General features: G+C 37.1%; 1 protein-coding gene across 2 annotated transcripts; it reads right to left on the bottom strand.

Moving 5' to 3' along the window:
• Positions 1-29854: 29854 nt before the first annotated feature.
• LOC139697489 (uncharacterized) lies at positions 29855-120435 on the bottom strand. Of its 2 annotated transcripts, XM_071596213.1 has the most exons (3): positions 119151-120435; positions 69315-69436; positions 29855-34517 (listed from the first exon to the last, which is right to left on the bottom strand). In XM_071596213.1, exon 3 carries the CDS (start codon positions 34232-34234, stop codon positions 32054-32056), a length of 2181 nt encoding a protein of 726 aa, XP_071452314.1. In that variant the 5' UTR covers positions 34235-34517; positions 69315-69436; positions 119151-120435; the 3' UTR covers positions 29855-32053. The 2 variants fall into 2 exon arrangements, with proteins under 2 accessions (XP_071452314.1, XP_071452315.1); XM_071596214.1 differs by lacking the exons at positions 69315-69436; positions 119151-120435 and adding an exon at positions 41734-41848.
• Between the last annotated feature and the right edge of the window lie 23744 nt (positions 120436-144179).

Genomic DNA, 144179 nt, shown 5'->3' with positions numbered 1-144179 from the left:
TTAAATGTTTGCTTCCCTACTCCAATTCACTCACTCCTTCGTCATCCCTTAAGTACCAATTTTAATTCCATGTAGAAGGGGTAATACAATTATTTTGAGCTAGAAAGTTTTATTATTTTCTATAGGTCTGTAAATAAGAGGCTGTGACTTCCGTTCTTCGTTTTATATAATTGTCCTCAGATATGACCGAAAGGTTGGGACTGAAGAAACCAGCACTGACTTGGTATATGAGAGCATTGCATCAAAACTGAATTACTCGAAGATTGCTCAAAGTTTCGCTTTTAGTTTAAAAGATTGCCGTCAATCTTAGGAAATATCTCTTTCTATATTCGCATAATTTTTCTGCGTTTTTAAAAATAGGCGGTTAAGTATTTAATCAATTAATTATTTTGTGACAGGTGTTCAATTGATTTTTATACCAATATACAGATTAATTTTTCTGTTCTGCGCATGAATAGTTGGTCATGATTCCTTATTTTCTAAAGTTTCTAGCCGCACAATTATTCACAATTAAGCCCAGGAGCAGCTTTCATTTTGACATTCAGGGCTTCATTCTAGATGAGAAAGCATCTAGAGTGTGAACATTTATAAACCGTACTTCCAAGCTGCATAACATTACTATGGTATCAGAAACAAGTGTGAGAATTTCATGCCAGAGATGAGGTCAGTTAACAGATATACTGCTAGTTTTGAAACCATTATATTATGATGTTTATCTGGTAAACACCTCTAGAATCCTGAACTTGGATGCTGCGTGTAGAAGGTCGAAATACGTATCATATTTAAATGCATATAAATATGTAATATTTTGAGCAATGTGTAATCCTACATTTACCTAAAATTTAACTCTCCTTATTATTGCATTATTAGCAAGTGCAATATTTATCCAACGTCCAAATCACAAACCCATGGTAATTTTTTTATCTTGAGCATTGAAAACTACCTTATAAATTTCACAATCCCTTTTTTCCTACTGTTAAGACAAAGAGACTTTAGTAGTCTCCACAAGCTGTGGATGCATTGTCTCTGAGTTGAACTCCTCACAATTTTCGTCCCATGATAAATCTTTTTCAGGATTTATTCCACATTACCAAAAAAAACTTCCTCCCATTCTCTCTCTTTTCCTTTCACCCTCTTATTTTTCCCATTCCTTTCCCATTTTCTTCCCCACAACCGCCCGTTAATTTTTTCCCCTCAGATTACTTTAAAGCGCTCGTTTGACATCCCATCTCACCTTGCAACCCCTCTTCCTTCTCTCCCCGCCCACTATCCAATTCCGTTCACCTACACCCATTGTCTTAATCCGACGCATTATCGCGCTCCCCTCAAGAATGGAACAACGGGAAGGAACGTGAAAACTTTCATGCCGTAAAGGTGAATAGATCCTTCTTCCTGCCTGCCCCTCGTTCCCCGTCTTTCCTTCATGCCTACCACGGCCCCCCTCATCGAGTCATTCACAATGAGATTTGAATCGAATGAAATCACCAGTAGGTTGTTCCTCCCTTTCATCTCAATTTCCTTTTAATGGGTAGATGCTCTCGGCGAATTTAGAACCTCATGATTTGGACTTGAGAGAGTGCACGCCGTTAGAGTGTGCTTGGGAAATTACTAACTATAAGTCTTTTGGATTACTCATTCATTAAAATTTTATCACTTAGCATTTAGTTCATTACTTTCATTCATTACATTTTGCTAAACTTTGAAATCATTTGAACAACGGGTACATAATTCTCGGAAAAGCATCAAATTGTTCGCTAAGAATTGCCTTGCGTTTGATTATGATACAGAAAATGAACTCAATATCTTGTATGCTTTGCTTATTAATCAATATATTAACGTTGTGTTCAGCAATTAGACAACTTATAGATGTTAATTTTCCATACTGGATTCTTTAGTACATTTTTTAGATATTTTTATAGCGTTTTCTACATTTCATATTTATTTATCTTAAAAATATTAATCAAAATCGAGCATTGTATAGCAAACACCAACAGCTCTAAGGAATATTGGATCCGGCTCGTAGCCAAACTATTCTAGAACAAGAGCATCCTGCTTTCTTTCCTTATTCAATAGGGGGTTAAAATCACGTTTCCTGCGCAGACCTAGGGGTATTGTTAATAAATATTATTGACTTGAATTATTAATAGAAATAATTGTGCACTCATTTAGTTAAGTATCATTGAACTCAAATAAAAATGTGAACTGACTTATAAGGAATATTACATTATTTTCAAGCTATGTTGTCAATTTCGACTGAATTTATTAAACAACTCGATAATGAGTGAATTTTAAGAACAGAGAGCAAACGATTCATTCTTTATTTTACTCCATTGGCCAGATTTTGTTGAATTTGAATATATTGCCTTGTTACCTTCCTCTTATGCAGATGATATTGTGATATAATGTTAGTATGAAGAAATGTCACCTCCATGATAAAGATTCTCGACGAAGCTATCCTAACAAGGGAGCAAACCTGAAGTAGTTTCACCGTCTTGGTACTGAACCAATTTATTCCCCTTATCGATCAACAATAATTGAATCTATTCGATTTTATGGCGGCTATATTTGAAGAGGACTCCAGAATACCATGTATTTTTAGAAGTTTTCCATTTAACCTCTGGCCATTCGTCTAAATTGGCGCAGATGAGTTGGGCATCACAGCTGTAAATAATGATGTGGGATAAAGGAGGCGGGTTAAGCGTTTGGGAGATTGTTCAGTGTAGGAAGACATGGAGTAGGCGGGGAAATGTGAGCTAAATAGGAAAGAAATGCGGGAGAAAAAGAGTGAAAAAATGGGTGATGGTGTGAAGGATGAGGAAAATGAGGAATGGAATTCATCGAGATTAAATAGAGAAGTGCTGGGAATAGGACGGAAAAGGTGAAATATTTGGGAAAGATGGTGTGGTGGAGATTTTTGGACCTAGTTTGGTAATATTGACTAAGGCAATTAGTAAATTTTCAACATCTTTCATGGTCATTTCACTGGAAAAATACTCTATAATTGTGGATGTAATGATAAAAATAACTTTTACCAAAGTGTCTCCTGAATCCTAATTGTGAAGGTTGCTTGTTTTCTAGTTTTTCTCCGCGTTGATTTATTTTTTTAATGGCGCTAGTTGCTTGGACCATCCTATTGGCATCTTCAGGCGATAAGTGATGATGCGAGATGTTTGTCCGTCGGCAAATTGGTATCGGCATGTCGTTCTCGTCACCTTGATTAGTCTAATCTCGAGATTGCGTTTCAGGCTTGAAAATCGTCTTCCGTGTGCTAGAGAGAAGGATTCATCTTCTCTGTTGTAGTTTTCGAAACGTTTTGTAATCTCTTTTAATCTATCTAATTAGCGTTGAGTAATATCGGATCACGAGGGTGATCACGTTTGCTATTTCGAAGTCCATCTAATGACCCGGCGAGGTTTAAACGTTCTCTTCGAGACCAACGAAGATGATCCTTTTTCAAAACCAGTTGGTGCTCTTATATTCTGCTACGGATTGATCTACCGGTGTGGATGACATTAGACTTGTCACAAGATCATAACAGTTTGTACACTGTCAACTAGAATGTGTGGGAAATTCTGTTCATAAGTGGTCACCCGAAACGAGGAAATCTTCTTTAAATTGTATTATGAAAGATTTCCAGAGATTCTCTCCATGGTTCCTGTAGTTTAGGGTAAATCTGTGTATGCTGTGTTTTCTGGTATTGTTCTTTGTCTCTCTTTTTCTCGCAGTGTTTTCCCCAAATGGCCCTCTTATTATGGACCAGTTCTCTCCGATTATCATTCTAATGCGGTAGTCTTCTTCCTTTTATATGCAATCTCAATCCGAAATTTTGATCACAAAATGGATTAAATATTCAGCAGTCCAGCTTTCTGTATGATTGACTATCTTTGTCCGTATGACCAAAATATAAACAAAATGCAGACAGCCATATTTAGCCTTGATATTAAATTGATATCAGAGTTTGGAAATTCAGTAATAGAAGAGAACTCAGCTCCGATTTTCCATGCAACCAAATGAAAAATCAGTCATGCGACTTCAAGTGAAGTGAGATTTATCATCATATTTATCCAGTTTAAACAGTGCACTGTAATGTCTATTACTTAAAACTAATTTATTTATTTTTGATATAGAATGAATATTTTTCTAGATCTATTTCAGTAACATGTGATCAAGCACGATCTAATTTCTTAATATGACAAAGTAATTATATTGCTCAAAATTAAGAATATTCGATATATAATATCGATTTTATTTATATATATATATATATATATATATATATATATATATATATATATATATATATATATATATATACACACACACACCCCTGCAAGCCATCGCCAGCGTGTGTGGCGGGGGGTGAATACACACCAGAATAATTTTACCCGAACATGACCCTACCGCGATCGAACAATGTTATTATGATCCCCTATCGTTCGTGGAAAAATATGACATTTAAATCTATCTGTTCTACACTTAATCTTTCTAATTTTACCAGCATGATTTCTCCTACCGTAGTACGATGGGGGTAATAATACATTTTCAACATCACTGCCAAAGAGACATCATTCCAATTTATGGAAGAGCTTCAATCTGTGATTCAACCTTCGGTCCGTGAGTGATTCCAAGCCTAGCTGCTCTAATATTTTCGATACGCTACTAAATGTATCATAACAACGTTTTATAAGTCGAGCTCCTCTACGCAGCTCGCGATCCTATTATGCAATTAATGCAACTTCGTGAGGATCCCATATACTTGCAGCATATTCTAAATGAGGCCTAACCAACGACAGATAATGTTTCTCTTTGACCTTTCATCACATTAACCAAGTAATATTCTAATAAATCCAAATTTTTTGTGAGCTTCTCCACATATTCCCCGTATATATTTCACCCAGGAGAGATCGTGAGTGGCGCAAATGACCTCAGTTGTCGATCGCCTCCCCTAAAAACTACTACTAGAGATCGTGAGTGAGGGCAATGCCTCAGTATTTAATTGAGTTCATTTCATTTCGGTGTTCCCAATGCAGTAGGTGTTCGGGTGGGAATTGCTCTTTTTCCAAAAAATTATGACTACGCACTCTACGTACGCTTTAGTTTGAAAGAGAAAAAATGAAACAAAATATCAAAAGCTAGTCCTTGGTATTTTGTATTTATTTGTTCCCTGAAAGCAACCGCTAGGGAATCTTCCTTCTTTTGATGCATGAAATATATTTCTATGACGAACAATCAGTTTTCTCGTTCTCAATAGTTGTGAGCAATAGCAACGTTAAGTTACCTTACATTGAAAAAGCCAACAAAGTAGCGTGTATGCCGAATCGGCAATTGATACCACTTACTCCCTCTTTCAGATACTTTGTTCTTTATTTCAAATTTTTTCACTGATTACCCTCACCACATTCCTTTTTTCTACTACGTCTCTTGTTGTGCCGAGAGGCTAATTTTGTTAAAACGTAAATTAACAAACCTTCTATTGGATATTGGTCAAATTTAAAGTTATTTTTATGTAATTCTCAAATAAGAATTCAAAAAAGCCAGCAATGACCTTTAACGTTTTTTTAAAATACCTAAGTTTAGCAAAGGGTAATTGAATAAAAACCGAGAATTTTAAGAAGTAAAAGTTAAAGAATCATAAATACCGGATAATGAGACGCAGAATGGGGAGGGTAGAATAAGGAAAAAAAACGATATATATATATGCATTGTGCTACAGAATGAGAAAGCAGAAAAGGGTAGAAGGGTGATTAGAAGTGTTAAATTGAAGAATATGGGGAAAAGGAGATGTGGTATTTAAACGGCGTGATTGGAGGGGGAACTATAAAGGTGTTTTCAGAGTTTTCATGGTAAGTCGGAAAGATATTCTCTGGCATACGGAGGTACGGCATCAGGTGGCCGATCAGGCTTTCGCTTAACACTTCGGACTATATATGACTCTTGGAAAACTGGTAATCGGTTAGTGATCTGGCGAGAGACTACGATGATGTAGAATCATCAAAGGGGCTTACTCCTAACATGTTATGAATACAGATCTTACCAGCAAAATTATTTGGTTTACCGATAGCCTGCTTGAGCTAAAATACCATGAAGTCATGAATGTAATGAGAAACTTTATCAGAATAAAGTAAGCAGGCGTCATCGGTAAGTAAATTCTACATATTAACCGGATGTTGGCCTTCAACAGTAATTAAACTGGAATTCGACACGGGATTGTTTATGAATGGAAATAGGTAATAATATACTTCATAAATGATGTGCACAAAATCTTTCTCGGTACATTTAAATGATATGAAATCGATAACTCTGAACTTATTTTTTACCAGAAGGCATATTTCATAAAGCAGCAGATCAGTAAAAACGAATTTATGTCCGTTTTTTCGAAGAGAGACAACTGACACAGCTCTGTCTAATTTATACCTAGAGCTCAAAGGAATCGTTAGCTGTAATCAGCAACAGCATATGTATAATCTATTAGACCAATCATGTATCAGGTTTGAAATTGGTTGACTTATTCAACCACCTACCCAAAATGCATTTTAAACGATATGATGCTTTGAATGAGGTTTGTCAAATTAAATAGAAATGGTTGCTAAAATTATTATATTTTATTTTATTTAGAGTATATATATCAAGTATATCTGGGATTAATTTAGACTACCAGAAGCAGAAAAAAAGCTTGTAGTATCGTACTGTAATACAGAAGTGAATGGACTATTTTTTGACGTTTTATGGTAAGCACAACGTGCTCTTTGTCTTCAATACTTAGTATGTTTATAAATCATTATTTTGCGGGATCGATTAACCAGCTTCCGAAGAAAATGATCCCTGCGTCAAGTTTACAAGCGCAAGCGGTATATACAAGAAGAAGGAAATGGGCATAGACGGAGTCAATAGCGATATATAAACGAAGTTTCGCGACCAAAGGTTTGGAGGATTTTAAGAATGATTCATGGGACTGCTAAAGCGTTGAGCATCGAAATTTTTGTCTCTCTAGGCATAATGCCTAACGGAATCGTGGTGTTCCGTTTGGAGTGTTTACAATTGAGGGGAGAAAGGAGGGACGAAGAAAGGTGAGGACTATCGGCAGGAGGCTCCCTTTATGTTCTCCCGTGATTGACGCAGCCAGCGTGCTCATGCTTCCATGTGCCCTTGTGTGCGTGAGAGTGGAACGACAGTCGGTTGTCTCCAGCCGATCAAGAGAGTGTGGCGTCGTAAAATTCTTCCTCCTTCCGAGAAGCCTACCAAGCCCTTGAGGGGAGAGTAAGGGCGGAGAGAGATAGTAAGGGTTCGCTTACTTTTTGGGTTTTATGGAAAAAATAAGTAGCTCGGAAACACATATAATACTCTTGAAATGTTTGCGGCAGTTAGGAAAGAAAATATATGAGAGAGAGTTAATAATACAATGAAGGAATTAAAACGACGCTGAATATAAAAAGGTTTTTCCACTGATATTGGAAGTATTATCCGTTTTCTAACGGTAGTTATGAGCTGTGATGCTTTTACAATGGACATTCGCTTTGTATTATTATGGGAAGTATTAAATGGTGGTAGAATTTGCGGAGATATTACTGTGCGAAGTTTTGATATTATTTTCGTTGGCAATTATTCAATGCGTTTGGTATTCCATCAAAGATGGGTGACATGATTTTTGGTTCACAGGATAAGATTTTTGATAACCAGTTCATTTTCATCGAGTGGATGAAATTGAAGCGGATTGGTTCGAGATTAATAATGCCCTCGTCGATCTTCCTCGTAATCTATTATATTTTGCTCTCTGCATGTCAGATTCTACATTTTACAAGTCAGATACTGTATCTATGTTCTATATTTCTAGCGGATAAAATTTGTTATTTCTCCTCCGATATATTTAAGGGTAGATTTTAATTGAGTGCAAGAAATGAAGTTTTGTATAAGAACTTCGCTATTCGATCCCGGTTATTATAAATTGTAATTATATGAATCTATTTTCTACACCTATAAATTGCTCTTTTACCCATTTTAACTCTGTTTGAATGATCGAATGAACCGTGTACTAGTTGTTGTGTGAGCGCTACGCCTCTTTAAAATTTCCTCAGGAAAAATGGCAGTTAAATGTAATTTTACCCTGACAGAAATTTTATTGGGATTAATTTTTTGAACGTGCCTTTTAGAAAATGAAGGATTCCAATGCTAATAACAAGTTAAAAAAGGCAAATACAAATGTTATGTAGTTTTTCAACTTTAGTTTAACGCCTCTTCATTGGAATTTTATCATTTTTAGCCCGGACAGTTATTAAGTCCAATGTTCAGCGATTGTAATTAAGTAGTAATCATTCGAAAAAGCATTGAGCTTTAGATAGTGTGGGTAGAACGTACTAGGATAAGGTAAAATCACTTGTGTTTATGATGGTGAATTTAGGAAGATAAATCCATTTCAAATGTGTTTGAAATATGCCCTGCGTAGAGGTTCTAGTCGAGTTGTGACAGTAAATGGATGAAGCTAAAGGAAAATAATTTTGGAGGTGCATTCAAATCGACGGTTGATACAATTCAACGATTAGGTAGGGTTAAAGGAGATGAGGGCGTACATAGTAAGGTAATGAAAAAATAAAATAAAGCGGAAGAGGAAGGAAGTTTAGAAAATAATTGCATTGCTCTTTAAATTCCGATGGCATCTTCGTCAGGCGCAAGGTTATCACTATTTGGAATTCAAAACGCGCGGAGCTGCGTAGGGGTGGAAAGTAGGTTCAATGAGAAGCTGGGAAATTGGAGACGTGGGTGAAAGTTGCGCGTATGTGAAATTGGGGAAAGGATGGTTAGGAAAATCTCTATCCGTATTTCAAAATAAATTTGAATACGCTAAAGCGGGATGATTTATAGTAGCTAAACCTGAATTTATTCTATTGGCGGATTTGCGAATGAAATTGCATCCATCGTGGTTGGAAAGATGGCTAAAGGATTTACAATCGATCGTAAATTATGGGAAATATTCTATTCTTATTTTTTATTAACCTCAAGATTTTTGGCAACACTGAATTTATCATGTCCGCATATCTTAGAATGCTATTTTTTTATCAATCGATTAACATCTTATCGCTTGGTATCAGGCGGAGTAACATTTTAATAGATTACAGGGTCGCACCCAAAAGTGGTAGGGCTGATTTTTTTACGAGACTTTTATTGACGATATACTTACATCGACTTAATAATCTTCAAAGTATGCTCCTTGAGCTGCCACACACTTAGTATAACGTTGCTCCTATTCCCCTAAAGCCCGCTGGAAATTTTCTTTGGGGATGCCGTTGATGACGGCATCCCCAAAGAACTTGGGCTCTTGAACGGCCTTTATCAAGTCAAAACGTCGTCCCTTGAGCTATCTTTTCATCAGGGGGAAGAAGAAGAAGTCCGGTGGTACCAGATCGGGAGTATAGGGCGGGTGCGGCAACGTGGCAACGCCGTATTTGCCGAGGAGCTGTCTGACGACGAGCGCGCCATGGGAGAATTTTCGGCACCATCTTGGCGCACACCTTGCGCATGGCCAAATCCTGTGAAATAATGCGTTGGACGTTGGATGCAGATCGACCCAACTGGTCTGCAATTTCTTCACTGGTTAAGCGTCGGTCTGTGTTCAGCAATGTCCTCACTCTGTCCACATTCGTGTCGGTTCTTGCCGTCGACGGCCGTCCGGAGCGATGGTCGTCTTCAACGAGCTCCCTACCCTCTTTAAACAACTTTTGCCAATCAAATACTGTCGAACGGCTTAAGGCAGTGTCCCCATAAGCCTGCTTGATCATATCGAGGGTCTCAGTGCCGTCTTCCCGAGTTTCGCACAAAACCTCACGGAATAACGTTGCTCTAAATTCAGATTCATTTTGTTTTTCGACGCGGACAAAAAACTTGCTTTACTAAAAACGGTGTCCTCACTCAACGACAGCCCGCAGGCGACTGAGATTGGTGTCGGTCTGTTGCTTAGAGCCCCCTCCACCTTACCCTGCCAGGCAGACCCCCCTCCACCGCTCCGTTCGCGCCAGAGAAAATCAGTCCTACCACTTTTGGGTGCGACCCAGTATTTCACGCCATCTCCCGCAGTTTCTTGAAATTAGATAATTTCTCTATACAACTATATTTTATGAAAATTATGCGTCTCATAAGTTGACGTAAGTTAAGGTTGCTCAACTTAGTCAAATTTTTAATGTCGAAGTAGACTTTTCAATTTAAATTAGCTTTCAAATTAGTTGGAACTATATTTCGTTTGAAAATATTGGCAAATCAATGATAAGTGAAGAATTTAACGGATGCTCTATTCTTTATTATGATTTTGATTAGAAATGTAGGCGAATGGTATCTGTTCTCTTAGTGTACATTTCATTAAAGTTACATTGTTTATTATACAATAGTGAATTTAAATGTTTTCCAGTGATCCTCATGCTGGTAGAGAGAAGTATTTTTCGAGAGAAAACACAGCTGAGGAGTTTTTATGAAGTAGTGAAATGGTGCTAGTATGTTCTTTTTATGGAATGGTATAGAATAAAGAAGTATGCACATGCATGCCCTCATATGAGCTATAAGTCTCGGAAATATATTTATCATCTTCTATAGCTAATTTATTGTAATTGCACTATTTAATAAAGCCGGAAGATGTATGCTAGTGGAAGATATATTTTTTAAAGAATAATTTACCATTAAATATCACATTATATGAGTTTCATTGAGCGTTTTTACCTTATTCCGGGAAGTATTTCAGTGAGTAAAAAATTTCCGAATTACGACGGTTTATTTATCTGAGACAGAATTAAAGAATTATAGAGCGCAGATTAATTTCTGGTTAGGCAAATGTAAAGTTAAAAATAGTTTTGATTTTGTTACTAAAATTCTTGAACATTGGAATTTCTCTCTGATCCAAACTTTAATCACATTTTATTAGAGAAATGCCATAGTTGGTTGTGTTTGCGATAATAACTCGAATAGGTTTCGATACCTTTGAATATTGGCATGTCTAACTCACCTAATCCATATTGCTAAATTTTTATTGATTTATGAATGCTCGTTTCGTAAACTACCTTCATGTGCCATTATAAAATAATTATATTTAATGATGCATTAACTGCTCAACTAGTACATTTAACAGTTTGCAGAATATCTATATTTAAATAAACATAAAAGTAATACAAAGTACAGAAATAAACTCTTATGCATTTTCCCATTCAGCGGTTAGTGGTAGAAGTGATTAGGAGAAAGATGGAGAGAACCCTAGTGACAACATTTTACAGCAAAATTAAATTTTCCCTCAAACTGAAGATCAAATGTCGAAAAGCAATTATTATGATTATATAATATATGATGGTGTTGATTGGGCCTGTATCACAATTAATGAATTCATTCACATATATTCTGGTGCGAATAAAGCATAATCTATATAAGGCCCTTGTGTTTTCGTGGACGTTTACAAGGCATATTAAAACAATCAGCGGATGTAGCTAGGATAAGTATGGAGGCTAATACCTGTAGATCTACGAAGCTTCATAAAATAAGCTTTTCTTTTGGAACGGTTACAATTTATAATACTAAATTTCCGTGAGGTTATTTGCCATCCGTACTACAAAAAACTCTTTTACTTGTGAAAATAAAGGCTCAAGAGTTATCAGTCGATTTTATTAATTCATTTTTATATCTGACCAGTTGGAAGACGTGGTGCGTAAAACAAGTTATTTTTACGTTGAAATAAAATGATATAACTTGACGGAAGGATCGGAGAGTTGAAGTACTACGGATCATTTACGATCGAACTGATAACTTCTTGGGGAGGCTATTACTTAAAATTTGACTTTTCGTTGGTATCAGAAACTATGTTAACTGGATCGTGAGAATGGAAAATTATGTGGAAAAGGAACGTTGAATATTTTTAATAACCTGAAAAAATCATGTCCCTAGCGCTTAGGCTTTTAATTTTTAGAATTTTTCTCTTTCTTGTGACAGATAAAGAAAAGAAGAAATGATTTGGATTTCAAAGGAAAACAATTTATAGAAGCTTGCTATTTGATATCATTTTACATTAGTCATTTGTAGAAATAATTTCTAGTTGATGGAATTTCATGACCTTTAATCATTTTGAATGCACAAATCAAAACTAAAAGGCTAGATTTCTAAATTATGTTCTATATATGAATAGCATAGTGAATTATTAGATAAGTAAATATTTCAGCTAATATAATAAACACCATTATAGAGAACAAAATCGCGTTATTATTATGAGCCACGTTTTCCTGTGATCAAAGACGGGAAAAATTTCTGCTTGCCCAGTACAGCATATAAATTGCATGCATCCCAAGAGTAGAGGGAAATATGTCTACCCCGTCAACGTAAAAATCTGCGGGAAGTAAACTTGAACAAAGTTCAAGCGACCTCGTAATGTTAATTATTCGCATAATTGAGTTTGAGGGCACGCTCAGAACGACGAGGACGAATAAGTTAATGCTCTTTAAGCGCTCCCTCCTCTTATTAAATAAAAAACGGAACGACGAATGAAACCTACGCCTCCGGTCGATCACCTTGCACCCATTCAACGGCCAGTGAATCGACAAATCGAAAACATCGATCTCCATTTTTGGAACGACGGTAGACCTGGAATGAGACGCCAAGGACGCCGATGGGTTGTTGCTTCGGCCTCGCCTTGTTCCCGATTTCATCCAACGAATGGTTACTGTAGTACCGATCAGACGAGAATGGAGCAGGGAGGGCGGGCGTGCGGTTGGTGGGTTTAATTGCCCCGGGCGGAGATTGGTTTGCGAACAGATGAGATGCCTCAATCGCGATGCCTCTTATTCCGGTGGTTTTGGGCACGGAAGACACCGATATAGAATTACCTGGCCTTACCTAGGTTGAAAAATGTAATGTTAATAGCGTTTATCTTTGTTATTTTCATTTTTTATTAAATGACTTAAGCTATGACTTTTATTTTTCTCACAAAATCAGTCACTTTGCATTTAAGATAACACATCAATCAACTCTAAAATTCTTATGACCTCTAAAGTATTGGTAACATATGAGAAACTCTGATAAACTTAGTAGAATTAGTACCGTACTGACCCCTACAGCGGGTGAATTCAAATATCAAGGGCTAGGGAGCCATGCCCTTTCACTCTACCCATGCAGTTCCTCAGGAAGTGGTTACATTCGGGAAGTTTTAAAGCGTCGAATGAGATGCAGTTCTTTCTAGATTTTACGTCTTAGGTTTCAATATAAATAAGTAATTAATTTCAATAGGCACTCGCAGGACATAGTTCTTATCCCCTCACTAATTGTAAATATTTTTGCTTCAGCATGCCATAGCAAAATGTGTGTCATATATGCTGATGAAGATAACACAAGGAGACGAATAGTTGTTTGCCATTCACTTGTCTCCATAAGGGAAGAAAGTTTTTAAAGGCCAAGCGATGGCCCTCTCAAAAACTCCATTGACCTAAATTGATGCCATAAATAGCAGGTTGACCCTTTACCGCCAAACTGAAATCACCTTTCTCAAGTCTTTGCGTAAAGCCGATAATGAATGACTTGACAAATATGGCAGACTAATGACATTTACAAGTTCTCATAGTTTGCGTACGAATAAAAATAAAATTCACTTCAAGTATCAAGGAGTCAAGGAGCAAGTCATGAAAAATCTATTGATTCCTACTTCATAACTAAACAAATGACCTTATCGAAAATTTATTGAAAGTGGCTTAGGAAAACAGTGCTATTTTTTTGATGAATTTTCAAGGCATTTGTTGTGGAATTAGTTATTGAAAAAAGATATGTTTATTCATTTTATACTCGATTACACAATTAATAAATTCAAGAAAGGAAAAACCTTAATAGTTCGGCGGCATAAAATTTATTAATATGCAACTAAACTTCGGGAAATAGTTCTCTATTAAGCTATCTAGTATTTCATAATGATTATCAGTTTTAGAATTGACTTTATTTACACATCAAACGCTTCTAATAATTACTGAATCTAATCATTGAAAGATAATTTTGTCTATATCGAATTTTTTCTTAAATATTAACTACTAGTGGCTACGGACTCGGTGTGGATGTAATTAATAACTAATTCACAGGCATCTATATGCATCCTTAAATCACGGGTACGTTTTGCCTCTTTGTAGCATAAATACATGGTTTGTATAAAATTTACCGGGAATATTTTCGGAATAATAGATGTGGCTGCAATGCCTCAAAATTCTTTCAAATGCATCCTTTGTCCGTCGACATACTTTTGCCAGTGGCTTTTCCACAACCCGAAGGCTTCCTGCTCGGCGAATTCTGGAAGGTCCTCAAGAGCAGGCATTCAAGATTTTTTGGCGGTACTTAGGGTCCCTTGCTGGTGTCCTTTGGGGTAATTTTTCACTTTTGGGAATAGAAAATAGTCTGCTGGTGCCTAGTCGGGGATTTTTACCAAGTCGGAATCTTCTTCAACGCTTTGCAGAAGTTTTCACAAGTGGGCACTTGACTCTGATTCTGGTCGTCCGTTAAGACCTTTGGGACAATTTTACCGCAGATCTTTCGAAATAACCAAATTTTCAGTGATAATGGTGCGCACTGTCATCTTGTCAATGGCAATATGATCTACGACCATGTGCACACTTAACCGACAGTCTGAATTAAGCACTTCGCGGACACGTCAGGAAACCATTGTTACCGATACTTTGTTGACAAACCTTGTTAGATTGCGTTTCACACGATTATGATATAGAAATTCATGTCAAGAAAGGTTACTTCTTATTATTCTACTAGTAGTTCCTCAAAGCATAAGCTATTCACATTAAGTTTTCTCAGAATTATTTTAAGCTTCCTCGACTTAACCAGAGTTATATATATATATATATATATATATATATATATATATATATATATATATATATATATATATATATATATATATACACACACACACACACACACACACTCATATATAAGTGTATAAAACCGACGTCAATTGAAATTGATCTGACACTGAAATTGAAACTCTCTATTACCATCGCCTTTAATGGCATCTTGAGTACAGAGCGTCAAAATTACCTATTTAGAAAGAATAAACCGAATGGAAATATAGTTAATTAAAAATGCCATATTCACTATTTTTTAAGTGCAATGATAAATGGATTTTCATGCTAGGAATCATCGTAGGCTCATCATAGTTGGGCATTAATACTTGTGCGAATCAGATAAGGAGTACATAAAGCTCTGAAACCCTGTGCTTGGAGTTTGGCTGGTACTCCCGAACCTGAGAGTTGCCGAAACGAGTTGTCTCCTCGGGAATTCCTACAGCAAGGAAAACGATCCAGAGATTCATTTGACTATCGAAGTGGTCGAACAGATCCAAGACGGTGAGGAATGCGAGCGGGGCGGCGGGTGGTCTCCCGTATGGCTAATTGCAGGTGCGAGGGATGAGGCGCCAGCAGAAGGGGCGGAGGCGAGCGGGCGGCGGCGAATGCTTTGGGGGGAGGGGGTCGATGGGGAAAGTGGGGACGGTGTCGCCCTGGGGCGATGTGGTCGGCTCGCCAGGAGGTGGAGTGCAGAAGAAATGGGGGGGGGTGAAGGAAGTGAGGATGGGATGCTTCGGGCGGCCTCACTAGCACGGGTGCATACAAGTATGTAAAGGATGATTATTTCGGAGAGAGAACCTACCACTGGACGGTCAGATTTGACTGGACTCTTACTTGTTAGTTGCTGGTATTTTGATGGGGTTTTTCATCTTTCAGTATGAAACAAGAAGCGTGACGTTTTAGCAGGTTCTTTTCGTTTGATAATGTCGTCCGTCGAAAGGTGAAATCCATTGACCTTTATAGCGTGGGCAAAAGAAAACAAAATTTCGCAGGGGAATTCGAAGTAATTTTCTTTTTACTTATTAGCAATTGGAAATAAGATGACGCAAGGATGAAAGTTCGATTATTTATACATGTATTTACAAATTGTTTTTGTTGATATATTTTTACAGTAGAGACCATTAATACTCTATTGAAGAAAAATTAGAAGTATTTAGTTGAAAGGTCTAAGGAAATCAACTGGCGTTTGAAATGTACCCATCGCACAACGGTCACCACCGTAGAAATCCCGCAATTGGTGTAGAAAACGTCCCGAGTTGATCAAATTTCACCTTTGAACAAAACATTTCTTGCGAATAATGTACTTAAAAATTAAATATATCTACTTTGCCTATGAAATGACCTCAAAAGTTCGGTATCCAGTTTGGAATACGTTGTTTTAGTCGGTACATTTAAAGGAAGATTGAAATTTACTTTTAGAATTAGAGGTAGCGCTGTAGAGGAAATATTTAATTCGGCTCTAGTATTTTCTGTAGTCATGATGAACAAAATAAAACGACCTCAAAATCCAGACCGGGAATATTTTCGTCGCATATATTCCGTGGAGAAAACTTTAAGTTAATTTAAATTAAAGGTCGTGGACTTTGGACTGCGACGAGTTACTGGTCATGGAATAATTCCCACCGAACTATTTCCAAAGCCAGGATGCATATTTAAGGTTAGGCTCGGGCTTGGTGCATACAATGTAGAACATGGTCACACGCGCTCCAAAACCCCCGAGGTTACGTACGATAACTTAAGTCATATCATGGCGACTGTCAAGGAATTATCTTTAAGGCAGGGGTATTTTCAAGAGAACGAAAAAACCTCATGGTTAAATATGCATACATACGAGTATGCTATTAGAATGAATCTTTATGTTGCTGTATATCTGCAACAAGAAGAAAAACAGAGTCAAAATTGGACTACTTCAGCATATGTGAAGTTAAAAGTATATGAGTCGTTGGCTGTTACTTCAATGAACACAGTTTACAAAACCAGTGTACACAAATTGATAGAATAAAACTTAATGTCGATATTTCGGTCACTTTGGTGAAAATTAATGGAGATGATGTGTAGCTGGAGCAATAGGCCACGGAGAAGACACTGTGTTGCAGCACAGACCGTGATCGAGTGAATTCTATAAAGTGTGGAGTAGAGTGGGGAGGAGCTCATGAGTGGCATCGTGAGGAGGGGAAACTGATCAATTAGAGGTTATAAATGCAATATTTGAAGTTTATTTGATTCCCTAAATAAATTATGTCTATTTAAAAAAATAATTTCTTCCCTCTCTTTGGTGCCCATTATGTCATGAATGCCAAACTTCAGCTCACAAACCATTATAGCAGTTTTTAAGGGGGTAGATATGTTTGAGCCCCTTCTATCCAATTTTAGGAGTTTTAAGAATAAGTGTAATGCAGCCACTGGGTGATACACTCCATTGATCAGTGATTGTGATACTATTGTACTTATTAAAATATTGTTTGTTTGTGATATGGACGGCATGAGAAGTTGTATTGCAAGAGTGAATGATGTGTAAACGGTGCGTGACTTTGAACGGTATATGAAATTGAAGAGTTCGGGATTATGGATGGAATGCGGCGATTGACGGAGCGTTGTGTAGGTATAGTGTGAACGAAACCCTTATGTGATGGTAAAGGTGCAGTTAGTAATATTAAATTGTTTTGTCTCATATCTGTTCTTCTTGTGCATGTGTGTATGTGCATTTTAAGAGTAACCGTTGATCAGACTTGACCGTTGCCACCAGGATAATTGCCTAATTGCAGCGAGATTTATATAATAATCACAATTTATCCATTGAAATAGCATATACCCTTTCTTTTTTCTAGTGACTTTCTTGTCAAGTGTTGGGGTATGTTATTTCATCATTTAAAACTAAAATGAACTAAGGAGTTACCGTTAATAGTATTTTAAGGAGGTTAAAAGTTTAATAATACAGGGAGATTATCATTTTCTTATCAAAATAAATATAACTAGAATTGAAACTTTTTTTTCTTCTGTCTACGACTAAAGAATAATAATTTTAATATTATCCCACCTACGCCGGGATTGGTTTATCAGACATGAATGTGGAGTTCCCTAATTAATTTTTGGTTCTGACAATATCGTATCAGGTTAAGAGGGTAGACTATTTGGGCCAACAATTTGAACGAATATCTCTTTTTAGTACTTAGTCTTGCAAGGGATTCGTTACCCTTAAACCCTAGGAATAAAGTGATTCCGCGAAGAGACTGTTCAGATTGTCGGTGTCTTACAAAACGTATACTTTGAAATGCTATAACTAACCATTTCTAGATTATAATTTTTATTTGTCGAAATATTGCCTTTTCAAAACAAATGCCATAACCTATACCTAATTATTAGCTCAATTACTCTAATTATCTTTTTCGGTTTTTTAATTCCTATTTATCACTGCCTCTGCCAATCCTATTTAATGAAGGTTTGATGATTAAAATTTTAATCGAACTATTTTCATTGGATTTTCTTCCTTCGATAAATATACCTTAGTTAAACCCAACCTTTTACTATTATTTGTTGCTTTAGTACTTAATTGTTCATGATATAAATTATATACCATTCAACTTAAATTAACTAGGTTTCAACATCAATTTAACTAAATTGTAATTTTTTATCACTTGATCAGACTATATTGTCTCGCCAGCTCTTTTGTCATGGAACTGTTTCATGTTAACTATAAATACTTTATTTTCTCCCTAATATTGGTTTATCACGTTTTAGTTGATACTTATATCACAGCTAGAAATAAATCAAACGTTATGATATCGGAACCTTATCCCTTGTCAATTTATCAAAAAGTTCGTTAGGACGGGTGAATTGGCTTGTTTTTATGGAAATTTAGACATAAAAAAGAGAGGGGTTGGATGACTTCGTATCATTCGTGTACACCTTATCCCAATTACTTCAAAAGTTACATACTATTAGGTATAACATATGCTCATTGTATTGAAAGATTGTCAAAAAAGTTAAGAAGGTACTAGAAGAAAGAATTAATTATTCATTTCTTTATGGATCATAGTGATGATGATGTGTAGTGTTTCAGGCTACGCTGAACTAGAGACAGGCCTTACATCAGATCACAGTGAGTTTACGTGAACATTTATTTGTATACGTTATGCTACGAAGAGAGGGAGCAGCCGTGGAGATTGTCCACTTACCTTAATTTCCATATTTTTGGAGGAAGTGGTACCATGCATTTTTTCCTTAATCATTAAAGCCTGGGGTGAAGAATGGGAAAGTATTATTTGCCTCGAGCCCGATAACGTAACACTGCTTCACTGGGTGTGGTCAGCATACCGAAGGGGATTTCCGCTTGGTTTTTATACGTTATTCGAGTGGCCGTTTGTGCGCGTATGCAGAGCTCTTGCAACCGGCCAACCACAATTCCTTCATTGAAAGTGAGCTCATCCGGACCTTTCACACTGGGAGGCACGTGGTCCCAATTGAACTTTTCTATTCCACCAGAGTGAAAGCCAGAAATGGCAGTCGCAGTGTGTCGTCCTTCCCTTACATAATCTTGACATTGCCCACTTCCGGTTGGATTCATTCTCCATAGAAATCCGCCAATGCACTGGCTTCCTATTTTATGTGATTATCATCAATGGCACATGTACGCAGATTCAACGAAAAGCCTGCAAGGTGTGCGGCTATCTTCATATTCACACAAATTGCAAGGGAAAACGCTCCATAAAATCTTCTTGGAGACTTATCTCACCATATGAGGTTTTACTGCCAATGTTTTTCGAGGGCTAACTGCTGTCTTCCTACCTATCTGTGGTCCGTACTTCTGAAATAGCATGTATCAAAGAATTTTATCTTATTATAAGGCTAAAAAAGTTGTTTATTCTTACATGAAGCAGGATTACATTGGCCTGAAAACTATATGTAGGAAATTCTTAATTCATTTACTACAGGGAACTATATGGTCAATTGATATACACTTTGGATTTTAAAACAATTCAAAATCGAACCTTGTTTCTGCTGAGTATTTAACCTAATGCAATGCATTTAGCAATGATAAATCATTAATAGTAATAGGTGTTGTACTTGCGATGCAATTTTTAATACAGTATATTGATTGACTAAAATCATTATGCGTGTAACACTCTTTAGATTTTAGAATAAAAGCCTTGTATTTGGATAAACTGTTCAAGACTAAGGGAAATGATAAAATATTTATTAAAGATAATCATAATTTCATCAAGCAACTGCTGAATTCTCAAGTTCTCGGGTACTTTAAATCTTGCGGGGTTTCTTCGAGCTTTTCCTCATGAGCAATTTGGAAGTTAATACAAGAAAAGAAGAGACAAATGCCTCTATGGTTGCGAAAATATTTTTTAGAATCGGGCATAAAAGTTCCAAATGAATATTACATCGACAAGAAGGAAATAAACATTCACGCCTATTTTTTTTGACCTGCACCTTTACCTCTAAGGAAATAACGATAACCGATATTTATTGGATCTTAATAACTTTCAATATGTTTAAATTTTACCTTAAATTTTATGATTCTCCACTAAATTTTCGTGAGAGTTAATTCGCATATTTGTTGGAAGGATCGATAGCCTAGTACAACTTCTTTCGTTTTAGATATAAGGCTACGCATATGTCGGGATCTTAAAAACGCTTTTGTAGCACCCCCCCCCCTAATATATGCAAGGAGTTAAGTCGGGAAAAAAATTGATACAAATCCGGTCTACCCCCCTTCTCGTGTCTATCCTCCAAATATTTCAATATGCGGTTCGTACTCGTTCGTCCGCCATCAGAAGACCCTAGGTGATTAATATACCATTATCTTATTTTGTCTAAAAACGTAGACTTCTTAGCTTAACTTTGAGGTTGTATCAGCCGGCCGGCATAATACCTCTAATTTCAGGAAATATTGGTCTTCAGTTTATTACCTATTATAATGATATCATTATCTTACTGGATGACTTGATTGGCGTGCTTCATTTTCCGTGAACAAATATGGCGCTCTCAAATATCCCCAGAGAAGTAGGCTAGTTTTTTGTGATACTATCAAATTAGAAAATGATGGAGAAATTTTTTTATAAAGATGCCTTCTTTGATAAAAGCTTTCCTAGAAGAATACATTCCTTCGTGAATGCTATTTTAGAGCAAAAGATTTAGTGCCTATAAAAATGTATTGAACCTCGGTGTTGAAATTATGGAATTATAATTATTTCAATGAAGTCAGAGTTCAGATTACGTTAGTATTATTAGTAGTTATCTCAGGTTAACGCAGGTGACATTAAAGAGAACGCCACGGGACTTCTTTTGCTTTCTCATGTTCTAGTTATGATGGCGGGATATATACAAAATTGTGGATGCTTACAACGTTATTCGGATTTACTTTTTGCTTGCACTCATATTTTTTTTACCGGAAAATAAAATGGAATTTTTTCTTGATATGACTTGCCACCCCAGGCACAAAGTGAATGCATTCCGTAGGGTGGTCGCGGTAAGGTTTAGTACGTGGAACAGAATCCTCTGTGATAGAGCGGACCGAATCCTCATGTCGAAACTCCTTCCGCAACGGATGAATCGTTTCATTGACTCGTATTGACATTGTTACGGCTATCATGGAGATGGGAGCCGGCCGACAAGAGACTTCCGGTATTGGATGCATGCCGTTGCGAAAGAGGATGAAAAAGGAATGAGAAAGAAAATTTCGAGACGCTTTAACGATGCACGATTGCATAGATACTGAAAAAAACCTTTACTCTAGCCTGTTAATTTTTTTGGTGTTCCTCGCATTCCTAGATCATGGAGAACAAAGTGTTTCCAGGAAATAATAAAGGCCAGGCAAAATAGATGCCAAAAATGCGACTCTACAGCGTTGAAATCAATCGAGTATTCATAATTTCGTTGAATTTCTGAATTAGCATAAAGGCTTAAGCAATGATAATAATAATTATTTTTTCTACTATTATATCATGCAAAAAAGATTATGGAGACTCGAGTTCCACAAGGGGTCGTCTATAAGTGCTAACCTTTGCTATATTTGGAGGGAAGTCCGGTGGGAACGCATATAATTTGGGAAGTCGAGCATAATTTCCGACGGGATTGGGGAAGGGAGCCACTCTTTCGTGGTTTGGAAACTCGTGGAAACTGAGCTCGTGTACTTGATCCAAAGGGCAGGTGAAGGTGAAACTAATTTCAGCTTGGATTGGCCTGAATTGAATGGCGTTCGCAGTCGCCTCCTTTCTCCCATCTCTCCCACCGTCTTCCTTCACCGCGGGAGAAATTTGCAACTTGGGAGGGCCGCGTCGGAAAGGATGACGGTTCAGTCTTTTTGATCATGCGAAGGAGAAAGCAAAAGAAACGGGAAAATAGATCGTTGTGCGTCCATATCGCCGTGGAAAACTCGTCGGTATGGGGAAGTTTTCCAAGCTGAAAGAACAGAATTTTAAAACAAGGATGATTGACTGACAATTTACCTAAACACTAATTTTTTAATTAAGGAAATTCTGGCAGGTGTTTCATTGGAATGTGCATATATTGCATTAATAATTTTAAAACAGATAGAAAAATTGCATTAATAGTTTTAAAACTACTTCGCTACGCCTTCGGAAATGCACTCTATTTGGTTAACCATATTGAAACGTGTGGAAAAATAGATGGTTGAGTTATTACTGGCTAGGAAGAGTGTTACTGATGAGCTAACTATGAAATGGATCGCGCTAACTCAAACGCTGAAGATTCTATCATGTCCAAGGCAAAACGTTTGTGACATCAATTGTTTCGCTTACTACTTATTTTCTTAAGCAGTGTTACCATCGGGGTAGCTAAAAGGATGCAATTTGTATAACTGGCGTTTACATAGTTTTCTAAACCCAATTACGTTCAATTTTCAGAGGAGATGATGCTGAGATTCTTCTCTCTATTCATGAATGTGTCTCCACCTATCATTCAAAGAATCTCGTTTTCTCTTGAGTAAGTGAGCTCTCCATTCTCTATTCTCCTCATTCGCAAGCACACAAACGCCACTCTTCCTCCCCCCGCTACTCATTTTCATTTCGCACCTCGTCAGCGGTTCAACAGTGGACAAACAATTAATTAGTGCGACCAGAGTAAGCCGTGTTTTGGGCTGAAGCTCGGTCCCCGTCCCACACGCCCATTCACACGCCGTGGTGAACGTCATACGCGGGAGGGTCACGCTTTTCGCGAGGAGAGTTTGGTGCGATGGCCGATAAGCGACCATTTCGCTCCATTGGACTTTCGAATTTAGGACTAGTTTCATGACTGTTTTGATTTCCTAAGGGGGAAAGCTGTGGGGAAAAAGACGACAAGCCAAGTGTGTTAATAGCGGATCGAAATTTTGATCACTGACCGGATTTAACCGCTTTTTCGCGGAAATTACACGTTTTCGTAAATGACTGAACGCTAATAATCGTACAAGAGTGACCACAGCATAAGTTGTGAATTTTTTTCTTTGCAAGGAGGCCAGGTCAATAAATTGATCTGAAGGTGTTCTTACAGTTTGATCTTGGAACTGTTTTTCGAATTTAATCTCAGTCTTACATACTTCTACAAATTAAACAAAAAATTGCGCGGAAAGAAGAAATCAAATATTTAATACCAACGAATTGCAGTGAGGTCATTCTAGTTTCTAACAGTTGCGTTCCAAATGTCAATACAACATCCCTATGCGTAAAATTTAATAATACATAAATAATAGGCGAACATTTATAAAAGCGCATCAGGATCAAATCATTTTACTGTAATTTATCTTAGAATCAGCATTTGTTTTTCTAGATAATTACTGAGAAATTCATTTCTACTGACTGTCGACAATCAAATGAATGTACAAGTATTTACAGATGTGTTTAATTGATTATTTTTATCTGCGCATACACACAAATATCACATTTTTGTGATTAACTGAATTGAGTTTTAAAATCTATTGCCTTCAAATGCCGGGGATTTTCTGGTATTCCCATTGCATGTGGACCAGGAAGTAGTGTGTGTGTGTATCGTATTATAGGTAATCTTTACCTCTGAATTGAACAATTTAGTAAATGGTTATTTATATGTCCTGTGAAAGAATTTTATGCCGTTTGATCATGTGGCAGTGAGATAGAAGGAGAGGGAGACAATGACTATTTCTCATTGGGAAAATTTAATGTCACGTTGTTACCAACGACACTATCAATAACTTCTTTCACCTTCATGACATCATTGATATGATTCCCTTGTGCCAGTGAATACCTCGTGCACCATAACATGTGCTTTTGTCAAGATTATTAATCGTGCGCTTGAAAAGGATGGAAAGCATACTGACGTGGAAATTCATCGTAAATGGATTTATTTTCATATGCGTACATCTCTGGTGTTTTTTTAATCGAAGTTTTTTTTCCATGCAACTTAAATGCATTAATGTTATGCGTACTAACTTTCTCTCGCCCATGAATCGTTAGGGTCAAACGGCCCCTTTAAAACCCCTAAGGCTAGTATGGAAGATAAATGATTCCGAATCCCATCAGCAATCGATTATTTCCTATCACCCATTATATTTTACAAATACATTTCTTTCGATACTACATCTTCTCTGTGATACGCATGAGTCTAATGTATTGTTACTCAGCATGGAGTAGTTACCCTCGGGCAAAGAAACGGTGATATAGAAAGGGAAAAGGTGTACGCTCTATTTTGAAAATGAACAAGCCATCTTCAGCTATCGTAAAGACTACTTTCAACTCCTGAAACTAAATAAGCTGCGTTTTTCTATAATTATCCTCCAAATGTTTATATCTCTGGTAAAATTAGATTTTGACATTGATTTTGTAAATATGTATATAAACACTTCTTCAATACTTTTGTAAGCATACTAATTCCATACACTTCTTAACTGACATATCTGTAGCCACGCATGTTTTAATTTTTTTGTGACTTTTAGTATAGTTTAATGTCAAGCACTTCATAGAACTTTAAATGTGAAAGTTAAGTATTCATAGAAAGCATATCATTTATATGTTGAACCAGTTACTTCATGGGTTGAATTTTCGAGACTTCCTGTAACGCAGTTTCTCATAATGAAGATATTGGGTACGATACGAAGAACAAAGCAAGTAATTATTCTAGTACCAGGAATTCATACCAGACCCAGTAAATTAGATATAACACTATATCTATTCCTACGACTGAAGCTGAATATTTCATCAAAGCGCAATGCGTAGATAATAGTAGACTTGACAGACGAATACTTCTGCGTTTCGTTGACTTTAAAAAAAAACGAATGGACGTGGCATTTAGTAATGGATATCCAATGATATTGACATTTTATTGCGTTGTGTTGTGTAATTTGGCAGAAGATGTTAAGTGTGCTGCAATTTGTGTATTCAATGCGCAATTAACACACATTTGAATGTACTCTACCAAAGACTAGTTTTACACAGTACCGTTTACAGCTTGAATATTTTTTGAAAAACTGTGTTTTGAAAAATTATGTACAAACTGAGAATGACTGAGATCCTTATGTGCAAAAGCCTGCATGTGTAGGTACATATGAATAGAACATATGATTTATAATTTCTGAGAGGATGTAAAGTTCCATTAATACAGATATCAACACAATCTTTTAATGGACATATCTTTATTTAGTGAATAACGAGATTTTTTTACATAAAATAGTAGAAGTAAATCTCTAAAACACCGAAGCACCTTTCTTCCACCACACATCTTAAAATACTATCGAGATAACCTTGTAGAGCATGCTTTAGTCGCTGTATTTTGGCGTTCACTCTTTAAAATCTGAACCAAAAATATCTTCCGATAAACTCAAGATACGGTTCAATTGATTTTCCGTTCAAGTGTGCTTTTCTTGACAATGGTTCACTCATTCTTTGGCAGAGGTTGAATGACTATTAGATCGAGATCTCCCCCACGCAAAAGCGATTTCCGACACCTGATCGTTAACTCGGAAGAGCTTTCTCTCTTTCTTTTTGTTTACTCACCGGTGGGGAGGTAGGGGCATTAGTGGCCGGGGGAAATGGTTCGGGGGAGAAATGGACGGCGGAGAGAGTGGAAGAAAGCGTGGGTGAGAGTGAGTATATTTGTGCTGTATTAATGGGCGTATTTTTAGGGAGGTAATCGAAAACAAGTGTGCGGTGACCACGGGCTTTCTCTCCTTACCAATCCACATTGCTTGAGCTCCATATTTAATCAAGAAAGTACTTTGAAGGGCGCGATTGAGAAAACATGAAAGATATTAAAACTCCTTGAAGGGCAACATTATCTGAAGGCTCGGGATTCAGTAATCATTATAGATACAGAGAGAAATATACTTGATGTGTGTATCTAGTAATTACCTTGAAATTACCTTGAGGACGGAATTTCACCATCAATACAAATTATGTGCCTGCTTCACTCACTTACTCTTCACGTACTCTCATCCTTTAGAAGCACCATGTTGATATCTGAAAACCTAAAGGAATATCTTGAGGCTCGTTGAAATTTTAGACTTAAAATTTGCTTTACATTTCTGGCGTAAAATTTATTTTGAAAAACTTCAGTATCGGCTCTTCATTAAAATCTTATGATATTTATTTATCCCTCTGCTAATGAAATAAACTAGTGATGATTCAACGTGAATTCCGGTCCAAAGTATTTGATTTACGAATCATTGGCTTTTCAGGAAATCCTTTTGCATTTGTTACATTTTATTTAATAAGATACTATTCCGTTTGGAAATAATCTTAATTGGAGGAATTCTTTATTTAATATAAAGATAATGAAGCCGCTCTTATGGGCAAATAAGGAACCTAGTGATCCTATAGAATTGAGTATAAAAATGTTCATCAATTTAAGAGGTAAATACCTCGTCTATAATAAAATGGGAACCCGTAATTATAATTGGATATTATGAAAACAGTTGATTCTCCGTAGCATTAAAAATGAGTGAGTTTATATTTTCACTCCTAAAAAACATGGATTAGCAAACAAATGTTTCCTCATTGCGTGAAATTATTTTGGGTGCTCAAGTTTTATGTCATGTTTCACAATTTGCTTGATGCCTTGTTTGATACACAACCTTCTTATATTCTTCAGGGAAGTTCTTGGTAAAAATGAACGCCATCATTGTGGATGCTTTCTCGGCAAATGGGTCAGTTTGTTAGATTTAGCGTCCAAAACATTACAAACATGAATCGAGTGAATGTAAGAACCTAGCTATGCTCACATTTCACACTCTGAGAAAATAAATACCAAAGGCCTGCCTGCCTTTGCTTATAATTATAATTTCCATTCCGTAAAGTCTACAAATGGAATAATTCCAACTTCTCGAGTTTTTAATAATCACTGGACAATAGACAATGCCACTTGCTAAGCCATCATAAAGATAGTAAAGGTTTAGAGTATACTAATTGAATGGCCTGGGTTCATATTCAGATCATTCTGGAAACACTCAGTTATACCCAATCCGAGTGATATTTTGGATTGCAAATCTTGTCAGTTGCAGGTAAAGAAACCCCCGGCTCAGATTTGGGTATCACGGAGTAGTGCTTGGTATGAAGTGAGTTCTACCCTTACCTATCCGCTAAAATTTGGGCTGACTTCTTAATTGAAACCACCGCAATCCCCTAATGAAAGAAAAGTTTTTTCCTGACTCCCATGAAGACTTGTTTTCAAGTACATTGTTTTATTCATGAATTTCTATTTTTTATCGATATGATTTTATAATATATTCAGCATAGACTAAGGAATACTCCGTTCATCCTTTTTATATTAACGCTACACTTGAATAAAGCTAATTTCCGTAAGGTAACGGAAGAGTTTAAACTAAAAAAAGACGTTTACGATTTCCTGGATAATCTTAAATCCTCGACCAGCTAACCACGGAATGAATGCGTTTCCGCAAGAGCATCTGTCAAGGGAATATCTGCGTTTTCTCCTTGTGAACTCTTTTGGTCGCACTTGAACGCTTGCTCCACCCCCATCTCGTAGTTTCCATCGTGCCGCGAGGTAATAATTGTCTTGCTTCCTTCACCTCCCCCCTTCTCCTCCTGTCACAGCCCTCTCCACGCGCCCTTTTCCCCGCGGACACCTGCGAGTGCCGCGGAAGCAGGCAGGGGCACATCTATCCAATCCCTTTGTCCAGCCGGGCGTGACCTTGCACAGGCCGCCGCGACATCTGCGTCGGCTTTGATCCCTGCATCCAACTAGTGCAGCTAGCCCGTGACCATTACATTCCGTTAAGGCATTGCTTTGTCTGATCTTAATGATCTTCTAGTCTGGCGCCACCATCACTCTCGGCAGAGAATGCTTCAAGTGTTTCTCTGATACTATTAATTGTTTCGTTTCAGTTCCGAAAAGGTTTGACGCTCTTAATTTCGCTATCTTCGAATCATTAATTTTAATAGTAAACAGAGTTCGTCCAAAAGTGGCGTTTTCTCCGCGTTTATATACACTTTAGACCATGAGCAATTTGATGGAATGGTATTTCTGCTAAAATTGCATTTGTTGGTATTCGAGGATACCCTTTTTCTTTCTTAGACCACATTGATGAAATGCTGATGTCACATGCATCCTGAAGGGAGCGTGCTAATTAAGGATTTGAAGTTCAAAATATACTGTATTGCGAAAGGTTTTGCGTTTCAACCAAATAAAATGGGTGCCTCTTCAATCATGCAGAGAGCCATCAGGGCTTTTATTGTCATATTCTTAGAATTATTATGGCAACGTTATATTCACTAGTCACGATAGAGTCACTGATACTTCACAAAGTAACTAATTCCATCAGAATAAAATAAGAAAGATCCCATACTGACAGATTATAGTACTCATTCACACATATCGCCCAACATGTTAAAATATACATGATATAGTGATGTGCTACATTGGCTTGATTTCCATACAGCAACTTGTCATTATTAAAATTATGACGCATATTCACTCGGACAAATCCACTATTATACCTGTCATTCTAAGCGTTGAAGAAAAATCAAAATCTTGAAAAAACTGGGCATGACGTTCACACAACTCTCAAAAGAGAAATGAAATAAACAGCATTAGAGAAATGAAATGAGCGCACCTCACATTCCTTCTGTTGCCTTGAATTCCACATTTTTATAGGTAGCCTGAGGTTAATTCTGATAAAGTTATTGATTTCTTGACACAAGTTATTGGAATGGATACCGATTAAAGATAAGATAAAGTGTCTATTGAAAAAAAAGGAAATAATTATATGTTTATGTTCATAATTAGGTATTATCAGTTTACCAAATACCGAAACAAGATCCTTATTTACTAAGGGAAAGGAAACTAAGAGTTTATGACTGTTGGTTTTTAGCATTTGCGGTGTATTTGGCGTTGTCCCTGTCCTGCATTTCCGACTATCTCTAGGTATTCAATTACTTACTTATCTGAAATATTTAGATTGCCAGTACACAAATGTAGGAGGTGAGGAGAGTCATTATATCCACTGCAACATAACCGTCTACCTCACCAGCCTCACGAGATCTCTCTCACGAGACCTCATTCACAAAATTGACGGCCAATGGTTGCTCATTAAGCTAATTATGATGAGTTTAGCACTTTAATTTTTAGCTTCATACCTGAAAAAGAAATTCAGGAAAATGGATGTTTCTATTGTAGGGCTTACGAAAGTTGAGGTAATTGAGCGATTAGATACAAACTAGAATTTTTTCAACCAGGAAGCCCATTAGTTGATCTCGTTATTTTATGCATTATTATATCATGCGTTTACTGAATTTATCTTCAAAATGTCTTGTTCATAATATAATTGATAAATTATTCATACATGAAGAAACAGCGTATATATTAAATATTACAGTTTTTTCTTTGTACCCTTACATTTTAATCCCCCATTACTTAAGTCGACTATTAATTTTAAACTGAGATATATCCATTATTCTTATTAGAATTCGTCAGTTTCGTCCTAAATTTCGATGAATTTAAAGGAGTGGTTTTGAATAAAAATTAGTAGTACATATTTATATTGTTTATTACCAATTGAGTCACACAACTGGGAATAAAATATTTACAAATAATTTCACATGTAATACATGAACGCAAAATTAATGGTTATTAAGTATTCACCGGAGTCGCCAAAATGAGAGCGCCTAAGTATTAGAGGTGCTAATATTATCAGGACATAAATGGAAAATCCTAATGAACAGTGTAAATCTCTTTGGACTGATGCATCAATGTATTAATTAATGACGCATGTATATCCAAGTCAGCATTCCTGAATGGAAATAGGCTAGAGTAATACGTTCCAAGATATGTTATGAAATGTGTTATACATAATTATAATTATAACATCAATGATTTTGATTGCGCCTGGATGAGAAATTATTCTGTGATTCCACTCAACCTACTGATGTGGATTTTGTATTCTCTTGTCAAATTCAAAAGTTTCCTTCCTATCCCTTTAATATTAACGCTGAAATTCCTTTTTCCCAGTAATGATCGTAGTTTCGTGTCTAACAGGCAGCCTGAGGGTTGACCCTAGGCGCCGTAGCTCTATAATGCCATTCAGTATTTTCTTGAATATTTCTTATACATTGAGATGCGACCTACGAGCAACTGCTATCCATGTTTTCTTCCGCCGGCTACTAACCCTCTGGGGAAACAAGTAGGGGAACTCAGTATGATCTTTTAATGCACACACCATGTCTGTGGATCCTCATATTTTAGGAAATTTTGGAACCAGATAGGATTCTTTTCATAAATTAATTAAGATGCATTGCATCACTTCTCCAATTAAAAATTTCTCTTTTCATTTTATAACTTCGCAGTCATTTAGCACTCAGTGGGATCGTCAGGAATCGCAGGTGCAATCATCAGTTCACAATGAAGCTGGTAATTTTATGCAGAATCATTCCAGGCACATAAAACTGCTTTCTTGAACAAATTATTGTACGTGGTAAAAATATGAGAGAAATAATAAGTACTGTTTCGTAAAAGATAGGTTTTGCAATTGTGTTTCTACTTATATTTCATAAATGCTTCCATATCTTAAAAGTAATTAAATGTTGTAGGCGATTCAAATATTTATATCGCTCTGATAATTATACAAATTTTCCTCATTTTATACATAATTTTGACGCTTTCATGTTGCCTCGTATTTTATATTCTCTAACACCATTTACAGGCGAGCGATTGCTGTGCTCCTGACAAAATTTAATTTCAAATTCGTTGAAGAAGATTATTCTCTATTATGAAAATTTAAGTGTCATGGGAATGATGTACCTTCTGTCTATATTAGTAACTTTGAGGATAAAATATGGCGAAAAAAATGGATAAATTGGTGCAGATTCATACTTTCTAATTTGGATAAACGCAGCGGAGAAGATACACGTTACGTGAGTAGAGATTACCCTATTAAATACTTTAAAATTTATTATTTGCCCATCCATTGAATTGTATTCTGTAAATACGACGTGATTAGATTTTTCACCCCTTATTACTCTAACTTTATCTTCATTCTAATTCAAAAGTTCTTAAGAATTTAGTGTGTTGTTATTAAATAATTTTATGGTGCTCTCAACAAAATCATCAACTTTCTTGCATCATAAAGTCCATCTTTGAACACCTCTTTCTTCAAGGCAATCATCACAAAAATTGCTATGGCACCAGTTCAGAATGCTCAATGACAATTCATATATTTATGGCAATATGAGGCAAAACTCTGTTCTTGTAAAAAGAGACAATGACTGATAACTCCACATTTATTATTATCATATAATACTTGATTTGTGATCTGATTATTATATAATATTTGATTGATGATTAAGCAGTCTTATTAAAAGGCGGAGATGCATCAACAAATGGGGAGAAATCAATAATTTTTAAACGCCACACTTTGACACTATTCAGTGAGCTGCCGAAATTTGCCAGTTTTCAATAGCAAACAGATAACTTGTGCTCTCAACTATGAGCAATTTGAGCAAATAATATCTGGGAATGATTTTATGGTTGTTGGAAATCAACCACGTGACATCGTAATCACAAAAATTCACTCTTCCTATAAGAGTTCCCAACTGCCATCAACCATATCACCGACAAGAGTAAGGTAGCACTCAGTTTTGATAATCACACAGTAATTGGACGACCAGTATTGTTCAATTCATTTTTGATTACATTTGAAACACACCGCTCTTCATTTTAGTCAAAGAAAACAATTAAGTTCAATAAACCAATATTAAAATGCCTTACATATGGGGAATGTTTCAGTCAACCACTTGAACAGTGGCAAAGGCACTAAAGGTGACTTTCTTCGGCTCCGAGCACTCTCCAAACCTCTTGTTCTTCTTAATAACTGACTTAAGGCATGATGATGTGTTAGTGGAAGAGGTGTTGTTGAAGGTCGTCAACCTTTGTTTCTCGCCGTCACTGACGAAAGAAAGCGTACCACTGCTTCCCCAACTACCACCGTATTCGTCTCCCCATCTCCGCGATAATCCACCGAGCCTCAGAGAAGTAGATGCCACGTCAATGTAACGATGAGCCATCGGTCGTGTTCTCGGGGGACTCTTGCTTCGACTCCTCCTTCTCCTGACTGCCTCATCCCACTGTTGCTGCTGAGCAAATGTTGTAGATGAAGAAAGGGGACCTGTGCGATCCCTACTTGCACTTCTTAGTCTGTTCTTATTCCCGGACCAAGTTGCTGCGGAAAATACGGATGAAGCTGTAGAACTTTTACTGGGTCCAGATCCAACAGAAGAGCTTCCAATGGATGTAGAACCTGTATTATTATTGTAGTCTCCAATGTTGACAAGAACCCAAGAGTACTGAGAAGGTGGTGGAGGATTCGGAGGTGACTGAGTAAGGGGGATGTTCACAGCAGGCCTATCGACAGATACCCTTATGTACTGTCCTCTGACTACTCTTCCTGCTGTTTCTGCTGTTCCATTCTTGTATCCATGACTATTTAGGGTTCCGCATTTGTCGTTTCCGTGTTGGGATAAATATTGCTGACACCGGTTGCCCTCGTCTTGCAAACTTCCTTCCTTGTTTCCCTTCCTAAGATAACGGCGTCTTTCCGGTCTCTGAGGTGGTGTGTCGTCGGAAAAGTTGTCTTTTGACGTGGTAAGGGTATCACTACGCCACACTTTTCTCAACTCGGCATCTTTACTGGCAGGGCCAGCCATACTGGTGTCAATCGGTGCAGCGACTAAAATGGCTGGTTGACGTTGCCTGGAGGTTACTTCCTTCTTAGCAACAGCGCCATTTTGATCAACTTCAGATCGAATGATAACTCCCTCTATTTCGCGTAATAGACGCGACTTGTTAGGAACTGTCGTGGACTGAGAATGAAGTATGTCACCAGCATCTGGGGTACTGATGCTTATGATGCTAGATGGCTCAGATTCCGAAGGTGGTGTTGAGGAATTCCCTTTCCTAGTTAACCCTGCAACCTCTATGTGAGTAACTCCATCACCGTCTACACGTTGAACGAGATTATACCTTCCAGCACTCTCTATAGATGAGTTTCCTACATTAAGCCGTCTTCCCAGTGTTGAAGTCACCTGCGATTGTGTAGAGCTAGCGGTATCCTTCCTCCTTAGGTTTTTAAACTGTTCTAATTTGACCCTAAGACTTAGCTCGTTGTAAGAATCTACTAACTTTCTCGCACTTTCCTCATTCTTGCATTCGAACACTACCGCCTCTAATCCACCTGAAGAACCAGTAGGAACCTTGCGTCCATTGGTCTGGGTTGTCACTTGCGGCTGGCCACGCTTCACCACCCACACGGCCACTCTGGGGAACGCAGGGTCAGCGTGGCAGAAGGCAACGTCTGACACTGCATAGAGCTCTCTGAGGTCATCCTCGAACCCTAATCCTTTCTTCAACCTCTCCTCCGCCTCGTCTTCAACCGTTGACGCGTCGGCAGCATCACCTTTCCTCCTCCTCCGCCTCTGTCGGAACGGAAACGTTCCTCCGACTGTCGGTGATTCGGGGTCTTCCGTATCCGAGGACGCGCTGCTGTTTGCGCTGCTTGAAGCTTCATCTGCGGCCGGGCTGGCCGGGCCACTGGGTGTCAAACGCTCTTCGCCTCCTGAGCGGGTCGAATCCGTGTCTGATTCAAACCCCTCATCACGCTGCTTACTGGAGTGAACATGGAGCCCTCGTGACCCGATTCGTAAGAGGTACGAAGAGTGGGAAGTGGACTGGTTGGGTCCCCTCTGCTGAGTATTGGAACTGTTAGACGTGGGCACAGGCCTTAGCATGAGCAGCGTCCTCACGAGACCAGCGAGCCCGGAGGCGTCGACCACACCGGACACTGGGCTCCTTCCCAACAAAATGGCCTCGATACAGGCCGATCGCGGTTCGGCAGCCCCTGGCGTTTGCCCTCCAGCATTGCGACTGATTGTGCCCGTGTTGGAGTCCTTGCTAGAAGCCTCCTTCATTTTGAAGGTAGACTTTCGATTAATTCAGAATCTTTAGCAAGTATCACTATTCCAAAATTTGACCAAACTATTTTCAGAATTGTACTCCAGCTTATTTTTTACTGTCTGTCATATTAGTGCCGTCTGCAGATACCGCATTCATTTGTGATAATTCAACTCTTAATGTGTGAGTGTGAAGGCTGCCGTGCTGTTCTGTAAATCCTTTCTTCATCTTAAGAACAGATAGAATCCTTTTCCTCTCCACCCTCCCAGAAGCAGTAGTCCACTCTTTTATCAAGTAGTCCTGAAAAACACAAAAAGGAATAAACATTAACCAAAATTATATTTAGAAAATTAAGGAAATATAATCTCTAGTTCATTGAAAAATACTTTTTGATCACCATTGGTAAATATTATGTCATTAAATTAGCATTAATTAGGTATATTTGTAATACTTTCGATACAGTCGAATAAGATTTTTACTCGTACTATGCTATTAACACACGGAAAAATATGAAACATTTCTCCCCAATAACAATGTAAGTAAATAAAAAAGTTAGTTGTAGTTTCGACTGTTAAGTGGGCATAAGAAGGAAGAAACGACTAGTTAAGGCAATCAAATAAAGGAAATTCTTAATTACGGCTTCCAAAAAAAACCGCAAGGCAATCGCAATTAGAGCTCAAAGACGGATGCCTAGAGTTGTTGGAAGAAAGTTTTAAAGTACTTCAATAACTATATGGGGAAGAGAAGGTCGCGGGGAGAAAAACATAGTATTAAGCTGAAATTTGTTTAGATTTAGCTAAGTTGATGTCAATAATACGGGTTATCGTGCTAAGCTTAAGAGGGAAGAGCCGCAGATACGTGTTGGAAATAATAATAAAAATCTTGAAACTGGGAATCATCAACTGCTCTCTTTAAAAAAAATGAACATTTGATTTTTATTCAGGAGGATAGAAATTAAGAGGAAATTCAATTTACGTAGGTCTTGCCGACGCAATAGCGTCGCAGTAAAACTGCAGCATGGCGGGGCGTGTGGCACGTTCCTGGAACCCTCAACGAGGTAACTCTTCCATAACGTCCCGCTGAAGCGATCTCGGACACCGTGCACTTGAAGGTTTTCTTTTCAAGACCGGAAGTGTGCCTGATCCGCGGCGTCCTCCAAACTTTAGACGTCGGCGTTGACAGATGCAACGGAGAAGCCCGCTTAATGCTTAGCAGACCGATTACACCAGCCTTTCTCTGTGGGCCACAGCACGTGCCCAGTCACCACCCCCTCTTTCTCTCTTACGCCACTTCACGCGAGAAATCGTGTCGAACATTTGAGGGCAATACTTCCATTTCCGTTTTCCCATCCCTTCCACTACTTGCATGCTGCGTTGCGTCAGTAACAGGAGTGTATGCATTAGTGCTTATCAAGTTTGCCGTTCTTTGCCGATTCCTTAAGGACGAGTTGAATGGAAGCCTTCATATTTTTTCAACAATTTTTCAAGAAAAAATACATACAGTTCATATGATTTAATAGTCTATTTGTTTTTCATTATTTTTCTATTTTTATTATTGAATTTTCCTCAGTGTAGGGCAAGAGAGAAAGATCAAGAGTCGTGCCTTTTGCGGTATGGACGGGAAAAAAACTGCCGCTGGTATATTCATCAATATTTCTTTAAAATCGAATTACGTTAACGTTTTGTCTACATCACTACGAGAGAATACAATATACATAGAAAAAATAACTTTCTAATGGACATCTTCTAGCTTCCTAGACAAAATATAATTACCAAAATTTGCTTCTAGAAAAGTTGCATTTTATTTATTAAAATAGCTCTGAAAAGTCTCTTTCAATTTGTATATATGTTACGCAAGTGCTCTGGGCCAGCTCAGTTAATTTTTGGTGTTCAATTTAAATACTAGCGGCGGTCGAAGCGAAGAATTCAAATTAAAAATAATTTATTCAGATTTCTATTAAGGAAGGAGAGGATAAAAAAATCCCTTCATCTTTCAATATTTGGTATAATATCCGTAGTGATTAACTTATTTGCTATCTGTGAACGTATTTAAGTACTCTCAGGGGCCAAAGAAAGGTATTAATTGTTGCCTGCCTAAACGCGCCTACACGAATATTGTGTTTCACGAATTGACAGACATTATTCATTGCTTTTACGGTGTCTCAATAGTGTCCTGTCCAGAGAACAATAACTGTCTAGCACTTAGCTCGTTGGAAAGGAACTAGAGTAACTTACGGAATAATTTTCTAAGGGTACGAGGTACCCTGCACCAAGTTTCTTTTAACCTTGTCCCTTTCCATTGGTTCTATTTAACCCATCATTCCAACTTAGGCACGCGACCTCAACCCAGAAGAAGTTGTTGTCTGAGGGAAGGATCCTAATATCTCCTTCAGTGGTTAATATTTACTAAATACTCTGCATTATAATTATCTTAATCGTACGGGTACTCAAATGAAAGACAGCAAAGACGACAATGCCTTCATAGCGTTGCCCCTTCTCATTTTACTTTGTGTATCCCCTCCTCACGCATACCTGCCACAATGCCATTCCGGCTCCGACTTTCCCTGGGACGAACTGTTACATGCTGACAGTCACATGAAATACGAATCACAGAAATCACCCATGCGCGGATGGATGGGAGCAAGGTGACCTCAAAGAGGACACCCCTCCCTTCTCCCCTTCTTCTTCTCCTCCAGCTATTTAATTCTTGTCGCCCTCGCGTATCAGTTGTCATGGCCGCGCCCAATGTACACGCCGTTGCTCTTTCTGCTCCACCCTCCCCCACTTCGACAACTCTCCCCCGTAAGGGATTCACCCCCTCCCAACTTCACCTCCAGCTAGATTTTCCAGTCCTCCACTTATTCACCCGGGTTGAGAAAGCACCGTCCTCTCTTTTCTCGTCCTTTTTCTTTCATGGTCACCAACATTCGGGAGGGGCGCTGTGACGACGTTATATAGCCGCCGGAGGGCAAGCTGGTCTTTCTCTCGGCTGTTTTTTTCACATCTTCATGTGTTGGATTTTCACTTTGAGTGTACTGTTCCTCAGCCTAAGTAACGCTTTCACCGAAAATATGTATTTTTATTTAATAAGGACACCAACAACAGGTCAATATTCATACGAACATAAATCCAGATTATCCGTCAGCTGTGTAAAATTTTAAAAATATTTCTTCTTATATATTCGCAACTCAACTTTAGACTTGTTAGTTAGATTGTATACCTTGTGGATAATCATAAGGTATGTATCAATAGATGTGTCAACATCTTCCTTAAATATGTCCTGTAAATACAACCAATGGAGGTTTAGTGTCCTGCATGATTTGGGAGACAAAGGAAGTATGGTATGGATATTCAGATTCATTTAGATTCGTAAAGTCTTAGTTCTAATAGTTTTTCTCAGAATTCACCGAATTTCAATTAGGTTTATCATTAGCTTCCTAATCATTTCATGTAGTGTTAGAGGACTGCAATAATTCTTGATCGCTAAGACTTCCATTCCCTAAGCATTGTCATGCGATGTTATTAGGTGAGATTTTTCACTCTTTTCCTGGGAATGCATAGCCAATTTGTCTCGGTTTTATTCTATTTTCTGCATGCGACTTTATCATTTAGTTATTAAATTAAAATCCCATTATTTTAATGAAGAACATAAGTAAATCTGTGAAAAATGAAATTAGAGCGGTAAGATCCTTTTGAAAACTGTTCATGATCCACATGCTGGGTTCATAATTCGAGAACTCAGCTGCCAATGAATGGATAACAATTATTATGCTTAAAAAATGAATTTTACACTTATTGACCTTTAAAATTTATTCTTAACACTATATATGTTACCCAAAATAGTAATTAGTGTCATTATAAAGTGCTGGCATATATATTTAATTTTTAATGAAATTTTAACGTCAATCTTTGATGCTTTAGTAGTCTGCGATGAACATGAATTTCAAGATTAAGAAAAAACGTCATGTTAATACAATCAACGGTATTGGAACTAAGGTGACTTACGTGTTTTGCAAAGTTAATGATGGCGCGTTTTACAAAGCGAACACCTGAAGTTTTTGAAAGCCATCCTGCTTCCCTCACATAAGGGAACAAAGGACAACCATCACTATTTGACCCCAGTAACAAAAACTTCAATGACATATGGTAAAAATAAGCACACCGTAAAAATCGGGTATAAAAATTTGGTCACAATTTAATCATTAATATGGCCTCCTCTTCTAGACAGATATTCTTTCCTCTCCTTTATTTATCTTTTTCGAAGTTTACCGCGTCATCGAGAGTTTTTCTGAAGTTATATGACATACTGTCGACCCCGGAATTATTCTACTTCATCAGGGTCCACAATAGCCTTTATCAATGTCTTCTGAGGAGGATCTTGACCTGGAGAACGTCTGAAGTTGAACCAATGCTCTTATCATTTTTATCATTTTCTTTTGGTGCTTCTCGACGCGGCGAAATTTTCTCAAAAACTGTGCCAGTCAATCTTCTTTCACTTAAACTCTTTTACGGGTAAAGATGTTCTAGAAGATATTAAGGGCATTCCGCAAGCATATTGGGACGAAGTAGAAATGATAAACTGAAATAATAATGTTCTGAAACACATAGGCACACCTTACTACGAGTACCTACTACACGGCGAGCGTGTCATTAGGTTTTCTGTTGATATTTTAAAATGAAACGTAAAAAATAATTCATATAGTGAGATTATCCATAGAAATAAAAAAATCCACACGAGTTAATAAACCCTCATCCTAGGCACTGATTACTGATATTATCTAAGTTCACCTGTTTACACTGATTTTAAACTCGAAGTGCAGTATATATGTACTTAGTATAGTACAACAAGAACATTTGTTTCCCGTGCATAGGCAGCAAAACCATCAATCAGTACCGATACATATTAATACCGAATGCCGCCATTAATATTTTAAGTTCATTATAAGTAAATGTATGCCAACATCAAAACCTGCATTACCTGAAAAAAAAACATATTCGCATCCAGGAATCGAGCATATACTTGGAACTTATTAATGGTTTTTTTAAGTCAAAAGTTTGTAAAATTGGAATGTGTACGATGACTTCCGAGAACATCTCCTGCGAGATAGAGATGTGTGTCCGCAGCAATCTAGGATGATCTGTAAATGACCTCCCGCAAAAGTTGACCGCATCCAAGAAAATATTTACGACGAGCGTTATATTTAGCACTTAAGGCATAATTGATGCTCGTAGTAGTGGGTCCCATTCTAGCTAATTTGAATGTTAAATGTACCCTGCTCAAACATGCGAACACTTAGTCCCTTAAAAAAAATGTAGCCCCAAAGGTGGCGTGTGGAAATTGAAAACATTTCTAGAGCGTAAAGGAAACAAAGGGTAATGACTCTAAGCGTCTTAGGTCAATGTAATGAAGGGGGCTGCCGAGAAAGTGGAATGAGATGGGTGTCGGAGGTTGATATGAGCGAACGACTGCGACTTTTAAGCGGAAGAAAATGTAAGAAAGATGGCAAGGATTAATGTACTTACTCATCGGTTTTGGAAGAGCATTAAACGTATAAGTAATTTAGAATATTCGAGAATTTAGTTTGATAGAATTTGTGGAGAAATGTGCATATTTTTAGTTGGCGCCCATAATATTCGTTTCGAAGATAGTTTTTCTCAATTTCAAGTAAATTACCTCGTATATTAGTAATAAAAATTAAATTTGTCTAAGATCATGTAAGATGATTCCACCCTGATGACTGGCTTATGAAGTTTAAGTCGGTGTGGATATTATAAACCCAAATCATATTTCAGGTAGTGAGTGCATATGTTGATTTGTAAAATGGTCAAATTAATTTGACGAGAAAGTTAACCACTTGATTTTTTTTCAATGGTTTAAAATTCAAAATTAAACTTAACTCTAATAGCTAAACAGCGATCATCTATCCATATTTTAATTAAAATTAAGTATAGTATACCGGTCAAGACAGTACTTGCTCGTTTCACTATCTAAGATCCCTATAGTTCTATGCTTCACCTAACGCGGAACTAAATAAGTACTCTAAATGCTGCATTACGATAAACCATCATTAAACTAAACATAGCTCCAGTCCCCTTTCTTTTCGTCCAACATGGCTAATATATCTACTTCTTTTACTCAAAATCCTCGTTTTATCACCATCTTTAATATTCCAATGATAACACAATGGCACTGCTTTCATTTTTCTTCCCGTATTCGAATTTCTCCCGAGAGTCATCTCTCTTCGTCTATCACGCGGGAGAGCACTATTACCAACAAAATCTGTACAACCCAAACAAGTAGTCGGGGAACTGACTCATTTTTCAAAATCTCACTTCATAGCATTCCCATACTTTTATTCCTTTCGAAATCGCCCTTTCACATGAAGAAAACAGGAGGTGAAGGGAGAAAATGCGGTATGGGTTTGGTCGGCGGGAGAGGGCGAAAAGGAGAGGGACTGACGGAGAAGGAAAAAATCCAGAAGAAAGGGGAAGGAAAAGGGATAAAAAAAAGCATGGGTGTGAAACGGAGAAGGAGGTGGAGGAGGGTAGGTTGGGTCGGTAAAAATGGGTAGGCCGAAGCCGTCCTCACTCGTGAGAAGGACCTCGAGAGTGAAATCAGTAACCACCATGCGGGCAGGTGGGTGCTCTAAAAGCCGCAGAAGTCACGGGTCCTGATATCTGGTTTCTTAGCGGGGTCCCGACAATCGGAAAAAATAAATTTCTCTTGGAATTCACGCGGCGAGTTGAAGGCTTGGGCCATAAAGAAAAGCAACACTTTATCTGAGAATGTACATAGCCGCCAGAATATATTTTTTTTGTACCTTACCGCGCGCATGACAATTGAATTGAATGAAAAATTAATTCTGATGTGGAATCCGTGGTGTAGAATGCAAAAATCATCCGGGTTTGAACATCGAGTTGAGATCCTCATGTGGTGGCATTGTGAATTTGCCTATTTCAGTTTTTGATTTCTTGCATAGTGTATCGAGCATGACGCTAATCATTACACGCCACAGATGAAATGTTTTTAAAAATTATTCATTTAGCCTTATCTGCAACGTTTTAGCTTTGCATGAAATTTTTTATTCCAAGCATTTTTGGATAATGTGTTTTTTTCGAAATCTAATAAAACTTTATTTCGCTTGCTGCTTTCTAAATACTACTGCCAATTCTACTAAAACTCATCTATTCGATAGAAATTATGTAACTCATAGCTTTTAAATAGTTTTCTGAATCAGCTGTTGAACATAATAGATTATGCTTATTTTTGCCACACCTTGAATTCCATTTTAAGTAAAATAAAACTTATATGGTTATACATACACTCTCCAAACTACCTAGATTGATAAAACAATGGAAGTATTTGGCTGAATAGACGGCAGCCCACAACATTTTCTAAAAAGATTCATTAAGATTACGTTATAATTTTACAATTATCCGAAAGATTTATCAATTTGGCGTTTATTTTTTCGCAGTACTTAATAAAATTTGCTTACAACGGTTAACAGTTCACTTACTTTCTCTGTCGCTTAAATGTTTCTCCTGTTTTCCATGAATTTTTCCTTTTTCACGGTGTTCCTCTCAGGTCTTCTGATAATACAAACACTATAAGAGTTTCTAGTTTTTAAACAGAACCACTCATCTAGATGGAAGAACACAAACACCAGTTGTTGAATAGATATTTTTTCTCAGCCAATCACATGCGTACTCAGTTAAAAAGGTATTTCTTCCACTTTCTTGGACGCAGATCCAGAGTTTTACGGATGGGCACAGTCACTCACTCACTTGAATAACCAAGCTTACCTATGTATATATTTTTATTTCATGAACCACTTCCCATATGTCTTTCTCCTACTATTCTTAGCATATACGAGAAATGCTTAACAAATTTTCTTGCTCTCCTGATTCTCTGTCGCTGAGACTGTAGGTGGACGACGAAAAGGCCGAGCTGCAGACGTTCCGCCCCTATTCACCGGTGACAGCATAGTCTTTCAACATTCAGGAATATATAACAAGCGTTGTATTTGTAGAAAAACTCTTTGCCAACACTTCCTTCTGGATCTGCAGGTGTTCCCAGCGTAATTTTGACGCAATAGAAAACGATTGAGCAGTCCAATTAATCTCCGTACCGCACGAATTTTTGTCAGGGGATGATATGGCGCGAACCGCAGAAATTCAAGATCAAGCAGACGAGTGCGTAGTTCCCGACGTGGCTCCAGTCCGTCTCCTTCCAAGGCGGCTTCTCTTCCCAGGGGAAACACACCCGTTTCGCATTCACGTTCGATGAGTTCAGGAGGGGGAGTGCCGGGCGATGATTTCAACCTCGGATATATATATTTCGAGTGGTGCGACAATTAGCGTCAATATCCAACGCTTGTGAGAGGCGATGATGGGATCACGTGATTTATGCCTCGCCAATGGAAGTCGGAGACCGCAGTTCTGCCCCCCTGCCCGTCCTCGTCAGGGCACGGTTGCTATATCCCGACGTCGCGGGTGTAAACAGTGAGAGGTAATGGGGAGAGCAAGCGGTGGGTGCCGCGGAGAGGGGAGTCGCAGGCGGGTGTCAGGGGATCAGCGGTTGGAGAATCCACGGCGAGGATGGAAAGACGCCCGATGTCGGAATGCGTGAGAGTGGTATTAGCATAGTTGTTCGGGGGAGGGGAGGTGGAATGGTGATCGCTTGCGAGGGCCAATCGCACCGTTCGATAGGTGAAAAATTGTCGTTGCGACTGTCGCCATGGCGACTAGCATATTGAAGTGTCAGAAGAGAATTGGGAATTTCAAATACTTAATATTTTCCTCATTCACTGTTCATTGTACGATGTCATGGATTAATGTATCAATACATGAGTTTTAGTCTTTAAATATTAAGTATGGTGATGATAGTTACATATTTTTTCCCTCCATATTTTTCTGTGATATATTGATAGAAACTTTCGATTCTTTGAGGCCTATTAATATCACCTATTTTTATATGAAATACATTACCAGGAAGTAATATGTTTTTTCTATTTCCGTTATTTAAATGCCGCTATACCCACTGAACTATCTTATTATGAATGTGGAATAACTTTCAATAATCAATACCTAAAGCATTAATTAGCCTGCTCTTTTATATAATTTATTTGGTTTATAGCCGGTCATTCATGGAGAGAACCTAATTGATATGAAATTAGAGCAGGTTATAAAGCAATGGTGGGTCGTTATTGAAATTTATATTAGTTTTCATATTGCTGGTAATTTATTTAAATAAAATATATAAATAAATATTAATTATTTAAGTCACCATGCTTTGCCATCATAGACAGGAATACGTAGAATCGACGAGCATCCATAGGACTATTTGTGTGGGTCGCCCTTGAAGACAAAGTCGTAAAAAGAGAAAAACTTATTTGTTTCTCGAATCTGCCTAAATATTCATAATTTAATATGTATGGTAAATTTCCGTATCACTTATGCCAACACCAATATAGTTATATTCAAATAAATTCATCACAAAAACGTTTTAAGCCGTAAAATCAATTTTAGTGTCGTTTTTAGTTTCGCTGGATCGAAAAAAATTTCCTGATATCAGTTTGTTTACAAACTCAGTCCTGGTACTGATCTTAAGATAACAATTTGTAACCACAAATTGTTTGATTTTATTAGTTGAAGATCAATAGCATACTGATCTGAAGCGAAAATAGCGTTTTAATATTGCCGCCCTATATATTTTTAATTTTATTTATTGCATGAGTAAATATTTTGCCTCTATTATAAACACTTGAGAATGATCGAATGTGCGCCGCGATTTATACAACTCCGTAGGCAATACCGTTTCACGTTTAAATGCTTTATTTCAACTGATCAAGGTTTAGACATATTTAACGATCCATTGCGAATGAGTTTTGAAAATCACGTAAACCTTGAAAAGCAGTTCACCGTATGTATATTTGCGAGATATCTCAACCATGATAGTTACCTATTTGAAGAGAAAATTTACTATCTACTTATATTTCGGGAAAACCCTCGCATAGCTGCGCATCGAAAGTAATAAATAGCTACTATGATGCAGTCGGGTGAATTAGCGGATGATATGACCTTCTCGTTTCGCATGGTATCTGCGCAGAAAGCGTAAGATCTCGAAAGACCTATCGCTCATTTCAAATGATAAACTATTTGGATTATTAAAATGCTATTATTCTTCGATATTTTGATGCATATTTTTGTTAGGAACAAATAATAGCGTGTTGGAGGAAACACTAAATGGATTAATAAATTAAAAATAATTAATGTTATATATTACATTAATACAAGTTCACAGCTCTAGTATCAGCAACTCTGGAAACTTTATTGGTACATTAAGCATTAGACACAAAAGTCATTTAGTCGGGGATTTTTGTTAATGATGGGGGACTCAAAACACATTTTTTCGTCATTAGATCCGTATCTGAAAGTCAAAAACATCACGGTGGGAAAGATATTTATTTTATGCCATTTGAGACAGTAATAGCCGTTTCGGTTCAAATAAATTTAACAGTTGAATTATGATGGTATTTTTTCTTGATGAATTCCCGGCGGACTAAATACAAAGTATTAATACTAAATGTTACTAGTCAACGTCAAAATTTTCCTGAAATTTTTTATGTGATTTCTTCTGGAATATTAATATTCAATTATTTACCGGCCGTAGTATTAGCTTTTTGTTCCGGTTGCTGATTTCCCCTCACATTTCGTTTGGTATTCGTATTAAAAATTCCATGTGAAATGAATATTCAGTTAATAGAAGTATTTGAATTTTTTTAAGACGCTATTTTTCTCTCATATTGATTTATTCAAGTACAACCCTTCACGTACTCAGGCAGCACTTTAACTAGGTGGATATCGGACTAATCGCGTGTTTCAATTACGTAGCCCCAGCTAATGAGACCCAATTGGTGTATCGTCGCCACATTTGAGGCAAGATAATCGAGAAGCCACGGATCGTAAATGAGTAAGCATCAGTGAGAAATCCTCTTCTGAATATAGTTAGGAAGAAGCGAAGAAATTCAATATGTGGCAATGTAAGAATGAGTAGAATATGTCCATTTCTATTCCATTAAATTAAGAAATCTCAAGCTCATCAATCGACTAAATGACCGGTTTTATTTTATTCTTGAAAAACCAGTACTCCGATATTTTTCTGCAAAAAATAGTATTGAAGTCATGCTAAAAAATCTCTTGCTTCCTAAGTGATCCTAAGTAAGCGATCCTAAAATCTGTGATAATCACGTAGCATTGGTATTTGCCTTTGAAGGGCGTTTCACAATATAATCTCCTGAGAGTTTCAAGGAAAATGAGTACACGAATAAGCAGTCTTCAGGGAGAACAAGTCGTAATTACGTTAACAGAAGAAATCAGTTCATGTTGCTTGAGGTTAAAGATGAATTGGTCAATGTTGCCTAAGCATAAACTTAATTAGGATTTTCTGGAGACATTGGTCGTATCACACTTCGGCTCGGTGCCACTACGCATCCTTCCTCCAAAGAAAATTCAAGAAAAACACTCGCTATCTTTATTTCGTTCCTTTTGAGGGTTGTGAACCATCATAATTTGACACAAACTATGCAGAAAGTTAATGGAATAAACATATTTAGAAGTAATTTGTTTGAGTATTGATTAAAAACTAAAGATTTGTTAATATTGTTACATTTGAGGGAGTTCACAGATTTAATAAATTAGTAATTTGGGAAATTTTGTGTCATATCAATCAGCTAATATAGTTTTAGCGTTTTGCAATTCTAGAGCTAGCAATAGGTAAAACGTCAGCATATTTCATAACTAGCTTGAGATGTTTTATCTCTTCTTAGATTTGGTATCCATGTAAGTGACTATTAAACTTGTCGCTCAATTTGAACCTCAAATTATTCTTGAGGTAATTTTTGTATTGATGTTTAATTGGCTGCTATCGGCTATTTTCTTTCAGCGCACTAACACAAGCAAACATGTCCGCTTTCAGTGTGTGAGCAGAAACCGTGCCTTCGCGCTATTAATTTGGCTGTCACGCAAGGGATCAGCTGATTCTATGGCCTCATATTTGGAATTTTCATCTCCCACTGACCACGGATAAGCGGAGATTCCACACAAAGAGAGCGAATGACTCAGGCTATCCTTGGGCACACATACAACTTATTAAAGGTAAGAATAAGGATATTTGGGCTGAATTTCGGAGGAGAACGCTCAACGTAATTGTTATACATTTTCAAACTAGTGGTAAAGATATGCATTTACTCAGAGGTGAGTCCTGAATAAGAATAAATATGTGATCATGATAAGATAATGGACTAGTACACATGAAATATACATTTTGTCGTAAAATATGTGAGTAATCAATAAATTAGAGCATTCCTGGTGTACACCCATGATTCATCCGATTGAAGATAGGTTTATGCGGAGGAACTGGACCTGGCCAACGTGGGAAGTTGCACAGCATAGTTAAGCTCTAAGTGAAATGCCTAAGTTAGAATTTGAATGTACTCCATCTTTACATCACAGTATTTTGGGAAACTCTAGCATTTATTTTTGGAAGCATCTAAGCTTCGAGTAACGAATAGTTTCATGCCCTTGCTGAGTTCTACTCCAGGATATGTTAGTTCAGCAGCTCCACGGGTAGAGTGCGATTTCATGAGCTAGATAAGTGGTTAGCGGTAGCAAATAAATTGATTTAAGTTTAAATTCCTAATAATAATTCTAAAAACGCCCATATTCTACGAAATATAGCGTCTTCTTATTTTATTATTAAGGTTAAGATGTGGGTCAGCTTTGCGACTTGGAGACATTGTTAATAAAATTGTTTATTATCATTAACCGTTTGTCCACTTTTTACCGTCTGCAAGAAAAAAATCCTTCATTTCTAATGACATGGTTATTTTACATGAATTCCTATGACTTAGTTCACGGCATTGCATCTCAGTTATATCAGAAGTAAATATAAATCAAAGACTCCGTGGTCTATGTTATAAACATATTGAAAATATTGTAGGCGGAGCGGAACACTAAAATCTAATTGATGGGTATACCGTTACCTTTTGTGTCTCTGAAGGAATGAACTTCCTGCTTTAATTTTCTTTATAGCGTTTGTCTACCTATTTACAGGTACGTGGGATTTTTCCAAGGAATATAAGCAGTTCGAATAAAATCTTTCTCGGAAAAAAGTGAAAGGTTCACGATTCTTGTTCTGCAAATGAAGTTTTAGAATAGATAGAAAAGGAGAAAATATGTAGACAGGAATGTTATGGCCATTCGAGTCGACAGTAGTGCTTTTTCTTTGATGCATTAAAATAATAAAACCAACTTTCTCTCAACCGGGTAGACGATTAATTATTCCTTGCATTTCAAATTCCGGAAGTAAAATTGCTTTAATGGTTCATGAGGACAGCTTAGACTTAATTCAGATTTCCTTGGTGACATTAGCAATGTGGCTGATTTGATTTGGTGAAAGGGATCATAAAGTTAACGTTATTGGAAAATTATCTGCAAAGTTGTTTTATCATATATAATTTTCCCTTACTTTGCATGTTCTAAGACATTATTACGACGTGAAACCAACTTAACCTACCGACACGATAGCCAGCGCGAATCAAAGCAGCAGACAAGCGACGTTCAGTCAGACATACGAACTCGTACTTATTTCATCACTTTCTTATATCACGAGGCGCCCCGACAATGTTGGGTCTGGGGACCAATCAGATGACACCTGAGCCGTGGAGACGGGTAAATAAATAAATATATTTGAAACTTTTTGGCGGAACGGCAATCAGCCCTGATGACGATGACCGAGTCGGGAATCGAAACGTCGGCAGCTATGGAGCCATTGACCCGGTGGAAGACCCGAGAAGAATTCACCCAACTAATACGCCGGGAAAGCACCAAATCTTTCAATGCTTATTTCAGTTGAGACTGATTCGTAGCGTATCTTTCTGATGAAGGTGGAGCGGGACACCAAAATGTAGGTGATGGGTGTAATATTATCTTTTGTGCCTCTCATTTATCAACATTTATGTCTCTCATTCGTCATCGATATTAATGCACATCACCGCTGCATTCAATAATTGTTTCTGCTTGTGTCCTTTTATATTTTTATTGATAGTAGAAGCAGTATATCTTCATCGGCAAAATTGTTGGCTTGACCAAGTATGATGAGAAGTACGAGCTCGTACATGCATACACACAAAATATAATATATTAAGGCTATGTTGATGAACTAGAAAATGATTATAAAGTATAATTAATTGGGAAGTAATTCTAGAACTACGCAGCAAAGGAGTATCTAAATCATATGGGACATTCTCTATCAGATATGTAATGATTATATCTTAGCTTTCTTGGCGAAATTCACGGTCGAGTAGTAAGTTTATCGAATTATTACTCTTTAGATGGAAGAGAAAAGTAAAAATAAACCGCTTTCTCGATAAAAATTAATTAAATATGCGTGGTGCAAATAAATCTTTCGCATAAATGAGTTTATGACTGTCATTTCTTGAAAATTACTTCCGACTAGAGAGACATTCTTCTACCTCTACGGTGCCCTCAAGTGACATTGTGAGCCTGCATGCTTTCTTCGTGGAGTTAGGGTGAGGATCTTGTGTTTAATTACCGTCAAAGAGCGGGATTTAGCTCTAAAAGCTTTCTCTTTCTTTCTCTCAAGAGATGACCGCGTTCCCTTCTTATCTCCGTCGCTGCCCTTTGTTTTCTGCGAGAAAGCGCTTCCGAAGCCATCAGAGGTGCTTCTTTCCCTCGCTGTGGAATCGCGATTCGCGGAATTTCAACTTCCGTTTGGCGAGAGAGATATGAACGAACCGGCGGTGGCAAAGACGGCGAGGCGAATAAAAGAATTCCAGAAGTAATATCTCAAAGCGTTGATGCAACGGCGGAAGTCTAATTTCACGCTGCCCGCCCAGATGTTAATCTCAGCGCATTTTTTCAGAAGCCCGAAGTTTCATTTAATCCAATAGAAAATTCTTTGTTGGAGAGTAAATTTACTTATCTCTCATCAGTTTTAGGTGAATATAACTTTAAAATTTTTCTATCAAGCCAATTTAAAATTTGACTGTGGTGCTTCCAAGTTTAGTGTCTTTTTCCTCCGTAATGTAGGGTGCTCTCGACCTCGCGCTCCTTATGCAGCTCACACTTTCCTTTTCAACTCTTCGTATTCTAATAAATTTTCAAAATAAATACCGAAACGATGATGTGAATGTTATGTTTCCTGAAAAGTTCTTATATTAATTGTCAGTTAAGGCTGATAGAAGTTAATTTATAAAAGCTAATTAAATTTCAGTTAATTTTTTGAGTACTGTCAATATTTTATAAATTAATTTCTATGCGTACATACTACCTTGATCAAAAAGTTCCCGGAATAACCACCGTGTGGCGCTCCCATCGTTCCGATTTGAGTTCTGTTTTTTTTGTTAAATTGGTACATCTGTTGTTGATATTCCCTTTATATCTTAGTGTCATAACTTGACATTTGCAAAAGTTACGTAGCCAAGAGTACATCTATCTCTGTGTGTGTTGGCGATTTTTTACAATTGCAGAAATGGATTTAAATTTGCAACAACGAACTTGTATTAAATTTTGCGTAAAAAACGGATTTAGTGGCGCACGGACGTTGGAAATGTTGGAAAAGTGTTTCGGCAACGATTCTCTAAAAAAAACGGTCGTTTACCAGTGGCACGAGCGGTTCAGAAGTGGTCGTGAGTCAATCGAAGATGATGAACGCAGTGGCAGACCATCGACATCGAAAGTCGGTGAAAAAATTGATAAAGTAAAAGAAATGTTGGTCAATAACCGCAAATTAACCATCAGAGAAATAGCGGAGGACTTGAACATTGCCTATGGATCCGCCCAAGACATTGTGGTTAATGATTTGGGTTTCCGTCGTGTAGCAGCAAAGTAAAGACCTCAATTTCATGCAAAAAAGAGACCGTGTTGACGTCGCAAAAGACATGATTTGCGAGGCTGAATCCGATCCCACATTCATCAAAAGGATCATTACTGGAGACGAGACGTGGGTTTATGAGTACGACACGCAATCCAGACATCAGGCAAGTGAATGGCGTTCACCAAATGAGCCGAGACCAAAAAAACCACGTCGTTTTCAGTCAAAAAAGAAGGCAATGCTGACGGTTTTCATGGATTACAACGGTGTAGTGCATCATGAATTTTTGCCAGAAGGCCAGACAGTAAACAAAGAGTATTATTTGGGCGTTATGAGACGTTTGCGTGAAGCAATTCGCCGAAAGAGACCAGAAATGTGGGCAGAAAACTCGTGGATTTTGCACCATGATAACGCACCGTCGCACAGTGCTATCATTATTCGTAATTTTTTGACGAAAAATGCAACAAATACCATCCAACAGCCACCGAATTCACCTGATTTGGCTCCCTGTGACTTCTTTCTGTTCAATCGAGTTAAAAAACCATTACGGGGAACGCGTTTTAGCAGCCGAGAGGAAGTAATGGAAAAATCGCAGGAAGCACTGATGGACATACCGAAAACCGAATATAAAAAATGTTTCGAGGATTGGATCAAGCGCTGGCATAAGTGTGTTGCAGTCGATGGGGATTACTTTGAAGGGGACAATATAGATTTAGATGAATAAACTTGTATTTTTAATTTTCTGAATAAATTCCGGGAAATTTTTGATCAAGGTAGTATATACATTATTTTAGGGGCGAGGGCTACGGATTTAGAGAGAAAAGGTACGGAGTGTTGTTGGCGTGACAAGTGAAAACTGTTAAAGTGAGTAGTACATGTATAAGTACTTTTATATTGCATGCGTGACCGGTTTTAAGCTGGCTGAAGCGCTGAATTAACTTTTCAGAGCGTTGATGTCAATTTAAAAAATATCAATATGGATTCAAAAGAGTGGGAAGGGAAAGAAACCAAGAAGAAGAAGTTGGGGGTGCAATGAATTGAGCTGCCTTTGAGACCTAAGATAGTAGTTGTCTTCAACTTAGTGGACAAATAAAAGTTTGTCTTTAGCGATAGGTGTACTGAATTTGCCCCAAAAAATGTGGGTGTATTTCTATGCCAAGGTAACATCAATTTAATTGTCTTTTCTCAGAAAATGTAAATTATTGATGAAGTGAAGCTGTTTTATGAAGACATTTCCTATTAGTTGGATAAATAAATTGGTGGAGGGGGGCTGGGCTGGCACGTGGTTTTTGATGCTAGCAGGGATATTGATATCACGTATACGTACGAGATATTGATATCACGTATTTGATGGATTATAAGTCCTTATAACCGTGAGTGGAGGTTCAAATAGAATTTATTTTTCGTCAAGATGATGGATCGTAATAGCATTACGGCTAAATGCATCTGTTTGAATGAATTTGACCATTACTGTTTCCCTTGAATGAATCACGGATAAAATAGGAAAGGGATTTGATTTGAACGAAATTCAGTTTATTACTAAGGATGAGGGTAAAAAGAAACTTAACATTTCTACAGTAAAGAATTTGAAGTGTTAAGTTTATTTCCCCCTCATAATGAAGGAATTCCACAAGGTTAAACCTGAAAATGTTATGTTTATTAGTAAGGAATTTAATTAAGCAGGAGTATTAGTTCTGGAAAAAGTCGGGGGTCGGGGATTTCTTGGCATATAGGTAACTAAGAAGTAGGCGGATCTTGAGGCTTGAAGGAAAAAGAGGAGCGAGATGGTTTGGTGAAAGTTTTTCTATTAGGCTCCTATTCAGTTAGAAATGAAAGAATAACTTTTTGTAATGGTGGATTAAATTCGAGAGAAAAGAGTAAAGCACGGAGACACGACGATAGGTTTCGGATCTGCCGTTTTTATCCTAACAAGTCAAAAGGTGACTCTTTTTCTTCCGTGGTGATTACGATGCTGAGGTTCTATAATTTTACACCCAGGCTGTAACAAACAAACTAATCTGACTGCCGAAGGTGCTTGACCTCGCTAACGAGGCTGAAAAATTCTGGAAGGGTATTTGACCAATAAAGATCGCCAGAATATTGAGCGCATCAATGAGTGTCCTTTTGATAAACGCTCCTATCTTCGAACATAGCCTTCTTTGCACTTTCTCTCGCAGACATTTTTCAAATAAGCTCTCTTACCGCGATTCTAATCCCAACCCAAATGAAGAAGATGAATGGTGCATAATAATTGAAATCGTGAGGCTAATAATAATACTAAATATTTTATAAATCTGTTTATATGCGGAGTAACTTGATTAAATGACGAAAACTCATAACTGCTTTTATTTGGCATAGCTCTCATACTTGCAAAACCTTCACCAAAACAGGAATTTAAACATCGAACGCTCAGCCTTCGCAGCATATCTTTTCATGCATATTCATTTCTCTAAATTTTAAATGCAAATGGAAAACAAAAATGTTAGCAAAAAAATAGTTTCTAAAGATTTTTGCTACATCTTTTCTCAAATAGGAATCCTCTTTGCTAGAGTCATAAACCAATTCAATGCCATATACAATAATGCAATGTCCTCTTCTCATTATGATAATTCTGAATATGAATGGCAATATCAAGTACATTGAAAATTCTATCCTTAGCTGTCATGATTTTCAAACTTTGGCATGTCTTTGCACATTTAATCGCTCAAAAGTAAGATAAATTGATCAAGACCATAAACCGAATTTCAATTCAATGAATTCATGAGACGCTTATTGCATAAAATTATTTTCACCATGGAGTAATAAAACCCATCGCCCTTCATCGCAGTTGCTGTCTTTCAACGCTCTGCTCAATTCTCATTTCTTCTCGTGACATCTCTTCTTTGTTTTCCTAAGTTCCCATTGTCTCCGGAAGAGAGCACAATCGTCTCACGGGCCCATGTCTTTCTTTCACCCTCTCTCACGCAGTAGGTCACACTCACGCGAGCATAATAGGCTGCCTTTCCTCAGAACCTCTATGCTTCTTCCCATTTCTCGTTACCTTCCCATCTCACGGACGAAAAATTCAGTTCTTCAGTTCAGTTCACATAACCGAAATTTTCTGTATTTTTGGATCGCAATGCTCAGAGGCCAGGCACGTGAAACTTATTTCTCGAAGCATGAGGTATATTTTTGTTGATGGGGTAGTTTATTAATGGTAAAATATTGTGTTTGAAAATTTTTCTTCCCGATTCAGCCTTATTATGAGTATTATATGCTGGAGACGGACCGACAGCCCATCGCATTTATAGTAACATAGGTTGTGGACTAGAGCATGGGAAATTTTTATTCTCCAGAGAATATATTTATTCTCAACTGATAGTTAGTATGATATATACTCACACATGTATATGGCACAATAGAACACAAAATAAAACAGGTAACACAAAAAACATTCGGCCTTCTCCGAGGCCTTCTTCAAGTAAGACTCTCGAGTCTTACTTGAAGCCGAAAGCTCAAAAGGCCGCTTGCGCAGAAGGCCGAAAGCTCAAACAATCTAAAATAAGTGTGTCCTCTATGTGTTATGAGTTACCTGTTTTATTATGTGTTTCATCGTGGCGTTCTATTGCTCTCTCGAGTGCTTCTATATCATATATATATATATATATATATATATATATATATATATATATATACATATACATATACACATATATATATACAAATATATACATGTATATATATATACACATATATATATATACAAATATATACATGTATATATATGTTCTATAGTTACCAATAAACACAGTAAACAACCCGAAGGTCAGTTTGGTAGGTGGTGATAAAGTTCACTCAGTACTAAGCCCGACGGCGTGTAATATCTACAATTACAGAATTCATATAATAATTCATCATTCACTTAAAAATTCTTAATTTCTGTGTCTTCCTCTTTTTTCCATCCCCAGGGTATTGTCTCGCATAAATTGCATTGCAGAAGACCACTTTATTTACGTAGGTAGAATCAATATTGTTGGTTTACTATTCTGCCGTGTTTTTAAATATATACTTTCTATGAAAAGCTGAAATATCTTCTCGTAAGATATTGTGGGTGCGAATACATGCCAGATATGCGTGACTTAAAAGATTTTTTCAAGTAAAATTTAACCGTAGATGTATTTGGGAGAGGAAAAATAAAAAAAATTCAGTTGTTTAGTGCGGCATATTTCATAAACCCAATCTCTAAAAGATATTATGCTAAAACCTTTATCTAATAAAGTCCTTATACGTGTGTATTAGAAATTGCCTATCTATCCATTAGTATGATATAATTTCAGCGACAGAAATAACAGATTACTGTTCCATTGCCACCGATTCTCCTCCATCGCTATCATTCTTACATGGCGTGCCCCAGTTCTCAAAGAACATCATCATCTAACCAACCTACATCTTTTCTGTCCAAGAATCACCCTTCAGAGCCGATCTTATTTTGGCCTGACTTACGTCATCGTATAATTATTATTTAGCAATATTTGTGATTCCCTATTAAATTTATAATTTTTAGTTCTCTGAGAACTTTTTACATTGGTTACAGAATATTACACAGACGTTGCTGAACTATGAAGTTTTCGGACTTATGAACCCCATTTAGAATAGACAAGATGATGAATTACAAAATTACAGAGTCAATAGATACATCGTTTTGAAAATTCATGAATTCAGGCACTAAAATTTGCATTACCATTTTTTGGTTAACTATTCTAGATTCTTTTATCGGAATCAATTGATATCAGGATTTAGTGTTTACCTTCTTCGAAAACAAAGATGATTCACTTATTTTTTTCTCAACCAGGATTATCTATGGTCACTATGCCAACTCGTCTGTAGAAATGGATTGGATAGGCATTTAATAGAGCAAGAGGGCACCCGAAATAAATAAATTTAATGCCACAATACACATAAATCACAGTATATGTAATTGTGTGAGCATGGCGGTTGTCCCATATTGGTGTGGATCATTCTCCATGTGCGAGTTCTAAGGAGAAATCAAGGAATAAGTTTACTGGTGAAACGACTATATATATTTCGTATATATACTTTATAGACCGATGTCGGTCAAGAAACAACAGTTACAACGGTGGCCATGGAACAATTTGCAAGTACATTCTTTGTTATCGCTAAAGAATGACTAATAGAAGAAATATAGTCACTTGATCCAATTACAACGGGTCCAAAGGCAGACCCTATGGGAGTAGCTGGAAGAGAATCCGAACGCATTAGGCAAACACATCACATCAGGTGATGGTAACGGAGGCGAGGGTGTGTGCCCCTTTACTTAAATTATGTAGGGTGGATTTGAAATTATTAAAATTTATATATGCCCCAGGAAAACTTGTATCTTAGGATGGACGCTGTAATGAGGGGATCAATTATGAAAACGATTCATTAATATCACAATTTGATGAAGAAAAACAGCGCTTCATCTGCTTCGTTAATTAAGTGTACATTCGAATGCTTGTGTTCCTTTGGTTTTTCCTTAGGTTAAAATTTGTAATTGAATAAGTGCCTTACAATATCTTTATTTTCTTGGAAAATATTCATATGATATTTCAACAAAATTTCAGTTTTTTCATTGCAGGGAAATGTTTTATTTCCTCTTTTCTCAAAGTAATATCTCTAAATTAGCATGCACAGAGAAACCAATTAACCTCGTTAATGTTCATGGTCTAAGTGGTTATTAAACAGGATTTTTCTACATAATATTAGCTTCCAGAAATTCTTATTCTTATGCATTCCGTTTCCTTATTTTCACGTGAAATATCTAAGTGGAATAGCCACCCTTTTTACGTTCCCCCGTTTCGGACCTACTTAACTCCCTTTATCAATTTTACCTTGAACCTTCCTCATTTTTGACTCCATCCTTGAACTCTACCTTTAACTCAGCCATAATTCAGGGCCAAAACAAGTCAGAACCTCGGCACAACGTTATACGTGAGCGTTCGATTATATGGAAAGGATGGTACACATTGTTCACGTACACTGCCTCGTAAAATGTTGGAATGCAAATGAGAAAATGGGACACACAACTTAATTTAGAGAAAAACCTCTTTCTCGTGGAATTAGGACTTGTTTAGCGTCATTAAATTGTCGAATCCAACTTAACTAATATCAATTTCATGCTTGAGTGAAATATTCATATACACATGTGTATAATTTCAGAGTAAAGTTGGTTGTTATAATTTTCATGGGTTTATATATTTTTAACCGTAGACAATGTTATTTTTTCCCATTAAAGATTTTCTAATGCTATACAGACTCTTTATTCACTGGAAACCGCTAGTATTCATTTTGTTTTAATTTTCTGGTGATGTTAGTTTGCTTACTCTTAAGTTACCTCTTGAAGGAAAACGAGCCTTTCCTTTGGCCTAGCGTGGCTCACACAAAGCTGTGTCAATATTTTCTTATTTAATTTCTTTGGTATGTTAAAGAAGCAGCCGCCATGGACTTCTGCCCAAACTTGGAACGAAAAAAACAAGGGATACATCCTCCCTTTCCCATAGTTCTTCTGCTTTGTCTCATTGTCATTTTCTTTCCTCACGATCCGGTCTCCATGGGAACGTGGTCAGATGTGGGAGGAAGGGATAATGACGCAGTTTCTCCTACCTCTTTCTCTCTTAGAGGTCAATAGCATCAGCAAGGTTCGTAGGTAAATACTTAATAAATACAACCGTATTAGTAGTAGAATGACGAGTAGAGCAGGAACAAGGCTGCCCTTTTTACAATTTTATGAGATTAGGTAATAGAAAGTAATGATAAAGATGCAGAGTGGTGTTTGTATTCGAAACCTTTTGGCTAAAATGGAAGGTGACACAAATTTATTTTCTCAAAAGACCACTATTTCGTCGACATGAAGCAAAATAAGTTGTAATAATAGTTTTGTATGACGGTATTCGTGAACCTACTCTCATTTATCACCGGGTTGTGAATTAATTAAGGTTCTCATTCAATGAGAACTTATTTTCGTCCATGTTTCTGAGAAAGACTAATATGCACATTTCGAGGAAGAGTATATTAAATATCTTTGGCGTGAAAACGATATTATTTTTGATTATTGATTTCTGTTATGAAAAATGTTAGCAATTGAAATACATAAATTGGAGAGAAAGAAAATGAGATTAAGACGGGACATAAGGTATCGCTTGTAAGAGTCACGGAACGTAATCATGCCCATGAATTCATTTATAGTCGTATAAGAGAGAAGTTTACAATTCATTCGTCTAATTTGGAAATAATTGAGGTGACATAATAAAATAGAAGCTCATATTACCTAACAAATCAGGGAGCCTTTTCGCATCAAGGCACATACTATTAGCCATTAATAGCATAGAGAAATATTATTTGATCAATTAAATAAATATTAATTCGATTGATAAATATGGCGTAAAATTACTTGGCGCATCGGCGTTGAAAATTAAATATAGTGCAGGGTTACCCCAATTTGTGATTTTAAGCAACAAACTTTTTATGGGAAATGACAAAATGAAATACGGAGGATTCTATCGAAAAACATTTCCAAGATTCACTGCAAACACTGCATGCGTCATTTTTCATTCTTTAATTTCGTGACATTGAATGTCACCCATTAACTCTTATCATCCTAAACTTTCAATACAATATACTAATTACTTTAGTAAAGGGATGTATGAAAACAATTCAATGTTTTTGAGCTATTTCAAGGCACCTGAAAGGCCACTCATGATAGGTGAAATAGAATTTCTTTCAACTAAATCGTCATTGGATAACCAAACCAATTGGTAAAATTCCTCGCTGAAAAATCTAAATCTACCATGCGAATAAATACCATTGAATCAAACCGGAATCGCTTAACCGTGTTTAACTGCAACCATACCTTGGTAGTTTTCAGAAAGAGTTTAACCCTCGATGACTGGAGATAACGTCGCTCAAAATTGATAGCCTCGAAATCACTGGACCTGCTTCAAACTCGAAGAGAATGACGAGTGATGAATGAATTATAAATCCCAAAAAGGACTGAAAAAGGACGCAAGCCGTAGAAAAGCAGGATATATGGGCAGAGTAAGCCAAGGAAGGACGAACACGGCACGAGGAGAACTCTTCATTTAAGAGCGTGAGACATTGACGGGGGAGGTCAGGCATCGGAAGATATGGGTGGGGACAGGAAGGTGAACTGAGGTGTAATTAGGCGTGTGCGTTAAAAACGCATTGAGCATAAAGTTTAAATGAATTACGCACGTGCTTTGGCAGGGGTATTTTGGAATTAAATCTCCATCTTTCAACCATTATGATAAGGTCCAGGCATTAGAAATGAAAATTGAAGGTCGTAATTTTCTTAAATTTAAAGTTAGCATTAAGATTCATTATCAGGTCCCATGTATACCTCTTTACTATGGCTGGATGAATACAAATTTTTGTATATGTGGTAAATAGAAGCTGATTTGATACCTTAATTAATATTATAACATGTTCCTTATATGTCGTAGGAATTGCATTTCACTAAAAATACGAGTGAAGGTATTTTTCTTAACTAAAGATTAAAAACCATTTCATGCATATCAACCGATATTTTTCCCTCGATATCATAATCTAGAGTAGAAGGTAATATATAACTATTGAAATTAGTATTTAATTTACTCTAGAATCGAAATTCAAAGGTCATAACATAGCTCGATGCCACCTAAAAAAACTGATAACGAGGATAATCGTATGATTATTTTCAATAATACTATTACAATTTTTTGCGAAATTATAGACGTTTAAAATGGAGCTGGTCTAAGGCAGTTTTTTATTTGTCATTATATGTATTGAATTATATATATAATATTATATGTATATAATATTATACATATAATATTTTATGTTTATAATATTATATATATAAATAAATAAATAATATATATATATATATATATATATATATATATATATATGTAATTTAACGGTTGAACTTATTTGACCTGTAGTAAGGTTATCATTTGACCGTGTACTTCTGTTTTGCTGATTAAAATGTGCATATCCGAAGCATATTTGTATATTTGCAGCTCTGGTTCTTCCAAATTAATTACGTACAATTTTGCTTGTAGATCACTCTTTCCCGGACCGGCATCCACTTTGTAGGCGGCAAGAAAAAGTACGATTCGCGATTCCTCATTTTTTCTCCATCAACAAGAGGTCTAATTGGTGTTCAGGCTCGTACCAGAGGACAAGACGAGAGGGGTTAACATTTCAATTAACCTTCTAACATGCGCCTTCATTGCTAGTTTGGGCATCTTGGGCGATGATGAAGCTGATTATAAATTTTGCCGAGTTTCCCTTCCTTAAGTCGTAGTTTAATGATTATCTAGCTCAGTTGGTAAAATACAAAGACAGGTTAGTGACCATTGGCAATGGCTTGAAACAAAATAAACCAATCACTGAACGCAATATTAATTTCATCAAATAAAAACTGATAATCTAGAACTGACATAATAGAATTTGGCATAGTTGTGCATTTGCATACTTTTCCTTACTCAAAGAATTTTGTCTAGCATACGAACAGAAAATTCCTTAGATTTGCAATTAAATATGTATGGATAACCTTTCTTTCTATCTATGCTTAGTGAAGTCATTGTAACTTGTTATTAAACTTAGACGACAAATCACCATTGAAAGGTTGATGGCAATGTCAATAGTTTGACCTCCCAGGAGTATGACATTTTTTTGATGGAATCGTAATGTCACTAATAATTCATTCAATTCTCATTGAGAAAGTCTGTAAGTTGGTCTCCAATATGTAATATATTTAATGCAAAATTTGCTCATAAGTTTAATAATGGATTCTATTTGATGTAGAACCTAATGTTAGTATCTTAAAACTTGTTTTCTTAGTTATGTTAAGTCTCAGTGCCGTGGTTAGCAAATTAGCGTATAGACTATCAGCTACTTTTTGCACTATATATCCTCACCCGGGGATTCACTAAAATTCACTCTCTCTAGTCCATTCGCTTTTCCTTTGCCGAGAGCGAAGCCATTACTCCCACATACTCTCACCTATACCTTAGGCGTGTAACAAATGGAAGTGGAGATTTGAATGACCGGTTATTAGAGGTGCTTTATTTTTGGATTTTTGTCTCAAATAGAGGACTGCTAAACTGTGGGGAATGTAAAATTTTGTACGTCACCAGATTTCATGAAAATTTGCATCAGATACTGGGCTGTGTTCTCTCGAAACCTTTAGAGATTTTCAAATTGGTACGTGTTGGTAGGCGTAGTCTGTATTCATCGTTATTTCCGAGATTTCGCAACGTTGTCAGCGACGCAATCTCTAGAATTACGAGCAATTCAATTCCGTATGGGTAAATTCTTACATTAAAGACTTGGTGAACTAACAATCCGGATAAGATTCGTTGAGTTTTTTGCAAACATTTATTACCTGGGGGCAAACGTGATGTGTCGCTTGGTACGCACGCAAATTACTCCGCTTATCTTAAATGGATCTAACCTACGTGGCATAACATTTTCATAATCTTATAATCACAAAATAGAAAATAGTCTTGAAAGTAATGCAATAAATGGAGCTGGGCATTATTTATGCTTTTTGACTTTATGTGGGGCATGAATTACTTTTCTGTTGAAGGCAATTCCTGGATCTTTGTTATTTCACTCAAACAAATGAACCCAGGACATTGTTTTACCATTATAATGACGTTCTGACCGATTCAAAATCAAAATCATCAAGTTATAGTATGTTATCAATAAAATTTAAACCCTTCAAGTCAATTATATTCATCTATTAAGTTTTGATCTTTTTAACTGTTTGCAACCGTGTTTTACATTTTTTAAAAACGACCAACTACCTAATCTGAAATAATCTATTGAATGACTTTATTATTCCTTGAATGTGGTCTTCTTTCATATGTTTATTTCAAAGTGTGAGTCGTATGGGAATCTAAAATGTCTACTATTTTTAAATTTAAAAGTTTTACGCCTTATGATTTTTTTATTTACTATTTGAAATAATTATTCATTAATTGTAAGTAGGAAATATATTTTTTTAAACTGAAGTTTCATGTGGTTCAATTTTTATCTCACGGCAATTGATATTAAAAAATATTTGGCCTGCATGAAATCCTATGTGCGTGTATATGCGGGCGTGAATACGTGTATACTCGTATGTATGTTTGGGAATTGGCATCGGTGTTTGTGTACGTATGTATTTACAAACGTAATGCCTATAGACATCGCGTTTTTCGACTTTTTAACTAAATTTACTGGATTGCTTACGGGGAAATGACGAGTATGCTCTTTCGGTACCAATTTTTGCGATCTTCCAATGTAAAGTTTCACTTTGGTTTTCCCTAGAACGACACACCCTTCGCATACCACAAATGGCCAGACAACAAACTCGCACTGGTCGGTTGCCCCTAGTGAAATTATAGCGGAAAACTCTTTGATTAACATCCCAGGGAGAGGTGCAATAATGACAGGTTGGAGGGGGGAATGAAGGAAATGGAGAAAGGCATGAGCCCTCCGCCTTCAATTTCCCCGGGGAAGCGTCAGCTCTTCCGCTCAAAGTGCTCCCATTCCTTACTTTAAATCCATTTATGACGGTCCCCAAGAAACGCTTTTCCTGACGAATGTGCTCATTCTCTTATAAACTCTAGAAGCTATTCATATTTTTATTCCGTGTGTTAACATTAGTATTGCTGCTAAAGGAGCAGAGTCTTACAACTCATCTCGTTTTTCCGGCTGGCATTTATTTAATTTTTCATAAAAAAGTTTGTTTGAATTTTTGACACATTTCAATTTCCAATATTTATTTCAATATTTATAATTTGTCGCTATTAAAGCGTTATGTGATTAAATGCAAAGTGGGCTCTTGTCTATGGTGTTATTCGTCTATTATTGTTGCTAAATTTAATATCCATCTTAAAAGACTGCTGTTCGTGTACATTCATAAGTTTTAGTACTTATTCTTAAATTTGGTTCAGTACTTATTCTCGACTTTAATTTGTCGTAAAGGTGAAGGTATCTGACGCCTTTGGTTTAGACTTTATTAATATATATGTATGCTCTCATTATTATCACGAAAGTTAAAGTTAAGAATTCATAGGTAATAAGTTACTTAGAAAGTAACACCAAAGGAATTTTGGGAAAGTCAAATTAGAATAATAATAATTCCGTTTAGTATTTAAAAGATAAGTAGGCCATTCAAGTACATATCTAGCATTAATAAAAATTTATTAGTAATAACAATAAATTATAATCAAATGGTTGTGGGCAAATATTTTTGGCAAAATATTTTAATCCATGAAATATTAATATTATTACAACCAAAAATAGTTTGTTATGTAATTTTGTCATCCAGATGAAAATAATTTAATATTATAGAAAATCGCTGTGGTTAAAAATTCTTCCGGTAGCAAAATATACCTATACAATCGACGGACCAATAACAATTTCGATTTTGGTCTGCTTTTGCAAATTATAGACAAATATTGCTTATTACTTTCATATGCTGTAGTCTGAAATTGCTAATGCTGATAAATGCGTTTCATATTTTATACGACTAGAGGTTACAATTTTTATACCCCGTATTATTCCCCCAAAAGCTTGCCTCAGGGTTTTTTTGAGAAACACCGTAGTCTCATTCTAGTCATATTCTAATCGCTTTAGTATCATTGTGATATTAGGAAAATTTGCAAGATGATGATGAAACTTATTTGTTCCGATGGGTGCCCTGTTGTTTCAATTTACTTCACAGTGTCAACAGTTGTGGAGTTTCTACTTGCATCCCAGAGTGATATTCCGATTTTAGCATCGCAGAGCTACAACCAACATGCAACTCTCGCGTCCTTGAATCTCACTCTCGGTTAATTTCGCAAACGACAAAAAGGGATATCGATCACTATTAATCTATTACCTAGACTAAACATTACGTACTAAAATCACAACCGAATTAATTTTTTTTAAATATGCCGCCATATACCTCCGTAGTGGCTAATGGGCAGACAACGAGCTCAGAGGTGGATCAACGTTGGTAAAAAGTGCAAAACTACATACTTTCCTTGATAAATCTTAACAACGCTGCAAATTCAAAAATTCAATGATGCCCTTCTATTTTCTTAACGGAGGCGAAAAAAGGGGATTGTATCTTCTTAGAAGTCTTACTTCCGATAAGATTATTTGTAAGTTCCCACATTTGGTGACGGAAAACATGAAACGGAAAAAAATAAGAGGGAAAAAATGACATGGATCTCTGCATCGCTGGGGGCAATTTGCCGCCTCCATAACGTTTTGGGTCCGACCTCTCTATTGGAACTGCACTACGTGTGCTGCAATTCGAGCGAGCGAAAGGCAAACGGTGCCCAAAATAGGTCTCTAATTTGCCAAACGATCCCTCGAAAATGGCGCTGCAATCGTTGGTACCGTAACAATCGTCCGATGATGCGTCAAGGCGTTGCCCTTGGGCTGAATTTGAGGTCCTTCAAAAGTGATTACTGGTATACCGTTTCTCATATTATTCTTTAAAAAATAGGAAACCGAGTTCGCAAAAAGTTTGCGAAAATAATTGAGTGAAGATATTTCTATTGATGATTTGCTTAGATGATCCTGGCCTTCTGAAAATGTTATGTTATTTTACCGGTGGACCTCTCAGAATTATTCTAATGATGACTGCTGCTTACGGGTCAACAGATAATTTCGATTTCCTATGATTTCTCGATAGGTTTGTATCGAAAAGATAAGGTGTCCTTTCATCTTCATGTTAACCAAATAAATTTCCCAAAAAATAACTATTAACTATGCCTGAATACTAACCGAGAATTTATTTATTTAGAGTGAAAGTGCTTTCACTTGGAATATTTACCATGCTATAATTTTTTAATAGTGAAGGGAAATATTTAGAATGGTATTTAGAAGGTTTCTTATGCCGTTGGCTGCATGTTTTCTAATGCAATAACATAACCCAAGATTTTTAATATTTTATAGGTAGGTTGATATATATTAGAAAATCTGAGGCAATATTTTTTCTATAAAACTAAGTACTCTCTATAAAAATATATCCCAACTTAAACAGACTATACCCACGACCTCTAGGATACGAAAACCCCACAAATCATACAGGCATGACTGGCTAGCATTTTGTCAAGATTTGGTTTAATATATTCATTGTAAGCTTCGTGTACACATTACGGTATATAGATGTTGCGTACATTGATAAATAGTGCATACTTTATGTATTCAGTGGTCTTACCTTTTGGAATGCCTTATGTAATTGTATGACTTGAAAGGAAGACTAAGTGTTCTGCTTTCTTGCTGATATGTGTGTATAAATAAGGAGTTATGGTGGTAAGATTGATTCTAAACGGACTTTCATGTTTCAATTTTATGGTAGTCAGTTCTACCAGCAAGGAGACGAATGAGGCCTGTGGCGTGGGCTAAGACCTTTCTAAACGACATAGATGAGGGAGAGCAAGCACACATTTAAGGGGCTTTTTCTGACATGTGCTACGCGTTACTTGCGACTGTTTGGTGTCTTAAGGTAGAGCGCGAGGTTAGTGGTTCAAAGTCTGTATCGACGAGGAGTTTTTTCCTGGAATCAAGTGGGAGTTTCGGCGTGCCACCGCAATAACGTAATAGCTGTTTTCATCGGGAGAAAAAGAAAGAGACTTCGGGAAGCACTCCTGGTCCACTTTCGTTGACGAAAAAAGACATGAAGGGATGATTGGTAGGTAAGAAAGGAAATAGTGCAGCAAGTAATGTTAGGCGCATGCAGTTAACAAACGAAACACAAGACATTTCTTTTACTTTGGGTGGGATATTGTGATACATCTCTTATTTTCGAGTACATTTTTCTTACTTATTTTTACTTGGACGCTGGGTGAAATACTATTCTATATGCATTGTATATTAATACTTGAAGAGGAACAATTAAAACGATGTCTTGCCCTTAATGTTGGTTTTTACAACCGTATTAGAACAATTGAACCCCTCATTTTCGACACTTTAAAATTAAAGATGTCTTAGATACTGTCCAAGGCAAAAGTAATAGGATTCTGATATTCTGGAAATTGAATATATCGCTGCACAAGATAAACCGTGAAGAAAAGAGATCAGGGTTGCGTTTAAAATTGAATGAATACCAGCAATCGAAAAAAAATATATAAAATTATTAAGCATTGAGAGGGCCAAATTCTGTTGTTAGTGCTCAACTGTACTCTGAAGGCCAATTTGGATATTCGGTTAATATTTTCAATCAGGTACACTATGACCCAATCAGCTGCGTGCGTGTTTGTAAGCTGGTGAGTTTTCTGAAAGGAGGGATTTTGGAGGGGAAATCCTGAATGACACACTGGTGTCTTGATGCCACCGTGGTATGACTCAGAGAGATCGCTACCGTGGAAACCAGCTAGCGTCACGCGAAACCAACTCGAACAGAAAAAAAAATGTTGTCGAGCTGAATGACGTAAGCCAGCGTCCCGTTGCCTGCTTGTTCCCTGATTTCACCTAGGAAGCTATTTCAAAAGCAGGAATTCAAAACCAACTTCTACATGTAGTGTTGTACCCTTACTACATGCGCCAACACTCAGCAACACTTTATTATATACTATTATAGAAAATTTCAATACAATAAGACCTTGCATGTTTGTAATAAATCTGAAATCACAGACGTGATTTCTCAAATTTTAAGTAAGTATTTGATCCCCACAATGTGTATTGTAAACATTTTTTGTACTAAAGTAAACAAAGTTTAATTTGTACGATGCTGGGGCACTCCCAATTGTTTCCAGGAGACCGTTTTATGACATATAGCCCAGTTTATTCATGATGCTTCCAGTTCAAACTCATGTTTTCGTCACGATGATAAATTGTCGATCGGAAAATTGTGTAGTTCCAAATATATAATTCCTTCGTTTATGTAAACAATGGGAAGAGGTAAATCAACAGTAGGAAATCATCGCCGAACATTATTTTCTATCAATAAGGACACACATTAATCGTACTTTATCTATAAAATCGTTATTTATCAAACTCTATAAATGTTTTTATCAGATGACTCGAAACTCAAAAGAGTCCTTTTGATTAATAGTAAACTGCAGAATGATGAATACGCATTATGGAGACCATAATGTATCATTAACTCTAAACGTGTTTACCAAATAAATGTAAAACGCATTTAATCAACATCTCTTTTATTCATTTCTTATGGTAAAAGGCTGCTACAGTACTTTTGAAGCATTACATTTTTCTTCAAAAAGTAAAGCCTTGTTCAAACATTGAGGAAGACATTTGGTTAAGTTTGGAGCGTAAAAAGTAGCCATATTCACTGTAATGGACACCACAGAGGTATTTACTTTCGCGGAAGTGATTTTCATTCATGTATGGAAAAGAGTGATGACCTCTCTATTTTTCTGGATAAGGCCAACGAGCTAGTAGCAAATGCTGCAGGACTAATAATGGCCTTTCCTTGAACTTATACGGAGCGGCCTATCCTGACTTAAGGTTTCGTACTCTCTTTTGGCATTGGTGTCCTTCATAGCACAACTGGAATATATTTGAAACATCTCGTTTTTTTCATGGATACTCCTTACCTGTGAAGTAGTGCGTCAAGACATTACTCTTCCCTATGCACAAATGTAGTCACAAATCACCGAGGCATTGATGCACCACCTAATTAATGCCAAAAAGGTACTTTCAAAACGACAGAAATTGTTGAAGACTTCCGAGGTTGCTTTCCCGCATCGCAAATCCTTGACCCAATGAAAATAATTCCAAGCTACTTCCAAAAAGGGATTTCAAGGTTTAGAATCAGAAGGTTAAAAACGACTTTATGGGACTAGTAATAAATAATTTCCACTTATTCAGTAACTGCACCTAATCGCCTAAGTCAGATGAATTTTTATTTTTTTCTGCGATTGAATTAAATTATAGGCATCATGGAGGAATATGAGTTGGCACTTATGCAAGCAGTTTTATCTATCAGTCAAAATTTCAGCGCTCTATGGTAAATGGGCCTTGAACGGGTTATTGTTCAGATAGAAAGCTAAGCAAAAATGTGTATCATTTATTAAGACTAGAGTAATTAGTAATTTGGACTAGCATGATTTTTACAGAGAAGTCAAAGCAAAATTTAAATGCTGTAAAACACTTTTTTATTGTTTGTAAATTAAAGCTCAGGTGGGTCCTTATATTTTATGGCAGACCAAACAGTGTTGGTAGATGGTGAATTCATAACAACAAAATAATATAACATATATCGCGGTAAATATATGGATCCTCTTTCTTATTTTGAAAACTTGCTCAAGAATGCTTCGTAAGGATATACCTCGATAGCAAGCTCTTCATAAGTAGAGCACGGATTAAATATTTGAGTAATTTTTTTATGGTTATAGTTCGTCGACCACTGAATAGCGGCGGCTCATGTCCCGTTACGGTTTGAATTTCCCTTTCTACCGGTATTCGTATTTGATTTCTCTTTACGAACTATCTCCTTAATTGTGTACCTTCTTTGTCTGATTATATTGCGGAGCAAGGCCGACGCTCTTTTCCTTGGAGAGTACCAAGGTGTTTCCTTCGTGTTCGCCAAGTGGTCATCATCACAGTTTCACCACAGGACGCCGCTCGCAAATAGCTTCGCCCTCCGATCGTCATTTCGTCCAATTGTTACAACGGTTTTTTACCCACCACTTTGCGGATCGGAAGTAAGGATGTGTGGGTAGAGAGAAACAGTTTTTTTCCCTATTTTGGGTGGAATCACGTCCATGTCCCGGCGGAGCACACGTGTTCACATGTCTCACGTTTTACTGCCGTCTGTTTAGCTTGAATGAGGTTCCCCGACGAGGTGGGCCTGGAATCGTTTATAATGTTCCTGTTCAGAAGAGCGTGGTTAGCTGCAATTTTACCCGCGATAGAAATATTTTCCGTCCTTCCATCTAAATTTTTACAAAGGCTGTTCGAGCACCATGCATTTGTTGTAGCTGGGATGTTTTTTGAACGGTAAATTTGACGGAAAAGAAATTGCATTGAAACCAGTCTATTAAAGGTGTACGTCGTTTTCATCAAAACATTTTTGTATTTTCAAATTCTCTTGGGTCTTTAATCGGCTATTAACTGTAGTTGAAGAAACGGAAATTTCATATTTATTTAATTTTGCGACCCTCACAGAGAAGCGATTTCAGTAAAATAAAGTACTTAATTCTCATAGCTCTAAGTCAACGAATACTTTTGCTTAAGAATACAAATTTTGCACCTAAGTTTAATCTATACATTTACTTACTTCAGTTATGTACTTCGTTAGCCACCACAAGGAAGTGTGGCGGGTGTTTACATACTATATATTCCTTAATGATGCAAATTCGAATGAGTGTGACCCGTTTTTAAAAGGAACCCCCTGTAGCAATTGAGTTATTCGTTACTTCTTCTACCCAACCTTGTTTCTGAGGCTAACATAAACGCTGCAATGGAAGAAAGAGTAAGGACTTAAAACTATTCATGGTAGAATAAACTTCTCATTTATCATCCGGATGTGATTTTGGCACCAATAATGTGAGGCCTTATCCCTCGCCGTCATAAGTAAGCTCAAGCGTACTCGGAGGCTAACACTGATTACGAGTGGAGCTGCTAGCTGTATAGTTCTATGTCCCTCAACTATTCTCTCACATTGTCGCGATATCTTCAAGAGTGAATTCCTTGCAAAGAGCCACAATGGTCTATGAAACTAATGGTCAGAAAGACAAAGGACCGGAAGGGGTGCACCAGGCAGCGAAAGGGGCAGAAATAATTGCTTCACTACCAAAAGACGCTCGTAGAAATGCTACATAATAGCGTGGACAATATTTCTTGCGAAAAAAAACTTAAAAAAATTTCTCAAAATCAACTATTTGTTGCAAAAGCCTATAATCAAATTATCTGCTACCTTTCTAAAAGTCTTCATTCCAATTTTTCCTTCCGTGAGTACTCCAATTTTAGTTTCTCTGATGATCCCATTTCAACTATTTACATACCATTAAGTTTTCCACAAAGCTGCATTACTTTCAATTTGTTAAGATTTATTCCTAAGCCCCCATTTCTTGCACTAATTGGAATATTTGCCTGAATCACAGGAGAGTAGCCCTACGAGGAGTTTTCATATTTATGTATATCATTGACTATGTAGTAAACCTTCAGTCAAAAACGAAACATACTCTTAGTATATATATATAACATTACCTTATTAATTCAGATCAATTGTCGTCTCCTCGGGGTGAAACCATTGGTAGATTGTTTTATTACTTCAGAACTGATGACGTTGTTATGGTAACACCGTAATGACAGGGGCCGAAAACTATTTCCTAAAAGAAAAAGAGAATTACATGATATTATTGGTCAGTATTTTTTTTCCTAAATTTAAGATTGAGAAAGTATATTGTTATTGGCGGGGGAAAATCGGCGAGCGACGTATGTTAAGGCAGAAAAATTGGTTAGAAGGTATACTGGGGTGAACTTTTTAAAGTTGCCTTAAAAAATCCAATTAATCAATATTTTGACTCATTATGTCGAAAATTGACTAAGAACATTTCGCTCTAAATTATTTCAAATTTAATAATACATATGATAACGTCGAGTTCACAATTATAAACATATGATTGAAGATTATAAATAATGTTTTAGACATATATAACGAAATTTTGTCCTTCCACGGGTGATCGCGAACGAATAATCACCTTGCGTCTGTGCCAAGAACTTTTAATGAACACTGTCTAAAAGTTGAAATGAGTGTATAATATTGAATTGAAGATCGAATGTTTCTGAGAAGAAGGATCGCGATATTTCAGATCCTAACACGAACAATGGATAAGATTTTCGTTCAACACTGGGGTCAAAGGATATTTATCGTCACGCCAGCAAGCACATAAAAGGAGGAGTTTTCCGTGAATACAGGCTTATGCGCACGATGTGTTCGTCACACGATACATCATCACAACGTGGGCCAGCGAAAATTCCAAGAACGCCAGTGAGGCTGAATTTATAGGCTCCCGGATACCCTATAACCGAACCCACAACATGCCAACGCGAATTTATAAACATTTCTCGGTCGTACATCGTCTTTTCCGTCTATGCTTCCTTACAATCGTTTTTGCACCTCTTCCTTATCCCTGCGGATTCTTTTAGCCATAGTTTAGTCTGTACTTGATGCATATGATAATGGCAATCATCCCTTTTCACTACCTGTTTCTTTAAGTGAGGTGATCTCACTCATATGCTTTAATACAAACTTTACTGGGCATTTATGCTACCTAATAATGCTATTAAAGTACCTTCTATCAGCGGTACTTATGCCTTTTACTTATTTCAATGTCTTAAAATCTGGAATTCCACGGAAAAATAATGCTTATTTTTATCGATAACTGTAAAAATTCAAAGAATGAAAATATTTTTGGCAATAATTTGGCATCATGGTTTCGCGAATTCGTAACAAATGTATCCCATAACATCACTGCTTAAGCTGAACATCTAACTAACCTTAAGACGCACAAAGGCTAAACATGCATGCTGATATCATAGAGACATTACTTTTATATGAATAATAGCTGGAGCTTTTGACATGATGATGTACCGTATAGACTCTTAATTGCAGCATTCGAAAATGAATTATACAGCAAGTGAACACAAATTCAAACTTCAGTTTTTACGTTAATAGAGAACAACTAATATTTTCTCCACAAAAACCGTTTACAAAATCATAATTTGCTGTACTTTGAGAGCTAAAAATGTCGTACTTTTCATTCAAGAAAAGGTATTTCATGTTTTGACTCGTTTTTTAGCGGAGTATTTTGTATACAAAATCATTTTTAGTGTGAATTTATGATATAAAACTTCAACTCTTATAAATTAGAAAGAGAGGTGAGACATTAAACTACCCCTCACTTCTTGTGATATTTAACCCTATGATTTCAACGCCCGGGAAAAGTAGAACATTTTAAATTGAAATTCTTTGTAAAAATTCTTCCTGGAACTGCCATAGAAACGTTCGGGTTACGTGATCAATTCCGCATCTCTACCTATAATAAGCCCACCAAGTTCACTCTCCCCCTCCTCTTCCCAACGATCTCGCTCCCTCGCTGCCGCAAACGCGAAAGCGGCCCTCATGCTCGGAACGGGTGCGGCGGAAAGGGAGCGACGGGTGGGCGTGAACAAGGACCGGGACGGGGGAAGGGTGGGTCCAGCCGCGAGGGTTGCATAACGGCACCCGAGCATGGGTGGTTTGGGTTGCCCGCTCCACATAGCCACGGCAGCGTGGACGCCCCAAGATGAGTTATCGCCAGTGTCGGCAACGTCATCACAACACCAAATGGTGGGGTCGAGCGGCAAAGATGAGGGTACGGAATCACGCGTGCGCGGCAGCCAAAGCATCGTGAGAACGCGCGGAATGCGGTTCACATCCGTGCATTGCTGTTTCAATGGACTGTATTCTTTTAATTGCGAGTTAAAATTGGGAAGTACGTACGGATCGGCGATTCCGATTATATCGACCGTATTCTATTAGATTTCGATGAGGTTCAATTTGATGCCGATTTGCGAACGGTGCAGAGTAAGTTTCTAAACGAATTGATTATACCCTAATCTCTACAGACATAACTCACCAAGTGGAGATTTCCCTTTCTTTCTAAAATTGCAGATTAGCACTTTCCACTTGAAGAAATCCTTTCATATTGATATAAATGAATTGGCGGAAGGAATTGAAAATTATGTGAACCTTTATGTGTTAGGTACAACATCTAAGTTCAGTTATCTATTTATTAATTTTTATTAGGTTACTTTTTAAAAATATTCATAGTCCATCGTTTCCTATAAATGAATAGCATGGCCTCATTGAATTTTTACCTTTTTGATTAGCTGTTAAGAATTCCTGAAAATTTTAGCATTCTTTTGTCACTCCAAAAAAATACATATATTAAGATACTTCTTCGAGATGAACACGTCGTTTCTCAAACCTGATATCATATCATAAGAACAACGTAAAGAGAATGAAAAAGTCTTCGTAGTAATATAAGTAATGACTTAAGCTATATTTTATGAGTATGTATAGAGAAATTATCATCCTTATGCAACAGAATAGGGAATATGATTAATATGATGAGGGTGCACTTTTAAAAATAGGGATAATATAACTTAATGAAAGTTTAAATATAAGGGCGAATGTTGACGTTGGTTCTAGTTTAACCTTATATAATTATGTTGCAAACCTGTTATTCCTCTGATTTTGAAGAACCACAGACTATATGTAAACCCTTTCAATAATTATAAATTTATTTAATGAATGTATATGATTGGTCGAAAGCGTTCTTAAGTTTTATATTGTCATTTTCAAAGACCCCGAATAAACTTGATAGAACCTCTCCCGAAACAAAATTTATTTCGTTTTCTTGTTAAACGAAGCACTTTTCTACATCCATCATCTTCGAGTTCTACTCACAGAATTAATATTAATACACAGATTTCTCATACTAACTATGGATTAAAATATCCCTCCGCGATGAAATGTCATTAGGAATACTCGCGGCGTGAAAAATGGCTCGTGTCTTTCGGCTGCAGAAAACACAATAAATAAATCAGTGGCCGTATCGAGGGAATTAAGGTGAGTGCAAGCCACAGACTCTATTGTGCATATCTTCATCCTCGGCATCTCCCGCGGTTTTTGATGTGAAGTGATTAATCCGAAAAGGAGGATCAGAAACGAATGCGCGGGGAGGCATCACCGTGGGATGCTGATTTTACAATCCGAGTGAAAATAAAAGAAAGATGAGAATCCTGCTTGCATCCAATCTTGAATGTCATGGCCAACCGGAGTTTCGCCGCCGCGTTGAGGGCTGAGGGGGGAACGAGTTAGGGGAGAGAGAGTCTGTGTGGGAGGAGAGAGAGAGAGAGAGAGAGTGATGTGGTGGGGAATGGCAGAGGAGAAGGGAGGAAGGGTGTGAGGGAAGAGGAAGGGGGTTTGAGAGGAGAGGAAGAGTACACCATTTGAAGATGAGATACGCCTCCCTACTGTGTCGACGCGTCTTTGGCAAATTACTTTATTTCTTCTCTTTTTTATTTCGACCATAGTCGGCGTTCCTTTAAATGCAATCGATGAACCATATAATGGAAATTAACCTTTTTTTTTGGGTATCTCACGTCGAATCGAATCAAAATTCAATATCACCATCAACTCCGGGACACGTGCTTCCGAGGACAAAGAATAGCATATTGCGCCACATCAGCTGAACCCGAATATTTCCTGAAGCTTAGGCATTTTTCTGGAGTTGGTTTAGAATTCCTTCTGTCTCATCTGTCTATCGTATGTTTGCAAATCTTGGGAACTTTAAGAATGGAATGAATTTTCTAAGAAAGTTGATGCTTCTTGTAATTTTGGAGGGTTGAATATTTATACACATATTTTCTAAAGTAAATATACCGACACGTTCTAATGAATTTTGTTTTGTACTAAGCTCTGAGTTTAAGTTCTCAGTACTCTCTGCACTTCATGATAAAAAAAATGCCTTTAATTTGTTTTGGAATTGTTTGGGTAAAAACATTTCCCGTCAAAGAATGTATTTTCCAATTTAGAAATGGTGTAGTACATTTTTATTCATTGGTTGGTATCAGTAATAGGTTCTTCACATAGGCAAAAAACCGACTTTTTCTTGGTGATTTTATTCATTGAATTTAATAGCATTTTTTATTTTGACACTTTTTGGAATGACAAGTATTTACTACTGTAAATGATTGTTTCCGTTTACTATAAATTCCTTTCTTCTATAATGCCCTCAAATTTCTTTCTGCGCAAAGCTTGAAAGTTTTAACCCAGAAAACTCGATATAAATTATATCATCTTCTTTTATAACAAATATAAAACAAATTAAATGCATCCTTCCGTCAAGTTCACTTGCTACATTGACGAAGTATGCATTCGACATTACTAGTTTTATAAGTTTAAATGTCATCACGATAGTGCATTTGGCCCTGAGTATTTTAAGATATAGTATAACCGCCTGGGGATAGACTGGTACTACAAAAATTAGTATACTAAAAAATAAACAGCAAAAAATTCACAGAGAAAGTTACTGAGGCCAGATCAAAAAATGCAAATATTTATAGATGGAATAAATGTCTCAAAAAATAGGATTTTTGCCTATAGACAGACTGTATAGATATACCATCATAATAGGAAACTATTTTTATGACATATTAAAATACCTGATCAAAATAAAAAGGAATCACCATTAAGGGACAATATGAAGTCTATAACTAAATATTTTTATACAAATTGAGGCAGAAGAAAATTGGAGGTTACTTTGCCTCTAATTTTGAATGAAATACCTAAACATTTAAGAATATTACTGTCAGTAAATGCTGTGATAGGGAGAATAAAATACTAGCCGTTATACAGAATGGATTAGGGCTTGGAAAGCAATGTGACAATATATGAAGCTTTATACTTGCAACACTTTAAACTATCATTTTTGTTTTTGGGTCACCTGCTGTCAATCCAGTACTGACTTGCTTAGGAGGGCCAGAGAGAGAGTATTTCATTTATAAATTTTTCATTTATACTACTATTATATATTATTAATATCATATATGGTATATGACAAAGATTGTCTGTAGTTGTATGTTGTATTGATTATCTGTAATTCTTTGTATACTACCTTGATCAAAAAGTTCCCGGAATAACCACCGTGTGGCGCTCCCATCGTTCCGATTTGAGTTCTGTTTTTTTTGTTAAATTGGTACATCTGTTGTTGATATTCCCTTTAAATCTTAGTGTCATAACTTGACATTTGCAAAAGTTACGTAGCCAAGAGTACATCTATCTCTGTGTGTGTTGGCGATTTTTTACAATTTCAGAAATGGATTTAAATTTGCAACAACGAACTTGTATTAAATTTTGCGTAAAAAACGGATTTAGTGGCGCACGGACGTTGGAAATGTTGGAAAAGTGTTTCGGCAACGATTCTCTAAAAAAAACGGTCGTTTACCAGTGGCACGAGCGGTTCAGAAGTGGTCGTGAGTCAATCGAAGATGATGAACGCAGTGGCAGACCATCGACATCGAAAGTCGGTGAAAAAATTGATAAAGTAAAAGAAATGTTGGTCGATAACCGAAAATTAACCATCAGAGAAATAGCGGAGGACTTGAACATTGCCTATGGATCCGCCCAAGACATTGTGGTTAATGATTTGGGTTTCCGTCGTGTAGCAGCAAAGTTGGACCTCAATTTCATGCAAAAAAGAGACCGTGTTGACGTCGCAAAAGACATGATTTGCGAGGCTGAATCCGATCCCACATTCATCAAAAGGATCATTACTGGAGACGAGACGTGGGTTTATGAGTACGACACGCAATCCAGACATCAGGCAAGTGAATGGCGTTCACCAAATGAGCCGAGACCAAAAAAACCACGTCGTTTTCAGTCAAAAAAGAAGGCAATGCTGACGGTTTTCATGGATTACAACGGTGTAGTGCATCATGAATTTTTGCCAGAAGGCCAGACAGTAAACAAAGAGTATTATTTGGGCGTTATGAGACGTTTGCGTGAAGCAATTCGCCGAAAGAGACCAGAAATGTGGGCAGAAAACTCGTGGATTTTGCACCATGATAACGCACCGTCGCACAGTGCTATCATTATTCGTAATTTTTTGACGAAAAATGCAACAAATACCATCCAACAGCCACCGAATTCACCTGATTTGGCTCCCTGTGACTTCTTTCTGTTCAATCGAGTTAAAAAACCATTACGGGGAACGCGTTTTAGCAGCCGAGAGGAAGTAATGGAAAAATCGCAGGAAGCACTGATGGACATACCGAAAACCGAATATAAAAAATGTTTCGAGGATTGGATCAAGCGCTGGCATAAGTGTGTTGCAGTCGATGGGGATTACTTTGAAGGGGACAATATAGATTTAGATGAATAAACTTGTATTTTTAATTTTCTGAATAAATTCCGGGAAAGTTTTGATCAAGGTAGTATTATGTGTGATGTAGATTATACTACAATTGTAAGATATGTTTCAACGCTGAAATAGGTCATTGGATTTAATAATCACTGCCTTATAAAGTTCATCAACAAAACTAATTTCTATCAATATCCATTACTCTTTAGGAATATTCGTATTATTTTTTTAAAACTTTTTGCAAATGTAACTAAGGAAAAGAAAATACATTACAGAACATAAAACTAGTCATACCTGAGATCTAAAATTGTAATTATAAGCTTCCACTACCACAAGATTCAGATTTTGTGACAAGGAAATGAATCATTTATTTTATTGTAAACCCAATGCAACTGCAAAGGAATTAAAACACATGCACACAAATATTATGTGAAAATTATCACCAGGTTTCGTAAGAATAGGGTATAATTGCCTTAGCAATTTAGATTTCCGTATTTAGTCAGCCTGATAACATATTTTTCATATCATATTGAGAAACAGAAAAGAGATTAGATGAATTAGGCAAGTGAGGTGATAAATAGAGGTGGCTTAACAAGACCAATTAAGAGATAGATAAGTGCCAAGCAGAGGGCGACCAATGACTCCCTTATATGTCAGTCCTACACGGTACTCATTTTCTTCTTCACTCGTAACAACTTTTCGTATTATCCTGTTCTAACTTGCTTCGTGTATCCAAATGGCATATCTCATACATTTTTCTTTAGGATTTTTATCCCATGTGGCTGCATTATTCGTTTACCATTTATATGGCGCGATAATTTAGATGAAAAAATCAGATTAATAGAATGAAAAAGTAAGGGCTGTCTTTGGGTCCCGTCCTGCCAAAGCGTTTTTGATGACCATTTTTCCATTTCCTCTGAATTGACAACTTATTCTTAAAAGTCAATTTTTTTTAATTGGCTAAACAATAGAAATGACTACTTATATTTTGTTGCGACGTCATTCCCTGTTTTTAAAGTTAAAAATCGTTAAAACTGGTTAAAATTTTATTCTATAAAAAATACGGTAAAACGCCATATTCTAGACATTTTTTTACTATTCGTGTATTGAAATTATTCATTATTTAAAGAGATTCATTTTGAAGAAATTAAAGGAATTTTGTAATATTATTGATTTTATGGGAAATGGGAAATTTTTAGCTTGGTGATAAATTTAACCTTGTCATAACTATCAAATTAAGCGTTTCATATAATCAGTGCAACCGATTAATCTGAGAAATTACTTTCTACGAGAAATTTCTAATGATTTCCGTTTGATAATCTTTCCCTTTATATTTGATTAATTTTTAGTTGATATATTAATAAAAATATCGAAAATTTAATACTCAATTAATTTTGTCACATTTGTAATTTAAATCGCTTGTAATTTTCAAGTTACTAAGTATTTTTTCACTTCATTGATTGTGTCAGCGTTGGTATCCATGTTAGGGTTCTGGTTGGCCTAGTTTGGCTGATGGCGGATGCTTCGGGATTCTTGTACAAGTATTCTGTCCCGCCTTACGGAAGCGTATCTAAAGAGGTCGAGGAGAATTGAAAACATATTAATATCTTTCAAATAATAGTTGTAGTTAATGGCGAAAATAAAATGAGTTTTTAGATTTGGTTTGATAGATACACAATATTCAGGCATTGTGTTCTCTTCAGTTTTTTCGATTCTTCCAATAAAGCAACAGAGCAATTGATTCAAGAAGTAAAACCATATTTCGTATTTACTTCATCTGTTTTTGCTGGACGGATTTTTTTATATCGATATACTCTTTATAATCTACTTAAATTTTTCTCGAGATAGCTAATCGGGACTTTGGACCTTTCTCAATATTGTCGATAGAATGAATTCTGTCGGTCAAATTTATGTTAGCCATTTTACTTTGATTATTTTCACATCCATTTTCATCCGCACTATATTTTGAATGAATAGAATGTATTCTACTTGCTCTGAGGGCTCTGGGACCCCTAAGTCATCTTCACTGCTAGCTTTTTATTAATATCATTCTTACAACATTAACCAATCTATTAAGTAATTCATTTTTCAAAGTCTTTTCTTCATTGTCTTCCTATTTTCTTCTTTTTTCTTATCCGCTTAGATGGGGTCCAATTCATCATCACTCGCCTTCTTCCCATTCCCTTATAATTTTAAACACGGCCTCCTTGTATTCTTTTCCGTCCACCTCTCTCCTTTCCCTCCTCCGTTCTCTCCATTTCTCCCTTCGGCCCTCCCCCATCATTTCTGTCTCTTGTCCTTCTTTCTCTCTCATTCTCTCTACTTCACTCCGTCACTCTTATCCCCCTCTCTCCTCTACGCCCTCGCGTCCCAGCGTCCTCCAAGAGTCCATTTCAAGGGCACGACCTTGAGATGCTGCAGGAGGGCAAGACGCAGGCACGCAATTCGCTGGAGAGAACAAGAGGGGAGGCATGCGAGGAGGTGGTTTGCCCCCTCCCTCCTTCTCTCTCTCTCTGCTTCTTACCCTCTCTCTCTCCTCAACCTCAGCATGCCTCTCTAGATCACCGAATCCCACTGCATCCTTTTGTTTTACCCTTTCCAGTATATTTCTTCGATCGTCCCACACCGCATATATGCCTCATTTCTTCGTGAAGAGATTTCAAAACGAAATATTACAGACGAAGTAAATCGATCATCGTGAAGTCCCATAGTGGGCATCGGGGCTAGAATAGGGATCAGAAGACCCCTATCTACTGCGCTGGAGTAATGTTGGCAAGCCTTAGGAAGAGATCTACCGAATGTTTTATTAATTTTGCTCAGTCATGCGACATGTTTTGACAGCTTAATCCTGCAAATATTACTTTTTTCTCGCCCTATTCGGAGCAGGAAATGGCATGGGGAAGTAACCATTATTTTGGATGGTTCTGCTCGATTTTTACTCATTGCAGTATTTTCAGGTTTTACTCCGTTAAATTCGGATGACAATTGAGTATTGAGAAAAATATTTCATAGCTATCCAGAAATGCTATAAACCTTAATTGATTTAACATAAAAGAAACTTTCATATTTATCCATTCATAATTTTACATTTCGGGAATATTCATGTAAGTTTCAGCTTGGAGAAGACGTTGATAGGTTTTCGTTTCACCAATTGCGCTACCTGAAGACACTTCTATTGATGTAGCTAGTAATCATATTCTCAAGTACTCAGATTCTCATTGTACCCGCAAATAAATAAAACTGATGAGATAGTTGTTTGATTGCACTTGTTTTGGTAAAACTAAATCCTTGTGAACTGGGAAAAACCTTGTTATATAATTACTCTTAATAAAGTACTTTCTGTCCCACTATTGAAGTGGAGGATTGTGGTAAAATACGAATTATGTCATGTTAAAATCGTCGATTAATCAGTTGTAATGAGTGATATATACATAATAATTCATGATGATCAAGAAAAACTTGCGTTGCATGATCGACGGAATGAGAAGGGGTAAAGATTTACTCGAGCAAAATAAACGCCTCCTTTCCTTAAAAAGGTAGGTTTTCTTCACGGAGAGTAGTCCGTTTCCGGATCACAATTGTGAGTTTTAAACAAAGGAGGCCGTCTTTGGAACGTCTCGCCGAGAGACACAGAGAGGATAGAAGAAAAGAGCCTTAAAGGACAAAAAATAAAGGACAGTCGCCAATTTGGGATATATTTACGGCGCCGGCCGTCAGAGTGCGATCCATGAACCGTGGAAAGAGTGGCAATAGTTTTTTTTCCCTCTTTTTCGAAAGGTGGACTCATTCCACTACTAGGATGTTTTTTGCCCACGAAGAATTCCTTTGCCTCCTCTTCCTTCATTTCCTCAGGCTTGTCTTATGAAATAAATGCCATCGAGGACGAAAATTCAAAGTTTCATTTTTTAAAGTATTTTCTGGACATTTGAAGATGCCGGTTTATTTTCTATTTTCTATTGATAAAAGCTATTTATTTTGCGACAACTCATCGAATTGAATATAATTGCGTGTCTTTAAAAACGATGCCGTTACCTCATCGAGTGTTATCATTACTACTTGAGCACAACAAATATCTATGGTATTACGATATGAGAGTGTTTGAAGCAACTAATTAATTATTTCATGGGGTTTCTGGCAAGTTATGCTCCCGTTTTACTATCAGCAATTTTATTATTACCTGTTAAATTTTTTCTTATTTTCTTAGGTCATCGGTTTGAAATAAACCAGATTCATTCGAACATGTAATCAATCAGTGATTTCGTTCTGGAGCACCTCTCAAAGCCTTTTTTTCAGGCCCTTCTCACTTAAGACTGTATCATCAAGCGTCATACCAAATCAATAGACTGTAATGAAGAGACGACGAAATAAAAGTTACATGCAATTGAATATGCGTTTTGAGCATATATTCATAACAATGGCTGTTGTTGGCAAACCATTTTAGAGAAATTAACTGAAATGATTGCTGGCATGACCTATGAAACCCGCATTGAGGGAAACCTCAGCAAATGGGGTGAGAAAGAAGGACGATTGGGAGATAGAGCAGCAAGGAAAAGGTGGGCGATTTTTCGGTTGAGAGAGTTGAGCTGAAGAGTAACGAACGATTGAATGAAAAAAGTAAGAACTTCTTAAGGCCACATTTTGATGGACAAATTGTTTTCCTGAGGAATAACAAATGAAACAGACAAATTTCTGGGTCAACATCTACTTCAGACTGAATTCCTAATAAATTAAATATTCCCACTTAATAATAAATATGACTAAGTAAAAATGAGAAAACTATTTCAAAATATGATATTTCAGTTAATAATTTCAGCATTAAAATATGTTTTCCTTATAATAAAATCTTCTGAAAATGGCTAATTACCGTGGACACTTAGCCTCCGCAACATTTTCCTAGTGCATTGTTACAAATGGCCAAATATTTTTATCTTAAATTAAAAGAAATGGAGATTTATATATGCCTGGTTTAAGCTTGCTCACAAGTTCCAGAAGATAGTTATATAGCGGTATGTGTGTGTTTATATACATTAATGCATAATTATATATATATATATATATATTTATAACTTTACATTAATATGAGGTATTCTCACGAACGGCCTGCATCCCCGTGCAACCGATATATATTGGCTCCAACTGGAGATGAAAGGGTTATCATTGTCCAAGTTTTCGAGATTTTTCATTTATTTTGAAAAGATTTAGTCAAACGGAAAATTTGATGATCTTATGATGTACAAAATATTGAAATATTCGCATTTTACATTTTAAAAACGTCTTTTTACCTAACGAATAGTGGCATGACAACCATGAACCATTATTTGAATTATTTTACGCATACGTGTAACTAATAATAGAGAAAAATAATTTTTGAAGTTACATGTTTAATGTATTATCACCCCCGCCACACATTAAAACAGCGGCCTGCAGGGTACCATGTAGCTTTATAATTAAGTATTTGAATGAAGACACTAAGTAATTACATGTGCTATTCCGAATCCGAATTCCGAATTACATGTGACACCTCATCTCCAATAAGCCTCGAGAGTTTGAGATTGCATAGAAAATTTAATTTTTAATGTCAAAAAAATACGAAGGTATTGTGTTTCATCATTAAAAAATACTTGAATAAATGTAAATCGTGGCAATTATATGTAGGAATTTTAAAACCCATGCTGGGACTCTCACAAAAGACTAAAATTACTCCTGAGGCTTAAACCCACGGGATGGATACCAATCAAACGGAATTGAAGTTTGTATTAAATGAATATTATAAACCTATATTTTGTTTGAGCTGAGAATGAAAGGTTAAGAAAAATGGAACGCCTAAATGGCCAAATTGTGAAATACTTTTTTGCGAACAGCCATGATAAGCACATAAAAATTATAATATATAAGCCATCAAATTACTTGAGAACTAAAATCGAGAAATATTATTCTATAACAAGTTTTCACCTAAAAGGCCTGTTAACTATCAAGTTTGAATGACATTTCCTGATTGCGTTTCCACCCCCCCCTTATAATTATCCTTTGTAGAGCCTAAAAAGACACCTAATGGACGAAAAATAACGATACATCGATTAACAAGAGTATCAGGAGTTTAAGGGCTAAAGTTATTTTTTAAGTAATTCATTTATATTAAATTAATTTACTTCTGCACATAAACCGAAATATTATAATCTTTCTCACTAGTCATAAAAATAATAATATTAAGTTTAAGGCGGTAACATGATGACCGAAGACTCTGAATAATATTCAATACCTAGCGTAGGATGAGTGGTCACACCTCCAACTGATTCAGAGGTTCAAAAATGTATTCAATGACTCATCCAGCCAAAATAAAAACAAAATTGCTTGGAAAAAAATCCACTAATAGAAAAATTTAACTCTCTCCCATTTTGGTCTTACAGATTATTAGTAAACCAGTTTCTTCGAAAATTGACATTTTTAGGAAAAAAATGTACGCATACTGACAACTGTGTCAAAGATAATCATACCAACCCTACCAAAAAATGGTGGCCCTCATTTCTCAGGCAAAATAACGGATACACTCCGACATCGCAAATTAAACGGTAAGGCAAAAGAGAAAATTGCTTGAAATCGCACCATATTTTCCTCAGCAGGAAATTTCTATCATATTCCACCCTTAGCTAGTCACCAATGTACACCAAAAATCGCATTTAAATAAGTTGACAACAGCGTCGCGTTTTAGGACCAGATTACACTTCATTACCGGCTTGGAAAGTCTGTAAAAAATGCACTTCATTACCTCCTGGGAGTGACTAAGACAGCAAACAACATTCATGAAATGTTTCAAAAATATAATAAATCTATTGCCATTAGAAAGAAATCATGTTGTTAGCACTGAATAAAACTTCGCGTATATTAAGGACGCTCATTTCGAATTCTCAGCGGTCAGTAAAAAATGTATGAAACCAATCATCATAACTCTGCACAATATGTAACCATATTAAAGCTGTCCTTTAATAATCCTTTACCCATTTTACTCTCCCGGTGATGGGCCTGTATAGTGTCTCTACAGCGTCTCTCGTCATACATTCCTTACTTTAGAGAAACCAGCCACCTAATTTGTGCGTGAATTAAAAAAAAAATATTACAATTAAAATGTTTCGCATATGCTAGTGAAAGAATGGGAACTTAATTAGGCTTAAGCCCGTGTCAATTAGTTAGATAGCAGATAGATTACTGGTTGCGTTACTTAACAAAGAATGTTAAAAGCTCTTAGGAAAGAGTTCTATGTATGTGTGACTGCATCCGTCAAAACGGAGAGGAAGACCGCATTAAGAAAGCAGGACAATGTGAGACTGACCGGCTTAAGAGCTTGAGGTGCTTGGTGATTCGCATACACAAATAGGACGAAAGTATACTTAGGGATTGTTCATTAGAGTCAGCGTTCGTTTCGTCCTTGAAATAATTCGCCAAAGAAGAGAAGGGATGCATAGAAGATTTTGCCGCGGAGACGAGGATTCCGGTGTTTCAACTGGACTATTGTTTCATTCAGTTACTCGTCAGCCGTTCAGGGTCGAGTAATAGAATTTGAGAGGAATGTGGTGAAAGATGAAGGTACCTGTGGAATGAACGCGGAGGAGTTCGAAATGTTGAGAGAAAAATAGAAGCTTGGAGTTCTGTAGAGCCACCCACAATCCTATGGCGGGTTGTGACGGAGATGTTAGTGGAAGGCGCGTGAACGGGTAAGACTAATTAAGTGCCCTATCGCTGGGTAAAAACTCGAGTCCAAGTCGCGGCTAAGCATCTGCATGATCGTAGTTGCTATGTTTTTAATTATTATGTTGATGCTTTTATCCCAGGGAGCTGTTGTCTATCTTTTCCGCTCGATTCTAAAATAATATGAATCTTCATGGTCATTGAGAAAAGGTGTCAGTGTAAAATAATTATTGGATGTAATAAGCTAGAAATGTTGATGCAAACGATTCGAGCAGCTTGGCAAAGCATGGAGTTTAATCCAAAGATATTGAGTCATCTACTAAGTTATGGCAATTTTCAGGTAGGAAGTGGTAAAAATATAATAATCAATGCGAACACTGAATGAAAATATGAATTTTAATGTACCATTAAAGAAAACGTACCATTTCTCAAACCATTTTCAAAGACACATTTTAATAAATTTTAGGACTTGCTCATTTTCTTGTTCTGATATGAAATTAATAAAAAAATAGTGCCTTACAGTTTCCCTACGTTCATCAGTTGATTTTTAGGACGGCTGACATAAAACGAAACGGATTTCTTTTTTGGAAAAGTGATTGGAGTAGCATACCCCACCATTAAGAGTTCTACCAGTAAATAATATGATAATTTGGTTCTTATGACTCGAGGCGATTCGCGTAACCTGTCATATTTTTTTTCTAAAATAAGTATTCCCTCACATATGTGCCAGGAAACTTCAAATTGGGATACTTCTCATTACGCGGTTGCCGTCTTTCAAACCAAGGTTGTTCAAAACGTTCATATTACACTATATATATATATATATATATATATATATATATATATATATATATATATGTATATATATATATATTTATATATAAATATAATATTAATGTCCAGTAAATTTAAAGAAATAATAGGAATGAAATAGCAACCGCTTAAACCAAAGAGTGGCGGAAATTCCACCTAAGAAATTAGCAAAATTATTTTTTCTAATATCTCCTCACCTATTTTTAAATTAATGCGTCCCCTTTATTGACACCATCGGGTATATTCGACCAGGAATCCCAAAACAATACGACTAGGAGTTCGTCGCATTTTTTGTGCCTACCTTTTCCCTGCGGAATGCTCATCCCCAAAGTGAGATCCTTCGAGACAATTGGTCCATTCTACGTATTCCTTGCGATCTGCCACCCTTTTCGTGGACCAACCATATATACAGAGCCACATTTACGATCCTTTTCATCGTGATTCTCGGCACGGTTTGCTAAAACTGGTTTTTATGCATGAGCTAGTTCTAACGACGACGGTGCGTATCTTTCCCCGGTGGTGATTTGTGCGCGAAAACAGTAGGCAGGCCGCAAGAGAACGCCGCCAGTATGGAAGGCAGGATCTCCTGGAAAAACGAATGAAATGGCCGCACGTCGTCGACACCGATAAAGGGCATTGCGACGGCAATCGGCGGAGAGGCGGTCGTGGTTGCATTCGGTAGTAGGCTGAATGTTCGGATACAAAAAGCCAGGTTCAGTCAAAGATAGCTCGATAGGTCTCCAACGACATGTCCGTGAGGGTGATTCCTCTTCGCTCTGCCTCATTAATTTTCATGTTTTGTTGGCATCACGCTTGAAAAATGCCGAAAATCGCTCGATATCTTCCCCAAAATGGCCCTAAAATTCCCACTCCCCATAGTTCTTGGAAAGATTTTCTCGCATCGTCGGACGGAGTCGATGACTTTTATATAAGACCTCCCAGCGAATTCTGATTTTTACGTTATCATAAAACCAGTTGGATATATCACTTAGTTATCAATAATTTTTAATCTGATCAACACTTAATAGTAAGTAGAATAAATTAATAAAATACTTTTAAAGAAAAATCGAAGTTTATCGGCGGATTTCTTGGTCTTAAATATCCTGAGGCATTGTTATTTGAAACGAAAATATTCTCCTCAATGCGGTTTGATCCTACGTGTATAGGCTCCACGGGAGACAGCCGCCCTGACTTTTTTGCGTGTCGCTTTGTCCCTATAAATGCAATAGCTTTGAAACCGCCTTGAAGTTGATTCTTCCACATATCCAAGAGTCTACCTGGCATCTCCTTGTACGAGTATCTACTTTCATTTGATCGAAAGAGCACACAGAGCTCGAATTTGCCACATTTAAAAATCACTTAGAAACAAAATATTTTTGTTAATTTTCTAACGAATATTCCTTACTCAAACTGCACATGGGTTGTTCAGAAAAAATTAAGCACGTTCCAACTTTGATCGTGGGCATCTAAATAAAGAAAAAACATAACCCTCAATTATTAGTATCTCTATGACGTTCATAAAAAAGTTATCTAATATTTCATGTGATTATTTTGAACTCGATCCCATGACTGAAAATGGAAGTAAGTACCCGTTAACAGACATGGTCGGATGCTAAAAAACTGATTGTCTTTTAATTCGCATTTGAAATCAAATGCGTCAACGAGAAAACTGGACCGGGCGCAGAAAAGAAACTGACGCCCGCAGCAAATTGAAATAAAGGGCACCAAACTCTTGCATGAATTTGCTCTATTTTAGGCTTACTTTAAAATGGAATTTATCCTTGTAAAATTTTTAAAAACCTGACGATCACAAATAATCATCGTCATTGACAGCCTCTTCATACAAGGTTTTGAACGTAACCATCCTCAAAAGCAGACATTAAAGCTAAGGAATCTCAAGTGTAACGAAACATGTATGTATATATATATATATATATATATATATATATATATATATATATATGTATATATCAGTACTTCTGTTTCTTCCGATGAAGACGGGGCAGAATTCCTTCGAAATTATCAAGAAATAACGTGTAAGTGTTCTTTTTATGTAAAATTTGTTGTCTCAGGCGTAACTTTACAGAATTTGCATAACATATTGAAATGCAATGAAATAGTTTACTTTGTAATTCCACACACTTTATTTAAAAAAACACGACCCAGGTTTCGACGTTGAACGTCATCATCAGGTCATAAAGTGTGTAGAGTAACAAAGTAAATTATTTCATTTCTTTTTATGTGTTCTTATATTGTTTGTTGCTGCCCAAGTTTTTTATTCAACACTTCTGTGTTACTTCGACGAAAACATATATATATATATATATATATATATATATATATATATATATATATATATATATATATATATATATATATTCCAGATACTACAGCGGAAAATAAACAAAATAGCATCTTATGGTTTCATTCGGATAACATTTTGTAGAAAGAAAAAGTTTGGTACGATTTTTAGTAAAATTAGAATCACGTTTTTAATTTCGCGAAGCACGCTTAGCTCAGTGGAATTCTTATCGCATGAAAATATACTGCACACAGCCGTTTCTCCAAAATTTTATTTCTTAAATTATCAATAAAATGTAGCAACGTTGAAGTAATTACTGTGCTCTCATCGTGGAAAAGTGTTAGTCATTTTCAGTACATTTAGAATCGAGGTTAATAATCAGTCTAAATTTAAAATCCAACCTTCTCATAATTGAATGAAGAAAAAATTTGAAATAAACATACTATATATGTTATTAACAGACTCCCATTTTGAATGTCTAGATAGATAGATTGAGGCCTTTATTTGGGCGAAATTGAGACATAATGGTCCCTTATATATCTAGGCATAACTATCAAGGATAATAAAATTTCCAGAAATTTTTAAATTGTGTCATATCAAAAATTGGTTTCACGAGGTGGTGCTGAGCTACTTCAATATCTACTTTCAATCAATTACTGCAGTACACTTCATCTAAACTGTTAGACCTCAGCCGCGGTTGCGGCTGAAGCCGCCTTCAATTACGTGACGTCAGGTAGTAAGATCCAGGGTCATATATACTTTTAGCTAAAAAATAAGCCAATTCTGACTTAGAAGATCTGGGATAAATGGATGAAAAAATGATAGCGGGCCAAAGACAGAGGAATAATTTTCTGTGAAGCCTTCGATGACAACTGCGAACATTTGTGCAGAATGGTTATGGACCAAAAGAATATGTCATTTATCTATATTAAAGTCTTCCGAAAGCTTCCCATCGGAACAAGTCGAGCGTCGCGTCGGTCGATACCCCGAGAACCTGCTGAGGATCATGGGAACGACACGAGTGGGGAATAGTACAATCCTTCGTAGAATATTTTCGTCGGTTGTCGACGTCCCCGCAGGTAATGTACGAGTGAGGCGGACGGGATGGGGAGGTTGAAAGGGAGGTCGTTGGCGCTGAAGTTATTGAAGAGTATAGGAGGAGGGGAGAGGTTGAGCCGTAGAAAATGGATATGATGGATGTGAGCGAGGATGGAAGACTGTTGTGAAGGAGAAGGAATACAGCATGTCCTGTGGGATGATGAGACGGAGTTAGAGATTGAGCCTGGGAAGGGACAGTGGAAAAAGAAAGGTGAGCGTCGTGCGAAGTGAGTGGGGGAAAAACTTATATTTGGTAAGGAAAAGCGAGGAGGATGGCAGGAAGAAAAAAATAGAGCGGAGGTGGCGAGGCAGGCGAAGAAGGGAGGCAGTAAAGAGATCGACGGGGGGGAGAGTGTTTTAAGCGCCTCGCACGCAATATCCTGCGAGAAACGACACGTAATAAACCGTCACGGGTGTCAAAAGAACCAACTTCAATGCACGGTGAAATAAGGTGGCTGCAAAGTTTAAACTGGCACTTTCTAAAAACACTCAAATTTGGCGGAAATCTAGGAATGAATAAAATGCTCAACCTTTTTTGACTGTATCCCTGCCCAACATGTCGTCATATACCATTGCATGCTTGTTTCGGAAACCCAATCTGTCGACAGGCGGTTATTTCGTGTAGCAATGCATGGCCATTCTTGCTCACGCACATTTTTTTAAATAAGAAGCATACCTGGGAAGGCCTTGAGTGCCGTGTGATTACGGACGAGTGTCAAAGATTCTTAAGCGAGTAGCATACAGTGTGTAAGCAGCAATTATTGATAATTACTTGGGCCATCTTACAGGAGTTAGGAGTGGCGTAGAATTTTTGAGAATTAATTGAGAGGGTAGCGTTGTTGGCAGAGGGATTCGGGCACGTTGTGAACAGGAGGGTAGGGGCTTTGACTCCGGCGATCCATTTGACCGAAGCTCTCGATTGAAATGGAAAATTAAATCAGATTCATTATACAGAGAAAATAGTCTGTTTCATTGTTATGACCTTCCATAATTACTCTTCATAAGGGTAAGAGAATACATGCTTATGAATTGTACCTGTTCTAAGATAAATTCTCCTAGTCCTAATTGTCACTGGTCTAAGATATGAATAGACTATCAAGATTACGTTAATAAGCTTTAACTCTTATGTGGTTATTCTTTCCCTTTACAAAGTGGAAGGAAGTTGTGGGGAAGTTGTGAAGCCAAGTTCAAAAAGACACAAAAAATCCCCTTAAAACTCCATCTACTCAAAGGAATATGGGAATGAGGTTTATTATGTACGTATTTATAATAAACTTAAATTGGCAGCTTGGTATAATAAATCATTAATGAAGGATAGCCGCAAAAAGATATAGTTTTCTGGCAAACGTTGAATCCTGAGTGGATAAATAGTAAATTTATTGTTGGATTACAATTGTCTTCTTCCCTTCCCTACTCAAAAATCTACTAGTCACCAACATCATGATTAATTTGTGCAACCAGAGTTGCGGCTGGTTCACCGAGTCCTTTCCCCGAGTAAATTTTTCAAAGCGGTTGAGGTGAGGTGAACGATCGCCTTCCCATCACATCCGCCTCCACTTCACTTCATTCGGCGGCGTCACTTTGGCGACAAATAAATGCACTCATTTTTTTCCATATTTCCCGCCAAAATTGCAACTGTTGTGACTGATACTCTCGAGCTCGTAAGCTTTCGAAGGAGGGGTGGAGTTGGGTGACAAAATAAAGCGGAGTTCGAGAAAGGAAGAAGGTTTGAATCGAGAGGTGAAGACCTAAGTGAGACGCGCGCGCTGAGGGAGTGGAGGCAAGATGGAGGCCACCTTCATGGTCCAACTCCGAGGCGCAAGGTCGAGGTCGAGCCTCCCACCTCCCTACTTCTCCCTTCCCATTCCCCCGCCCCCACGCCGAACCATCGCTTGAACCACCACAGCCTTTGCTCGGGTTGCGTAATGTGAGCATTTTTCAATTCTCTGTTTAGAAGCTACCGTGGCAAAACTCGAGCATTAACGGCAAAAGTAGCCGCTTCCTGTTGCCGTTCCCGTATTTTGGAACCTGCCGCTCATGAGTTATTCATCGTGAAATATATGGATTTGAAAGGAAAAAGAATACTTAGCGAGGAATAGAGTCATCTTGGGCAGCTCATTTGGAAGCGCAGATACAAATTGTTTGTTTCGTATGGTTTCTGACGTAAGAGCAGGTTAGTCATTAAGTGTAAAAATAAAATTGGTGGAAACGGAGGCTGATAAAACATGGACTAAGGAGTGCTTTTAAGTGCCCTGAGCGTATTCCATTCCTACCAAACGATTGAGAACCAAAGAATGAGTAGGGGATAGAACTTTCAAAAGTGTCACTCTTTTTTCAATTGGTTCAATAGAACTTAGTACATTTAAATATATCCCATTTGTATTTAGGTCTCCAAGTCATTACAAGTAGTTGCAGGAGCATCAAGTAGCACAATTATATGAACGTGAATCTCCTTATCATATCCCCATCATCCTTGTACGTTATTAAAGGCGATGCATACATATATACCGTATTTTTCATTTGGAAAAAATTAAATGTATCTTTATTTGCAATTTTTACATGAATATGCGTGCATTTTTGATTGGTACATCAGCTTTTGTTTCTTAATCATTATGTCTTTTATTTATTCTTCGCTTTTATTTTTTAAATATTACTTAAAATTTAGCGTGCTATTTGCGACCACTGCATGCATTTGGTGCTATATGACTCTCGTAGGCTTACTTACGAAACATTGTGTGGGTGTCATAAAAGTAATCAGTAGCCTATACGCAATGAACTTTTAATCAAATACCTAATGCAGAATGATTGTGGTTCAGTTTTCGATGAGAACTGAAAAACATGTGCGTCTACTTTCGATATATATTTTTCTTGATTACATGGTGATCATTTGTGCTGAAAATAATGGCCGCATTGTGCTCTTTCGTGTGAGTTGTGATGAGTATGAGGAAGGCAGGCTGCCTACCAACATTCTCCGATCCGCCCTTGAGGAATCCCGGCTGCGCCCCTGACATACATACAAACTGCACTAGCCTCTCATTACGAAATGCTGAACCCCCCTCTGTCTTTAGATAAGTATTAAATGATTATATTTACTGTTTTTACGTTGTGATATTTCAATCATTTCCCCGAAATCCCACCCTGTCTTGGATTTATGCCGTTGTTCAAGTATCATAGCATGCAAAACACAATTGAAATATTGATATTTATTAGTCCCAATACTGTATCAATTAAAGTTCAATTTTTTTAACAATGAATAAAATAACTCTTTATATCTATACTCAAGTTTATCCGGTGCTATCATGCACCCCAAGAGAATTTATGTACGGTTGAAGAAATTATTTTAATGATTGGTGAATAGCGATGGGCTCAGTAATCAATGTGTGCTTGTGTTTTAGTCAAGTTTCTTTTTCATCTTGAGTATACATAATATTTCTTTAAAAATTGTCTACCGAGACTACTGATTTAATTGAGCTAACATGTGAAATTTTCGACGCAACAAAGAGAGAACTCGAAGAGAGTGATCGTTTTTTTCTCAGAGAATGATACAATGTGGTCACTCAATAAACAATGTCATTGCTCACATTTTCGGCAAGCAGGAATCCACCCCGGGCGGCACGACAATCCGTCTTTTTCATATTCTCAACCCTTTCCTCACTCCCAGCTTCATGCCTTGCGTGGGAAAAGTCCGGACCCACCCGTTTTTAATTCTAGTCCTCCAAAAGGCCGGTGCCCCACCTCTTGTCGGTCGCTCTCTATCTCTTTTTATGTTATGTCTCTGCGTTGTTTTTCTTCGGGGGAATCGGTCGGTCCTCGTGCCAGCTCTCCCTCCGAATTCCTTCGAATCATCGCGGGACTCACCCACCCCCGGAGTCACGAGAGGAGAACGAGCGCAGGCGGACCATTTTGGGCGGATTCTGTGCGCTCGTGAGCGCGCGTGTGTTGGTGGGCCGCACCACCTTTCACCCATTCACCCACACACCCAATTCCCAGCCTTTCGCCTGCCGCCTAAGGCGCGTCCCTCGGGATCCCTCCGCTTCTTTTGTGTTCGCATGTAAGGCCGTGTCGGAATGAAATGTCCCGCCTGCCCGCTTGCCTTCCTCCTCCTACTCCTACTGCTGCCGCTCCCATCTGAATCAATTTCATGGGATTCACGACGATTTCGTGACGGTATAGATGAAAACATGAGAGGAAAAAAAGAGTCGTGGAAAATTAACGAGCTTTCCCCTAAAATAACTCATATAATGGTACTACGAACCGTAAGAATTCCGCAATTCTGGGATAAATTGAGTTCATTGACGAGTGTTTGGGAGGATTGCGAAAAGAAGAGTATTGATCGTCCATTAGCTACATTGTGTGAAAAATTATGTGTCACTAAGTTTTCCTGATTCTTCCTGTATTATTTCATATTTTTTCACATTTCTTATGAAGTTTTAAATAATAAAACTTAAAATAATGCGTCCAAATATTAAATTCTAGCTGAAATGCATTTTTTTTCCACGCGCACATGTTAACAGAAAGAAGTTGTTACTTTTAAGAGGTTGCATACCTAGTGTTTCTTGATTTATGAATTGATTCTTAATCATTATAAAATTACAAATAATATGAATTATTTACTCCTATGCATCACTAAGAAAATGTTTTCAAATTCAACTGCGTCAACGGAACGTAGGCGTAATGATTATATAAAAGGCCAAAAATTGGATATATTTTAGAAAATACTTTTTCATATGTAATTCATCTATTACGAAAGAAAAAGTTATTCTGTGGGGCGTTCTACTGGCGCCAGCAATTTCATAGCTACAGCCTTTACGAAATACTACGCACCCGGATAGCAGCCCAAAACTCGGAATTCACCAGTTCAGGATTAAAAATAAAAACCTAGAACGATGATAAATTTACTCTATACAAGTTAAATTTAGTGTAGTAAGCTTTAGCCTGGCAGTCAGCCAAGGGGTTGTAAGCATTCCTGAGCGCATTGGAAAATCACTGCGTAAGGTATGAGATGAGTATCAGCATAAACAAAGCAAAGATTATATGGTACCCGAGAAGGACGAAAGCTAAGTTAAAAACAAGAAATACTTGTGTTAAAATCAATGAGGTGATTTACCAGAGCAGGTTAAACAGTTTACCTAACTCAGAAGTTTTTAGAACGAAAATGATCAAAGTATTAAGGATAAAAGAAAAAGAATTTCGTTGGACCAGGTAACTTTCACACGGAGGAGGGATTAATGACAGGGACGGTTAACAAAGATTTTATGAAAGATTCGTTAAAATCTTGATATGGAACATGGTTTTTTACGGCGTGGATACATAGTTATTGAAGCTTGACGATAGGCGTAGATTGGAGGCTTTTGAAATGTGGATTTGGAGAAGGATGGAGAAGATGAAATGTGAAGAAAGAAAAACCAACTAGAAAGTGGAGATAATGGTGGAGGAGGAGGTGGTATTGTTGGCAGATGTCCAAAGGAGGCAGGAAAAGTGGATGCCGAGCATTTTGATTGGCAATGGGATATTGAACACAGTGATTGAGGGGAGAAAGTTAAACAAGCAGTGAAGAAGTAGGACTAGGCATGCTGGCCGGAAGGAAGGGAGGAAGGAAGTATGCGGAATGTGTTGATTTATCGAAGTGTCAGATTCCAGGTTTTACTTCGTAAGCAGTGGCGAAGAAATGTATCACTGTATGATGTGTCCTTCCAAAATCTACTCTAGGCGGCAGAATACCAATATTAATATAAACATAGCGTTTTCATGAAAAAAAACTTTTTGTACAATGTGCAGAAATTGCTCATACTGCATAGTATGTTATATTTTTAGGGGTTCAAAATTGGTGTATAAAAAATACTGACCGAAATTACAAAAAATTAACAAATATGTTTATTATCATTGCATTCTTTCTACAGCTGTCGCTCGATTGACGAATAATATTTGGATTTTGAATTCATGCTACTAAAATGCATTCAATATTAGGAAAATAATGGTGTACCTGTATGAGGCATTAGCTTAATTTATGAAATTTTTTCTGTTGGTTAACGATCTGAAATCTTTAAGTTCATATACCAATGAACTCCAAAAGTGATTTTTTCCCGTGACTCATTTATTTACTTATTTTGTTCGGACTAGACTTGATATGTTTTAAAATTTTAATAACGAAAGAGAATTTATAAATTAATGGGATCTCCTAATGGTACCACGCACAATTTTATGGAACTTCATGATTAGCAATAATACACAAAACTTTTTGAGTTCCACAATTTTATATTCAAGCGGTCAGTTTCTCAGAGTTTTCTCGTTTTTCCCTCATCTCAATGGATCTTATTTTCAAGCGAGAATTAACAATTTTTCATTATTTATTGAATTTCGCAATGACTCCAGCAGTGAACTTTGAAACAAAGAAGTAATACTATCTTCATTCAAACTTGCTCGAAATCCTCAACATGCCCAGTAACATCACTTAAGCCCAAACGTTTATCCATGAAAAATTAAGAGATGATAATTTCTCAAATGTACATTTCTTTGAGATATTATGTAATTGTACCAGGAAAAATTACGCAATTCCTGAAAACAGAAAAATGAAAAGTTTTTACATACAACTTTACTCATGAGGAAGGACATATAGTTGGTAATAACAGGCTCATTAAAAAAAATATTATTCTGGTTATTTAATTTAAAACTTATGTATTATTTTACGTTTGTTTCAGATATTTTTATTTCTATATATCATTCGCGCTCAATCTAAAGTTTTTCTTTACAAAAGTGACTCAATAGTCTTCAGTTCCCATCTCCCATGATGTACAGGGTTTGAAACACCGCTTCCCGACTTCACCAGGGCTAAAAATTATTTATTATGCGCCTCACATCGCACATAAACGAGATAAAATGTAAACGTATGTAAACCTTGACCAAACACCCTAACCTCTAACAGAAATTGAAATTCAGCAGGATCGCTCAGTCACCAAATGACATTGTCTTTCAAGGTGGCGATGTTGGCGGTCAACAGAGAAAAAAACTGGACCAATTTGAAACTATTTCCATTATATTTTTTTTTTTAATTTTAAAGGGAGGAATATAAAAATTCAGGCATGAGAAAGCTTTAAACGATGAATCTTTATACGAGAACGTACATATCTGGGAGGTTTGTCAGTACATGTTTCGGACGGAGACAACACTTATGTAGTAGCAATATTCCAACTACGTTACTTAGCAGCTCTTTGAAGGCAGGAGAGCGAATGATAACCACTATTTTATATATTATTCTCAAATATGCTTCGGCGACTAAGGTGATTAGCGTCTTGGAAAGTGGTCGGTAGTACACAGAATGCACGCCACCCTTGTAAAAAGAGAGATTTTGAGATATGTATGGGTAAGCCGAAAAGACTTACTTTAATTGAAAAAATCCGTTTTTAGCGAGTATTTTTACTAGAAAACCATTGTTGGAAAAGCTAATATGCAAGAAATAGACTTTCATTCTGGAAAGCCGCTGGCAGGATGATATAATAAAATTTTTCTTAGAAGACTGTTTCAACTATTGTCTGAATTTTCTGTATGGCCAAAGACAATAGTTCACACTCTATTATGAGCCCACTTATAATTTTGAATTTTTTCCTTAAAATATTGATTTCATAAAAATGAATTCATTGTCCAATGCGCGAGTGATATTTCTAAGCATGGTCGTTTAAGACAGCTCACGAGTCTGAACACTCAAATTATTCGCAATTGAATGGAAGTGGCTAAATCGTTATGGATTTCTAATTTCATATTTCTTGAGCATACGGACGCATTAGCAACTTAATAAATAGCATTGAGTCAAATAAAACTGGTGTCACTGAAGTTTCACTCGTTTGGTTCGTATTATGTTAGTCAGTAACAGTTTAATGTAGCAGTGAATAATTCCATCATGTTCTCCCTTGATTCGTCCAGATAACTGAGAGTTCCACCGGTTCCTTAGTATCCTTTATTTTCTTTCGCTTGCGCTCAGCCCGTGCTCTTATTACTCTTTTGATTTGGGTCCTTCTTGGATACATTCCATAAGAATGTACACTGTTGTCGTTTATTTTTTCACGTGCGCGCATTGTCCCATTATTTCCAAACGTGCTATTCTCTATTTGAGATTTCGCTCGCTCCTCTGTCCACGTCTCCCGCTCTTCCATGCTATGATTAATTCTCACTTTAAGATCCTACTCATCTCCACGAATAAAGGAAACGGAGGCGCGATTCAAGGAATGGTGGACGGAGAGAGTGAGTCCAAATGGTCTTCATTAATGCACCCTCCTCATCTCTTAGCTTCTGAGAGCGTCAAATCTCACCATTCCTTCCCGGACACATTCTCGACTCAGAATTCCTATACCGCAGGCAAAGTGGGCGAAAAGAATGAGAAAAAAAAGCGACGCCCCTTTCTTTCCCGCGGCAGCCGACAGCCAATCACAGTCCCTCGAATACAAGCTCTCAAAAGATGTCTTCACTCCGCCGGTCCAAATTTATCATGTTCCTTTCATACTCGTCGCAAGGGCACTATTATGTTCGAATCTTCTTCAATGTCCCCCTTAATCTATTCTTCCTTCCCTCCCTCTTTGCCGGCACTTCCATACATCGCTTCCCACGAATTCCCAACTTCTCACTCTGTAGTCCTCTTCACTTTACTAGCTCCTTCTTTCCGCCTACCCATCCACTCGCCGCGAAAAATTGTTTATAGGCGGTTCCCTCGCTCTAAGCTCTCTCCAACCTCCTCATTCTTTCTTATGTTTCCCATAATTTCTTCCCAGTTAAGATCGTTCTCATTATCCCTTACTTCAGTCGCTCCCAACGCTAGCCACCTAACAGCACCTAGCAACACCCCCTCAATTAAGGTATTTCCTCCGGTAGGTACATATCCTCTTTAGAAGTTTCATAAACGAGCTAATACATTTAGCACCCTGAAATAAATATAATTTATTCAATAGGTCGAGGCTTCAATGCATAGTGTACGCATATCTACAATTGCTATGATTCTATTTTGAGTTAAAACCGTCAACCATACTTAAACTCAAACTGGGTTTTTTGTTTTCGTAGAATACTTTACGTATTTAGAATGTTCAGAATATTTTTTTTATCCGGTACAGCCATGTATTTACCCCTAGAAAAATACTGTCTTAACTATAAAGTGTAAATATTTTTTTAAACATGGTAAATTTGGTTGCTGAGTAAAGCAAGTAGTTTACGTACATATTATGCCTGATTTTAATAGATCTCTCGAAACACTAAAATCTGAAGATAAGATAATAAGGTAAGAACATAAAGGTAAGGTAAGAAGTATAAAGGGCAATGAAACTGTATTTCCACATAACCATAGCATGGCTTGTGAATTTGATACATTTATACTAAGGCCAGTCCTTTCATTTACACCCCTAAAGATTTTTCGGGAAGATATTTTATCCCAAAAAACGTTCAACTAAAGTTACCTTGATTTAACCCGGGAAGCTTCGGATTGAATGCTCACCGACTAGGCAATCAAACCATCTAATATCTGACCAAAATGCATTAATTAGAGAATAAATTTTGATTATTCCTTCGAATCAGATAGCCCATGCAAACAAGTTTAATATATTGATGGATAGGTAGAAGTTCCATGGAGTCAATGTTGGCAACATTTAATTTCCTCTAGAGTGGAAGAAAATATTTACAAAAACGCTCCTTAAAAATAATTCTTCTTGGTCATAAAGCTTAGAAGACTTGACAAAAATGAAATATGCAGAGCAATGATCATAAGCTATAGCTATGGCAGTCATTAAGAATAGGATAAACAGCCAAATAGTGTATCAGAGAACAGATTAGAATGGAGAGAGAAGGCGAGCCAGCTCTTCCATCGTAACATTACGATTGCAATTATACGAGTCTATTCTTGTTTCTACATACTCTAAAATATATTTCTGTTTTACACGAAAATTTATCAGCACGAACTATCTGCTTGGTTCAACGTAACGCTAATGAATCTTCCCGGTTTGTGAGGATCTGCGTCCTCTCTCCACTGCAGCTGAGGAAAGAGCTATGGGTCACTCATTGAGGTGTTTGCATCCATCCAATAATAAAGACCGCCTCTCAATAAATCAAACCACAGCGAGACCCACCACCTGTTTGAGTGCGTAGCTTAGGGGCGCGCGCGTCACGTATGCGTTGCAGTGCATGTGTGCTGTTCTGCTCACGTCCAAAATAGCCTCGGGAGATGTTTCGTAATTCTCTTGGTCTCCCCCTCTCTCGCTTCTTCGTTCCGTAACCAGAAGGCATCCTACCGCCTCTCTCTTTATATCCCCACCTTCCCTCATTTCTGGCACATATTCCTCCCTAGCCTTCACTTCGCCCCCTCTCGCCCCACACCAAATCCCTCTCCTCGATTACCTAAAGGCATAATTTTTTCCGCCTCCCTCCCCTCTCTCTCCCTCGCTCTCTTCTCCTGCTCTATTTTTTTTTGGTTCCCTACATTTAATCTCGCAGGTCCTCTCGCTCTCTTCCAGCATCCCACCCTCATCCGCTCTTGTATTCGTCCCGCCCGACTTTTTTCATACCTTCTCCCATTCTCACGCATCCTCACTTATCGTTCGTATTATTGCCTCCTTTCGGTGAGAGAAATGTCGACATAATTAGGATGTTAGCTTCCAACGGTGAGAGCTCGACTTTAGATAGCAACGGGAGCGTACTTATTTCCTCCCCACACCATCGGTCCGTATCCTTTAGCGCCCCTCTGGATGGAGCAATTTTATTTCGTTGCATGCAAGGTCATTCGAAAAGAGATGCGAATTTGGAGAATGTATGCAGAAGATTCTTACTCTGATCCATGATTTACTGTTTAGCGTCATTTATGGCATAACAATTCATATTTAGTCCATCGAAAAATCTAAAGATGCTTGGAGAATGCATCGAGAAAGTGGTAAACTAAGAGAAATTAAGTACTTGGTGCGAATATTCCACTCAGCTCTATACTTTTCAAGCTATATCATGCCGCATGATTGAAATGAAATAGCCACGAAGTCAAGTCTGCGACTTTTGGTTGTATGAGAGTGATGGAGGTACATTTAGGTTTAATGAAATAAATTTCGACATTTGATCATCCCGCCTATCCTGAAATGAGTGTATGCTGTTCGTAACTTAGACATATAATTAGATATTAGTTTACGAGTTTTTTGTCTACCATTGCCGAGGAAAGTAAGGAAAACTGAATAAAGCGTGTCAATTGCGTTTACACGATTAATTTAATGTCATAAAATAGTTTGCAAGTAGTTTTCTACTTTCGGGTGTATTCGTTTATGATTTTTACTCTTTTCAATTTTTAACGAAATGAAATTTTTCAAGTAAAAAGTAAGCCTATTTTTTAATGTGAATTAATACCAGTGGTTAGTTATTTGCAATTTTCTCTTTTTTTTACTGGACGGCGAAGATAATTTCAAGTCCAGTTTTATTGAACTAAAACTTTGGCATGACAATGGAAGCTATATTATTGATGTGCGAGCATAATAATATTATTGTATACTTACCTGTATTATGTTTAGAAAATGCTTCCACTAATCACTTTCATTTTAAGATTTTTATCCGCACAAAACGTTCAATTAGTTTTCAATTATGTCAATTAATAATATCATACATGATCTAAAAGCATATTTTAAGATATTACTCTTCAAATCAAATATCATTTACTCACGGAAATAAATGTTACAATTGATAATCATATTCCTGTTACACCACTGAGAAAATTAAAATGTATCTATAATTGAATTATGCCAAAATATCCTTTACTCGTTTTGTTCTTGCCTGCTAAGCACCTAAACCCATATGCATAGACATAATTTGAATTACTCTGCTATGAGTACATGCATGAAACAAAAACTTTTCCGAAGAAAGAAACATTGATGATTGTTATTTGATGTAAATTTGCCGTGGAAGAAATGAAAACGCGTTTAAGTCTAGCAGCTCGTAATTATGCGCGAAAGAAAATCACCCGTGATTGAACTTTAGCTTCAGTTATTACTCAAAAGTAAGGTATAAAATATCAGCAAATATGTAATAAGAATTTCAGCTATCTACTGAAAAAATTTTAATTACCTATTTCCCTCCCTCTTCTAGATTTGTATTGAGAAAAATTCTCTGCACAAATATTTGCACTTTTATATTTCTATTTAATACACATATTTCCTCAACTTTCCCTCTTTCTCTATACCGCACCGTCTCCTAAAATGTCTCTCATTCGCCGCTCCTTCTCCCTTTTTCATTTTTTGAGTATCGGCGGCTCTATTGCTCTAAATTCCTTCCCGCTCACGTGGGAATCAGCGGTGGAAGAAAATACGACATATTACGTGTTCCCTTTTCTGAGTAGATAGTTGTTTTTGAAACCTTCCCCCACGTCTATCCCCAGCATTTCTCTCTTCCCACACATTCAGTTCCAAACCCCTTTTCTTGTTCTTTCTCCTCCTCTTCACCTCGCTCAGTCGTTTTCATTCCTCCCAGACAAATTTCCTTGAGATTTTTTTTTCTTTCGAGACTTCAAATTCCTAATTTTTAAATATTTTTTCGGTGTGACTTTTTTCCCTCTCATTCTCTCCCGGTTCGAGGGGCTTAATGGGGGTTCGGGGAGGAGATGACAGGCTTTTGGAGGTGGCTTGGGAGGATTCAGGATGGTGGGATGAGTGAGGAAGATGGGGTTAGAGTGGGAGGAGTAGGTAGGAGTGGAATGCGTGCGAGAGCACGGAAGCGACCGACCATGGGAGAGCCAGGACGTTCCGGGATGGCCCGTCACGCTGTCGGTGGTAAAAATGTTACCTTCTGTCAACCCTTGGACAGATAAAGAAAACGCCAATGCACCCATTGTTACTTTCTGGCGCGGAAGTCGTCTCACTGTAATGTAGGAGAGAATAGCAAGACGTAATTGTTAACTGATTGGGAAGCCAGACTGGAAACCAAAAATGTTTGGCGAGGGAGCGGGAGGAAGGATGATCGGTAATATAGATTTTAAGTGATTTTTTGGCACAGTCGGTTGATTAGGAAAATTCGACGGACAATTTTAGTAGCCCATTTCTCCTTGTCTTAAAGTTATGGTCCAAGGTCTACATGAACATAAGACTAATTCATTATCAGTACAAAAATCTTCGTCTTCATTATGCACACCCTGTATCGTGCGAGTAAATAGGGCACCGTTATGAATTGAAATATGAATGAACAAATGATTTTACATTTATACTATTCCGAAAAAGTAATTTTCCTGGAGATATTTCTTTTGCCATAGTTCTTGCCCTTTTATCTAGCGTAAGGTACGTGTTCACACCGAATTCCGGTTTCAACATCAGCAATATATTTATCATCAATCTTTTTTTTTCATAAGCCTTAGCGTTCGCCCGAAGAATATCAATATTAAATAGTGAAAATGTAAGAAATTATCTCAAACAAGTAGGAAAAACGTCGCATTGATAGTCAATAAAATTCGGATGAGGTCTCTCTGCAATAATAAGTGTGACTCTAATAATAAATGATTCGGAATAAATCGAAATGAAACATGAGAGAACGAGCCAAGGTAGGCTGTACTGAAATTTTACGACCACAATAAACTATAACTCTATAGAGTCACAAAATACCCCTGTAAAGCTGGCATAAAAATTTTGGTAAGAAAGCAGCTGTTCTTAAAATCTAATGAACAAAGCAGAGAAATTTACGATAGGAATTCCGAAACTTAAAATTTACCGTAAAGAGCTCTTGATATAAAATCTACTAAGCCTTAAAATTCGTATAGGTTTTTCATTAATATTAATAACCGTGAATAAAAATTAATTCAAATATTTTCACTCATATTTCAGGGTTGTATTTATGACGATAACATTTTTGCGAATACACGATAATCAACGATATATCAGGCAATGACATAAATGACATGGCCTCTCCGCTTTATTTCATCCTTTCGCTCTAAAGAAAATAGACACTATATTAATTCTACTTTTTCATTTCACCAGTTTATTTTTGGGATAAACCGAAGTATGATATCCTGGCAGTGCCCATTTAGCGTAAGCGAGGGAAATTAATTCTTAGGTGGATCCCGTTTCGTCCCTTTAAATACCTGAATCCTCGTTCCAAGTCTGTCAATAGCTTTCTGAAGTTTTACGTAGCTTCCTTTTGCACCTTGGTAGATTGTTTTTACCTCCAACTTAATGATCCATCCTTAGACGCCGGAGAGTTGGAATTATATGTTCAATCATGTAAAAATCACGTATTATGAACCTCAACGCATGCGACAAGGTTTGTGGCTGCTTATACAAGTAAATTTATTCCTCTATCATTCATGTTCAATTTTCTTAAAACCGTACGATGACTCCTACTGACACTTAAATATTAAAGAAACGAGTGAATTAAGTCTCGATTGTCAAAGACAGATTAGATCTATCATGATTTTGGAGAAATACTGAGTTTTCCGGAATGTTTTAAAGACTCATGGTTCTCCGCATGAAGATGAATTCACTTTTCCAAAATTTTAGTGAAGAAAAAGTTCAAGAGATAAATTTAACATTCATTCCCTTGGCAAAAAATTTCTGGTTCTTTTAAAATGTGAATATATCTTCATTCTCTCCAAATTGACTTCCTTTGAGGAAAAGTTTTAGTACGTGATATATTTAGAAATGTCTTGTGCCTACTTTGTGATTAAGTCTGAAATATCTTCGGTATCCCAAAAACATTATATGTCTAACAAAAGAATGATAAAATACTCGAATTCCATTTCAATTAAATGGGAGTCTTAAAAAGACAAAACTGGAACCAAAAAGAAAACTGGCTCGAATTCTAGTGAGGTCGTAGCTAATTATAATTAACATCACGTTTAAAAGTAAGATATTTCTAATTCACTCTGATCTCCCTTGATGATGTAATTTCCTTGTTTTCTCTACGAAATGGTGCAAGTTACCCGTTCACGAAGTATTCGCATTGTTTGAGTCTAGCAATTCCATTCGTGGCGTAATCAATCGCTTTAATTTTTCAGTATACGTGTCTTAGCTACTTTTCATGGGTCATGAAAACGTAGTACAAGTAATGTGTCATCATGTTTTTCCCTAGAGACATATCTCCACTCCTTGGTATATTGGGGTGCAGTTCTTGGACTCTTTCTACCTCTAAATGAAGAACATGAGATGTAGACAGCTCGTTTCCGGCTCAACCTTCTGACTGTTCTCGCAATACACCGTCCTACATTCCACCCGCCTTTCTTTGGTACATCTTTCAACCGCCCTACTTCTTTTCAGATAGATATGAATGCAACTGTGTGCGCTTGTCTGTATATATATTAATGCGCTACTATATATATATATATATATATATATATATATATATATATATATAAAAATTCACATGGATAAAGATATAAGAACAAGGAAATAGGGAACAATGGATAGGAACAAATGTAAAAGACAGGAGAGGTGGAGAAGGCGGAACCGTGCATATCACAAGTGCAAAAATATTTCCTTGACCGATACATATATATATACAATATCTTCAGAGGAAGACGGATTGTTTCCGTCGAAATATCAAGAAATAACGTGTGAGTGTTCTTCTTTTTTTGTGTTTCTATATTGTGTGTTACTGTGTATTGTACTATATATATATATATATATATATATATATATATATATATATATATATATATATAAATTTTATGAAGTTGCAAATAACCAAAGATGAATCAGGAAAAATATAATTTGAATCAGGGAAGATTCAAGAGAGATGGAAGCAATGTAGAGAGGAGCTATATGGTGAAGACATTATGCGAAAAAGCTTAGAAACACACACACAAGTAGCGAATGTTTACAGTCTCTTGACCATGTTACCATAATGAACTTCGAAGGTCACGTTATAAATCAATTTTTTCCTCGAATCACTATCAAAGAATTAGGGGATTTTATATCAGTAACAGTTTACCTTCTTTGTTGGCTTTGTATTTGTTATGTAAAGTAAATTTCCATAGTATATTATGAAAACTTTTGTACGAAGTTAATTCCTTAAATCATTATTTATGGCTTGATTCGAGGAGTTGAGAGAAGTAAAATATATGTTCGTTAAAGTGGCGAACCACCGATAGAAGAGCATAAGGGAACACTAAATGGAATTTCCATCATCCACATTACTTAAGGGTATTGAGGAACCCCGTCTCGCTTCAAGAACCGCATCGCGGCCACAAAAGCCATGGCCTCAAGACATTATACGTCTATGGAATAAATCCTTCCCTATACTTGAATAATAACACCCTAGCTCGAAGGTAATGCCCCACTGGGATGCATTCCAAATCGGCTCCTACAAGGTTGGCACCTTCGGGACGGAATAGCATCATTTCCCCCGTGGACATGGGCCTCAGAGGCTGGCGACATCTTAGGTCGAATGCAGGCATGTACAAAAGAGGGGAGAGGTGACCGGACGACGTCGCGGCGGAGTGGAATCGTGGAACGGTCATGGGGTGGAGTGAGACAAGAGGGTTATCGGGGGGATGGACGAGGCGAAGGAGGATTGCAGGAGGACGACGGGGGACAACGCACAGCCTCCTTGTCCGCTTCGAGTCGTCCACTTAAGGAGTTGTGGAACTGTTCGAGAAAGCGACGAGGAATCGGAAAATGTTCCTCCCACCTTACCACCTCCCCCGTAATCGCATTCTAGGGATAGCAGTCTCATGTGGGAGGAGAGGGATGTACGGAGGGAGTCGAGTAAGTGGAGTAGGAAGTTGAAGGAAGGGGAGGGGGTTGAGTTACCTGCTGCGGCAAATGAAAACAGAGGAAACACGAGAGGAAATGTGTCTCCACCGAAGGTGTTTTCCGTGGATAAAATATGCTCACTAGGAAGAGTTCGATTCTTTTTATCAAACCCCGATATTTTTTTCCGGTGTCAGGATATTTTCGTTTATTGACTAATATGCTTAAAAGTGGTTCATAGTTCGCGATGTGTATATTCGAGAGCCATATTGGTTTTACAATTTTTTATGCCTGAAATGCTTTTCATTTCAGATATGAAAGCCTTTACTTCAGAACCACGGTCATAAATGAAGCATTGTGTGAATTGATGAAAGTATTCTCCGTCACTATCTGTTGCTTTCCCAAAAAATGTGTGTGACTGAGTTCATCTTACCCTGCAAGTCACCACGAGGCACTTGGTGAGGGCATACAATTGTCAACTCTAGGGTTCGTGGATGTCTCTAAATTGGTGCGATAAGTTTCAAGTTAACATGATTTTTCATTTGATTGGTAGAAGGAAAGAAAATATAATTATTTATATCCATATACGAAAATTCTTCCTACCTTTGAAGTTGTCTACTACTGCGTTCGATTCACCGCAAGATACTGACGCCTATAGCCGCCGGATATGTCAATGGAATTGAAGATAAAAATTAAATTTTTGGGAACACTGTTCTTATTTGCAGGGTAAGCAACAAATAAATGCGACAAAAACGCATATAGAGTTTCATTTGATGTATATAAATACTGTTTCTTGTGGTTAATTGACCACTCGAAGACAACAACTTTAATCTGGTAGAATAATTCCTAATACGAGTCTTCTCTACGCAATTGTACACGAGTTGAAAACGAATAGTGAAATTCATTTTTACGCGTCCTTTTCCAGCAATATATATTTCTTGGGGAGAGTAATTCTCCTTTCATTTTAGTCAATAGCAGGCTTGTCACATGTCCTTGAATGTGCAAAATACAGGCTCGATAGGAATATTACTTTGTGATTGAAGCTCATCTTTAATAATATAGTCCTTATAAAATGCCATTAGTTCAATCTTACTGTTATTAAGATAGGTTTGGATTAGGTTTACTGATACTCGAGGGTCAAGCCAAAAATGTTTGTTATTGTTTTTTTTAATTTTCCTGACTTATCAGCAATTATTGAACACACGTTAGTAAAGGCATTTGATATTCTCGAATAAACTCCTAAAATATTACGTCTACACAAATAGATATTTAAGCATTATTCCCGGGAATAATAAGGAAACTTCACAAGAGCCGAAAAGTGGATTAGGCATGTCTGCTGGCACAATTTTTCATAGGTGAACCCCAATCATTATTAAAAAAAGAAATTAATGGAATCGATACATTTCTTTTTTTTTACTAATAATTGGTGTTTACCCATGGAAAATTGTGCCAGGAGATATGCCTAATACACCTTTCGGCTTTTGTGAAATATACTTATTTGCACTCATCTTGAATTAAATTTTCCATCTTCTTGTTCTCACAGGAGTGGTGGGAAAATTATAGAATGCTAGTATTCTTTCGGAGAACAGAGTCGAATTTATATAAAGGCATAGGTTAAAATGTGGGAGAGGTAGGATGGCGCGGCGAAGTAGGAACTGGGTGGCATGGATATATAAGTGGAAAAGCGAACGAGGGGGAGGAAATTGAAATGCATGACACGAGGAGGTTGATGAGTGGCGGGAAAGAAGTAAAAAATAGGGGAGGAACGGACTACAGGGTTGTTGGTTGTGGAAGCACTGTGCGTGACGAGAAGTAGACCTGCCCGATGACATACCCTAGTTACGTGCGGAGAGGTAACGGTGGGGACTATTAGGAATGGGACATGAATAATGAGCATAACTAATGACATCGCCAATTAAACGGTGAAACTAATCGAGACTTCTATTAGGCATTCACGTAACTGAACATTTTCTGAGTAGAATTAGTCTGTGACAGTATCGTGAGTAGCTTGGTTATTTTTTTGGAAATTCTAACTTTTTTATTGTACAATTTAATCTTCGCAATAGTTATTATGTGCGGACATTAATAATGAAGGCTTTTTTATATGAGCGTTATGCGAATATATCTTTGTATTTTTCTAAGCAACATCAATATTTCGTTTTTTTTCTGGTTGAACATTATGAAACATTCACATTGTAAAATGTTGAACAGCTGGTATAACAAAACCTACTGTTAGCATTTCTCCACGTAGAATTATCATTATGTTTCGTGTTGAAAAGGATGATATGATTTCGCGAATATTTTATTTTGCCTGCACTGTGACTCAGTAATAACAGACTTACACATATAACAAGTCCTCTGCGATGCGTGCATATTGTATTTGTACACTAAGGTACAATGGATTAGATTCACCTTAGATATAGTTGGTCTTAAATGTCTTTGAGTGAAAATTACGAGTATTTGTAACCTTTTTTGAAATTTCCTTAGCAATATGGCAAATTAATTTAATTGTATATATGGCATTGAATACCAAAAGGAAAAAAATCACAGGCAAAAAAATAATCCTTAGCTTGGGTGAATTTTTTATTCAAAACCAAGTAACATCCTTTATGGAAATGTAGGACGTGTTTTGGCATTGTATAGATGGAGATCGGTCAAGAGAAGCCAAACAGGTCACGGTCTAGTCATACGGACGAACCTGGGAGTCTTCAGTTTAAAACCAAGGTGGTTGGAACATGGAGATGTTATTGCCAAGTAGTTTGAGGCCAGTCGTCGAACAATGTGAATACCTAATACTGAAGGAACGAACTGACAGAAGGATATAAGACCTATAGATTTATATTATTAAAAAAATTAAGCATTTCCAGAGATTCTATGAGTCAACTGCCGAATTAAAAAATCAAAATCTATTACAATGAAATCCTTAACGCTACAAAGAACGTAAGGCAAATAAGAGTGAATCAAAACTGATGAAAAGTTCATATAAATGTTCCAATGATCACCTCACGCGGCAAATAAAGAAAGAAGAAAGAAACGTGACGAGATTTGTAAACCGACCGCAATAAAGACTCGATAACTTGAGGCATAACCGTTTCTTACCGTTTGGATTTAGTGCTCAGAAGTGATCGACTCGAGTACATTTTTTCAAATCTTTGGTAACGGGAATGTTCGGAAGAGGGTGCAAAAAAATAATATCATTGGTGGAAGTAGTTGTGTTTCTTCCGCTTTCGTTGAGCGAGGTCACCGAATAAATGCTAGTAGCATAAAAAGTAGGAAGAAACTTAAAAATCGACCCAGGAAAATAGGTTAAAATTATAAGCTCCTCAGGAAATAACTGAAATTTCTAGTTTTGTTTAAATAATGCTTCCACTTGCGAAAAAGAAGTGTTACCATAGCCGTTTTAATACTTTGTCTCTTTTGCATTGAAAAATGGAAAATAAATACGAAATTACATTTTGTAATTTCATTACTTATGAAATTAAACTGTTTCAAACTTTATAACGATTTATGTATGCTCCTTTTTAATAACCTTTCTCTGAAATTAACGAAATTCGTCATGTGATTTTCTCCTCATCTATTATGTTGTAAATATTGTCTGAAATACATTTTGAAAGAGCATATAATGGACTAGTATCGAGAAAATTGGATGATCTTCTTTAAAGTAATCAGCAATAATAATGATGCAATATGCACGGCACTACTTCTAGTAGGACGGCCTTTATTCCATTGCTGAGATACGTTCGTAACGAAATCGAGTATACCCACCCGTTTATTAGCACTTCCATGTTTTTTCAAACTTTACGTTCTCAGTTGCTTACAGTCATTTACCGAATGGAAAACCTCAGACTGGTTCCAAGGACATTATATTTACGGGAGAATACTACATCACCGTCTCAGTATATAGTCTTCGTAACGTAATCATGTTATGACCGCTATAATCTCGTATAATTCCTTCATATGAAGAAACAAAGCATATCCTCATTCATTTGTATCCAGCATCGTGCTTCATATGCCACTGTCGATTGAATCTCTCCTCAGAGGTGTAGTCGACAGAGGGGAAGGTGGTCGACGGACTGGAGGTATGAAGACTTAAGAGTGAAGCTCGGGACCGTTAAGAACGAACAGGACGGACTGAGCGGAGCGGTCATTAGGAAAGTGAACACGAGACGCATTTGACATCGATCATGTCGTCGCTGCGATTGGCACTTAGACCCGTAGGTTTTAGTTCCTTCACATAATTAAGATAATTAGTTTGAAAACCAAGCGATTTTACTGTGTATTTTTTAATATAAATAAATATCTTCTAAGCCATTCCGGCGTTGTTGGAAAATTTGAAGTCGTCGAGGACAATGTAGGGGAGCTAGGAAGGCACAAATATACAGTACTTGTGTCACTATGAGAACGAACGATGCCTTAACTGTATACTTTCCCCATGAGTTCCATTATTTTTGTTCTAGTATATTTACAACTTATTTATTATATTTATCAAATATTTATTAATATCAAATATCTATTGATTTTATAAGAGGAAGACTGCTGAAGGAATAAGAATTTCAGAATGACCTTCATGAATGTATTGACTCATTTCTTACATGATATTCCTTCTTCTATATAACTCTCTAGCATATGCATAAGTGTATGGACATTCTGCGCCCTTACCTGAGGTCGCCGGGAGGACCTATAAGCTAGATTAACGAAGAATTATGTTGCAAAATCTTAATTTTATGAGTCCAAAGAAGTAATAAGCTTGAATGTAGTCTTTCCATTAGCCCAGGGAATTGCGTCGTTCAGAAGGCGTATAAAAATTTATCCCGATATACCTAGCTGACTTGATTTACGTGATAACTTGAATGAAAGTGAGATGGCTTAACTTGTAATCTCGATATATTTTAACAAAACTGTGATCTTTCATCATTCCATTGTAAATATTTTCATTGGCTTAACAACTCATGAAAATACTGTTAATTTGAATGGTTTCTTCTAATAACATTTCCCACTGCGAATGATTCAATCGCCTCATTTATCTACAAAAACACCTCCTTTTTGAGGAATCACGGTGAGTTAAATCACTCCTTTGAATTAGATGAGCTCGTACGAGGAAATATCTGTACTCATGGCTTTATCGTTAGATATGATGGGAATTTGGAAAGATAACGAACGTATTTGGAAGATGTCGTTCATATCCTCTGCTCATAGCATAACGCCATCGTTAAAAAACACTTTTAAATTTATTTAAATACCAAGCTAAAATTTTCTTCCAAATTTTTTAAATAAATTTTCCCTCGTGTTCCTCATAGCGATGAATTTTCATATGCACCTCTACGAGGCGACTGATACTTTGCTGCTAAATACAATTATTATGGCAAGAAAGAAACAGATATAGCATTTTATGACAACACCTTCCTCCATAAACTCTAGCCAAGGGCAAGAGGAGAAATCTATGGATAAAAAGTAGGAGTGTATTTTAAGTAAGAGGGATTACTCGGTTTGCCTTAAGGGAAAATGCACGTAAGAGAGACGACAAGCCGGCCGCTTACTGGGAACGAGAATTCCTCTTCAACGGTGTAATGCGCGATGCCGAGCGGTTCGCAGCCCAACGGAGGATGAGTGCGGGGAGAGGAGAGTAGCATGAGCGAGGGGGCGTGGCGTGCTTTGGGCAGCGGACGCGTGCTGACCGACCGAAGGGATGGATAGGTTAGGTGAAGCGAGCGCAGAATAGCGGAGTGTTTGAGTCCACCGTTGCCTAAGGGGTTAAAGAGCCTTCGCGCAACGATCCAACCCCGTGGTCGCAAGTGAATATCGTAAACGTTGATGCTATTTTTTTATCGCTTAAAATTGATTTCCCAAGATTTTAGATGGAAATACCAAACAAAAAAGGAAAATTATTTACCCCTCATAGTCAGAGGGGTAAACGATTGTGATCTGACGTCAAATCCTGTTTGGCTGTTGGCTGACCCCTAAATATTTTTAAATCAGAAGACATGAGTATGGCACTAGTAAACAAAAACAATTGAACGATGTGAATGGAGTATTCCGGATGAATAGCAAATTTATATTGATTTAACTCTTTAATAATAATAATTAAATATCTAACTTAAAGCATACTTCAGCTTAATAACTTTATTCATGGAACTATTTAATTATCCAATTCAGCTTATTTATTGGATAATTAATATTTTCATTGTTATTCCTATTTCGATAAATAAGGGATATACATACGATGAAATATTGGAATTTTTCCAATATTTTATCGTACTTAAAGTATAATCAAATGAAGGCAGATGCTACTGGATCAGTAGTGGGTGAAAGGAGGGGATTAAATAGATTCGAGTCCTTCCTAGGGGCATTATCCAAATTTGTCTGAAATTCTACTCATATACCTTTCGCACGATCGTAATACGAGAGTACCAAGGAGACGGTTGCAACCAATTCAAGAGGCATGACGATCTACAAGCAGCATTGACGTCGGTATTTTCGTCGAATGGCATAGAGTCTGGGGAATAATTAATTCAGACTTTCAATGAAAGAAAATCCGTTATTTTACTTAAAAGCAGTCATGGCAGTCTACACATACTTTTGACATTTTTATATGCATGTCACATACCAGAGATTACATCATCGTACAACGTGTTAATATTTCCCGCGAGGAAGAAGGGGAGGGACAGTAAGTTTTAAGAGATCACGATAGGCAAATACTTAGCTCTACAATAATTACTGTACCCTCTCTTCATCGTATTCCCAATTCTAGTTTGTTTAATGTCTACCTGATCAAGTATTTAATTAATTTCTTTTCGATATATTCGAAATACATATTCGAAAGTAGACTTGTATCTTGGATTTTTTTCAGGACTTCACTGGGATTATTTAAACCATATTTCTTAACTTTTTGTAAAATACTAATTCTTTGATTTTAAGAAACTATAGTGTTGTTCTTGGTGTTTATTCCAAAATGCATTTCACTAGTCAAATGATAAACATTCGAACGGTAATTTACGTACGCCTATTGGAGAAAAATATAATACTAAATGCATCTGTCTACATTGTGGTTTAAGTAAATCGTCTCCAGGATTTAGGGAGTTCATCGTTTAATTACATCGCAGATCAATTAAACATCCCAAGTCTCATTAATTCAATAGGCTATATACAGGAAGGCAAGATTATGTCAATTAAAACATTTTAAAAATGGATTTAGAGATTTTTGAACTGACTTAAACTAAAACTCGTCAATTGTCGGTTACTTTTATTTCTCAACTTGTGGTCCAGATGAAATGGGTTTCAGTGAATTCATCTTTAAGCTATTTGTGACAACAACGATTACTGAAAATGTTTTGATTATTTAAATCAACCCTTGAAAATTGAGAATATTTTACTCTAATGTTACTAATGTATTTCGGACTTGACTGATATATTAAATAATCACGATCACGATCTAATAATCCAGGATCTTGCTGATTCAAAAGTAATAAATATAATTTGAATAAATAATATCTACCTTATTTCATGGCTAATTTACATGTTTTTTGCAAATAATTTGGATGTTTATGTCGTATTTAGGAAAGCAAATACTTCCTCTTTGATCATAAGCTCCTACAGGTAATTTTGTCAAAGAAAACCTTTATCAATTCTTAATTTAACGCTCATAATAACGAGAGTGATTTTTTAATCTAATTTGATAGATGTAAAACTGCTGTCGTAATCCGCAAAAGTTAAGAATGTTGAGCAGTAAAAGTTATACCAAGAATGTAAGCGCTTAAATATGGGTTTAGCCAAGAATTAAATCAACAGATAGTGAAAACAGACCAACGGTAAAGGCTTGCTCTTTAAAATAACTGGGATATCTTCAGTGGCGTAACATACGCTCGAATTAAAGCACTTTCTGTGTTCTCGGCAAAGTATGTATGGAAACATCAATTAAAAGTAAACAAGTGAGAAAATTGGGCTATTGCCCCCAGGATGGGAATCTACTGTAGTAACGCATCAGAATCCAAACAAATATGAGGGTCGGAAATAAGCTTCATATTTCATGGTAGGAATCATTTTTGTCGATTCATGGCACTGTTATAATATGCTAAGCTTAAATTATGTTATTTAAATCATTTCTGATACAAATCAGAATAAGGCTCTAGAAGAACTAAAACTTGACGATGTAAATGTTCTAATGGAATATAATTCTCATTTCTCTCAATACTGTTCGGAATTCATCAATTCTGGATCAGCTGGAGCTCTGAATTTCTCTAATCACCTTCATCCCTACCCTTCCAGTGGTGACCCACTCGAACGATATCACTTATTCTTTGATCGCGTTAGCCGAGTCCTTTCGCTATTACGAAATTCTTAGCGGGCGCACACTCGCAATTTCTCTCTCTCGCTCACGAGCGCACGCACATTTACTCGATGGCAGTCGACGATGGAATCACAAACGAGCCTTTGGTCGCCTGAATGGGAATGAGAAAACTGTTTTGACCTCCGGGTAGGTAGTGAAAGTAGGGTGGAATGAAACACACACCGAGCGATATTTCGAGTCCTATGTAGAGAAATGCATGAAAATGGTAACGTTACAATTCACCCAGGGTCGCGGGTGGTAGAGTAATACGATTATATTTGGATGGGACGACCCTCTTGCGATTTCGCACTGCGAATTAGTCTTTGGTTTTCAATTGTAATAATTAATCTTTATGAAATAATGGTACGCGCCAATCTCATTTTGTTTGATCGAGAATTCAATGTGTCTTAAGAACTGTTTTGAAGGCAAATATAAATGTTTCTTTTTTTTCGTGTAAATTCGGAGTCTTATTTAAAATTGCATCTCTTACAATAGTCGTGTTCTGTTAATAGTGCACCTGACTCAGTTCCAATTTTGATATGCAAGTGTAAACCAGTCCACTAGCTTTACTAGGTGCCTTCTAAACTATATATATATATAAGGAAAATACCATATCAAGATTTTAACACCCTCAGTGGTGTTCGATTATTTCCTGTACATATACTATCGAAATAAATTCAGTCACTTAATCTGCTTCACTTGAATGAAAGATTGCATGCTTTTGCTGCAGCTGGAGAATCACTAATGGGATAGATAGTCTAAAGACCGCTCCTTAGCTTCGGGCAGACACTAAGCGGCCCGCGGTTGGTTGATTCTCCCCCTGTGAAATAAAGGAAACGGGGGCAACGCTCTCGTCCTCGATTATTGAAGTTCAACGGTTCCGCCAATCACTCGAGCAGAATGATGGGAATCGTCGTGAAGACTGATCGACTTGTTGCTGCATTTGGAGAATATTGAAACTTCCACACTGTCTTGAGAACGCGGAATGTTTCCCCTGTATAAGGCAAGCGATTACATAATTATCCAAAAGAAAGATGAAGTTATCAGCCACGACATCATCAATACCCTCACCAAGCATGCCCATATAATCAACACTATGACTTCCAAAAGTTACCAAGTGAATTTTACTGTCATGTATCGTTTCGTTTTAAACGCATATCTACGCTTGGGTCCACGCCTTAACTCAGGATGAAAATTTGGAAAATAGCTTTTTTTGTGGAGCTATTTACCTTATTGACCACAATTTCATTTTCTTCGAATATCTTTACATTTTTTAACTTGTTCAGATTCTTGAGAATCGAAATACTGTCAAAAAAGGGCAGCAGTTTTGCGTATCACATTCTCGAGTAATTTAACTGTTTCTCTAGGAAAGAAATTAATCATCGGCGCGAACTCTTTTTGCCCTATGCACAACAATAGGGTTCAAATTTTTCCTGGTTATTTCCTATATAAAATTGTAGATTTTTAATTAACTTACGCTTTCAGATATGCAGGTTTTTATTGTACCGTACGCCTGTGTATTGCTCCGAAGTCAATTTTTTGCCTATCCCCGATTCCCAATATGGTTTAAACTATGTAGAAATCGGAAAACTAACACCAGAGCTATGTTTAAGGCATTATATGAATCGAAACACGTATTTTATCTATTTTAGAGCTAACCCTGTGGTCTTTGAAATGAATAATTACAAATGGCTAATTTTTAACATGATATTTTTACCATAAAAGGATATACAATTTTTGCCGATTGTTTTGTTTCAAGGAAAGTGCGAGCCTGTACGACCTATGACCGATGCCCTCGGATTTAAATTCACCAATTCATGAAAAATTTAAAAATCCGAATCCTTTATCTCCTTTTTACGGACAGCTGTTGAATGCCCCACCGTGTTCTTCAATCCATGCCGAACAACCGTGTAGTTAGGAGGGCACATATCCTTTCGACCCCCCGTCCTTCGCATGGAGCATGGACGAGGAAAATTAAATCCGATACGCTGCCAAAAGTGCATAGTCACCGAGGGGCACCTGCTTCTAAATTTAGCACACCATTTAATAATACATTGACTGTCGGAACCACCTTACGTAGTAAGGTTGAATCACAATCAGACAGCTGAAAACGTTTGAGCCGGAGATTACGGAGATAAATTTCATGGTGCCAGTGTAATACATTGTCTCCTCTATTTACAAATCCTTTCACCATCCATGGAAGGATCTGAAATGCGATTCAGGGGAAATACCTTGCGATAGCCGAGTCAGTGAATGACCAGAAGTATTTGAATTTATTTAAGTTTTAGGTAAAATTTTGAAGTCCCATGGGATTGCATTAATATCATCCTTAATTTTACATTGAATTCGATAGAATACATGAAAACATTGAATAGGAACAATCGACCCAAATTAAATGCGTATCAACCCATGAACTGGTCTGGTTTTTATTGGTCTTTACTAGAAATATCATTAGCAACATTTTCAGGCTGGTATGTTCATAAATTCTTCACAAGATTCTTCTTCATGGTTCAATATTACATGCCGTTATATATATCAACAAAATCTACATACCCATTCCCTAGACTAAATTTTCCAACGTTTTCCCATACGCTCTCATCACACTAATTAGAAGTTGTTAATAAATACATGGCTATTAAATATATCAGGTGTAGATATTTTTCGTTTTCATTTGATCATATTTTTTAAGAATCCTTTTGAATCCCGAAAATTTAATGATTCCTGGGACGAATTTTATCACTCCAAATAGCATCTCAATGGTGCTTTCATTTAAAGATGTACGTGAGGGGTCTGTTTGCGCACATATGAAGGAGTAGACGCACGGTTCGGTAAGATGAGGCAGGAAAAACCGGAATTGGCCCAGAGCAAGTGTCACAAAATCGCATCGGATATGGATGCTACCCAGCTTAAAAGCCTCAATACCGAGTCCGTGAAAAATAATTTGGCTTACTGATGTCGCTTCCATTGCCCGCCGGACGCTGTAAGCCGATAATCCTGACATCATCTCTCGCTAGGCGTCTCACAGTCGGATTGCATCTGCCTCGCCCTTCTACTCAATGGCCTTTGCGGGAATGCAGTTTATACCTCGCCACGAGGCCGTGAAAAGATTTTATATTTCGTTCGCCCTTGTTTCCAGTATATCCGAGTCGTGTGACTACCTTCTTATGAAGGACCTCATAAGAACGGGAGAAGCTGCGAATAAATGAATGCCAAACAAATGAAGCAGTTACTATCAAAATCCGTGTTGCATGATGAAGCGGAAATTAAAGTTTATACTAACTAGAATGTAGAAGATACTAGTTATATTTGTTTCCTTAATAAAGGAATTGTAATTAAATGAAACATTGGAGAAGTTTATGTCAAGATCACCCTCAAGACTATTAATTTAAACAACGAGGTACTTTCAAATTTTATTTTATCAAACTTCTGCTTGAAGTTTAAATGTTGGGGTTGAATTTCTTTGCTCGATTTGTATTAAGACAGCTGCTCCGTCATTTATTATACGAATTCGCATGATTTTATTTAATATTCGAATATTTTATTTTTAATTAATTTAGAAGGAGAAGAGATTTCGATAGTTTAGAATTTCAGCATAATTTGTTTATAAATATCATTGAGTTCCTTTAGTGTAACATTTAAAAGTTTAATTAATTTTCATAGAGAATACAAATTATAATACACATCAACCATGACGCCTCATTTTAGGATGATCTAGTCAAGGCAGAGGGCTTGATCAAAACATAATCAAATTAGCTGTAGCCTAATTGTTTTTGCTTAGTAAAGCCACTGACACCTTTTCCTCATTCCTACTTTTACCTTCTTCTAAATCATGCCATTTGGGTGAAATGAAAATATTTGGGGTAAAAACAGTAAGTATGACTATGTATAAATTTGCAGTAATTGTAAATGGTAAACAATAGTTTTCAATGCTGATGTTATTTGCCTTAGTTAAAATATAAAGAACAACCGTAAAAAGTTGGAGAAGTGCGAGCTTAAGTGGACCAATTTGTAATGTTTACTAATTTTAATTCCATGTCCAGCTTTGCATAAAATATTTCATATCATTGTAATCTCTCATAGAAAGTGGTCAACTCTCTCACAGGCTCGAGTCTGTCAAGCATGTCATTTTAGGGAAGAGTCATTTTAGCCTCAAGAATAATGTGTAACCAAGTAGGTAGAATTAAAGGCACTGAGTTTATTTTGTGGTTGTGATATCTCATATCTCTCAAAATAGTGAGTACGACTTAACTACTTTACACATCTACACCCTACGTACAGAATACAGGAATTTATTTGCAAATTATCTAAATATAACGCGTACGCTTTGAAACTATATCAGGATCGGTTAAGATAATAGTAGTAAATTGTGACTATGAATTACAATTGGTTTCGAAGTCAGGGCTGACATAACACACTTTCGTGACAAAGGACGGGTATTGTCGTTCAGCGGTTATGAACGGAATTTTCAACCGCAAATGACCGTGGCCTCAACGGAATCCGAACGGCGACCTTGCGGTTAGGCAGAAACTTCGTAAGACGTTAATCTCACTCGCAGCACGAATAGGTTTCTGAGAAGCAGGTTTTGTTTATTTTCGTCCCTTGTTTACGTGTCGGTCAGCTAGGAACTTTTTCTCATGAGAAGAAGCGGATAAACCGGAAAATATTTATTTTCGTGGCTCTATGCTAACAAGCAGGATTTGGTCTAACGAATAAATTAATTAATAATTTCTGAGTAAAATTCAACGATAATGTCCTTGAGACGGAAGGACTTAGTGGTTACTTACAGAGCCATGATACTATTTTTTAGTGGCAGTATTCATCATTAATTCCCGGATCATTTATTTTAAATATTATAGATTCCAATATTTTCCCAAAATAACAAACTCTTCTATTTAAAATATCATTCGTATTATTAGCCACCCAACATGAGCTTAAAAAAAAGAATGATGAATCCATTCAAGCAATTATGTGGGCTTATTGCCTAAGAAAGCAGTAGTTCAATGTTACATCTGCGTTGGTTCGGATTTTTTGTAACGCATAGAATATTTACATCATCATGAAGTTGCACGTAGCGATTAACAATTGCCACAGGTTTGAAAATCAGGTAAATAATATCATCATAAAATTAAATGTTTAAACACAGAATTTCATATACCTCCTCCTTATGACAGATAATACGTACAGTACGTCGTATTTTAACATACTCCGTTTAGAATCCTAGATCAATATGACACTTTGCGTGAACCTTAAAAAGTAAAAAAACATGAAAAAACAAGCACACAAATCAAACTCAAACTACTATCGTATTTTTTTGAGAACTTTACGTGGAAATGCATTTTGAACACAGTCATATCAGTCTCTAAATTTACATTACTGTCTTCATTTTCGGTAAAGCCAGAGAAGAAAAACTTTGTTTTCTATTCGTTTCACGCCAAAGTTATCATGCTCTCATGTTCTAATAACCTTTTCGAAATATGCGGAGAATTCCAACGTGATGTCGGAACTAGCAAGGTAGTTGAGGCAGGGAGGTGAATAGTGGGTGCTAGGGGTGGGCAGGAACTCCGCATCGAGCTATTGAGGCCACGGACTAACTTCTGCATCAACTACAACGAGAGCACATCCCGGATGGATAAGTCTCGACTGCTTGGAAAGGAAAGACGAATATTCCTTGTATTTCTCCGTGGATATTCTCCGGTGGGGAAAATCATCAAAAACCTGAACTGTGGTAAATAAAATATTACGCTAAGATACAGCTTCATGGATTGTCTTGATCCTTGCTGTATTGATATGTATGTGTAAGCACATAATCATTAATCTCTAAGTGACTTTTTCATTAAATATTTGTTTACTGGCTAACAGAGACCGTTGTCTTATATACGGGAACATTTACATGTTATCACGGTTGTGACTGTGGATCACTCAAGGATTATTATCCCTTGGAAAACGGATTTGACAAAACACTTCATTTGTGATTCATAAATAGGTACTTATTTCGGTAAAAGGTTTTTTTTGCGGTACGGCGTTGGCAAAATCAAGCTCTTCTTGTCACAAGGTCTTCAAATCGCCTTCTGTCCAATTTAGCTCAAGCTATTAAAACCCCAATAGAGAATCAACCGCTTTCCCTTTAAAAATATACAAGCAAATATACCAAATCCTCTTTGCCTCTGTCGTTGCTCGTTACCGGGTCTTTTCTCCTACGCCAAACCGAAAATAAATTCACATATACAGGCTAGCAGGTCTCACCGTTATCCACCCGGCGAATGTGGGTTCCTCTTGATTGCGGTAAGGTTGCACCTCGAAAGGATTTTCCCACTGGGTGCCTCCGCACTCCCACGTTGCCTTCTTCCTGCCGAGACGAACGGACCCCCTATTATGGAAGCCGCCGATGCAATCCAATGGAAGGCAATCAGTGCCTTCAAAACCGGGATATAAATCAAGCCGGCGCGTGCTTTTTTCAGATGTGGATGTCTTAGCCTGTTAATAGCCAGGCGTTTAAGTCACCTGCACTTTTGCCACTCGTTTTATATCCCTCTCAAATACTGCAGCAATGTCGCTGCTATTTTCTGGGAAAGGGATTCGAAAAAGTCAAGATATGCCAGGAAATATGAATTCCGATTAGGCTGCAACTATCGCCATTGAATGTTCTGCTGGATGTAGCGAGGAGAAAGGGTGTCGGCGGCTGACGCAGAGACGGAGCCGCAGTCTTGGGATGTGGGTCGCCACACCGGTGGATCCCCTAGGGCTGTCGGGAATGGGGAAACAAACCGGGCAGCGCGGCCGCCGGGAGACCGGTCGTCGTCAATAGGGACTCACCGATGGGCAAACAAGAAGCACTTTCAACAGTGGTGCGGCGTCTTTCATTGACATGCAATCCAAAAGATCTCCAATCCCGATCTTGTTTTGATACGTTTTACCGGCGTAAATTTGTATCATCCAAGAATTAGTAAATGACAAGCTTCTTCAGATTTTGAATGACTTTTTTTTTTTAGGCTCCCGCATGTATACTGTCGTCTAAGAATTGTTCGGCAGAGTTCGAAAGATGCACACAAAAATTAATCAACTGTCACTTCGTCCACAATTCATTAAGACTCTGACCATGAGTTTGCTGTCCTCTTGCCCGATCGAATTCATCCAATAGTTAGGGGATACGACGCATCATCGTGATCGAGGATGTTTTTGGTCACATTTGCGTGATTAATCCAATGAAGCATGCTTGTCACAAGCACTCACACACTCACTCACACACACACCTACAAATAACACACCCGTCCCCAAATCGGAGCTCGTAAGCAAACTAGCCCTCGCGGCTCAGGGCACTTTTTTTTAACGGCACGAGTTTTCTTCATTAGGTTTCATTTTCTCCCTTCGTGACGCCCTCATCGAGAGGGTCCGTGGGAGGAGGAGACATATGCACAAACATCACGAGCCGGATGAGGGAAGAAGGGATCCTAAGACTCCCGGTGCATGAACGCTCATCGAATCGAGCGTACGGTCGTAGTTCGATCGTTTCGCGGGGCGCTACCCGTTAGGTCCGGTGGCGCTGACCGTGCTTCTAGTGCGACTCTCACGCGTTGACTGAGGAACGGAGGAGAACCGGGCGGCCGACTCACCTGTGCCACGGTGGTGGCGGCGGAGGGGCGGAGAGCGGCTCTGGAGGGGGCGGGTGAAGGTACGGGGGAAGAATGTGTGTGTGTGTGTACGCGCGTTTGTGCGGGAGGGGAGGGAGGGAGGCTGGCATCGGAGGGATGGGGTAGAAATGAAGCGGTAAGGTGATGAGAGGGGGGGGGGGTTCTGGAGGGAGGCAGAGTTAGTCGGGACAGAATCTGTGTGGAAGGGGGGGAAAGTAGGCTAGTGTGGCGTGGGATGGGGATCGGGAGGGGAGAGGCAACCAAGTCGGTAGGATGGGGAAAAGGTTTTGGTAGGGGAGGGTACGGAGACAGGTGCTAGGAGCTGGAAGGAAAGGCTCTCTGGAACACGTAGAAGCCGAAAGGGCGGCAGGATAACGAGGCTCTTCCGACGACTTTCTCATCTCCTCCTTTCTTCCCGGCATCTTCCCTCATTTCTTTCAAATTTCAGTTCCATCGTTCCCCTTTTCTACTCTTTTTCTTTGCCTCCTAGTTCTTTTCGCTTTCATCACTGATGGATTTTGTCGCATTAAGGAATTGTCGATGATTCTCCATGTTTACAATAATACACAGGATCGGTCACCACCCGGGTGGAAATAACGTGGATGCCATTAAAGTGCTCCAAAAACAGGAATACCATTATTAAAATCGATACCTTAATGGCCCCATAGTCCATCAGCCAAAGATTTAAACGAGCTAGTTCAACACGATGGTTAAAACTCAAGGAACGGTATGGAAACAATTGTGCTCGGTGATTTCATGCGTATGGCATTACGCCTCTCACAATATTAAAGAAACGGTAGCAATAGTACTCATGCCAATTACTAGGTGGCATAATTTCAACTGAGCGGTCAAGAACATTCATTTGTAAAAATGTTTTTGTCTTAGTGACGGCTATAATTTCATTTTTCGGATCGATGAATTACAGACTGTAATTAGGAGTGGATCGGCTTTTAGGACATCAATTACAAAATGAAATTTGGTTCTCCCGTTATTTGATTCATTTAGACAATAATATGCGTTCTGGTTTGGCGCACTGGTGTACTAATTACTTTTTCTTAATCTACTGATTAATTTTTCGAGGAAAATACAGAGACCAGGTATAGTTAAGTTTAATTGTCTAAATATACGTATTAATTTCATCAATAAATCATTAATGTCATTTCAGGATATTTTAGTGGTAATTAAAATTATCTGTGATGTTTTATGAAATTTTAACATTAAAAAATCAAACATTCAATCAAATTTGAAATTTAAAAAATATTCTTAATATATCCTTACAGCGTGTATTTAACTTATATTTAGCCTTAATAATGATGCAGCACTATTCACGGCCATTAAGTCATCGTGCGGATTGAAGAGCGTGGTTAACCAAACACCGTTGGTATATCGTTTAAAGTTTATTGGCCGTATCTGCAAATCAACTCTTATTAACTATGCTATTTTTCCAAGAAACTGCGGGAGATGACGTCACAGTAACTTTCAACGGAGTTATCGGCCAAAATGCATTTCAATGCAATGATTTCAGAGTTTAAAAATCATTCGTCTTTACCGGAGGCGAATGATTTTTACACTCTGAAAATGTTGCATTGAAATGTTATTTTTCCTTATTACAGCTCTCAGTCTCAATGGAATTATTTAAAGCGAACAAATATAAATCTTTCAAATTGAACAATTATATTTGCTATTATTGTGCATTGATAATCAAAACGGAAAATGCACTTCTATCCATGATAATGGTATTTGTTCATTCCTTCGTTAAAGTTGTTAGCCATATTTTCGGTAATATAATTTTGTGACGCGGTAGTATGATATTCATTCAGCAAATATCTAGGGAAACGTAAAGCAAAAACGTTACATTTAAATGATAAATGATGATGCAACAAATTGCAAAAACAGCTGTTGCCCGATGTATTATCGCCTGAGAACATGAAAGGTGTTGGCAATTCAAATTTGATATCAAATATTTTCAGTGAATCTTCGAGAGTTTGTGGTGCCTAAGCTGTAGTGTGATTGAAAGCATCCTGGATCATGGAAAAAACATATCGTGACAATAAGTTATTCTAATTAAATAAATCTATAGTTTTTGCTTCCTACTTTGTCATAGAGAAACATTTGTTTTCAAGAAGAAAATAAGTTTTAGGATGTACCAACTATACCCTTTACACTTATTTGTCTTGACATTAGCCATTTACTTATAATTTTCCCTAAATTTTGAGAGTTTTAATACAGCCATACGAAGTTCATTTATTTATAGTGAAGTTACTTATGAAAATGCATTGCCTCATTAGTCCAAACCACGTATTTAACTCAAAATCATTTATGAAAGTTTTAAAAATTCAAAAGCACTCACTCAAAGTTTTCATTGCAACAAATGGCGAAGAAAGATAGGAATTGGATTTTATAATTCCAAATGAAATTTTTTAAACCAAAACTTTAGAGCTCAATTTCGCCGTTTAAAGTTTCACTCCTATCATGTAAACTAATCCTAACTTAGAGAACGGTTCCTAGGATTACGTCGCATCGGCTTTGGGCACCTAGTCTTGTATAACTAGACACCCCTCTTCCCACGGCCACCCATAAATTTTCTCGACATTCCCTTTTGTCTATTTCTTCTTCTATATCCATCATGTTGACTAGTCCTTTCGGGTACAGCTTCTCTCTCTTTGGATGAGGATAAGAAGAATATGCTGCCGCTCACCGCCCGCAGGGTTTTAATATTGATGGAGTCGGTTCATTCCTTATGCAGCAAAGAACAAATGACCAGCGGAGGCTGCTCTGCGCCTTTATCGGCCTGCAACGCCAATGAGATGAGTGCAGCAGTTCCCGTTGAAATGTGAACTAGTATCCGCCTCAAGCTAAGCAGTTAGATAGGTGAGAGGTGTAAGAAAGGATGGCGGTGGAAGGACAGGGAGAGGTATGAATTGTAATGTTTTACGAGGAAGATGATTTATCGAAGGAGAAATTAAATGGAAAAGATAGCAGTTTGAATGGAATGGAAATATGACGTTTTGAAAGCGTTGCACTGATTCATAATCACTGTCGTCAATCGCATAGTTTTGTGCAATGCCATACTAGCTAGCATGCGAGGATGTAGCAGAAAAAAGTTGGAAAGAAGAAAAATAATTTCTCTCTGAAAATATCAATTCTTAAGTAACTATAAAAGCTCTCTAATATCCATTATTTGTAAAGATCTGTGTTGACAGAGATAAATCGGGTAAGTTAATAGTTGAAAATGAAAATACCCAAGAGAGATGGAAGAATTGTGGAAGAACTGTACGGTGAAGCACTTAAACCAACAAGCTTAAACATAGAAAGAGAATATGACGTGGAGGACGTTTGCTTAGGTTCAAACATACTGGACGATGAGATATAAAGGCCACTAAGGGAGATGAAATCAAATAAGGCCGTTGGGGTAGATAATATTCCAGCAGAATAACTAAAAGGTTTAGGAAAATGTGTAAGGAAGAGTCCATATGGACTGATTCGTAGGATATATTGGGAGGAAATCTGGCCGTAATACTTTTTGAGATCAGAGTTAGTTCCTATTCCGAAAAAGATAAGGGCTAAATCATGTGAGGACTACAGAACAATATGTTTAATTTCCCACGCAGCTTAAGTGGTTCTCAGGATCATCAACAAAATGATGGAGATCAGTGCAAATGGTTGCTTAGGAGATGATCAGTTTGGGTTTAGGAAGGGAAGAGGCACGCGTGACGCCACTTCAGTTATTAGTTCCGTAATCGAGAGGGATATAGAATAAAATCAAGGCGAATTCGCTTCTTTCGTAGATTTTGAAAAGGCGTTTAATAAAGTGAAGAGCTTTTCATAATTTCAAATTCCTAAAAATATAAAAGGTGATTTATGCTGGAGCAGCTCGGCGCGCCTTATAGTACTAATTCACTCCCAGGCTTCGGTATTCCTCCACGATTCTTGCTGATTTATAATGAGTGTTCAAAAATATCACATTGCATGTCTTAAAACTATCCACCCTTGAAATGCGAGTACTTGAAAGTTCCATTGTTGAAGGTTACCGTGAACATTCCTTACATTCTGTTTCAATATACTACAATTAAGAAAAAAATGATAGGTCCAAGCAAACATAAAGGGAAAATAGAGAGAGAGGGTTGAATATTACTTTATACGTATTTTGGGGTTTAATGTTAAGTGCATTCCTTAGAATATTAGCATTAAGGATTTAAGGAAGTACTTTATTCTTTTGGTTTTTCCGATGAAAGCCATATCAAGAAGTTCTCTCGAGTTTCCCACCGGGTCAGGTTGCAGTACACCGACGTTTCGAAGGCTGTCCCTGAAGACGATGGCAGAGTCAGCCTTCGAAACGTCGGTGTACTGCAACCTGATCCGGTGGGAAACCCGAGAGAACTTCTTGAATACCATACGCCAGGAAAACCTGAAATCCTTCAAAGCCATATCATTTAATAAATTCAAAAGTGCATTCCACTGAGTGAATATGGTATTCATTATAATTTTTCAGTAACTATTTCAAATCTGATGTGTTTAAACTGTCCTAGTTGTGAGTCCTAAAAGCAACGTCTGACGCTATTTCCTCCGAAATTTTGCCATAAGGATCAAATAAATGCCTGAAAAACCGTTATCTTTTCATGGCAATTTGCAGTTTTTTGTAGAATCCGACATAATTACGAAATACGACTACCACTCACTCCCTCCAGACCCAGGGGACGGATTGCGGAATGAAGAGCAGGTTCGGAAAGAGAATTGAGTGCGAGAATGTTACGGCGGGATAGAACGAGGGAGAGCCACTCCGAGAATGTGATCGCATACCCGCACGGAGGGCCGTCAGGTCCTTTTCCGTTGAGTTCGGGTTGAGAGAACTCTGGGACTGCGAATTATGTTCTTCCGCTCGCCCCAAGTTGCGCCCGGACGCCGGGCGTTGGAGGCGACGCAAGCATGGCAATATGGCCTGCATGCCCGTTTATAGATTCCATTTCGTCCTTATAGAGCTAAATTTTTCCCTATTCGGAGTATGGTTGGTCTCCCCTCCTCTCCGCTTAAGGTTTCCGTGGAGAAAAATATCCACCCGTTTCGTCCGACTCGGCATTCTGAAAGAGGGTGGTTTTGTTGCCAATCATCTTTCAAGGCTCTTTAACCGTCTGATTCTCATCGCAAATAAACCTTTGCTCTTCATCCCCATGGGTAAAGAGTGGCTCATTGAAAGCAGTAAATCAAGCAAGACATGCAATAGTGGATGAATCACTGGAATCGTTTGTGAACGAGTGGTGAACTGGCATGGTCAAATTAACATTCATATTTTTATGCTATCAAAATCAACTCACTTTACTTATGCATTTGCGTATTTATCCATTTTTTGTTGTATTTTCTGTCTTGTTCAATCTCAGAAACCATTCTTAAGGTTTTCATAAACAAGGTGAGGATGAAGTGTACTTAATCAGAATATTTCTTTACACCGATTCTGCATTGGAGAAATGAATAATTGTGCTTCAAGCTCCAAATCCCATGACATTCACAACAATTACCTCTTAGTTCAACCGGTAACGTTGCAACGTGCTGTTTTTTTTCCAACCTCCACCCGGCTACGTAGGAATTAGGCGTAATCTTCCTCCACAATTCTACAATCAAATCTAATAGCACCATTATTATGATAACTCTTGGCTGAAGCAACTGATGAAAAGTTATATAAGGGATATTAGGATTTTGCTATGCTAAAATATTGTTGAATTGATTCATCCTCAACGTTCAAACGCCCAGCGATCTGCCTTAAATTGGCGTTCATTATTATCAAATGAATGAGTGGGCTGCAGCTTCATTTGTATTTCTCTTAAAAATAGATGCATATTATAAATAGGTTTTCCCATTGTCACCACGTTATCTTACAAATTTGATATCATTAATTTTTTTTTAATTTTAAAGCTATTAATAAGTTTATAATAATGAATTAGATCACGAACAAAGGCTCCAAATGAATATTAATTTTCTTGATGATGTTATACCATAACGAAACCTAGGTCGCAAATAAAAGTTTTTCATATGGAAAAACCAAGTGGTTTAATTTTAGGTTCAATATTCATTTTCTGTTTTGTTGCCAGCATTCCTCTTTGCTTTTGAGAAGCGTTGGTTCAAAATGTTTGCAGTGCATATTTGCCGGAAAAACATTTTTCTTAAAGAAAACCGTAGAAATTTATTTGTCGATGACTAGATGAATCTTGACTTGCCCGGAAAAAGGTGTTACCTATACCGTTTCATTAGGAGAAATTATTTTTTGATCTCATTTTCCCCAAAACAAATTACCCCAGCCAGCAATAAGTTATTTTTTGGCCATTAATTATCTGGGGCTGGAGAGGAACAATATTGGAATGAGAGCTAATTCCATGACTACATAATCACATTGACGATTGGCAGTGGTACATAAATCCTCATTTTAACTTACCCGTTACTATAGCAATAAATTAAGACATCTCATGTGTCTATTTATTTAAGTAGCCGTATGAATACGGAATTAGTCAACCTTTGTTTATAGATTGTGAACAATGATTGATTTGAAATAATAGCTATACATGCTCTCAATATAGAACCATTCCTTATAAAAATTCCCTCTTAATTCACAAAGCGTAAGAACTTGCTATATATTATCATGGGCGGGTAAACATTAGCGATTAAAGGACAAAGCAGCATGACAAATTGATGGAGGTAAATTTTCAAATATTTCTAAAGTAGAGTGTTGTCAAGAAGACAAATCTAACAGCAATTTAGCATATTAATATTACGAGGGTCATCCGGAAAGTAGTACCCGTTCGTGAAATAAAGACACAAAAGTAAATATTAACAAACATAAAAAAATTTATTTGAAAGAGGATACTTTAAACTACTTCTCAACATAATCTCCAAGCAAATTAAGGCATTTGTCATAACGTGTGACAAGTTTCTGTATTCCTGCTGCATAGTCCTTCGCCGCCAGCTCATTGAGATACGCGAGGGACCCATCTTGCACAAATTTTTGCATAATGCAGATGGTGTTTAACAATTTCATGAACAATTGTTCGAGAAACATTGGGAAAATGCTCACAGATGTCATCAATTGTGACGCGCCGATCGTTCCTCACGAATTCGTCAACTGAGCTCACCAGTTGGTCTGTAATGACAGACGGTCTCCTCGAACGCTCATCGTCGTGTGTGTTCCCCCTCCCCATGTTGAAGTTGCGACACCACCGCCGAACAGACGACTCGTCCATTACATTGTCTCCATACACCTCCTTTAATTGGCGATGAATATCACATGGGCGAACGTTTCTTGCATTGAGGAATTTAATCACTGCCCTCACTTCACAACTGGCGGCGTTCTCAATTTTTTTAAACATTGTAAACAATCACAGAAACAACACAGGCAATGCTAGCGTCACGCAACTTGGCTCAGAGAAGGCAGACAAGCCACTGAAGCTATCTGACCTCGTCCAGCGGCTACTCGCGTCGTCAGCACTTCATGCGGCACGAACGGGTACTACTTTCCGGATGACCCTCGTATTTTAATGTGTAAAACAAAATACTTCTCCGTCTACGAAGGGTTTGCTAAAACTGATTTATAAGTGTTGAAGAACGTCTTCGTTCCAACTTGTTTTTTGCCCTTCGGCTGAATATCCGGACAAAGTTGCGAAATTTACGGCTTTATGCGTAAGTCAAGACGTGCACTAAAACATTGGTTTCCTGCTACAGAAAGACTTGGCAACTCTGCAGACAAACACTCATATCGAATCGCCGAGATTTATTGCAAGGAGCGGCGACTTTATTCCCCTCGTTCCTCACGAATTCCGACGTAAACGAATGGGAACCCCTCGAAAACGCGAGTTCAAACATTAGATTTGCGTGATTTATCTCCATTATCTGTGCGATTCATTTATTAGCGTAAAATTCTCGTGCGTTCCATTCCTATCGTTCACTCCCAATTAATAATTTAACGTAGGTCGTGGAAGTGAGTGGAACTATCTGACTTTGTGAGAAACGCAAACATTAATAAGGCAATTGCTAATTTTGAGAGATTTTAGAACGCTAGTGAGCACAACAGATTGTAACCAGGTCCCTTCTCATTACTTGTATTAATGACTATTACCTGCTGTTCGCTAAACGTAAGCCAAACCCTCAGAATTACAGATGAATTGTGGGCCTAAATTGATGAAAGCATGGCTTTTAATTCATGGCAGCATTACTGGTTTAACATCTTAACAATAGTGACATCTGTTTATATTTTCGAACGATGGAGGCTTGAAGACATTTGGTTGAATAATCATGGTAGTTACATTAAACGTTTTTATTTAAAAATATGCAATGTGTGATACGTATATTATTCATCAGGTTGCAGAGGTGGTCGAAGCTTTTAGCCCACAGCATTTAATCTTTCAATTGACTTCTAAATATTTGTAAAGATATTGGTAGTTTAGCTAGAAATGAAACCACAAACATTGCACCTTTTTTCACTGCGATTTGGAATAGACATGTGTAACATTATTTTTCTATACGTTTCATTGTATGGGTAGTAGTTTTTAAACTACCTGTAGTAGTTTTTCTTGGAAACTTTGTATTATCTATGAAGGAACTAATTTAGTTTCCTTCAGAGAATCCTGAGGCATATTTGAATTATATGAGATTTACAAAATTCTTTCAGGATAAAATATTCACGGCCAACTCAAAATGCTAATATTTTTACTCGAAACATTTTTAATGGACGCATGCAATTGAAACGTTTTTCAATAAGCCACGTTCATCACTAAATGAGAGTGTTTTCTACATTTATAGCGACAGTTATAACATTCATTGCGCATGAGGTAACAGGTACAACGCTTTAGATTTCGCAAGAGAAACTTCTTGCAGCCAGAGATTCTCCTTTCGAAAGTAATTTTTGCGTTTTGAGAGTTGGATTAATCCTTAAAGTATTGGAATGTTGTAAGGCAAGTTTTCTAGGAACAACTCATTTGTGGTACACAGAGAATACGAATGATATTTCATTCAGATTTGCAAATATTTATGCAATTAGTGTTTAACACTGATAAATAATTTTTCCAAAAATCAACTGTGAACATTTAATTTAAATTTAATAATTTAATATTTATATAACAGTTCATTTTATAGGCATTTGCTTCCTTATTTTCAATATCTCAACGTGTTGAAAATAATTTTTTCTTAGATTATTTGCTATGCCCGCTCTAATTTATAACCCCCGAGTTGAAAGTATGCATCAGTATTTCCAGCTCGTTCTTTGTAAGCACATTACTACTACTTCATTATGATTTCTTTCCATCTCATTTCTATCACATGGGATTTTTAATGGTACGACAATTACTTCAACCTCTTCAAAGATTGGCTCATTAAATTTTGATCATCCGAAAATCTAACAGATTTGGTTCTGCTCTCCACCTATTTCCATTTTCACCTTCAGTTGCCTCTTACATTCCCCTTCATATATAGTATGCGTTGAAATATACTGGTATTAATGAATACTTATATTTGACCTTTTGCCTTTTATTCCATAATTTATCTTCTAAAATTCTTTTATTAATTGATCCCAATTTACTCTTTCAGTCGCCTTCTCGAAAAAGCAAAGATCATCCTGGTCATGATCTACATTCCTTCACACCAGAGTTATCATTAGTGCTATGGCGTCACGCGTATCCCTAACTCTTCTAAATCATATCGTTCTTCCCTTAAGTAATCGTTCTAATTCTCCATCGTTTTGATAATGACCACCAGATCTACCTTTGCTGAATGAGAAATGAAGAAAATGGTTCTATAGTCCTCACATAGTGTTGATTTTCTATTTTTACAGTAGTCATTAATACTGATTGGATGAAGTATATTCGCGGAAGTCCTTCTTCATAAATGCTAGCAAGACTCTCATCTTCTGGACAATATCTTTCTTCCACAAATTGAATTTAATTCTTAAATACTTCTGTAGGCATTCTTTTTTTAATCTCGCAGCATATTGGGCGGTATATTTTTCTTTAATTTATTGTCTATCTCGTCACCAAGCATACCTGGGACAACGAAATCATATTTTCCATCTCACTCTTACTGGCTTGATATACTTTCTGTAGCTCTTTTATGCCATCTTTCCTGGATCTTTTCGGGGCAAGTAAATAAATTCTCTGTAGTCCTCTGTTAGTGTAGGGGGAAATGAGCTTCTGATTTCCTGTGCTGTGTGTCCATTTCGCCCTGTCTAACAGGCCCCCGTGGTCATTGTTTTTTTTCTAAACCATACTCTTACTCGCATCTAAACCTTACTCACATATATTTCTGGCTCCATCACCGCATTCTTATCCCTAACCATTATTGGTTGTTTATTATAGACACCAAGACCCTCTTGTCGATTCTTCCTTCTTATGATTACTTGTCGGCATATCAACTGAAATAGAATCCAAGTTCATTGATCTGATCTACTAATGATATTCTATCACACCTGTTCTATGTGTACGACGATTCTTTATACCATTTTTATTACTCTTGATCAAGGAGCCAGATCCCCTTTTCAGCCGCCTCACTAAAGAGCAACCTGCGTGGATTATCTTTCATCCTGCTCCTACCCTTTGATCTTTCTGGGTAGGGGGAATGGCTGATCCTGTTAGAAGTAATTATCATTTCTCACGCCAGTTCAGCGCTAGGTGTCATTATAACACTCAAGCTCTTCCAGCACGTCAAGGTTGTGGTCCTTGGAGAGAACTGCCATGGTTGTTGAAGTTCTGTTTGAAAAGTCATCATTTGTTTAACGTTCTGATGAATAGCACATTCAAATACTGGATTTATAAATTTGTTCTAGAAAATAACGAGCATTAAAAAGGAAAAATTTGTAAAAATATCCAGAGAAGGAAAAGTATAGTTTCAGAAGATGCAGAAAGTCTTGCCGTTCTGAAACAGTGGTAGCAGTTTCGCCGTTTATAGTCAAACGCATCACTCATAGAGAGCATTAACATTATGTTATTTTGTGCTTCGTAAAACTTGTAGGAAGGCTCATATATCTGAATTATTCCATTTATTTATGAGAAAAATGAATTTCAAGAGCATTATGCCTCAACTCTGAAAGGTCCAGGCATAAGTCTCTTGCGTGAGCATTTGAAATTACATGATGCTATTCGCAAAAAGCACCTTCTTTGATTGCACGTAAGCAAATAGCAGTATTGTTGCATAGCCCAGAATTATCGTGAAGAAATAATTGATCACGATGCTCATTCAAATGTTGAAGTCCATACTGTATGTTAGTGGAGGCAGAATGGAACTCCACTTATCACGTACTCGTTAAAGATTGTGAATGCCACATTCCAAAGTTATTTTTAAATGTAAGGTTCATCCAACCGTTTCATAGGCAATTCACGGGAGTCGATGGGGTTTGGTTGTGATGGAAAACGATGAATTTACTTTGAGGATCTAAAAGCGCGAACGAGGAAATAATTACGCTAGAATTCCTAGCGGCTAACCTCAAGGCGGGAGGCCACTGAAGGAATTGATGAGTTAGGGGAGGCGAAACCTCTAATGAGCCCAGAAGCAACCATCGCCACGCAATCAGACGCGGATCTCATATCTCCATCCATGCTAATGCTTCTCTTGCCAATTCATCGGAGATTTTCCGATAGGCAGTTGTTGACAGGAGGCCACTTGGCTCATTGCGATCTTTCTCACGGATCACCAAACACACGATAAAATGCTACACTCGCAACAGGGGGGGGGTGAGATGTGGAAGAGGTGATGGGCAAAATGCAGGACATGGGAGTGGGGTCACGAAAGGTTCATGAATCAAGTGTGTCGCCATCACCAACTGTAAAGTAATTGCTTCGAAAATGATCAGTTGTCAAATTATCGGCAGTTACGTGGGAATGCTTTTCGACTTTCAAAATCGCTGCAGCGACCACGCAGTCGTGGGAATTGAAAGGTAATCAGGAAAATAAATTAAAAACGGATCGTTATGGCGCATAGTTACTATGCGCAAAATAAAAATACATGAGGTATTCGTTTGACTCTTATTAATTTTTAAGAGCTATAATAAGAAAACAAAACATCGACGAGTAAAAAAGATGAAAAGAATTTTGATGCAGATAATTTGCAAGCTAATTTAGTCAAGGAAAAAGATAGCTGTAAATGGTCAGCAGTTTCATTCCAGGTATTTACTTTGACTACGTAAATATTAACCCTCTCCCTATATAAATTGAAAAATTACAAGGATTACGTTCGCAATTGGGATTCTTAGGAACCGCCATACACGTTGACTCTTGAAATATCATGCATATGAATGTTCCCGAAAAATTTCAAAGAAATGTTATATTCTAATGATAAGTTAGATTATTTCAACCGTTAAAGGTAAAAACTGATGTTACTTTTGTCCATTCATAACTTTTCAAACACAAATACCCACGCATTACATAATCATATTTTTCACACGCTCCGTACGAGTATTAAAGTCTCTTCAGTTAATAAATAGTCAAACAATATTCAGTGTTCATTAAAGAGCTATGCAGAATAATAAGTCAGAACTTAATTTTAATTGGTTCTTCAGTTGAAATAGTAACTCATTTCAGTGTCTCACTTTTGAAGATTTTATAGAAAAATATTTTTTTTATTTCCTGCAACACTTTATTCGACCATAGTTTCGAGTACTAAACCTTTGAAATATTTAAAAGAATGATGCTAATGGGGTTGTCTGAAACGTTAGAAATATGACAGAAAATAAAAAGAATCATAGTCGAGACTGCATGAGGACAGGGGTCAGAAACTGATACTTTTAATATCGAAAGAAAATTCTCTTTTTCACTTCGCCGGGGTTATTTTTTCATTGCGTTATGTAAATAAAAGATTATTGATCCGGAAGTTATGTCATACTTCTTCTAAACTTTAAAAGAATTCATTCATTACACGATTATAAAATCATTCTCGTTCGGAATATAGTCAGGGTAGTTTGGTTTCCGTATTTTAGCCATGCAGATTTTGAAAAAAATGAACGCGTCCGAATTGGGGAAGGTATATATCATTACATAACGTGTGTCTACAATTATAAATATGGGTTCAACGTTCTGTTTACCAATTCCATAAGTTACAGGTTATTTCAAATAACTCTTTCACTGATAGAATCCATTCTCGTGCCAAGTAGGCAGGTTTATAATGAGCCAATGACACAACGTCCATCGATTTTAAGAAATTGCGAATATAACTGAAAATCATGTTAGCATAGGTATTTTTCCAATTTCAGGATTTTTATTTCATCAGATTACGCTTGTTTAATTCTGGTGGGAAAAAAACCGTCCATGAAGAAACGTATCTTAGGATAATGTGAAAATATATTCGTAGGCTAACTAAAGAAAAGGTGTTGACGTGTTGGCGCACCAATCGACGTGTGGATGGCCAGTATTTCCAAATGCTGACGCGCACTTTGCGGTTTCGGCAATATAGCAGTGGTCAGTGTTTTGCAACTGCTGGGGCAGGTATTCATATATTGGTATGTATCTCTCGTCTCATGCATTTTCCCCGGAGTCTCCTTCTTTTTGGGGGACCTTGCGCAGAACTCCTAGGGGGAAGGCCATTCGCCGACACGCACTCTCTCCTCTCCCTCTTCTCACCTTCACTCACCTCACTCCATTCTCTTCATTTTCCTCGGGAGCCATGGCCAAGTTTTCTTCCCCGCCTTTCTAATTTTTCTTGTTTTCCTCTCACCTGTACTTTTTTTTCTAGCTTTTGGATCGTCTTGCCTTCGCATCTTCAGTAATATGCGTGGTCATTTGCCAATATGCCTTCTCCGCAGCAGTCCCGTTATCTCAGAATTCCGTAATGGTATTGCTTTACTCATATCTTACTTATTGTTTTCATTTTTCAATGTGTTCAAAAATTTTGTGCGATGATCAATTCGTCCTCTGTAGGTGATATTTCCTTTTCTCCTTTTATCATACAGAAAGCTCTTGTGCCTCAAAGTAGGTATAATATATCCTACTTGTTCCTCCATCCTTTTCTAAGTTCCTTTTATCTCCACTTTACCAACTCGTTTCATAAGTGCTTCATCAATGCCTTCGAGTCGGAGCCTCTCCTATCTCACAGTAGCGAGGGACAGCTTCGTTTATGAGCGCTTACAACTGCCTGACCGAACTGTGATTACTTTGTGGTGCTCTTGAGTTTCCACCAGCAAGAGATAGGATTTTTCTGAGTATCTCAGAATATGTTTTGCATTGCCATATGCGCATGCACCAACGAATCTTGCCTAATAGCTTCAATTTTGTTTCATTCCCCATCTTCATCTTAATTATTTATTAAGGCTAAGCGGTAGGACTTCTGCCATCCCTTCTTTCCTCATAAATGACGCCCCATCTCTCTCTCTTAGATAGGTCTGCACTCATTCCATCCACAGTATGAATGTTAACCCCTTACGGAACACAGTTTCAAGGTTACTGTGTTAAGAAACAGCTCTCCTTAATTATTTGTAAATTAGTACTGTTGGAATGGATTAGCTCATTAGAAGTATATGTAATGACTTTTTATGCTGTGTATATTATATATTTTATACTGTGTTATTGTATACTGTGTATTATTACTTTCTTCGGATTAATTTAAAAAATACTATCATTTACCAGAAAATTTAAAGATTAGTTTTTGAGAAGGCCAAGTGATTTCTGTTGGTAAAATTGTTCAGTTCTTAGAATATACGTACATCATATGTAAGTATTAACAAGCATAAGAGTATAGTCATTTCAATAAAATAATTAAATACTTAGGCGTTTCAAATGATACAATATATACAAATGCTGCGAGGTCATCAAATATACCTGTATGCCCTCGCCGTTAACTGTTAGTTCCTTACAGAGACTACGCTATATCGTTAGCTTTATACATAAGATTCGGCGAGTGGATATGCCAAAGGCCATTGGTTTCAGTTTTTGGTGTGATTATATTAGGTGATTGCCATACGTTCTTATTAAAGAATCGGCTGTGAGTCGAGAAATTTGGCCCAAACTCCTATGGGAAGACAGCATCTGGCAATTGCTAAAGACGCTTCTCCTCCTATTCTTATGCCATGAATGTCTTCTCTGACGCAACACCCCTCCAGGCAGCGTAGATCATTCCCAGTTAGGGGGTTGCCGAAATCAGGCCATTTTAGAGGTTTTGCCATTTATGGAAGTTGAAGCTGCAAATACATCAATGGTAGTTGTACATGAATATCGCATCACACGTAAATTTTCACAAATTAGCCTGTGTTGAGATAATTGAGCGTAACCTGGCGGCACATATCCTCTACTGAAAATCCAGTCGACCATCCTCGAACCACGCAGGCACCCTATGCCAACTCTACTGTGAACTCGTCAGCGATCGAGATGGTGCACGTATATCAGCAGGATGGCGCCTAGCATCAAAAGTGGGACGGGAATAGCATAGTGTGAGTAGGTGTGCCCCAGATCTCTCAACATCAATCCACTGCCATCGGTATTGTTAATCACCATCAAGCGTCAGCCTAATCCTATATGAGTTTCCACCATTGTGATCACAATTCACACTGCTCTAAGTGAAATTTACTTGTAATCACCAATAGTCACAGAGCATTAAGCACATATTAATGCATTTTGGTACACGGATTCCTCAAAATGTTTATTTCGGGAACCCCAATTTGGCAAAACGAAAAATAACCTATGCTGCGATGATATTTTTAATCGCTTCCAATATTAACTCACCATCTTTGTTGTTCGTTGGTTCCTTGAATTTACTGAACTATTTCCTTTTATTTTATTCATATTTGCTCTTTGGAGAAATTTCTACATGAAAGCTATCCTTCTGCTAATTAACTTTCGGATCTTGAAATCGAAACTCTCTGTTATTCATGTTTTCTTCCATTCCATAAAACGGTGTCCGTCCGGTGGTTCATGAGTGCATAAATAACGATATAACCAAAACGTAACAATCTTGGAACAATGATAGGTTTACGTACTTATATTTCCATTCATGATAAATTGTAGTGGAGGAGGATTTTATTTCCTTATTCGTCGCTCGTTGATATTTTCGGGGTGGCAAAAAGAAATATCGAATGCATTGCAAGTAAAATGCCTGTGTTAAAGCGTGTACTATGATTGAAATGAGAATTTATTTAGCTCTTGAAAACTTATTACTTCTTGATTCTAATTACAATAATAAGGATATAATCAGTAATCAGTACTGCTATTATCACCTGATTCGGACTCACAAATATCATTTTTCGTCAAATATTATGTTCAATAAGTTCTACGTTACAATTCTTGATATGTGATTTGCGCTGTAAAATGCATCATATCTCTTCACTATATACTTTCCCACAGTCACGTCGATCCACTTCATTTTGAGCAACTCAGATGAGGAGATGGCTGCTTGAGGCATGAAATGGGAGGCTGGGATCGTGAGGATCCGATTGCCTAGAATTTGCATCTTGCGCAGTGCTAACTAAATTCCGATCCCGCCACCCAATTACACGCCTAATTTTGTGCTTCTCCCTTACGATAGTATCGCTTCAAAGACTCTTGACGGATCAAATTCCTCAGAATAACCCAGATCACGGTTCAATAGCCTTTGATTCGGAATAACTAATGTATAGTTAGTATATCAGAGACATTTCTCTTGCAAAAAGTGGAAAAGTATTTAACTATCATTAACATATCATCTTGCAAGGCATCGATTGTTTAGCCTTAAAACCTCACATGGACTGCTAGTTCTTAATAAAGCAGTTATGTTCAGCATAAAAATATTTGTTCTCATTTATTGGAGAAATACATTTATATTGTTCTTTCACTACCATTAACTGGTTAAATGTGCTATTAAAATATTTATCAATACCTTTGCCTCTTGTCACTAAATGCAAACGTATTATGATTAAACATAAATCAATTAAATCAATGCAAGCAATGATTAAACTTGGCTATTTCATCTTTAATTGCTATTTTTAAATGTCCGCGTAATTAGTTTTATAATAAATATATGCATTTCCATTCAGCATTAGCATGCATTATAAGGCTATGCTTCTCTATTGTTATTTTCTGAGAAAATAGAAAAAAAGGTACTTTTCTCCAAGTATTTCATGATAACTTTGGTTTGAAACCGGGCTTTCATTCACTGAATACAGGGATTGTAGATGAGTGTCATATTTCTTCAAAGGGCAATATTAAATAATTTGCCTAAGAGGTGGCAGTAACTGTTCCATCTAAGTGGTTTGATTCACTGGCGAATTGAATATTATACTTTGCCATGCCTTTTCATTTTGTAACTATTCTGAACTTACAAATTATCATGGTAGATATTAGATAATTTGAATGTTTAAATGAGTCAAAATCGTTTCGAAGAGTGATAAAATATATTTTATTCGGTGTCATTCCAATTGGGTGATGGAATACGATAGAAACAGGTTGTCAGATAGAAAAAGCGCAAATAGATAAGACGTTGAGCTAGGAAGTAGGAATATGTCACATTCCAGCAGAATTATAAAGATTTATGGAAAAATGGAAGGAAGGGGTTCCTTAAACTTAAACGCATTAGTAATGAGGAATGAATTTTTCCAGGAGATTTTCTAAGGGCAATTTTTATCTCGGCCGTGATAAAGTTTCAAGCAGCTGTAGGTGAGAACAATACACCGATATAGTTAAAATAACATGCAGTAAAGATATTTCAAAGAATCAGGGAAAGACCAGTTTGGCTTAAGAAAGGGAAGAGGAACGCCTGGTACCATAGCTTTGCTGTGGAACATTAGTCACAAAATCGATTATATTCAGGATATCTTTGTTTAATACGTGGATTCTGAGAAGACTCGACCGTGTTGAATTGGTAAAGCCAATTGAGTTGTTGGGGAATATAGGAGTAGTCTGAAGGGATGAGCGACTTATTCGAAAACTTAATTCGACAGTGATTGTCAGAGGGGTTAGACAGGGTTGCTCGTTATTGCCCGTAATTTACCGCAAAAATATATATTTCAAAGTATACTAAATATAATAAGTATATGTAAAAGATGTTGAGGGTAGAATAGGAAGGAATTGGTCAGGGAATTTAGTTGGGAGGCGAGGTGATTAAGTCAGTTAAATTTGTAGACGATGAAGGAATAATGAATTAGGTAGCCAATGAATTGAAGTTATTGTTTAGTGCTTTACAGAAGCAATGCAAGATGCGGATTAACCGTAAAAAAATGATTGAGATACTCGGGAAGCAGGAAAGCTAATTTATGCATTAAAGTGGGAAAGAATAAAATAAATAGGTGGAATAGTTCGTGTACTTTGGAGAAATATGGGCATAATAGTAGGAATATTAGGAGAAGAGTTGTGTTAGAGAAAGAGACATTTGTAAGAAGATGAGACCTGATGGCGATTACCTGAGTACATATGTGAAGAAAAGATTAGTAAAGATTTTAAATCTGGAGCTTTATGCATTATGGATGGGATACTTGGTCTTTGAGAGAAGAGGATGAGTGTAGTATAATGGGTGCTCTGAGAAATGGGTGCGGCGAAAAATTTGAAAAAGAAATGGGACAGAGATAAATGCAAACGATAAAGTTTTAAATAGAGAGAGTGGAAAGAGGAAGTCAATAGAGTAAATCCGAATTAGGCAGCAAAAATGGATGAAAGAGCAATTAAAAGTTAGGGATTTATTGAAGGGCGTGATATGAGAAGAAATAATGTTAGGTAATGAAAGAAGTTCTTACTTTGAAGGAAACAGTTGTAAGGGACCTTTGAAAACCTAGCTTTAAATATGTATAATACCCTTCAATGAATGAATGATGACTCTCATATTTAAACAAAAGAGTGATATTCAATATGTGGACAATGAAAACTTACTTTCTTTTAATTTATTGTCGATTGCTTCAAATAAGCTGCGTGACAAGTGATATAAATATTAACCATAAGAAAAGCAACTTAATGATATTCCTAAAAAGTAGGAAAGTTAAGACAATGATTAAAGATGGAGAGAATTAATTGGAGAGGGGGAAAAGATCTCTTTGTTAGGAAGTATTTTTCTGAAAACATTTCACAGTTATATGCTACATATCGGGTGAATGTTTCGCTACATTTTTTCCTTGTTCAACTCTTCATGCCAACAGCTTGCCTTAATCTCACTTTCAAAAGCTATTCCTTTCCTTCCTCTACCCTGCCTACCAATCAACCTTCATCCTGGCTTTCATCATCACACTATCTCTCAATATATTCTTCTGTTTTCTGCTTTCTCTGGATTACCCTTCGCAACTTTTTCTCTTAGCCCACTGTATTTAAAACTTTGTCGTTTGTGTCCCTCTTCGCCCAGCTCACTTTCCCACTACTTCTCAATATTCACTTTAGTTTGATGATTCCCGTGAAGGCTTTTTATTCTCCGCTGCTGGGCCCGACAGCTTGCCCATTGGGTCGAGTCCGGCGGTTTCAAGGATTGATTACCCAGTTTTCGTTACTCGCCGGTCCATTAAGGCACCATTGGTAATGTTGCTTAACAGATTCATCTATCTACCGACTTGACAGGTTAATTTTCTCTTTGTAATTTATCTTTGCTATTCAATTATAATGACGCATTTCATTGTCGCTTTTATAGTGAATTTTCAGAAGTTTATAATTTAAAATTCGCTGAAATAGGAGAGAATTTCGGAATGGAAGAATTCCATAATTTTTTAACGGGAATAATTGATTATGTACCTTACATTTCAAATGTCATAATTAGGGGAAGTATCGCCACTCGGTAAATAGTATAACCCTATTTGCTCTTCGTCGAGGGTTTTGGAAACAGCCTAAGTGGGTCCTGTAAGTGATCAGTTAATCTCTATCGCTATCTTCATTAAATTATTAAAATAAAATTAATTGCTAACAATTGAGACTATATGATTTGATATACCGTGCACACGAATCACCAACAACACACAGAAATGGTTAGAAATGAGAAAAAATCTATGCTACGCCACATAGGGGTTACTTGCATATCGAAAAAGAAAATAGTAAATTTATCTACATTTACCCCTCCCAGGAAAAAAGTATATCAATACTGATTTTAAAGACACAATCTTGGATAATAATTTATTAAATATATCATTAAATACTGACTATAAAACGCTGCTTTTTACTTGTAAATCCGCATTCCAAACCTATGTTTTTTCCCATGATTCAGGAAAAAAATCTCATCTGCACTTTTGTGTATTCTTATTTATCTCTATTCTTATTAACCTCTTTAAATACCTCATCCGGGTGTACCATTTGGTATTGCGGAGTAATATATCTATGTATAAAAGAAGAAACTATCTGTATTCTGAAAAAGTACGTGATTTCTCGTATTGACTATCATTTCAAAATAATCCCGTGAAGTCCTCTCCTAAGTGGAAAGTTATCACATTGGTAAAAAAATTACTCTTGATATATTTCGGTCATATTTTGATGAAATAAAATGTTTTCCTGAAATTTTTGTGAGCATAGAATGCATGAATGATATCACGGAATTTTAAGAAAAATGACACCAAAATAGGGATCTCGAGTAGGAAAGCTGAAGATTAAAAATTTAAGGAAACCAAATATATCGAAAAAATTCTCCAAATAGTATCACTAGCCAGAGTAAATTGTAGTAACTTAAAGTTATACATAATTCATATAAAAAAATCTTCATAAAAAATCCCAGTCCTTACCCTAATCGACCATTGACTTGCTTCACTAAAAGGCTTTGGCGACTGTCAATGTTTTAAAGAGCATTTTTAATTAAGAATTGGCCGAGTATAGATTTCATAGTTTATTAAAGACTGATGGCCCAGAACAGTTTTGCCTGGCCCCTGCCATTGAATTTACAAATTCAAGTATTTCAAGAGGCAACATTCTTCATCCACTCTGGCCGTTGTGATCGTACTTCTAAGATATATCCAGCGTGTATGCTAATGAATTTTGATAAAGATACGATATCTACACGCTCCAGTAAGAATTCTCCATGAGTTCTTAATGCAAGCGACATTCCTCGTTTGTCTTCAATGATTGGGTCTATTAAAACATGACTTTCTCCGAGCGCGAAACTATTTCCATAGCAACATTAGAGTCGTTCACATCTAAAATGCGACGCATTTCCAGAAATGGAAGCACCTCGCCTGGCTAAGCCGTGGAACCGGACTGTAAATCGGCCACCAACACCGTCGGACGCAAATTCCCTTTCCTTGACCACCGCGTTTGCTTTCCCATATGCACACACTCCATCTACGGATTCGTCTGAGTTGCGGACCTCAAATACAGGTGCTGCCCTCCTCTCCTTAGACGTTGCAATTATGAACAACTTGGGGCGCATATTCCCTCACCATTCAGGTGCACGCAGGTTCAGCGATATATTGGGCGGCCCATTTTTTCCCTTTTTGGCACTTGGTTGCCACAGCTGGGAGTCTCTCATAAAAGGCACCTCCGCGCCCATGATTTTTTACTCGTTTATTTTTTATCATGCTCGCGCACGAGAGAACCAAAACTGGTATCCGTCGAGTCCTTTTCGGAAATGTGACCTCTTTTCACTCTCCATCGACTGTGATAGTCTGGCCGACCTCGACGGATCTCCCTAATTTCCCAGACTTTGCCGCATCTCTTTTCCACCTCGGGTAGAATACAAGATATTCACATCTAAGCGCCTGCGCGAACCGCCGGCCGTCGTGCGGTTTATAGTCAGGGGCAAAGCCAAAAGGTTTTTTGTGATAAATTAAATTGAACATTTTAATTTGTGTCGCATGAATTTATCCACAACGATATGAAATAGGTTTTCGTATAAAACAGATATAAAATCAGTTTCATCTGTTACGTTTCTTTATTTAAAACTTAGTAAAAAACTTGATGAAATTAATAGTTAAGACATCCAGGCATCTTAACTGAGTTTAGATATCCTGACATCGTGTCTAAGTGGAATAATTTTAAATAAATCCATATTGATTTATACTTGAAATTTATTCATCAGGAATCATTTAATTCGAGATAGATTCCGAGGACAAACCATTTGGCAATAAACATCATGCTGTAACTGTTATTCTCATAAAGTTACAAAGTTATATTGCGATTCTTTTCTATTATTCGTATTCTATTAACTTTCATCCCTCGTAAAAGGCTCGAGAAAAATATTTTGCCTATCAACGACCAGGGAACTCAACTCGGATTCATTTTCGAATCGATATTTCATGAATTTAGAATTAAATTCACGTCATTACACGCATTTTCCTTTTATGACAGCTTGTTATTATGGCAAAGTATTTGCTCGCCCTTTGTGAATGCCGTGAGACAGGTTCAGCTTGCCTAATCCTGTTCATTTCTTATGATACGTCAAAGAAGCAGTGTTAAGAGTTTCATTCAAGTTTTTGTGTGACGCAACTTTAAAACTGCCACACTCTTTCAAAGGTCAGTCTTGAATACCTACGTTTTACCTTGATCTTCGTCGCTCATCTCCGCTGTTCCTTTCAGCTCAGGTAGCTGCACACAAAAAGGCCCCTCAAACTCTGGATGTGTGTTTTTGCGGCCTGAAAATGTAATATCGGTGTAATTGCCTGAAGTCAGAGGTAGCCGTTGTTTTCAGGACCATTTGAGAAAAAAAAATTTATATTTTTTATAGTAGTAAAATGGGATCTTGTATGTACACACTTGTGAATTGAAGTGCAAACTCTACCGGAAGGTGAGACACCGAGAAAAAGACTTCACAAGCTATTTCTAGAAGACGAGTTTTAAAGGCTCAAAGACCTCACCGAGCTTCCTTGGAATTCTTTTTTTTTATCAAACGCGGCTCAAATCAGGAAGGTAACCCCGCGTTTGTCGAAGTACTACAAGGTGCTCTTCCTTCCGTGGATTCACCACTTGGTGCTAAATTTCGTCAATTCTCCGCGTCAATGAATCGTGCGTTGAATCGCCGCCCCTTTCTTCCGCGATGGGAATGGGAGGGGGAAGATACATTAAAATGGGTTCCTCTGGGAAAATACATCAGAAAAGCTTTAAAGCCCTACAGTGAAACACTGGACTATCACGAAGACGGGGGCATCAAGCGGGGCAGAACTAGCTTTTCCCTATAGAGGGTAGTTGCACCGTTGGGGAGGATGAGCAGTGAAATGAGGATGGCAAAGATGTCATAGACGATACCTTCATGAATTAGTGGTGCTAGTCAAGAAGATGCATGAAAGAAACACATGAAACAAATCACGGTGTTACACTATATTATTCTCGTTAAATGACTTTTAAGAGGGCAATGTAGTTTGCTTATGGAGCGCTTGACTCTGTTTTGTGTCATTAAAAATGCTTGGTCTATTCGGAGCAATTGATCAAATTAACGCCCGCATTTGGTGCGAATTAAATAGATTTCAATAAACTGAGCATGAACTCGTAATTTAAAAGCGTAAAAATACAGGAAAAAATGTGAACAGAACTTTTATCAATTTACTTTATGTTAGTCATGCACCTTATTGTAGAAGCTTGAGGTAAAATTTTTATTCGTATTGCTTTTAGTTCCTGATGTTTTTATGAGTTCCGGGATGACAAGAAAACAAAATTCATTGCCGTCTAAAATTATAAAAACGTTTCATACGTATAATTCATGCACGTAAAAAAAATCGTTGCTCTCCCATCAAATTATTATGGATACAATTAAGTCATAATATAATGATTTTTGCTGTTCCTGGGTAAATTCATGTCTGAGACAAGAAGCTGTATTTATCCACCGGCGAAATAATTGG

Source organism: Hetaerina americana, unplaced genomic scaffold (genome assembly GCF_022747635.1).
Source record: "Hetaerina americana unplaced genomic scaffold, ioHetAmer1.1.p SCAF_78, whole genome shotgun sequence".
Classification (NCBI taxonomy): Eukaryota; Metazoa; Arthropoda; class Insecta; order Odonata; family Calopterygidae; genus Hetaerina; species Hetaerina americana.
This window is presented reverse-complemented; position numbering and strand designations above follow the sequence as displayed.

Bases quoted from the DNA above. Each gene is read 5' to 3' on its own strand.
- LOC139697489 (XM_071596213.1), bottom strand. From the start codon at position 34,234: ATGAAGGAGGCTTCTAGCAAGGACTCCAACACGGGCACAATCAGTCGC.